The sequence below is a fragment of the Tachyglossus aculeatus genome, chromosome 18 (genome assembly GCF_015852505.1).
Source record: "Tachyglossus aculeatus isolate mTacAcu1 chromosome 18, mTacAcu1.pri, whole genome shotgun sequence".
In the NCBI taxonomy this organism is placed as follows: Eukaryota; Metazoa; Chordata; class Mammalia; order Monotremata; family Tachyglossidae; genus Tachyglossus; species Tachyglossus aculeatus.
This window is the reverse complement of record NC_052083.1, coordinates 8817285-8957808: the sequence shown is the minus strand read 5'-3', so window position 1 is coordinate 8957808 and position 140524 is coordinate 8817285. Positions and strand designations below refer to the sequence as shown.

General features: G+C 52.0%; 5 protein-coding genes across 10 annotated transcripts; 1 reads left to right on the top strand and 4 right to left on the bottom strand.

The window, feature by feature from the left end:
* Positions 1–7889: 7889 nt before the first annotated feature.
* Positions 7890–20365, bottom strand: VPS28 (VPS28 subunit of ESCRT-I). The gene is made up of 9 exons (XM_038760583.1): positions 20105–20365; positions 15819–15847; positions 15589–15626; positions 12239–12328; positions 11387–11492; positions 9995–10096; positions 9774–9827; positions 9520–9611; positions 7890–9294 (listed from the first exon to the last, which is right to left on the bottom strand). The coding sequence occupies exons 1-9, from the start codon at positions 20139–20141 to the stop codon at positions 9177–9179; spliced, it is 666 nt and encodes a 221-aa protein (XP_038616511.1). The 5' UTR covers positions 20142–20365; the 3' UTR covers positions 7890–9176.
* A 4071-nt stretch (positions 20366–24436) lies between these two features.
* Positions 24437–49950, bottom strand: TONSL (tonsoku like, DNA repair protein). The gene is made up of 26 exons (XM_038760376.1): positions 49876–49950; positions 44522–44617; positions 43752–43894; positions 42110–42293; positions 40257–40386; positions 39871–40042; positions 39302–39416; positions 38780–38925; positions 38412–38564; positions 38122–38247; positions 37818–38028; positions 37491–37561; positions 36990–37079; positions 36581–36653; positions 36329–36492; positions 35913–36039; positions 34541–35328; positions 33828–33904; positions 33447–33603; positions 33288–33366; positions 32491–32795; positions 29758–29929; positions 29437–29612; positions 28006–28079; positions 27571–27704; positions 24437–24768 (listed from the first exon to the last, which is right to left on the bottom strand). Exons 1-26 carry the CDS (start codon positions 49901–49903, stop codon positions 24575–24577), a joined length of 4185 nt encoding a protein of 1394 aa, XP_038616304.1. The 5' UTR covers positions 49904–49950; the 3' UTR covers positions 24437–24574.
* A 14361-nt stretch (positions 49951–64311) lies between these two features.
* CYHR1 (cysteine and histidine rich 1) lies at positions 64312–99827 on the bottom strand. Of its 5 annotated transcripts, XM_038760215.1 has the most exons (6): positions 99726–99827; positions 96067–96176; positions 95784–95948; positions 69858–70096; positions 67955–68166; positions 64312–65185 (listed from the first exon to the last, which is right to left on the bottom strand). In XM_038760215.1, the coding sequence occupies exons 2-6, from the start codon at positions 96154–96156 to the stop codon at positions 64794–64796; spliced, it is 1098 nt and encodes a 365-aa protein (XP_038616143.1). In that variant the 5' UTR covers positions 96157–96176; positions 99726–99827; the 3' UTR covers positions 64312–64793. The 5 variants fall into 5 exon arrangements, with proteins under 5 accessions (XP_038616143.1, XP_038616139.1, XP_038616141.1 ...); XM_038760211.1 differs by lacking the exons at positions 95784–95948; positions 96067–96176; positions 99726–99827 and adding an exon at positions 90557–90889; XM_038760213.1 differs by lacking the exons at positions 64312–65185; positions 67955–68166; positions 69858–70096; positions 99726–99827 and adding an exon at positions 99634–99710 and having other exon boundaries at positions 94569–95948.
* A 580-nt stretch (positions 99828–100407) lies between these two features.
* On the top strand, positions 100408–134298 carry KIFC2 (kinesin family member C2). 2 transcript variants are annotated; one of them, XM_038760210.1, is made up of 18 exons: positions 100408–101405; positions 104828–104894; positions 106196–106386; positions 109639–109801; positions 114643–114779; positions 118310–118363; positions 118465–118611; positions 121505–121702; positions 122058–122151; positions 122240–122370; positions 122524–122608; positions 123549–123706; positions 128053–128157; positions 128362–128492; positions 130111–130234; positions 130611–130740; positions 130926–131155; positions 133084–134298. In XM_038760210.1, the coding sequence occupies exons 1-18, from the start codon at positions 101316–101318 to the stop codon at positions 133300–133302; spliced, it is 2454 nt and encodes an 817-aa protein (XP_038616138.1). In that variant the 5' UTR covers positions 100408–101315; the 3' UTR covers positions 133303–134298. The 2 variants fall into 2 exon arrangements, with proteins under 2 accessions (XP_038616138.1, XP_038616137.1); XM_038760209.1 differs by having other exon boundaries at positions 122049–122151.
* Positions 134299–134624: 326 nt separating this feature from the next.
* On the bottom strand, positions 134625–138282 carry FOXH1 (forkhead box H1). The gene is made up of 4 exons (XM_038760077.1): positions 138070–138282; positions 135525–135629; positions 135120–135407; positions 134625–135026 (listed from the first exon to the last, which is right to left on the bottom strand). Exons 1-4 carry the CDS (start codon positions 138280–138282, stop codon positions 134625–134627), a joined length of 1008 nt encoding a protein of 335 aa, XP_038616005.1.
* Between the last annotated feature and the right edge of the window lie 2242 nt (positions 138283–140524).

Genomic DNA, 140524 nt, shown 5'->3' with positions numbered 1-140524 from the left:
AATACGATTGAATGAATGAATGAATGACAGGGGCCCTTCCACCCCTGCAGGAGGGAGTCCTTCTGGATAGGGGACATTCCTGTTCCCAGCCCTCTGAGCTGTGGGTTTGGAGAGCTTTCATTCATTCGTTCATTCATTCGTTCATTCATTCATTCATTCATTCAATCGTATGTATTGAGCGCTTACTGTGTGCACAGCACTGGACTAAGCGCTTGGGAAATCCAAGTTGGCAACATCGAGAGACGGTCCCTACCCAACAGTGGGCTCACAGTCTAGAAGGGGAGGACAGACAACAAAACAAAACATGTTAACAAAATAAAATAAATAGAATAAATATGTACAAGGAAAATAAATAAAGTAATAAATACGTACAGACATATATACAGGTGCTGTGGGGAGGGGAAGGAGGTATGGAGACGGGGAGGAGGGGGAACATATTGAGATGGTCCCTACCCCAACAGCGGGCTTACAGTCTGGAAGGGGGAGACAGACAACAAAACAAGAAGAGAAGCAGCATGGCTCATTGGGAAGAGCCCGGGCTTTGGAGTCAGAGGTCATGGGTTCAAATCCCGGCTCCGCCAATTGTCAGCTGTGTAACTTTGGGCAAGTCACTTCACTTCTCTGGGCCTCAGTTCCCTCATCTGGAAAATGGGGATGAAGACTGTGAGCCCCCCGTGGGACAACCTCATCACCTTGTATCCTCCCCAGTGCTTCACACATAGTAAGTGCTTAACAAATGCCATTATTATTATTATTATTAAATCCCGTCTCCGCCAATTGTCAGCTGTGTGACTTTGGGTAAGTCACTTCACTTCTCTGCGCCTCAGTTCCCTCATCTGGAAAATGGGGATGAAGACTGGGAGCCCCAAGTGGGACAACCTCATCACCTTGTATCCTCCCCAGCGCTTAGAACATCGTGACTTTGGGCAAGTCACTTCACTTCTCTGGGCCTCGGTTCCCTCATCTGGAAAATGGGGATGAAGACTGGGAGCCCCAAGTGGGACAACCTCATCACCTTGTATCCTCCCCAGCGCTTAGAACTGAGTGACTTTGGGCAAGTCACTCCACTTCTCTGGGCCTCGGTTCCCTCATCTGGAAAATGGGGATTAAGACTGTGAGCCCCAAGTGGGACAAACCTCATCACCTTGTAGCCTCCCCCAGCGCTTAGAACGGTGCTTTGCACATAGTAAGCGCTTTAAAAAAAGCATGTTAAAATAAATAGAATAGTAAATATGTAATATACGATTGAATGAATGAGTGAATCCCTCACTTGGGTGCAGAGAGAAGGAGCCTGCCTGCCATCCCGCAGCAGTCGGGAAAGCTGGGCCTCTGGGGTTGGGCTGGACTCTGCCCTGAGTCCCTTCCGAGCAGCATCAGCAGCAGTGAGGGAGGACAAACAGTAGCCCTGAGCAGCCCTGTGGCCTTGGCCTTTGGCCCTGCCTCGTAGGGTCCTTGTCTCCTTCCTGGAGGAGGACGGAGAAGGGGCGGCCTCCCAAACCCCCGACCCCCGGCCGGCTTCCCTGGCCAGCGGCAGCAGTGGTAAAGCATACAGTGACCAGAAAGAGAGAGAGATTTGGGGGGTCTGAGTTCTAATCCTGCCCCGCCATTTGTCAGCTGTGTGATCTGGGGCCAGGCACTTTGCTTCCCTGCGACTCAGTTCCCTCATCTGTAAAATGGGGATTGTGAGCCCCTGTGGGGGACAGGGACTGTATCCCACCTGATTACCTTGTAATAATAATGATGATGGTATTTGTTAAGCGCTTGCTATGTGCCAAGCACTGTTCTAAGCGCTGGGATTAGGTTAACGGGTTGTCCCACATGGGGCTCACAGTTTTAATCCCCATTTTACAGGTGAGAGAACTGAGGCACAGAGAAGTTGGGTGACTTCTAGACTGTGAGCCCGCTGTTGGGTAGGGACCATCTCCATATGTTGCCAACTTGTACTTCCCAAGCGCTTAGTACAGTGCTCTGCATACAGTAAGCGCTCAATAAATACCGTTGAATGAATGAATGAATGAACTCAGTTCCCTCATCTGTAAAATGAGGATTGTGAGCCCCGTGTGGGACAGGGACTGTATCCAACCTTATTACCTTGTAATAATAATAATGATGGTATTTGTTAAGCACTTATTATGTGCAAAGCACTGTTCTAAGTGCTGGGAAGGTTACAAGGTGATCAGGTTGTCCCACGTGGGGCTCACGGTCTTCATCCCCATTTTACAGATGAGGTAACTGAGGCCCGGAGAAGTGAAGTGACTGGCCCAAAGTCACACAGCTGACAAGTGGCAGAGCGGGATTTGAACCCATGACCTCTGACTCCAAAGCCCAGGCTCTTTCCACCGAGCCACGCTGCTAGACTGTGAGCCCGCTGTTGGGTAGGGACCGTCTCTATATGTTTCCAACTTGTACTTCCCAAGCGCTTAGTACAGTGCTCTGCACACAGCGCTCAGTAAATACGATTGAATGGATGAACTTGCCCAGAGTCACACAGCTGACAAGTCGCGGAGCCGGGATTCGAGCCCACAACTGTGAGCCCACTGTTGGGTAGGGACCGTCTCTATATGTTGCCTCTTGTACTTCCCAAGCGCTTAGTACAGTGCTCTGCACACTGTAAGCGCTCAATAAATACGATTGATTGAAATACGATTGATTGATTGGCTCCCAAGCCCGTGCTCTTTCCACTAAGCCACGCTATCTACCCTGGTGCTTAGTACAGTGCCTGGCGTGTAGTAAGCGCTTAACAAATACCAAAATTACTGTTATTCTGATCCTGTGGGCCACACTGAGTCAAGGCATAGGGGGGTCAAGGGGGGCGGAAAAGTCCCAGGCTGAGGTCAAAGAGGGGGTGATTTACATGTCCACCCCACCAAGAGCTTCCAAAATGAGGAGGTGAGTCACACCTCCTCCAAGAGGACTTCCCTGATTAAACCCTCTTTTCCCCACCTCGCTCTCATTCATTCATTCAATCGTACTTATTGAGCGCTTACTGTCCGCAGAGCACTGTACTAAGCACTCCCTTCTGCGTCGGCTTTGCAACTCAATCTGTGACCTATGGTCGCTTGATATTCTCCCCACCCCCACTTGTGTACATATCTTTAAATTATATTTGATTAATTACTCATTTGTTCATATTAACGTCTGTCTTTCCCTGTGGACTGTAAATTCGTTTTGGGCAGGGAATGTGGCTGCCAGTTCTATTGCATTGTCCTCTCCCGGGCGCTTAGTCCAGCGCTCTGCACATAGTAAATAATCAATAAATACAGCGTGGCTCAGTGGAAAGAGCCCGGGCTTTGGAGTCAGAAGTCACGGGTTCAAATCCCGCTGAGCCAGTTGTCAGCTGTGTGACTTTGGGCAAGTCACTTCACTTTTCTGGGCCTCAGTTCCCTCATCTGTAAAATGGGGATTAAGACTGTGAGCCCCACGTGGGACAACTTGATCACTTTGTAATCTCCCCAGTGCCTAGAACAGTGCTTTGCACATAGTAAGTGTTTAACAAATGCCATTATTATTATTATTATTATTAAATCCCGTCTCTGCCAATTGTCAGCTGTGTGACTTTGGGCACGTCACTTCACTTCTCTGTGCCTCAGTTCCCTCATCTATAAAATGGGGGTTAAGACTGTGAGCCCCCTGTGAGACAACCTGATCACCTTGTATCCTCCCCAGCGCTTAGAACAGTGCTTCGTACATAGTAAGTGCTTAACAAATGCCATTATTATTATTATTATTATTATATCCCGTCTCCACCAATTGTCAGCTGTGTGACTTTGGGCAAGTCCCTTCACTTCTCTGGGCCTCAGTTCCCTCATCTACAAAATGGGGGTTAAGACTGTGAGCCCCCCGTGGGACAACTTGATCACCTTGTAATCTCCCCAGCGCTTAGAACAGTGCTTCGCACATAGTAAGTACTTAACAAATGCCATTATTATTATTATTATGAAATCCCGTCTCCGCCAATTGTCAGCTGTGTGACTTTGGGGAAGTTCCTTCACTTTTCTGGGCCTCAGTTCCCTCACCTATAAAATGGGGGTTAAGACTGTGAGCCCCTCGTGGGGCAACTTGATCACCTTGTAATCTCCCCAGCGCTTAAAACAGTGCTTTGCACATAGTAAGCGCTTAAGAAATGCCATTTTAAAAAGCCAAACCATTGTCACTTTAGGGCTCAGGCCCCTCCCAACCCCTCCCACCTGCAGTAGCCCCGGGGCTGAGGATGGCTGACTTTGCCCTCGACTAGTCCCCACCCTCCTCTGACCCCAAGGGAATCAGGTCCCTGACTCAATCGGGAGAATATGGACACTCCCTCCACTCCCTTTCAACCGGACGAGCCCCTGACTCAATCCAGAAGGGATAGACTGGACTCCTGTTCCCTCCTGTCTCAGCTGGAAGAGCAGAGCAGAGGCAGGAGGAAGGCCAAGGGTAGAGGAGGGGGCAAGGAAAGGGTTGAGGGAGGGAAAAGAATCTGTTGTGTTTGGGGATCAAGAAGAGAGTGGCTTAAGAGCCCGGGTTTGGGAGGCAGAGGTCATCAATCAATCAATCAATCGTATTTATTGAGCGCTTACTGGGTGCAGAGCACTGGACTAAGCGCTTGGGAAGTCCAAGTTGGCAACATAGAGAGACGGTCCCTACCCAACAGTGGGCTCACAGTCTAGAAGGGGGAGACAGAGAACAAAACCAAACATATTAATAAAATTAATAGAATAGATATGTACAAGTAAATAAATAGAGTAATAAATATGTACAAACATATATACAGGGGCTGTGGGGAAGGGAAGGAGGTAAGGCGGGGGAGGTGGAGAGGGGGAGAGGAAGGAGGGGGCTCAGTCTGGGAAGGCCTCCTGGAGGAGGTGAGCTCTCAATAGGGCGGTAGGTCATGGGTTCCAATCCCTGCTCTGCCACTTGTCAGCTGTGTGACTTTGGGCAAGTCACTTCGCTTCTCTGGGCCTCAGTTACCTCATCTGGAAAATGGGGATTAAGACTGTGAGCCCCAAGTTGGACAACCTGATTAATTTGTATCCCCCCCCCCAGCGCTTAGAACAGTGCTTGGCACATAGTAAGCGCTTCACAAATGCCATCATTATTATTATTAAGACTGTAACCATTTCCAGCCAGTGGACATCTGCTTTCCGCTCTGCTTTTGAAATCCCGTCTCCGCCAATTGTCAGCTGTGTGACTTCGGGCAAGTCCCTTCACTTCTCTGGGCCTCAGTTCCCTCATCTACAAAATGGGGGTTCAGACTGTGAGCCCCCTGTGGGACAACTTGATCGCTCTGTAATCTCCCCAGCGCTTAGAACAGTGCTTTGCACATAGTAAGTGCTTAACAAATGCCATTATTATTATTATTATTATTATTATTAAATCCCGTCTCCGCCAATTGTCAGCTGTGTGACTTCGGGCAAGTCCCTTCACTTCTCTGGGCCTCAGTTCCCTCACCTATAAAATGGGGGTTCAGACTGTGAGCCCCCTGTGGGACAACTTGATCGCCTTGTAATCTCCCCAGCGCTTAGAACAGTGCTTTGCACATAGTAAGTGCTTAACAAATGCCATTATTATTATTATTATTATTATTATTATTAAATCCCGTCTCCGCCAATTGTCAGCTGTGTGACTTCAGGCAAGTCCCTTCACTTCTCTGGGCCTCAGTTCCCTCACCTATAAAATGGGGGTTAAGACTGTGAGCCCCCCGTGGGACAACTTGATCACCTTGTAATCTCCCCAGCACTTAGAACAGTGCTTTGCACATAGTAAGCGCTTAATAAATGCCATTTTTTTTAAAAAAGTCTCTCTCTCTCACACACACACAAAATTTCACAGACACGTCATCCGTTCCCTGGGGGCAGGGAGCAGGTTGGTCCTGCTGAAATTCGGGAGGGAAGGTTGGCTTGGGTTTTGTGGGCACACTGCCTCCACTGAGTCTCAGAGGACGTAGCCATATTTTCCTCCTCCTTTTTTAAAATAAAAGTAGTTTTTAAATAAAAAAATCAATCGGTCAGTGGTATTTATTGAGCACTTACTATGTACGGAGCAATGTACTAAGTGCTTGAAAGAGCACAACAGAATTAGCAGACACAGCCCTGCCCATAATGAGTTTACAGCCTAGAGGAGACGCTTACTATGTGCCGGCACCTTACTAAGTGCTGGGGTGGATACAAATTTCTCAGATTGGACATTCATTCATTCAGTCGTCTTTACTGAGCGCTTACATTTTACTTGTACGTATCTGTTCTATTTATTTTATTTTGTTAATATGGTTGGTTTTGTTCTCCGTCTCCCCCTTGTAGACTGTGAGCCCACTGTTGGGTAGGGACTGTCTCTCTATGTTGCCAACTTGGACTTCCCAAGCGCTTAGTACAGTGTTCTGCACACAGTAAGTGCTCAATAAATATGATTGATTGCAGAGCACTGTACTAAACACTTCACAGTCCCTGCCCCATGTGGGGTTCTCAGTCTCAATCCCCATTTTACAGATGAGGTGTGGGGGAAGCGAAGTGACTTGCCCAAGGTCACACAGCAGAGGAGCGGCGTGGCTCAGTGGAAAGAGCACGGGCTTTGGAGTCAGAGATCATGGGTTCGAATCCCGGCTCTGTCACACGTCTGCTGTGTGACCTTGGGCAAGTCACTTAACTTCTCGGAGCCTGAGTTACCTCATCTGTAAAATGGGGATGATGACTGTGAGCCCCACGCGGGACAGCCTGATCACCTTGTATTCCCCCCAGCGCTTAGAACAGTGCTTTGCACATAGTAAGCGCTTAACAAATGCCATTTAAAAAAAAAAGCGGCAGAGCGGGAATTAGAACTCATGGCCTTCTGAATTCCAGGTCTGGGAAAACTGGAGGGGCAGGGTCTCCGCTCCCCCCACATCTAACAGGACCCCCCCCCCCCCCACCAGGGAGCCCCTGAGAGTTTGAAGAGATGGATTATCAGATTTGAGGTGCCTAATCCCAGGAAGTTTAAAATTCAGCTAAAAAGGATCATGTCCAGAAAATCTGTCAGAAATTTTGATGCTCACGCTGGGGGAAACCCGCAGCGGGAATTCCGGGATTTCACCACTGCCGTCTTCTTAAAGAAGGCAGGAGAGATAGGAACCACGGGGCACGGCAAAGGTCAGGTCTGAAATCCGGGGTCAAAATCCTGTGGGGTGGTGGCAGGGGGAAATCAGACTCATCCGCATTTGTTTTAATTACATTTGTTCAGTGCTTGCTAAGCATCTTTTAGACTGTGAGCCCACTGTTGGGTACGGACTGTCTCTATATGCTGCCAACTTGTAATTCCCAAGCTCTTAGTACAGTGCTCTTGCACACAGTAAGTGCTCAATAAATACAATTGATTGATTGCTTGACCTGTTCCTTCAATTGAATGCATTTGCAGAGGTCCCGGTTGCCCTGGAGCCAGCTTACTTCCACACTGCTATGGCTCTCTGAGGAATCCTGTTCCTCTGACAGCAAACCACCACAATATTGTTGTACTGTTCCCTCCCAAGCCCTTAGTACAGTGTTCTGCACACAGTAAGCACTCAATAAATACGATTGATTGGACTGAACTAGCCCAGTGCTTAGAACAGTTTGTGGCACATAGTAAGCACTTAAAAAATACTATTGAGAGGAAAAACTAACTGAAAAAAAAAACCCTAGAGACCTTGGATTATCATTCCCCCCGCTATCAAAAAATTGTGCTCTCCACTGCTGTCCCAGGCTGAGGTTTATTCAATGTCACTTCCCAGTTCCCGGAGAATACCGTGAATTCTCTCATTCCTGACCGGCCTGGGTCTAAACCCGGAGCCACCTACTTTATTTCATGTCAAAATGCACAGAATCCCTTTACCTCTACCTTCCCCAAGCTCCAGACCCAACCGTTGGACATGACTCCTTAAAGATGAGGAGACGACACAGCACTTCCATACATAACCTGTGCAATTTATTTCCCTGTTGTCCTCCCCGCCGCTAATCCTTGTGGGCAGGAGCCTCTACCAACTCTTTGTGCTTTCCTAAGTGCGTAGTCCAGTGCTCTGCACGTACTAAGCACTCAACAGATACCATTGGTTGATTGAGAATGGCCAAGAACGGGGGAAGGCCCTGCGAGATCACACCCTCCCCTCCTCTGTGCGATTATCTCCACACAGCAGAACCACGACCAACCCCGGGGACGGCCAGCTGCTTTGTCAGATGCCGACCGGGTGGCAAGGCGGCCCAAGGCATTGGAGACAAGCGAGAAGTGGTGACCCCAGGGATGTTGAGTGTTGGCCAGTGGAGATGGGTTGGGCCACCCCCAAGACCGAGGGAAGCCGCGAGGGGCCAACCAGTCCATCCCCCTGGGTCAGTGCCCAAGAACGACGGGCCCATCCGGGGCTGACAGGGGCCCGCTCTTTTCTTTACAATCTTCGCAATTCCACAGAACTCCCTTTCCACTTTTCAGTGGGCCCCACAGCCAAGGTGGTCTTCCTTAGTTCCATCCACAATCTCTCCTGTTGAAATTTAAGCTTGCTCCCCGTGGTCTGCTTGCAGTGGGCGGAGGAAATAACCGGTGAGAGGCGTCCCGACAATAATCCTTTATATAGTTGGAGACCTTGACTCAGTTCCCCGCGGGCCTTCCGTCCTCTGGGCCGAGCCCTCCCAATCTGTCACCAGGCCCACTTGGACATCCCTCTCAGCAGCGCGGGACTCAGTCTCTCCCCGTCCTATGTCTTGTGGAAAGCAGGCCTGGGCCCTAACTGTAACCCAGGGTTTGGCCTCCCCAATCCAGGGGGATATTGCTACTGCCACTTCAGCCCAGCTCATCCTTCTCTCTTCCAGCCCCCACAAAGGCATATGGGTGGGGCGGGAGGGGAGGAGTCTGATTAAGGGTGGGGGAAGAGGGGACAGCTTCGACACAGAGGCTTTGCTTTTATTCCACCTATGGGGGGGATAGGAGGGACTAGAGTTTGGCAGCCTCCAGGGAGTTAAAGTAGTGACAGTGCAGAGGCTGGGGCAGGTGGGATGGGAGGCCCCTGTAAGTAGAGACTCTGGTTGGGGACGTCCGTCCGCCAGGGATCTCCCCCCTCCTCCTTTCTGGGAGGTGGCGTCCCCTCGTCCGTCCCCTCGGCCCGCAGCTGTCCAGAGACAGAAGAGTTGGGGGGTGGCGGGGTGGGGGGGAGGAGGAGGCCTTCGTCCTGGGTCTTGGGGAGCGGAGGAGGAGGGGGACGCTCAGGAGTGGAGGAAGCGATTGAAGGCGTTGTAGGCCGACTCTAGGTCGAAGAGCATCTGCCGCACCTGCGAGTCGTCCAGCTCATCCGCGGCCGACATGGCGCTCAGGGTTTGCAGCCTGGTGGGGAGGGTGGGGGAGGTTGGCACTAGGAGTTGATCCCCGATCAACACCACGCGGCCAGCGGCTCCTGGGGCAGTTCTGGGGCACCGGTTGGAGCCCGCCCGTGGGAATGCCACCCTGCCTGGCCAGTTCCAGAGATCTGGGCAAACCTAGACCCCACACAGCTGGCTCTGACTGTAGTCCGCCCCCTCCCCTCCTCAGCCCCGGGCTGGAGCCACTGACCACTGGTTGACTTTCTGCCGCCCTTCAAAGTCGGTGGGCAGGTGGCTCATGCGGTTCATCGTCTCCATCAGCTCCCGCAGATCCGGTTGAATCTGCAGGCATGGGAGAGCTCAATCCTCTACGGGCCTCCCTCCCCTCAAGCACCCCACTCTTAGCCCCAGGAAACAGAGCTTGCTCTCGCCCCCAGCCCGGAAGGAAGGAAGGAAATCCTCATATCCTCCAGGTGCCCTCCCCCAGAGCCCTGCACTCCTGACCTCGTCCATGGCGCGGATTTCCAGCCGCAGCTTGTCCATCACGGTGATGAAGAGCTGAGGGGATGGGGAGGGGAAGGGAAAGCGCACGTCCTGAACGAGGCTCCGGCCCTCCCCTCGCCCCAAGCACAATCGCCCACCCCCACGGCCCAGAGAGGGGCTCCCCGGTGCCAGGAGGGCAGAGAGAGCCACCCCCCGATGCCGAGCCCCGGCCCGCTCCCCACCGAGACGATGTCAGCGATGCAGCGGTTCAGGTTGCCCTTGTCGTCTTTGATGGTGATGGGTCTGTCCTCCTTGATCCGCTCCATGGCCAACGGACAGTCCAGCTGAGGAGACGGAAAGGGACGGGAGAACGCTGACGGACAAGGAGCTCGGGGACATGGGCGTTTTCTGTCCCCACCCTGGAAAAGCACCTGTCCTCACAGTCTAGAGTGACCCTGCCCCAAAAGCTGAAGCTGTTTTCACCCTTAGGAGCCAGGAGCTCCTACTCCCCTCCTCCCCCTCCTCATCCCCCCCACCTTACCTCCTTCCCCTCCCCACAGCACCTGTATATATGTATGTACATATTACTCCATTTATTTTACTTGTACATATCTATTCTATTTATTTTATTTTGTTAATACGTTTTGTTTTGTTCTCTGTCTCCCCCTTCTAGACTGTGAGCCCGCTGTTGGGTAGGGACCGTCTCTATATGTTGCCAACTTGGACTTCCCAAGCGCTTAGTCCAGTGCTCTGCACACAGTAAGTGCTCAATAAATACGATTGAATAAATGAATGGAAGGGCCCCTCCAGCCCCAATCTCATCGCCCCCACCCCAAACCCTCCACACCAGTTATGCTCTCTGGTCACCCAATTGGTCAATCAATCAATCAATCAATCAATCGTATTTATTGAGCGCTTACTGTGTGCAGAGCACTGGACTAAGCGCTTGGGAAGTACAAGTCGACAACACATAGAGACAGTCCCTACCCAACAGCGGGCTCACAGTCTAGAAGGGGGAGACAGAGAACAAAACCAAACATGCTAACAAAATAAAATAAATAGAATAGATATGTACAAGTAAGATAAATAAATGAAGAGAGTAATAAATTTGTACAAACATATATACATATATTCAGGTGCTGTGGGGAAGGGAAGGAGGTAAGATGGGGGGATGGAGAGGGAGACGAGGGGGGGGGGGTCAAAATTACTGAGCGCTTACTGTGTGCAGGGCACTGTACTAAGTACTTGGGAGAACACGATATACCTAAGTGGGTAAACACATTTTCTACCCACAATGAGTTTAGAGTCTAGAGCCAAACTCCCACCTCTGAGCCAGCATACACTCCTTTCCCTTGTCTGCATGGGCTTCTTCCTTTTTCTGGGCCCAACCCACCTCCCCTCTTCAAATTCTACTGATCGCTTCCTCCTCCAGGAAGCCCTCCCAGCGTCACCAGCTCCCCAGTACCGAAGCCTCTGCCTGGATTGTGTTTGTTAATTGCCCAAGGGCAGGGACCAGGCCATCCTCTCTCTGTCTCACCCCAGAGCCAGCTGGCAGCCGACCACCGAAAATATTTTTCAATCGTCTCCCCTTCCCGCCACGACTCGGCCCGAGCCCAAGTTTTCCGGGCACTCACCCGGAACTTGCGGCAGAACTCGTCAATGGAGCCGATCTCGGAGCCCTGAACCTGTTTGAAGGCGGCTTTGTATTGGACCAGGAGCCGGGAGCAGGCCGCGGTGTACCTGTGGACAAGGGAGGGAGGCTGGGGCCGAGGTGGGTTCTCTGGGGCGGGGAGCGCTCAATAAATACCGCTGACTCCTTGATTTTAGTCTTACTGTCTGCTCTCAAGGGCCTAGTACAGTGCTCTCCACCCATGAGGGGTTTAATAAATACATATGACTGGGCAACTGGGAGAGAGCGGGCTAATGAAGGGAGAGAGCAGGTGGGGGAGAGCCTTCCCAGACTGAGCCCCCCCTTTTCACTCTCCTCCTCCCCATCGCCCCCACTCCCTCCCTCTGCCCTATCCCCTTCCCCTTCCAAGACAGCTATAAATTTGTACACATTTATTACTCTATTTGAACACACTTATTACTCTTTTATTAGTGATGTGTATATAGCTATGATTCAATTTATTCTGATGGCGTTGACACCTGTCTTTTGTTTTGTTGTCTGCCTTCCCCTTCTAGACTGTGAGCCTGTTGCTGGGTAGGGACTGTCTCTGAATGTTGCCGATTTGTACTTCCCGAGCGCTTAGTACAGTGCTCTGCACACATTAAGTGCTCAATAAATACGATTGAATGAATGAATCTACATTCCAGATGGATCCTAGGGCTCTTAATCCCTCTTCGACACTCCCCTAGAGGGAGAGCAGAAAGGAATGGGGGGAAAGGAAACAAGGTTGGAGAACAGAGAAAAGGCTGGTTGGGGCAGGGGCACAGAAAAGAAAAGAAGAGGGGACAGAGGAAGCGAAGCAGGGGATCATGCTCACTCTTTGGGGGTGACACAGTCCTTGATGTAAGCTTTTTCCAGGGCCTGAAGAGTCTTCACCACCGCAAACAGTTCTGCCATGTTGTCGTACCTGTGCAACAACACTGGACCGTCAGCCCAGGGGGCAGGGGCATGGGGGGAGGCGGAGTTGAGGGAGGTCCAGGCCCCCTTGGGCTTTCCCTCCCTCTTCTGTGGGCGGCTTGGGACCCCAATAAGATGGGGGAAGGCTGGTTTTGGGAAGGGGAGAGGGCAACGCGAAAGGCAGCAACATTTCTGGTTTTTCCACAGAGGGTGTGGCAACTCCCCCATCCAGTTGGTCTCACTGATGCCCATCTATCCATCTCCACATCAAACTGAGACTCTTTCCTGGTGACGCTCAATCAGCTCTCGCCCTCCGACTTTACCTAGCTCATCTACTACAGCCAAACTTCGCTCCTCTAACCCCTAAAGCCTACTCACAGAGGCTCAATTTCACTTCTCACTGCCATCCCCCTCACTCTAGCCCGGGATCCCCTCCCCTTCATATCCCAATACAATGCCATCTTCTCTAAGAAACCTTCTCCAACTAACCTCTCTTTCTCCCGCCCCATCCACCTTCCCTTCGGTGTCACATAATTCCCCACCCTCATTTGCCTTCCCTTCTGCGTCACTCTGTGTATTTAGGTTAAGGATTACCCCTCAAGCAGTTAGATACTCAGCTCCTCAGAGAAGCGGCGTGGCTCGGCAGAATGAGCACGGGTTTAGGAGTCAGAGGTCATGGGTTCTAATCCCGGCTCTGCCACGTCTGCCATGTGACCTTGGGTAGGTCACTTCACTTCTCTGAGCCTCAGTGACCTCATCTGTAAAATGGGGATTAAGACCGTGAGCCCCACGTGGGACAACCTGATCACCTTGTATCCCCCCAGCGCCTGGAACAGTGCTTTGCACATAGTAAGCACTTAAATGCCATCATCATTATTATTATTATTACCACCTCCTGCCACTCTGCTGCTTCTTTGCTCTGCAAATTATTTCTCTCCCTGACTAGTCTGTCGGCTTCTCTCCGAACAGTCAGTGATGGGGTCCTTCATCCCTCTGACCCTTTCTCCCCGGTTACTTGCTGGGTGGGAGATATTTTGATGCTACTGACACTTGTCTACTTGTTTTGTTGTCTGTCTCCCCCTTCTAGACTGGGAGCCCGCTGTTGGGTTGGGATTGTCTCTGTAGCTGAACTGTATTTTGCAACTGCTTAGCCTAGTGCTCTGCACACTGGAAGTGCTCCATAGCTGAGTGCTCCATAGCTGAGTAGGAGCTTGGCTCGGTGAAAAGAGCCCGGGCTTGGGAGCCAGAGGTTGTGGGTTCTAATCCCGCCTCCCCCACGTTTCTGCTGTGTCACCTTGGGCATCTCACTTCTCTGAGCCTCAATGACCTGTCTATATGTTTGTACTATTTATTACTCTAACTTGTACATATTTATTTTATTTTGTTAATATGTATTGATGTCTGTCTCCCCCTTCTAGCCTGTGAGCCCGTTGCTGGGTGGGGACCGTCTCTCTATGTTGCCAACTTGGACTTGTATACAGAGACGGTCCCTACCCAACAGCGGGCTCACAGTCTAGACGCCCCTGGCCCTACTACTACTAGGGAAGTAGTAGTGGCTTCACTACTACGAGAAGCAGCATGGCTCAGTGGAAAGAGCCCCCTCCTTCCTCTCCCCCTCCCCCCCGCCTTACCTCCTTCCCCTCCCCACAGCACCTGGATATATGTATGTATGTTTGTACGGATTTATTATTCTATTTATTTTATTTGTACATATTTTCCCCCTCCTCCCCCTCCCCATCCCCCCCGCCTTACCTCCTTCCCCTCCCCACAGCACCTGTATATATGTATGTATGTTTGTACGGATTTACTATTCTATTTATTTTATTTGTACATATTTTTCCCCTCCTCCCGCTCCCCCCCCCCCACCTTACCTCCTTCCCCTCCCCACAGCACCTGTATATACGTTTGTACGGATTTATTATTCCATTTATTTACTTTACTTGTACATATTTATTCTATTTATTTTGTTAATATGTTTTGTTTTGTTCTCTGTCTCCCCCTTCTAGACTGTGAGCCCACTGTTGGGCAGGGACCGTCTCTATATGTTGCCAACTTGTACTTCCCAATCAATCAATCAATTGTATTTATTGAGCACTTACTGTGTGCAGAGCACTGTACTGAGCGCTTGGGAAGTACAAGCGCTTCCCAAGCGCTTAGTAGTAATAATAATGATGGCATTTATTAAGCGCTTACTATGTGCAAAGCACTGTTCTAAGCACTGGGGAGGTTACTAGGAGATCAGGTTGTCCCACAGGGGGCTCACAGTCTTAATCCCCATTTTACAGATGAGGGAACTGAGGCCCAGAGAAGTGAAGTGACTTGCCCAAAGTCACACAGCTGACAATTGGCAGAGCTGGGATTCGAACCCTTGACCCCTGATTCCAAATCAATTAATCAATCGTATTTATTGAGCGCTTACTGTGTACAGAGCACTGTACTAAGCGCTTGGGAAGTACAAATTGGCAACATATAGAGACAGTCCCTACCCAACAGTGGGCTCACAGTCTAAAAGGGGGAGACAGAGAACAAAACCAAACATACTAACAAAATAAACTAAATAGGATATGTACAAGTAAAATAAAAAAATAAATAAATAGAGTAATAAATATGTACATAGCCTCCAAAGCCCAGGCTCTTTCCACTGAACCACGCTGCTTCTCTAAGTGCTCTAAGTACAGTGCTCTGCACACAGTAAGCGCTCAATCAAATCGTATTTATTGAGCGCTTACTGTGTGCAGAGCACTGGACTAAGCGCTTGGGACGTACAAGATGGCAACATAGAGAGACAGTCCCTACCCAACAGTGAGCTCACAGTCTAGAAGGGGGAGACGGAGAACAAAACCAAACATACTAACAAAATAAAATAAATAGAATAGATATGTACAAGTAAAATAGAGTAATAAATATGTACAAACATATATACATATATACAGGTGCTGTGGGGAAGGGAAGGAGGTAAGATGGGGGGATGGAGAGGGACGAGGGGGAGAGGAAGGAAGGGGGTCAGTGTGGGAAGGCCTCCTGGAGGAGGTGACCTCTCAGTAGGGCCTTGAAGGGAGGAAGAGAGCTAGCTTGCCAGATGGGCAGAGGGATTGGGGGCATTCCAGGCCCGTATCAATAAATACGAATGAATGAATGACTTCCCCAGCACTGAGTCCAGTGCTCTTGCACACAGGAAGCGCTCACTAAATACGGCTGAATGAATGAACAGCGCTTAGCCCAGTGGGAGCGCTCAATAAATACTTTTGAATAAATGAATAAACGACTCACTTCTCACGCTCGCGGGCGGTCTTGTATAGCTTCACCTCCTGCGGGGGGGGGGGGGGGAAGGACACCTGAGTCCGGCCCAGCCGGTCCACCCCCTTCGCCCTCGTCCCCCACCGGCGCAGAGCCTGCACTTCCCACGCGCTTAGTACAGTGGCAGCGCTCAATCCATACGACTGGATGAAAACCGTGATGGGCGGGGGCCGCGTTCTTCGGCAGGCGGGCTCGGGGCTCACCTCGTACAGTTCCGGCTTGTTCCCAGGAGCTGGAAAAAGAGAGGGAGGGAGGGACGGGGTGAAGCCGGTCGGCTATGCCAACTTGTACGTCCCAAGCGCTTAGTACTCTTATTTATTTATTTATCAATCAATCAATCAATCGTATTTATTGAGCGCTTACTGTGTGCAGAGCACTGTACTACGCACTTGGGAAGTACAAGTTGGCAACATAGAGAGTCAGTCCCTACCCAACAGTGGGCTCACAGTCTAGAAGGGGGAGACAGAACAAAACCAAACATACTAACAAAATAAAATAAACAGAATAGATAGGTACAAGTAAAATAAATAAATAAATAAAGTAATAAATATGGACAAACATATATCCATATATACAGGTGCTGCGGGGAAGGGAAGGAGGTAAGATGCGGGCGATGGAGAGGGGGAGGAGGGGAGAGGAAGGAAGGGGCTGAGTGTGGGAAGGCCTCCTGGAGGAGGTGAGCTCTCAGTAGGGCCTTGAAGGGAGGGAGAGAGCGAGCTTGGCGGAGGGGCAGAGGGAATGGGGGCATTCCAGGCCCGGGGGTCGATGGCGGGACAGGAAGGCTGAGTAGGTGCGAATGAGGTTGTCGTTAATGTAACTTGGTGATAACAAGGGCCTTTTTCCCAGGGTGCGGGGAGTCAGTCAGGACCGGACCGGGAAGGGGGGTTGGGGGGGCACTAGAAGGAAGGTCGCTTAAGTGGGTGAGGGTACTTGTACATATTAATTCTATTTATTTTATTCTGTTAATATGTTTGGTTTTGTTGTCTGTCTCCCCCTTCTAGACTGTGAGCCCACTGTCGGGTAGGACTGTCTCTATATGTTGCCAACTTGGACTTCCCAAGCGCTTAGTACTCTATTTTACTTGTACATATCTATTCTATTTATTTTGTTGATATGTTTGGTTTTGTTCTCTGTCTCCCCCTTCTAGACTGTAAGCCCACTGTTGGGTAGGGACTGTCTCTATATGTTGCCAACTTGTACTTCCCAAGCGCTTAGTACTCTATTTACTTATTTATTTTACTTGTACATATCTATTATATTTATTTTATTTTGTTACTATGTTTGGTTTTGTTGTCTGTCTCCCCCTTCTAGACTGTGAGCCCACTGTTGGGTAGGGACTGTCTCTATATGTTGCCAACTTGTACTTCCCAAGCGCTTAGTACTTTATTTATTTATTTATTTTACTTGTACATATCTATTCTATTTATTTTATTTTGTTACTATGTTGGGTTTTGTTGTCTGTCTCCCCCTTCTAGACTGTGAGCCCACTGTTGGGTAGGGACTGTCTCTATATGTTGCCAACTTGCTTGGTACAGTGCTCTGCACACAGTAAGCGCTCAATAAATACAATTCATTCATTCATTCAATCGTATTTATTGAGCGCTTACTGTGTGCAGAGCACTGGACTAAGTGCTTGGGAAGTAAAAGTTGGCAACATATAGAGACGGTCCCTACCCAACAGTGGGCTCACAGTCTAGAGGGGGGAGACAGAGAACAAAACCAAACATATTAACAAAATAAAATAAACAGAACAGATATGTACAAGTAAAATAAATAGAGTAATAAATATGTACTAACATATATACATATATACAGGTGCTGTGGGGAAGGGAAGGAGGTAAGACGGGGGGTTGGGGGGGCGAGGGGGAGAGAAGGAGAGGGGGCAGCCAACGCTCCCCTAAACGCTCCGTGTGTCCCCTCTTAATGATAATGGCATTTATTAAGCGCTTACTATGTGCCAAACACTGTTCTAAGCGATGGGGGAGGTACAAGCAGCGTGGCTCAGTGGAAAATGAGAGGGAGGGGGTGAAGCCGGCCCGTCATTCCAACTTGTACTTCCCAAGCGCTTAGTACTCTATTTATTTATTTATTTTACTTGTACATATCTATTCTATTTACTTTATTTTGTTAATATGTTTGATTTTGTTGGCTGTCATCCCCTTCTAGACCGTGAGCCCGCTGTTAGGTAGGGACCGTCTCTTAGATGTTGCCAACTTGCTTGGTACAGTGCTCTGCACACAGTAAGCGCTCAATAAATACAATTAATTCATTCATTCAATCATATTTATTGAGCGCTGACTGTGTGCAGAGCACTGGACTAAGTCCAAGTTGGCAACATATCGAGACGGTCCCTACCCAACAGCGGGCTCACAGTCTAGAAGGGGGAGACAGAGAACAAAACCAAACATATTAACAAAATAAAATAAATAGAATAGTAAATATGTACAAATAAAATAGGCAACATACCGAGATGGTCCCTACCCAACAGTGGGCTCACAGTCTAGAAGGGGGGGACAGAGAACAAAACCAAACATATTAACAAAATAAAATAAATAGAATAGTAAATATGTACAAATAAAATAGGCAACATATCGAGACGGTCCCTACCCAACAGTGGGCTCACAGTTTAGAAGTGGGGGGACAGAGAACAAAACTAAACATATTAACAAAATAAAATAAATAGAATAAATATGTACAAATAAAATAGGCAACATATCGAGACGGTCCCTACCCAACAGTGGGCTCACAGTTTAGAAGTGGGGGGACAGAGAACAAAACTAAACATATTAACAAAATAAAATAAATATGTACAAATAAAATAGAGTAATACATTACGTACAAACATATATACATACATACAGGTGCTGTGGGGAGGGGAAGGAGGTAAGGCGGGGGGGGGGGATGGAGGGGGAGAGGAAGGAGGGGGCTCAGTCTTTTAGACTGTGAGCCCAATGTTGGGTAGGTACTGTCTCTATATCTTGCCAACTTGGACTTCCCGAGCGCTTAGTCCAGTGCTCTGCACACAGTAGGCGCTCAATAAATACGACTGATTGATTGATAGTAGAGCCCACTGTTGGGTAGGGACTGTCTCTCTATGTTGCCAACTGGGACTTCCCAAGCGCTTAGTCCAGTGCTCTGCACAGAGTCAGCGCTCAGTAAATACGATTGATTGACTGATTGATAGTGCAGTGCTCAGCACACAGTCAGCGCTCAGTAAATACGATTGACTGATTGACTGATGGCTAGCGCAATGCTCAGCAAATACGATTGATTGATTGATGGATAGCGCAGTGCTCAGCACACAGTCAGCGCTCAGTAAATACGACTGATTGATTGACAGCGCAGTGCTCAGCACACAGTCAGCGCTCAGTAAATACGATTGAGTGATTGATGGTACAGTGCTCAGCACACAGTCAGCGCTCAGCAAATACGATTGATTGATAGTACAGTGCTCAGCACACAGTCAGCGCTCAATAAATACGACTGATTGATTTACTGATTGATAGCGCAGTGCTCAGCACACAGTCAGCGCTCAGTAAATACGATTGATTGACTGATTGATAGCGCAGTGCTCAGCACACAGTCAGCGCTCAGTAAATACGACTGATTGACTGATTGATAGCGCAGTGCTCAGCACACAGTCAGCGCTCTGTAAATACGATTGATTGATAGTACAGTGCCCAGCACACAGTCAGGGCTCAGTAAATACGACTGATTGATTGCCTGATTGATAGTGCAGTGCTCAGCACACAGTCAGCGCTCAGTAAATACGATTGGTTGATTGACAGCGCAGTGCTCAGCACACGGTCAGAGCTCACTAAATACGATTGATTGATAGCGCAGTGCTCAGCACACGGTCAGAGCTCAGTAAATACGATTGACTGATTGACAGCGCAGTGCTCAGCACACAGTCAGCGCTCTGTAAATACGATTGATTGATAGTACAGTGCTCAGCACACAGTCAGCGCTCTGTAAATACGACTGATGGATTGACTGATTGATAGTGCAGTGCTCAGCACACAGTCAGCGCTCAGTAAATACGACTGAGTGATTGATAGCGCAGTGCTCAGCACACAGTCAGCGCTCAGTAAATACGACTGATTGACTGATTGATAGCGCAGTGCTCAGCACACAGTCAGCGCTCTGTAAATACGATTGATTGATAGTACAGTGCCCAGCACACAGTCAGGGCTCAGTAAATACGACTGATTGATTGCCTGATTGATAGTGCAGTGCTCAGCACACAGTCAGCGCTCAGTAAATACGATTGATTGACTGAGTGATTGATAGCGCAGTGCTCAGCACACAGTCAGCGCTCAGTAAATACGATTAGTACAGTGCTCTGCACACAGTAAGCGCTCAATAAATACGATTGATGATGACTGATTGACTGACTGATTGATAATGCAGTGTTCAGCACACAGTCAGCGCTCAATAAACACGCCTGACTGATTGATGGACGGTCCCCCCCCCGGCCCCCGGGTCTCACCTGCCGTCCCCGCGGGGGCCGGGATGCCGTGGAACATCTCTGGGGGCTCAGGACCGGCACGGGCTGTAAAACAACAAAGAATGAGTCGGGGAGAAGACCAGGGCCTGAGGGAAGAGGCCTAAAAGATGACAGGCCGGGGGACTTCCGGCGGAAGCGGGTAGGCCTTGGCAGGACTGGGCAAGACTGGGCAGAAGGATGACCTAGGCCCGATGTGTGTGTACACGTATATATGTATACGTGTGTGTATATATATATACATATACATATACATATATACATATATATATGTATGGGGGTGTGTGTTTTCCCCTCCCTCAAACCTGACGTCTCTCCCCGCCCCCTCCCCGCCCAGGCCTAACGCCCTCCAAGATGGCGCCCGTCGCCGGCCTGCGGCCTACTGCGCCTGCGCGCGCCGCCATGACCCGCCCTCGTCTCCTTCCCTCAGGGCCCTCAGTCAATCAGTCAATAATAATAATAATGATGATGGCGTTTATTGAGCGCTTACTACGTGCAAAGCACTGTTCTAAGCGCTGGGAAGATTACAAGGCGATCAGGGTGCACCCCCCCGGGGGTTCCCAGTCTTCATCCCCATTTTTAGACTGTGAGCCCACCGTTGGGTAGGGACTGTTTATTTATTTATTTATTTATTTAGCTTGTACATTTCTATCCTATTTATTTTATTTTGTTGGTATGTCTGGTTCTGTTCTCCGTCTCCCCCTTTTAGACTGTGAGCCCACTGTTGGGTAGGGACTGTCTCTATGTGTTGCCAATTTGTACTTCCCAAGCGCTTAGTACAGTGCTCTGCACATAGTAAGCGCTCAATAAATACGATTGATTGATTGATTGATTGACTGTCTCTATATGTTGCCAATTTGTACTTCCAAAGCGCTTAGTACAGTGCTCTGCACGTAGTAATTGCTCAATAAATACGATCGATGATGATGATTTTGCAGATGAGGGAACTGAGGCCCAGAGAAGTGAAGTGACTTGCCCAGTCACACAGCTGGCAAGTGGCGGAGCCGGGATTCAAACCCATGACCTCTGACTCCAAAGCCCGGGCTCTTTCCACTGAGCTGCGCTGCTTCTCTGCTTCTCAATCAATCGTATTTATTGAGCGCTTACCGTGTGCAGGGCACTGGACTGAGCGCTTGGGAAGTACAAGTTGGCAACATATAGAGACGGTCCCTACCCAGCAGTGGGCTCACAGTCTAGAAGGGGGAGGCAGAGAACAAAACCAAATATATTAACAAAATAAAATAAATAGAATAGATATGTACAAGTAAAATCAATCAATCGTATTGAGCTCTTACTGTGTGCAGAGCACTGTGCTAAGCGCTTGGGAAGTACAAGTTGGTGACATATAGAGATGGTCCCTACCCAACAATGGGCTCACAGTCTAGAAGGGGGAGACAGCGAACAAAACCAAACATATTAACAGAATAAAATAAATAGAATAGATATGTACAAGTAAAATAAATAGAGTAAAAAATACGTACAAACATATATACATATATACAGGTGCTGTGGGGAAGGGAAGGAGGTAAGATGGGGGGATGGAGGGGGGGGGCGAGGGGGAGAGAGGGAGAGGGGGCAGCCAATGCTCCCCTAAACGCTCCATGTGTCCCCTCTTAATGATAATGGCATTTATTAAGCGCTTACTATGTGCCAAACACTGTTCTAAGCGATGGGGGAGGTATGAGCAGCGTGGCTCAGTGGAAAGAGCCCGGGCTAAAATGTGCAGCCTGGCTCAGTGGAAAAAGCCCGGGCTTTGGAGTCAGAGGTCATGGGTTCGAATCCCAGCTCCGCCACTTGCCAGCTGGGTGGCTTTGGGCAAGTCACTTCACTTCTCTGGGCCTCAGTGACCTCATCTGTAAAATGGGGATTAAGTCTGTGAGCCCCACGTGGGACTTGATTACCTTGTATCTACCCCAGCACTTAGAACAGTGCTTTGCACATAGTAAGCGCTTAATAAATGCTATAAAAAAAGTGGCAGAGCCAGGATTTTCAGCGCTTAGAACAGTGCTTTGCACATAGTAAGCGCTTAATAAATGCTATAAAAAAGTGGCAGAGCTGGGATTTTCTGCGCTTAGAACAGTGCTTTGCACATAATAAGCGCTTAACAAATGCCATTATTATCTTCCAGACTGTGAGTCCACTCTTCTAGACTATGAGCCCACTGTGGGGTAGGGACTGTCTCTATACGTTGCCAACTTGTACTTCCCAAGCGCTTAGTACAGTGCTCTGCACACAGTAAGTGCTCAATAAATATGATTGATTGATTGGTTCAAATCCCGGATCCTCCACTTGTCAGCTGTGTGACTTTGGGCAAGTCACTTAATAATAATAATAGTAACAGCATTTGTTAAGCGCTTATTATGTGCCAAGCGCTGTTCTAAGCGCTGGAGAGGTTACAAGGTTATCAGGTTGTCCCAAGTGGGGCTTACAGTCTTAATCCCCATTTTACAGGTGAGGTCACTGAGGCCCAGAGAAGTGACTTGCCCAAAGTCACACAGCTGACAAGTGGAGGATCTGGGATTTGAACCCATGACCTCTAACTCCAAAGCCCAGGCTCTTTCCACTGAGCCACGCTGCTTGTATCTCCCCCAGCGCTTAGAACAGTGCTTGGCACATAGTAAGGGCTTAACGGATATCATCGTCATCAAAAGAGGGGACACACGGAGCGCTTAGGGGAGCGTTGGCTGTGGCGTGAGGCCCCTGTCCCGGATCCTCCACTTGTCAGCTGTGTGACTTTGGGCAAATTGCTTAACTTCTCTGGGCCTCAGTGACCTCATCTGTAAAATGGGGATTAAGACTGTAAACCCCACCTGATCACCTTGTAACCTCCCCAGTGCGTAGAACAGTGCTTGGCACATAGTGAGCACTTAATCAATGCCATTATTATTATTATACAAGGTCATCAGGCTGTCCCATGGGGCTCACAGTCTTAGCGTGGCTCAATGGAAAGAGCCCAGGCTTGGGAGTCGGAGGTCATGGTTCTAATCCCAGCTCCGCCAATTGTCAGCTGGGTGACCTCGGGCAAATCACTTTGCTTCTCTGTGCCTCAGTTACCTCATCTATAAAGTGGGGATTAATACCGTAAGCCCCCCGTGGAACAACGTGATCACCTTGTATCCTCCCCAGCGGCTTAGAACAGTGCTTACACATAGTAAGCGCTTAACAAATGCCATTATTATTAATCTGCATTTTACAGGGGAGGTAACTGAGGCACAGAGAAGTGGACTGACTTGCCCGAAGTCCCACAGCTGATAAGTGGCAGAGGCAGGATTAGAACTCACGATCTGACTCCGAAGTCTGGGCTCTTTCCACTGAGCCACACTGCTTCGCGGGCCCATCTTTATCCTGCTCTGCAGGCCCTGATTAGACTTTGAAGCAGGGATATGTCACTTCTTAGACCGAACTCCATCCTTGCCACTTGGTGCCATTGGCAATACCAATGGGAGGCAAGTGCCCCGTGCCCCAGAGGTCCCATCATTTCCAGCTCGTGTGACTCTACGTTGCCATAGCACAGTGGGGCATAGGGGAGAGCAGCCCTGCCCCTTTTTCCTGCTTAGAACAGTGCTTGGCACATAGTGAGCACTTAAATACCAGTTTTTATTATTATTATCCATCCAACCTGAGTCCAGATAGCTGTGAAAGATTGGACAGCACCAGGCTTCCCGTAGGCCTCACCACTTCATAAAGTTACTGGGCATGAGTGAACTTAAAGACTGAATTTTATTCTCTTTAATCCCTTCTTGGGTGCTTGTCCCAAGCCCTGACCCCTAAAGAGATGGCCCTGACCTTCAAAAACTGAAGACCAGCACGTGATACGTGGGGATTGGGCAGATCCCATCCTTTAGCCAGCCAGAGGGCCGGGTTACTGGGTTATGTTCCTCCAACCAACCCTCAGCTACAGCTTCCTCCCCGCGAGCGCAGCGTAAACAGATAACGTGTTCGGGGAACGTGTGAGGAAACCAACACCATCTTCAGCTTTCCAGGTTACCCTTTTTTTCCTCCCCGGATCAGAGCGGAACAGCGGAAAGAAACCCCTTTCCCGTCTGCCTTTATAAGCAAGATCTGATCGTGTCTGAGCTGAGGCTCAGGAGCCCTCAAATCTAGTCAGCCGGGAGGCAGCATTCCCCAACCACCGCTGGATTTCAAACGGTTCGTATTCAGCAGCAGCCGAGACGGCAGTCCCAGGACCAGAATCCAGAGGTTTGCAATAGGAACCACCTTGCTACCAGAAATAGGGTTCTTGTCAGATGCTCTAGAGATTGTTAGTGCGGAAGGCCTGAGCCACTCTTCCAGGGGCTATAAATTAGGGTACATAAATAAAAAACCCCATTGTCCTTTATTGAAGGTTAAAACTCACTCTGCGATGGGCTGCTGACTTTGGGCTGCCCCTGAAGCTTTAACCCACCCACAGTTAGAGCAAGCAGGATTGCAGGGATGGGGAGAGTGGCTGGTGGGTCAAAGACCCTTAAGGAAGAGCTTGTGGTGATGAGTAACGGTGCAGAAGGCACGACCCGGCTTGCCGGGCGGGCGGCGGCGGACGTTCTCCTGGTCGGTTGGGCTTAGCTGGCGGCTACACAGCTGGAGCTCCCGCAGCTCTGAGGAGATCCTGTCCCACGTGGCACTGCCCAGTGGCCCTTGGATGGAGCAGCCTGTGGACAGGGGGAGACACCGATTACCCGGAGGAAAGATCCCATCTCTGGCGACTGTCAGCTGCGTGACTTTGGGCAAGTCACTTAACTTCTCTGGGCCTCAGTTACCTCATCTGTTAAATGGGGATTAAGACTGTGAGCCCCCCCATGGGACAAACTGATCACCTTGTAACCTCCCCAGTGCTTCCACATAGTAAGCACTTAATAAACGCCATCATCTTCATCATTTTCATATCTATTCTATTTTATTTTGTTCGTATGTTTGGTTTTGTTCTCTGTCTCCCCCTTTTAGACTGTGAGCCCACTGTTGGGTAGGGACTGTCTCTATGTGTTGCCAATTTGTACTTCCCAAGCGCTTAGTACAGTGCTCTGCACATAGTAAGTGCTCAATAAATACGATTGATGATGATGATTTTCAGTGCATAATAAATGCCATCATCATCATCATCATCATTTTCAGTGCACTTGGATTGATGAAACTAATACAGACCACGGAAACCTGGTGGCATGAGAAAGGTGAGAAGAAAACTCAAGCAGATCTACCTTCTAGGCTCACCCAAGGCGGCCCCTTCCAAAATTCCACCACAAAAATGCCCGCCCCCCGCAACTTTCAAACCTTTCCCAGCCTCTCACCCGCTACCTAATCATTCAATCGTATTTATTGAGCGCTTACTGTGTGCAGAGCACTGTACTAAGCCCCACTGACTTGGTTACTCCAATCACCCCAGGACTGATGTCTGTTCCTGTGTGTGTTTGTGTGTTTATGGGATCCACTCTTTGCTGATCACACCGCTACTGCTGTGGGCGGCTCTTGCCCCAGGCGGTCTCCTTCTTCTTGCGGGCCACTGCGTGGGCACACAGCCACCCTAACGGGAGCCAGGGCCCAACGGTGGCCTTTAGAGCTGTCACAACTATGTGCTCTGCACATAGTAAGCGCTCAATAAATACAATTGATGATGATGACAACGTTGGGCGGCCCGGCAGCTTGGAACCGAGGGCTGGTATTTGCCCTGTGGTTTAGCCTCTTGGTTCTGAAACGCTTCCGTTATCCATCATTGACTTCTCTTTCCTATGTGCTCTGCACATAGTAAGCGCTCAATAAATACGATTGACAAATACGACTGATGATGTGTCCACCCTCCCTCTCCTAGCTTGAGAGCCCCACGTGGGACAGGCACTGTGTCTGCATTGTTTTCCGCCTCCGGAGCATGGCACACTGCTCAGCACATAGCAAGTGTTCAATAAATACCATGCGTAACTGATAACGGCCTCTGCCTCTAGCATTATCTCCTTGCCTGGGTGTGCCCTATAACCCGGGCTTTGGAGTCAGAGGCTGTGGGTTCAAATCCCAGCTCTGCCAATTGTCAGCTGTGTGACCTTGGGCAAGTCACTTCACTTCTCTGGGCCTCGGTTACCTCATCTGTAAAATGGGGATTAAGACTCTGAGCCCACCCCGTGGGACAACCTGATCACCTTGTAACCTCCCCAGCGCTTAGAACAGTGCTTTGCATGTAGTAAGCGCTTAATAAATGCCATTATTATTATTATTATTATTATTCCTTTCAGGCTGCCAGCCCCGGATAGGCAATTCCCCTCACACTTTGAACCGCATAGTACACAAGGGATTGACATCGTGTGCCTTCGATCCAGACTGGGGCAAATCTTTTCTGGACCAGGGAGGGAAGTAATTGTATAGAATTGGGTTGGTGAGACCCAGTTCCTGGTGGAAAAATGGACTGTGGTGTGAGCTAGTTTTGGCCTGTTCCCTTCTCTCCATAATAATAGTAGAACAGCGCTTAGAACAGTGCTCAGCACATAGTAAGTGCTTAATAGATTACATTAAAAAAATAATAATAACAATACTTGTTGAGTGCTTACTATGTGCCAATCATTGTTCTAAATGCTGGGTTTATCAGGTTGGGCACAGTCCCTGTCCCACAAGGGGCTCCCAGTCAATCCCCATTTTGCAGATGCGGTAACTGAGAGGCCCAGAGAAGTGAATAATAATAATAATGATGGTATTTGTTAAGCACTTACTATGTGCAAAACACTGTTCTAAGCGCTGGGGGGATACAAGGTGATCAGGTTGTCCCACGTGGGGCTCACAGTCTTAATCCCCATTTTACAGACGAGGGCTGTAGAGAAGTGATTTGCCCAAGATCACCTGGCAGACACGTGGACGAACCAGAATTAGAATCCGAGTCCTTCTGACTCTCGGGCCTGGGCTCTATCCACTAAATCACGGGACCACAGGGCCAAAGTCTACTGAACCCAAGTGATGCTCGCTGAGGATGAAACCGGTGCCCATCAGGCCTCCCTTCCCACCTGCTCAGCCATAATAATAATGGCATTTATTAAGCGCTTACTATGCGCAAAGCACTGTCCTAAGCGCTGTCACGACCACCCTGCCGTTGGGGTTGGCACCGTGTCCAAACTGAGCTGAGGGTTCGAGAGCTCCAACCGTCGCCCCCGCCCCGCACCGGCCAGTGCTGGAGAGGCCCCAGTTCCGGAAAGATGGTTTGCTCGCGGGTCTGTGCGATGGGGTGAGGAGACGGGGGTGTGTGGTCAAAGATGAAAAGGCTGAGCTAGACATTAAGATAAAGGCAAAGGAGAGGATGGACGTGTGTGCTGAGTGACCACACGTCTACACGGGCAGCGATTCCCCCGCTCAGGAAAGTCGGGTCTGACCTCAGGCTCAGCAAGGCGCAGGAAAGGGGGAGCTGCACTGCTTGACGGGAAAAGGTCAGTGGGAAGGGAAGCTGTCCTGGCAGATCTGGTGCCAGATGGCCACCTGAGGTTCACCTGACAGGCTGAGGAAATCCAGGCCCCGGCGCCTCTCCTGAAGCGTCAGCAGGACCGTCTCCAGGCCAGCCCTGCTGACGGCGGGGTTGGCAGACAAATCCAGCGAGACCAGGGACAGACAGGCCGGGAGACACCTGAGAGGCGGAAAAGGGCAAGGGACCAGATGGAGGGGAAGCATCAAGTCCACAGTCCCTCCCTGTTGCCACCCCACCCACTCTGGAAGCTGGGGAAGCCCCTGGTGCCCGGCGGGCCACGGGCCAACGAGCCTCTCCTGGAAATGAGATGGAATGGACCAGAGCGGGTCCCTGACTCCTTCCCTCCCGTCCGGGCCCAGCCGCTCCGAAAGCCCACGAGCCAAGTAGTTGTGGCCAGGAGGGACGTGGGCTGCTCAGCCCAGCCCCTGCCCCGTGGGCCCGCTCTGAACGACCCCGTTACCTGCTCAGCTTCGCCACCGACTCGTCATCCAGGTGATTCCCAGGCAGGGCCAGGTGGGTCAAAGCGCAGCCTTCCTGGACACAAACCATAAAAGTGTTCCGGTGTGAGGCTGGCAGAGAGAGAAGCGCTGACAGGCCGGGGGTCGGGACCCCACACTCTCTCTCCCCTCACCCTCCAGGCCCGGAGATCGGCAGGAAGAAATGGACTGGGGGAGGCGGATATCTGGAAACCTGTGGGACCCCCGGGTGGGAAGGGATTGTGAATCCCGAATGGGATGGGGGTGGTGACCACGCCTGGTTTCGTTCTCTTGTTCATTCGTTCAATCGTATCTATGGAGTGCCTACTGGCTGCAGAGCACTGTACTAAGCGCTTGGGAGGGTACACCATAACAATAAACAGACACATTCCCTGCCCACAACTAGCTTACAATCTAGAGACAGGCATGAATCTAAATAAATTACAGCTATGTACCTACAGGCATGTACATATCTGGAAGGGGTTGTCCACCCCAGAACTGAGCAGTTTCTGGCATATCCTAGCGCTCGACAAATAACCCATCACTAGTATTTATCTGTACTAAAAGCTCACCCCAGAACTGAGCAGTTTCTGGCACATCCTAGTGCTCGACAAATAACCCATCACTAGTATTTATCTGTACTAAAAGCTTCGGAGGGTACAACAGAATTAGTAGACGTGAACCTTGCCCTCAAAACAGCTTCCAGTCTAGCCGGGGGGCAACCGACACCAAAACAAATTATATCTAGGAGAACTCAACTTAGAAGAATACGTACTTAAGGTGCTATAGAGTAGGGGAAGTGACATGGAAGTACTGAAGTCATCAATCAATGATATTTACTGAGAGACGGCTGTGTACTGTACTGAGCATTGAAGAGATAATAATTGAAAGTAATTACTAGGATGGTTTTAATATTTAATAATGGTGTTCCGATCTTCTAGACTGTTGCTGCGGGGAGGGAGAAGGTCTGTTTACTGTTCGGTTGTAATAATAATAATAACGATGGCATTTGTTAAGCACGTACTATGTGCAAAGCACTGTTTTAAGTGCTGGGGGGATATAACGTGATCAGGTTGTCCCACGTGGGGCTCACAGTCAATCCCCATTTTACAGATGAGGTAGCTGAGGCTCAGAGAAGTTAAGTGACTTGCCCAAGTTCACACAGCAGACAGGTGGCGGAGCCGGGATTCAAACCCATGACCTCTGACTCCAAAGCCCATGCTCTTTCCACTGAGCCACGCTGCTTCTCTGCTAAGCAGAGTTGTACTCTCCCAAGCACTTGGCATAGTGCTCTGCCCACGGTGAGCGCTCAATAAATACCACTGACCGACTAGTCCCAACAGATTGCAACCCTGAGCCTCCTTCCCTGCTTTTGATAATGGGCACCCCAATCCACCCCAGCCCAGGGATCTCACCTGGATCAGGTACCTGCCCACCGGCTCCACGAGGCCGGCGCCGCTCCGGGCTCCGGCCACGGCCCCGAGGTCCAGCCGGGAGACGGTGCGGTGGGGCAGGCTCCTCAGTACCCGCTCCAGTGCGGCCGGGCCCAGGGCGTTGTACGACAGCGAGAGCTCCGTCAGGTGCCCGGCCCCTGGGGTTGGCGTGCCCGGAAACGGAAGGACACCGGCGTCGGGAATCCGTATCCGCCCTCCCAATCCCGGGGCGGAAGAGTCGTAACCCGGCCGGTTTCGGGACGCCCACCCCCCGCCCCCTTCTTTGCCAAACTGTTCACCGACCCTGCAAGGCGCTGGTCACCAGAGGCCGGTGGCTCTGCAGGAAATTGGGGCTGAAGCCACAGGCTTGTAGGCGCAGGGTGGTGAGCACGGGGCAGGCCTGAAGCAAGGAGGCCAGGACCGGGGAACAACCGTCGCCCAGCAGGTTCATGCTCAAGTCCAGCTCTTCCAGGCTCTGCAATGACATCCGCGTCAGCTGGGGCCACAGTTCCCTCCGTGGGCTGGGCAGCTGGCGGGACTGAGGGAGGAGATGGCGGGGGCCCAAGCCTACCACGCTCCTCCTCTCTCTTTCAAACCCTCCCAAAGCCCACCTCCTGCAGGAAGTCTTCCTAGGTTAAGCCCACCAGACCGTAGTCCCTCTGCTCTGGCTATTCCCCAAGTCTGGGACTCTTCCTTCAGCGATTTTTTTTTTTTAATGGTATTTATAAGTGCTTACTTTCATTCATTCAATCATTCAATCGCATTTACTGAGCGCTTACTGTGTGCAGAGCACTGTACTAAGCGCTTGGGAAGTCCAAGTTGGCAACATATAGAGACAGTCCCTACCCAACAGCGGGCTCACAGGCTAGAAGGGGGAGGCAGAGAACAAAACCAAACATACTAACAAAATAAAACAGAATATGCAAATATGTAACTATATGTATGTATATATACATATATGTACATATGTAAATATGGCGCGGTACTACGCGCTGGCAACATATAGAGACGGTCCCTACCCAACAGTGGGCTCACAGTCTAGTAACATGTTGCCAACTTGTACTTCCCAAGCGCTTAGTACAGTGCTCTGCACAGTAGGCACTCAATAAATATGACTGAATGAATGAACAAATACCATCATTATCATGTGCATCTAGCTTTACTTCTATTTATTCTGATGACTTGACACCAGTCGACATGTTTTGTTTTGTTGTCTGTCTCCCCCTTCTAGACTGTGAGCCCGTTGTTGGGTAGGGAACGTCTCTATATGTTGCCAACTTGTACTTCCCAAGTGCTTAGTACAGTGCTCTGCACACAGTAAGCGCTCAATAAATACGATTGAATGAATGAAGCGCTGGGGTAGATACAAGTGTGAGCCTGTTGGGTAGGGACCATCTCTATGTGTTGCCAACTTGTAAATACCAAGCGCTTAGTACAGTGCTCTGCACACAGTAAGCGCTCAATAAATATGATTGAATGAATATGACATAATCATATTGGACACAGTCCGTGTCGCATGTGGATCTCACAGTCTTAATCCCCATTTTACGGATGAGATAACAGACACAGAGAAGGGAAGCGTCTTGCCCAAGTTCACTCAACAGATAAGTGGAGGGGTTGGGATTAGCAGGGTGGCTCAGTGGAAAGAGCCCGGGCTTGGGAGGCAGAGGTCATGGGTTCTAATCCCTGCTCCTCCACGTATTGGCTGTGTGACTTTGGGCAAGTCATTTAACTTCTCTGTGCCTCAGTTACCTCATCTGTAAAAAAATGGGGATTAAGATTGTGAGCCCCACGTGGGACAACCTGATCACCTTGTATCCCCCCCAGAGCTTAGAACAGTCCTTTGCACATAGTAAGCGCTTAACAAATACCATCATTATTATTATTATTAGAACCTCTGAATCCTAGGCCCATGCTCTATCCGCTAAGCCACCCGGGTTCTTGACCTGATATGGTTCCTAGCTGCACTTGTATTTTAGGCTGATCCCTATTAGTCTTATAATAATAATAATGATGGCATTTATTAAGGGCTTACTATGTGCAAAGCACTGTTCTAAGCACTGGGGAGGTTACAAGGTGATGAGGTTGTCCCCCAGGGGGCTCACAGTCTTAATACCCATTTTCCAGATGAGGTCACTGAGGCCCAGAGAAGTGAAGTGACTTGCCCAAAGTCACACAGCTGACAAGTGGAGGAGTGGGGCTTTGAACCCACGACCTCTGACTCCAAAGCCCGGGCTCTTTCCACTGAGCCACGCTGCTTCTCTAATCCATGAGTCTAATCTAAGCAGTCTTCTCTAATCCTTCTCTTATCCGTGAGAGAAGGCAGCGGGGCGCAGGGCTTCTGTCGGAGAAGCCCCCCACAACTCCCAGCTTGGGCTCAGAGGCCGCGAGAGATTCCCCCGGACCAGCTGCCCGACGGAAGGCCGGAGGTGAGGCCCGGGGTCGGCCTGGTTTTCAGAGGCCGGGCTCCAGCCGCCGCGATCCTGGGCCTCCCCTCAGATGTTAATAATAATAATAATAATAATAATAATAATAATAATAATAATAATGATGGTGTTTGTTAAGCGCTTACTATGTGCAAAGCACTGTTCTAAGCGCTGGGGAGGTTACAAGGTGATCAGGTTGTCCCCCGGGGGGCTCCCAGTCTTCATCCCCATTTTCCAGATGAGGGAACTGAGGCCCAGAGAAGTGAAGTGACTTGCCCAAAGTCACCCAGCTGACAAGTGGCGGAGCGGGGATTTGAACCCACCACCTCTGACTCCCAAGCCCGGGCTCTTTTCCCCGAGCCACGCTGCTTCTCTGATCTGAGAACTCCGGCTCCGCCACTTGTCAGCTGTGTGACTTTGGGCAAGTCACTTCACTGGGCCTCAGTTCCCTCATCTGTACAATGGGGATGAAGACTGTAAGCCCCCCGTGGGACAACCTGATTACCGTGTATCCCCCCAGCGCTTAGACAGTGCTTTGCACATAGTAAGCGTTTAATAAATGCCATCATTATTATTGTTATCTGAGGACGCCCCTCGCCCCAGGCCGCACCTGGAAGGCCGTCTTTCCCGGGAGCCCCTCCGCGAGCCGCTGCAGCCCGTCGGCGCTGAGGTGGTTGGCGGAGAGGTCCAGGAGGGCCAGGCCGGGCATGGTGCTCACGGTGGCCGCCAGCTCGGCGGCGATCCCGTCCCCGAGGCGGTTCCCGGTCAGGCGCAGCTCCCGGATGGACGTCTGGAGCTTGAGGGCGCGCAGGACGGGGACCAGCGCGGCCGGGCGCAGGGCCATGGAGCGGGCACTGAACGAGGGGCCTGGGCCCTGCTGCTGCTCCATGGCCTTCAGGACCAGCCGATGCTCCGCTACGGCGACAGGAGAGGACAGGGACAGGCGGCGACACGGAGGGACAGAGAGTTGGTCAGCCCAGCTGTCCACTTTTCCATGCCCCTCGCCCGCACACACTCCTATCTCTTGCTCCCTCACCTGCCCCTCTACAGATAGAGCGCTCTGCAGCAGCCAGGAGACACTCAGCCAGGGCTGTCGGGGATGATGACGATGCCATTTATTGAGCGCTTCCTATGTGCAAAGCGCTGTTCTAAGCGCTGGGGAGGTAACAAGGTGATCAGGCTGTCCCATGGGGGGCTCACAGTCTTAATCCCCATTTTGCAGATGAAGTAACCGAGGCACAGAGAAGTGACTTGCCTAAAGTCACACAGCTAAGTGGTGGAGCCGGGATTTGAACCCGTGACCCGGGACTCCAAAGCCCACGCTCTTTCCACTGAGCCACCCTGCTTCTCACCCGGGGGATGACGGGGGCCCCCGGCGGGTCCCGGCTGCCCGCCCCCCGGCCTTACCTTCCCCCAGGCTGCGGCAGGCCTTGCGGTAGCGATCGGTCAGCGGCGGGAGGTCCCAGGACTCCACCTCGGCCAGCACCTGGTAGACGCCGGCGGCGGTCGGTGGCCAGTGTGACGCCCCAGCTCGAATCCGCTTCCCCTCCCCGGTCCCTGGCTCACCTCCTCATTGCTCTGCAGGACGTCGGCGATGAGGTCCTGGGAGGCCAGGAGGGCCCCCTCTTTTTTGAGAGTGAGGCGAGGCAGCAGGCCGCCCATCTGGTAGTAGCGCTGCGACGCCTGCTCGGCCAGCCAGGACACGGTCCGAGCCTCGCCGTCGCTGGGGGCGAGGGGACGCGGCGGGCGGGAGGAGGCTCAGCGTCTCCTGGGCCGGAGCCCGTCGCTCGGGCCGTTGCCGCCCCCCGGGGCCCCCCAACTCCCCGGGCACCCCTTCTTCAGCCCTCCTCCTGGAGGGCTTCCCTGCCTGCCTCAACTCCTCGGCACACCCACAGGGAAGCGGAGCGGGGTGTCCCCACGGACCACTGGAGGGGAAGGGACCCTTACCTGTGAGGCACGGGGATGAGGAACACGTTATCTTGCACACGGACCCGAACTCTGATTGGGGCAGGGAGGGGTGGTCCCTGGTGAGACATTCATTCATTCATTCATTCATTCAATCGCATTTATTGAGCGCTTACTGTGTGCAGAGCACTGCACTAAACACCTGGGAAGTACAAGCTGGCAACATCTAGAGACGGTCCCTACGAAACAGTGGGCTCACAGTCTAGAAGGGGGAGACGCTAAAATTCCCCCTGAGCCTCCCATCCTCTTGCCTGAAGAGCTCTTTGAGAGCTCCCCGAACCCCAAGGCCGAACTGGGGGGCCCAGGACAGCAACCCCAGCATTCCCCGAGAAGGGTGGCGCCCCCAAATTAGACCCCTCGGGGGGCAATCAGGTCTAGGAGAAGCAGCGTGGCTCCGTGGAAAGAGCCCGGGCTTGGGAGTCGGAGGTCACGGGTTCAAACCCCAGCTCCGTCAATTGTCAGCTGTGTGACTTTGGGCAAGTCACTTCATTTCTCTGGACCTCAGTTACCTCATCTGTAAAATGGGGATGAAGACTGCGAGCCCCCCGTGGGACAACCTGATCACCTGGTAACCTCCCCAGTGTTTAGAACAGTGCCTTGCACATAGTAAGCGCTTACTAAATGCCGTCATTATTATTATTATTATTATTGATGACCCTCTCTCACCTCCCCCTCCGACAGACCCCGAAGCTCACCGACGGTGGCCCTGCCGGGGGGCTCTCCATGTCGACGTCCTGGGTCCTAGGGATCGGGGGGCTCTCGGGAGACTCCCTCCCGGCTCCGGTCCGGTCCACGACGCGCGTGAGCCGGCTCTGCCTCTGCCGTGGCCTGGGTCGGGCGGTCCCCCGACTGCCCTCGGGCCCGGCGGGGCCTTGGCCCTCCCGCTCGGGGTCGGCCCCGGAGAGCAGGCGGCTGCGCTTGCGGCGGGCCCGGCCGGGCCCCACGTCGTCCTCCAGCCAGTCCCGATCCAGGTACTCCCCCTCGGGGATCAGGGCGGGGCGGTCCCCGGGCCTCTCCCTGCTCTCCCACCCCGGGCCCTGGGCCAGGAGGCGGCTCTGGGCACTGCCCACGCCTCGGATGGCCGCATGGTACACGGCCTGAACCTCCCGCGGCCCGTCCACGTCACCGGTCCCCCGGCCGGCCCCCACGGCCTGATCCGGGCTCCGGCCCCCCGGCTCCGCCGCCGCTCGCTGGCCCGGGACGTGTTCCTGGTGCTTCCCGGTGGGCATCGTGCCACCCTCCCCGCCTTCCTCCTCGCTGCTGTCCTCCTCTCCCTCCCGCCAGCCCCGCCGGGCCCTCGTCCCGCCCGGCCGCTTGGCCTGCGAGGTGGCTAACGGCTGCTGGACGGGCATCTCTCGGCCGGTTGGCGGGGTCAGCCAGGAGGCCGGCGGGGCTGGCGGGCGGGGGCTGGCGGGCGGCGAGGTCTCTGCATCGAACAGCTGGCTGGATGGGGAGCGGCGGTGAGCCACGGAGCCCTGAGTTGCTGCAGGGAGAGAGGACCACCCCCCAAAATAAGATCTCTGCCTCTAACAGCGCCCACAGAATCAATAACCCCAACTCTGGGGCAGAGGGCCTCTGCACTACATTCAGACACGGAAACTCCCATCCAGATCGTATGGCATCTGTTAAGACGCTTGTCCTATGCCAAGCACTGGGGTAGACACGACCCATCCGGATCAGACCCAACCCCTGTCCCCAACATGGAGCTCCAGACCTAAGGCAGAGGGAGAACCGATACTTCATCCCCACTTCACAGATGAGGGAACAGAGGCCCGGCAAAGTTGCCCAGGCTGACACAGCAGGTAAGTGACGGAACCTGGATTCGAACCCAGATCTGCTAGGCCACGCTGTTTACCGCATGTGCACTTTTGTCCCCCCTCACATTGGAACTTTTGGAGTGAGAAGTCATGCCTCCTCTCTTTTGTGCATCCCCCAGGTGTCGAGGTGTGCGTGTGTCCTGTTTTCTACCCCCTCACCACCATCAGACCACCTGCTCTGCTATCTCCGTGAGTCCCCGTAGAGCGCGGTGCCTTGAGAAGGCCCACAGTCCCCACCGTCTTGCCTTACCTCGCCGTCCTGTAGCTGCTTGCAGCAGGAGCTGCTCCATGGCCTTGGCCTTGTGGCTCGTCTCCCTGTCCAGGTCCTTGCCGTACAGTTTCACCCACTGCTGCAGGGTCTCCCGGGGGCTGTGGCCCTGGGGAAAGGGTGGGAGCGGTGGTCATCAGAAGGCTGAGGCCCCGAATCAGCTGTAGCGGGCCTTAGGGTGCCCTGGGTAAGGCTGACCTGCCCAGTCTCTTGGGGTGTGGTGGGACTATTCTCATATGGGATGGTGTGGGGAGGGTGTCTGTGCAGGGGATCCACGTCCACACCCATTGACCCCACCAATTCAGGGGGCTCTAGACGGCCCCCCGGTACTCCAACAGTCTCGGGGTGTGGGGAGAAGGGTGGAGGTCGACCGTCTGCACGCCCCCCACTCCGCCCACCTTGCTGTTCCTCTGGCTGACCGAGGCCCCCCGCTCGACCAGCAGCTCCGCCACCTCGAAATGGCCGCAGTTGAGGGCGTCGTGCAGGGGGGTGATGCCTTCACAGCCCGGTCCGCCGGGGTCATCCACGCAGGCGCCGTGGTCCAGCAGGAAGCGCACGATCTCTGGGAACCGGAGCCCCGAACCTAGTGAGCCGCCCTTTCCCCCAGCCGACAGGAGGCCCGGCCCTCGCCCGCCCCATCCCCGACTCACCAAGGTGGCCATGATTACAAGCCTCGTGCAGGGGAGTCCAGCCACAGTAGTCGCGGGGGTTCAGGGGGTGACCCTGAGCCAGGGATGGGAAGGGGGGGGAGACAGTGTGGATTTTGGGGGTGACTAGGCCCAGATCCCTATATTTCACCGAAACGCCCTGCCTCTCCCCTGCCAGTCATGCCTAGTCAGGGCCCCTCAGGACTGGCAAAAAGTGGGAGAGGATTCAGGGCTGCGACCTGTAGCCGCAGAGAGCTCTCTCTGACAAGTGAGGGCGAATCCCATCATCCGCGGGAGCCCCAGCACGTCGACTGACCCTCGCCCTCCCCCCGAACTCTCAGCCCCAGCTGCATGGTCCTAGCCAGGCCCCCGGCCCCATCTGCCTTCCCTCCCATCCCTCGGCTAAACCCACCTGGCCCACGAGGTCCCGGACTCGGGACAGTTGCCCTTCAATGCAGGCCCGGTGCAACAGCGTCTCTCCCATGTCATTGCGGCGATTCCACTGAAAGGGACAGTCCCATTGGCTGCAGGGTGGGGATGCAGGAAACGGGGACCACCTCCACTCCTGCCCCCCGCGCCCTGTAGCCCCAGTACCCCAGCTCTGGGCCCATCTCCTTCCCCGCCATCGGCAGCCGGAGCCCCTGCCAGCTCTGGCCTCGGCTCGTAGGGCGCAGCAGGCGGGGTCTGCGGCGGCGCTGCCAGGAGGACGTGGCGGCTGGCCGGGGGCTGGGGCTGGTAGTCTATGGGTCTAAAGACTGTGAGCCCACTGCTGGGTAGGGACTGTCTCTATATGCTGCCAACTTGTACTTCCCAAGCGCTTAGTACAGTGCTCTGCACACAGTAAGCGCTCAATAAATACGATTGATTGATTGATTGATTAAAGAGGCCACGTTGCAGCTTTCGCTGGCTTTACCTTGCTCACCCTCCTGCGACTTGGGGCCCCCAGTTCTTCCTCTTCCTGCTGCCACTCTCCGTCCTCCTGCTCTGGAACACAGAACCCATGGCCATCACACTCACACGCATCTGAAAGAGCGTCCATGGCCCTCTCTCTGTCTCTAAGCTAAGGAGGAACTAAAGGGGAGGCTTCTGGAAATTAAGCTCCCAAGCCTCCCTGCTCAACTGGGGGAGCTTGGGGGTGTCGGGGTGATGACAGGAGGATCCAGAGAGGCTTCAGGTCAATGCAGGCCCTTTGCCAACCGCTCTACCCCATCTTTCTACCTGTCGCTTCCCTGGCTCTTACCGCTCTCCGACAGCTCCAGCTCACTGTCGCCCAGGGGCTCGCTGTCGCCCAGGGGCTCACTGTCGCCCAGGTCCCCGTCCTCCCCGTCCTCTTCGCTGTCTGTGCCCCTGCCCTGGGCCCGGCTCAGCTCCTGCAGTCGGGCTGCCGTGCTGGGGGCTTCCGGGTGGCTGCGCCTCAGCTGCACGGCGTGGAGGTGGCGAAGGACCCGCCGCTGCGGGGCAGAGCGGACCGGGGCTCGCAGTCGGCCTCCCGGGAGACGGATAGGTACCAGAGTGGCAGGTCGGGCTGCGGGGGGTCCTCCTACCTGCAGCTGTGGCAGGCCAGCCTGCTCTGCGCAGCGCAAGGCGCTCTGGAAACATGGTGCCAACTCCTCGTAGCTTTCACCCGCCTCCTCCTTGGCAAGGCCAATGTTCAGCCATGTCTGCCCCTCCTGGGAGGCACAAAGGGAAGGGCTGGAGGCTGCCCCCGGGGCCCGCCTCCCCTCTCCTCCTCTTCCTTCCCTGAGGCAAACGGTCCCAAGGATTGGAGCCGTCCCGTCCCCGGATCCGGCCCCCTCGTTGGGATGACAGGGCGGCCTCCCACCCCTCCGCTCACCTCCCCGGGGCTGCCCCGTCTCAGCCGCAGCTCCGCCTCGTAGTGCTGCACGGCCCGGCCGTGGTCCCGCAGGTCCCCAAACGTGGTGGCCAGAGAGACGTGGATCACGGCCAGCTCGGCGGGCGGCCGCCCCAGGGACTCAGCCAACTGTAGCTGCACGAAGAGGGGTTCTCACTCCAGCGACCACGCCCCGCCATTCTTTCGGGACCACTCCTACTCTCAAAGCCCCTTCTTCCAGGAAGCCTGCCCTGACCTCTCGTGCCCAGGTTCACCCTCCCTTCTTCTCTCCCTCCCTGGAAGATCTAGACACAGATTTCCACAGATTTCCCCTGGCCCTTCAAGCCCCTCAAGTCCCCCAGGCTTCTCACCTGCTTCTCGTAGGCCTTGGCCGCCTTCGGGAACTCCCCAGCCCGGGAGAAGAGGTCCCCGAGGTGCTCACAGACGGCCAGGGCACCGGCCGGGTCGCCGCCCACCGCCTCCTCCAGCTGCTGCTGTAGGCGCACCACCTTCAAAACTGTCCAGGGCACAGAGACCCGTGGGTGAAGGCAGTAGGACTGGCAAAGCCCAGCCTGACAGGCCAGAAAGCCCAAGCAGGGCAGTCTGAGCTCCCAGTCTGGCCTCCAGAAGCACCCCTGGGAACTCCCCTACCACCCCAGGCTCAGGCAGAGCACGTACACAGGCTTCAGGCCCCAAATAGCCTTTCCTTCCTTCCAACCCCAGGCCAGGAGCCACAAGGGAGAGGGAAAGGGGAAATAGCAGGGGGTAATAAGGAAAGGGAGGGGGCACCCCCCCACCTGACACCTAACCTTTGATCTCCTCTCTCGGGAGCCGTGTCCCGTCCCAGCCCCCCATGACCTGAGCTCCCCACCCCGGCGCCCCCCGGGACGCACCATATTTGAGGCTCTGGCGGATGGAGTCCCGCTGCCGTGACTGCTGAGAGCCGAGCGCGTAGGCCTTCTTCAGGGCCCGCTTGGCCGCCACGAAATCCCCCAAATCCTGCAGCACCTAGGGACGGCGTAATGGTGTCACCTTCCCTCCACCTCTCCCCGCACGGGGGTCCGGCGATAACTGTGGGAGACGCCCCTGGGATCTCTACTTCGGACACGGGCGCTTTCGGCCCGCGGGTCTGTGCCTGTCCGTCTCCAGCATCAGACCGTCAGCTCCTCAGAGGCAGGGACTGTGTTTCCTTTTCCTTCAGGCCTCTCCCCAGCATCCAGACAGTGAATGAGTGTGTATGTATGAATTATCTCCCCCTGCAGATGGGCAGCCCCTCAAAGGAGAGGGTCCATTATCCTCTAGCACCTAGTCCATGGCGAGCCGGTTGGACGGTGTGACGCTGCAACGGAGTCTGAGGGGATCAAGCCCAGTGTCCGTCTGTCCGGCCCCCCCGGGGGGCGAGGAGGGTCTCGGGTCAGACAGACGGCCCGAGAGCAGCCGGCTCGGCCTCGGCAGGGGTTACCTGGGCAATGACGACGCAGCATTCGCTCTCCATGAACTTGGCCTTCATAGTCCGGGCACACTCCCGGGCCCCTTCCAGGTAACGCATGGCCTTGGAGTGCTCCCCGCTGCGCCAGTGGATGGTACCCAGGTTGTAGCGGGCCCGATACAGGTCTTCATACAAGTGGGTCTGCCTGGGGGGGGAAGACAACCCGAATGTTTCCAGAACCCTCCCGACAGGGGCCTGAGGCCACCCTTCCCGCTCAGTGATTCCCAGGATGAGCAGCCAGGCCTCAGGCCTGTGGAATCGTCCCGCTGTGGGGGGATTACCGCTCCCAGACCCAGCTGCCCAAGGCGGTGAGCTCCCGGAGAGATTGGGGGTCGGGGCGGAGGGGGACGGGGCCTCACTCTGAGATGAAGATGCTCTTCTTGATGTAGTAGCTGCACATGGCCGGGTCCTTCATGCTGTCGTACGTCAGCCCCAGGTTGAGGTAGAGACGGCTCCGCATCTCATTCAGCTCCCGCGATGCCACAACCCCTACGAGACCAACCCCAGCCCGTGCGGCCGCTTCCTCCCGCTCCGCCCCGCCCCAGGGTTCCCCGGCCTCAGTTGCCCTCTCGAACCTGCAGGATGGGGAGGTGAGGGAACCGGAGTTTCCCCCTTCAGCTGAACCCATCCCCACAAATGGCCAGGTGAAGGGGAAGACGGACAGAAACGATAATAATAATTGTAGTTTTTGTTAAGCACTTGCCATGGGCCAAACACTGTACTAAAGGCTGGGGGAGACACAAGATTATCAGGTCCCACAAGGGGCAGTGATTCCCCATTTTGCAGTTAATAATAATAATTATAATAATACTGATTATAGTATTTGTTGAGCACTTACTATGTGCCAGGCGCTAAGCACTGGGGGGGATACAAGCAAATCCAGTTGGACGCAGTCCACGTTATTCATTCATTCATTCATATTTGTTAAGCGCTTACTGTGTGCAGAGCACTGTACTAAGCGCTTGGGAAGTACAAGTTGGCAACATATAGAACAGTCCCTACCCAACAGTGGGCTCACAGTCTAGAAGGGGGAGACAGAGGACAAAACAAAACATGTTAACAAAATAAAATAAATAGAATATGTACAAGTAAAATAAACAGAGCAATAAATACGTACAAACATATATACATCCCATACATACGAAAGTATGTACATATATATGTCCCACACAGGGCTCACATTCTTCATCGCCATTTTACAGATGAAGGGACTGAGGCACACAGAAATGAAGTGACTGTTACAAGGTCACACGACAGATAAGTGGCAGAGCTGGGAGTAGGACCCAAGTCCTCTGATTCCCAGGCACATGCCCTTTCCACTAGGCCAACCGCTTCATGCCAACAACGGGAGAGCAGAAAGTTGTGGGGCAGGAAGGGCGCTGGCGGTTCTGAGCTAGGGCCACCTTGATTTACTCTATTTATTTTACTTGTACATATCTATTCTATTTATTTTATTTTGTTAATATGTTTGGTTTTGTTCTCTGCCTCCCCCTTCTAGACTGTGAGCCCACTGTTGGGTAGGGACCGTCTCTATATGTTGCCAACTTGTACTTCCCAAGCACTTAGTACAGTGCTCTGCAGGCAGTAAGCGCTCAATAAATACGATTGATTGATTGATTGAGGCCTCAACCCTCAAGAGAAGCAGCGTGGCTCAGTGGAAAAGAGCCCGGGCTTTGGAGTCAGAGGTCATGGGTTCAAATCCTGGCTCTGCCAATTGTCAGCTGTGTGACTTTGGGCAAGTCGCTTAACTTCCTCTTCTTCTCTTTTAGACTGTGAGCCCACTGTTGGGTAGGGACTGCCTCTATATGTTGCCAACTTGTACTTCCCAAGCGCTTAGTACAGTGCTCTGCACACAGTAAGCGCTCAATAAATATGAATGAATGACGTGGACTGTGTCCAACTGGATTTGCTTGTATCCCCCCCAGTGCTTGATTGATTGATTCTCTGTGCCTCAGTTACCTCATCTGTAAACTGGGGATTAAGACTGTGAGCTCCCCGTGGGACAACCTGATCACCTTGTAACCGTCCCAGTGCTTAGAACAGTGCTTTGCACATAGTAAGCGCTTAATAAATGCTATTAAAAAAAAAAACAAAAAACCCTGGGGAGGGGGAAGAAAGAGGATCTGGTGGTTTTTCCAACCCAAGTCCCGGGGCCAGACTGGGATAAATGGCGGTGATCCCTGCCGGGAGGTCGCGGCGGTTGGCTACTCACCCTCCAGTTTCTCCTCCACCAGGGCCAAGCTTTTTCCAAAGGCCTGCTGGGCCTGCTGTAGCGCGTCCGCCGACTGGTTGGCGTCGTAGACGGAGAGGTAGGTGCGGCCAATGGTGGCCCAGGCTCTCTGCTGTTCCGTGTAGTTGGCCAGGGACTGGGCTAGCTGTAAGTGCTGGTGCTGATGCTGAGGTCATGGGGGAGAGAGCCCTCAGGATCCCCCCTCACGGGTGGGGAAGGGGCTCTCTCTGGTGAGGGGCTGGGGGGGTGGGCAGGGCCTTTGTGGTCGGAGGTAGACCATACCTCCTCAGCGGGCAGGGGTCTACCAGCATACCCTCCTCACCCTGGGCTTCAAGGCTGTCCATCCATCCCCTCGCCCCCTCCTACCTCCCCTCCCTTCTGTCCTTCTCCAGCCCAGCCCGCACCCTCCGCTCCTCTGCCGCTCACCTCCTCACCGGGCCTCGTTCTCGCCCGTCCCACCGTCGACCCCCGGCCCACGTCCTCCCCCTGGCCCGGAATGCCCTCCCTCCCCACATCCGCCAAGCTCGCTCTCTTCCTCCCTTCAAATCCCTACTGAGCGCTCACCTCCTCCAGGAGGCCTTCCCACACTGAGCCCCCTTTATTCTCTCCCCCGCCTTACCTCCTTCCCCTCCCCACAGCACCTGTATATATGTATATATGTTTGTACAGATTTATTACCCTATTTAGTTATTTATTTTCCTTGTACATATTTATTCTATTTAGTTAATATATTTTGTTTTGTTTTCTGTTTCCCCCTTCTAGACTGTGAGCCTGCTGTTGGGTAGGGACCGTCTCTATATGTTGCCAACTTGTACTTCCCAAGCACTCAGTACAGTTCTCTGCACACGGTAAGCGCTCAATAAATACGACTGAATGAATGAATGCTTTGTTTTGTTGTCTGTCTCTCCCTTCTAGACTGTGAGCCCGCTGTTGGGTAGGGACCGTCTCTATATGTTGCCGACTTGGACTTCCCAAGCACTCAGTACAGCGCTCTGCACATAGTAAGCGCTCAATAAATACGACTGAATGAATGAATGTTTTGTTTGGTCACCTGTCTCCCCCTTCTAGACTGTGAGCCCGCTGTTGGGTACAGACCGTCTCTATATGTTGCCAACTTGTACTTCCCAAGCACTCAGTACAGTGCTCTGCACACAGTAAGCGCTCAATAAATACGATTGAATGAATGAATGTTTTGTTTTGTTGTCTTGTCTCCCCCTTCTACACTGTGAGCCCGCTGTTGGGTACGGACTGTCTCTTTATGTTGCCGACTTGTACTTCCGAAGCGCTTAGTCCAGTGCTCTGCACACAGTAAGCGCTCAATAAAAACGATTGAATGAATGAATGCTTTGTTTTGTTGTCTGTCTCCCCCTTCTAGACTGTGAGCCCACTGTTGGGTAGGGACCGTATCTATACGTTGCCGACTTGTACTTCCGAAGCGCTTAGTCCAGTGCTCTGCACACAGTAAGCGCTCAATAAATACGACTGAATGAATGAATACCCTCCTGCCAGGACAACGCCCCCCGGCAACTGGTATCGCTGAGCGTCCACCGGACCCCCCTGCCCCTCCATCAGGAGCTGCCCCTTGGCCGGTGCGGGCGGAACCCGGCCCCCGATCGTCCCGCACCTTCAGAGCCGCCGGGTAGTCCTCCAGCTCGGCCAGTCGCTCTCCAATCTTGCGGTGGGCCACGGCACAGCCCAGCACGTCCTCCACGCTCTCCAGCAGCCGCAACTCCAGCCGGTGCTCTTCCAGGGCCTCCCGGAAACTCCCTGACCCCCACAGGGAAAGAAAGGGGAGCCGCCTTGATTTGGGAGCCAAGGGGGTTGGGGATGAGGGAAGCAGCCTGGCTCGGTGGAAAGAGCCCGGACTCTGGAGCCAGAGGTCATGGGTTCAAATCCCGGGTCTGCCAATTGTCAGCTGGGTGACTTTGGGCAAGTCATTTAACTTCTCTGTGCCTCAGTTACCTCAACTGTAAAATGGGGATTAAGACTGTGAGCCCCCTGTGGGACAACCTGATCACCTTGTAACCTCCCCAGCGCTTAGAACAGTGCTTTGCACATAGTAAGCGCTTAATAAATGCCATCATCATCATCATGAGGGGCGCTCACTCCTGGTCTTCCGGTCATAGGGTCAGCTCGACGCCTTTTATTTCGCCCGCCGTCCAACGCCCTTTATTTCGCCCGCCGTCCCAAGCTAACGGGGGGAAGGCTGGGGAGGGGCCCGGCCCCTACTACTAACCGGGACCCCCTCCACACCTCCGACGCCACCCAAACTTGGGGGTGACAGGGCCAGAGGGGCGGACGTTGGCTGGGATCTCTCTCAATTCGGCCCCCACGGGAGGGGAAGGCAATGGGGGTTTTGGTTGGGGCCCAAACAGAGGCGGCTCTCCCACTCACCATGACTGGCTAGGACCTCTCCAAGCTGGTTGCAGATAGCGGCCTCCTCCTTCAGATGCCCACTCCTCTGGGCCTTGGCTTTGGCTTTGGTCAGCTCTGCAATAATAATAATAAGGATGGCATTTGTTAAGCGCTTACTATGTGCAAAGCACTCTTCTAAGCGCTGGGGGGGATGCAAGGTGATCAGGTTGTCCCACGTGGGGCTCGCAGTCTTCATCCCCATTTTAGAGATGAGGGAACGGAGGCCCAGAGAAGTGAAGGGACTTGCCCAAAGTCACCCAGCTGACAACTGGCGGAGCAGGGATTTGAACCCACAACCTCTGATTCCCAAGCCCGGGCTCCTTCCACGGAGCCACGCTGCTTCTCGTGCAAGAAGAAGGAACACGGGAAAACAGACAAGAATGACGCCTAAAGTCACCGGGCCACATCTCAGGCCCTTCCTTGACTCTGGGCCCTTCGGACACTTGCCGAGAGGCTTAAAGGACGATTTAGGGATGAAGAAGGGCAAGGTTAGGGACACCAGTGCACTCCTAAACATCAGGTAGGATAATAGTAATAATAATAGGCATTTGTTAAGCGCTTACTATGTGCAAAGCACTGTTCTAAGCGCTTGGGGAGGATACAGGGTGATCAGGTTGTCCCAGGTGGGGCTCACAGCCTTAATCCCCATTTTACAGATGAGGGAACTGAGGCCCAGAAAAGTTAAGTGACTTGCCCAAGATCACACAGCAGACATGTGGCGGAGTTGGAATTCAAACCCATGACCTCTGACTCCAAAGCCCGGGCTCTTTCCATTGAGATGCTTGGCATCCTCCTTGGGATGCCAAGGAGGGCAGAACAACCATCGCGTGGATCCTCACTGCTTGATAATAATAATTGGGCCATTTCCATTCATTCATTCATTCAATCGTATTTATTGAGCGCTTACTGTGTGCAGAGCACTGGACTAAGCGCTTGGGAAGTCCAAGTTGGCAACATATAGAGACAGCCCCTACCCAACAGCGGGCTCACAGGCTAGAAGGGGGAGACAGACAACAAAACAAAACATATTAACAAAATACAATAAATAGAATAGTAAACCAATCTATCAATCAATCATATTTATTGAGCGCTTACTGTGTGCAGAGCACTGTACTAAATGCTTGGGAAGTACAAGTTGGCAGCATATAGAGACGGTCGCTACCCAACAGTGGGCTCACAGTCTAGAAGGGGGAGACAGAGAACAAAACCAAACATATTAACAAATTAAAATAAAATAGAATAGATACGTACAAGTAAAACAAATAAATAGAGTAACAAATATGTACAAACATATATACATATATACAGGTGCTGTGGGGAAGGGAAGGAGGTAAGGCGGGGGGATGGAGAGGGGGAGGAGGGTGGGGGCATTTGTTAAGCGATTAGTATGTGCCAAGTGTTGTGCGAAGCAGCATGGCTCAATGGAAAGAGCCCGGGTTTGGAGTCAGAGGTCAGGGGTTCGAATCCCGGCTCCACCAACTGTCAGCTGTGGGACTTTGGGCAAGTCACTTCACTTCTCTGGGCCTCAGTTCCCTCATCTGTAAAATGAGGATTAAGACTGTGAGCCCGCCGTGGGACAACCTGATCACCTTGTAACCTCCCCAGCGCTTAGCACATGGCAGGCGCTTAATAGATGCCATCATTATTTTTATTATTATTACTGGGTTAGATAGCTACAAGATCATCGGGTCCACAAGGGGCTCACAGTTTAAGTATGCTGCTTGAAACGGAATATTAGGCTGAGTGGGGCACTGGTCTGACCCAGGAGTGGCTTTGGAGTCAGAGGTCATGGGTTCAAATCCCGGCTCCGCCACTTGTCAGCTGTGTGACTTGGGCAAGTCACTTAACTTCTCTGTGCCTCAGTTCCCTCATCTGTAAAATGGGGATTAAGCCTGTGAGCCCCCTGTGGGACAACCTCATCACCTTGTAACCTCCCCAGCGCTTAGAACAGTGCTTTGCACATAGTAAGCACTTAATAAATGCTATCATTATTATTATTATTACTATGTGCCAAGCACTGTTCTAAGCACTAGGGTAGATACATATTATTAATAATAATGGTATTTGTTGGGCACTTAATATGTGCAAAGCACTGTTCTATGTACTGGGGGGGATACAAGGTAGCTTACTATGTGCCAAGCACTGTTCTAAGCGCTGCGGTAGATACATATTAATAATAATAATGGTATTTATTAAGTGCTTACTATGTACAAAGCACTGTTCTACGTACTGGGGGGGATACAAGGTAGCTTACTATGTGCCAATTACTATTCTAAGCGCTTGAGGGGGGATACAAGGTAGCTTATAATAATAATGATGGCATTTGTTAAGTGCTTACTATGTGCCAAGCACTGTTCTAAGCGCTGGGGTAGATACATAATAATACTAATAATAACGATGGCATTTGTTAAGCGCTTCCTATGTGCAAAGCACTGTTCTAAGTGTTGGGGGGGGGGATACGAGGTAGCTTACTATGTGCCAAGCACTGTTCTAATAATAATACTGATGGCATTTATTAAGCGCTGGGGAGGGGGATCCAAGGTAGCTTACGATGTGCCAAGCATTGTTCTAAGCGCTGGGGTAGATACATAATAATAATAATACTAATAATAATGATGGCATTTGTTAAGCGCTTACTATGTGCAAAGCACTGTTCTAAGTGCTGGGGGGGATACAAGGTAGCTTACTATGTGCCAATTACTGTACTAGGTGCTGTGGGGTAGGGGGATACAGGGTAGCTTACTATGTGCCAAGCACTGTTCTAAGCACTGGGGTAGATACATAATAGTAATAATACTAATAATAATGATGGCATTTGTTAAGCGCTTCCTATGTGCAAAGCACTGTTCTAAGTGCTGGGGGGGATACAAGGTAGCTTACTATGTGCCAAGCGCTGTTCTAAGCGCTGGGCTGGACATATAATAATAATAATACTAATAATAATGATGGCATTTGCTAAGCGCTTACTATGTGCAAAGCACTGTTCTAAGCGCTGGGGGGGGATACAAGGTGATCAGGTTGTCCCACGGGGGGCTCACAGTCTTCATCCCCATTTTCCAGATGACGGAAGTGAGGCCCAGAGAAGTGAAGTGACTTGCCCAAAGTCACCCAGCTGACAAGTGGTGGAGCCAGGATTTGAACCCGTGACCTCTGACTCCAAAGCCCGGGCTCTTTCCACTGAGCCATGCGGCTTCTAAGCCCTGGGGGGATACAAGGTAGCTTACTATGTGCCAAGCACTGTTCTAAGCACTGGGGTAGATATGTAATAATAATAATAATAATAATGGCATGTGTTAAGTGCTTACTATGTGCCAAGCACTGTTCTAAGCACTGGGGCAGATACATAATAATAATGATAATAATAATGGCATCTGTTAAGCGCTTACTATGTGCCAAGCACTGTTCTAAGCACTAAGGTAGATACATAATAATAATAATAATAATAATAATAATAATAATGGCATCTGTTAAGCGCTTACTATGTGCCAAGCACTGGGGTAGATATGTAATAATAATAATAATAATAATAATAATAATGGCATCTGTTAAGCATTTACTATGTGTCAAGCACTGTTCTAAGCACTGGGGTAGATACGTAATAATAATAATAATAATGACATCTGTTAAGCACTTACTATGTGCCAAGCACTGTTCTAAGCACTGGGGTAGCTACGTAATAATAATAATGACATCTGTTAAGCGCATACTATGTGCCAAGCACTGTTCTAAGCGCTGGGGTAGATACATAATAATAATAGTAATATCTGTTAAGCGCTCACTGTGTGCCAAGCACTGTTCTAAGCACTGAGGTAGATACGTAATAATAACAATAATAATGGCATCTGTTAAGCACTTACTATGTGCCAAGCACTGTTCTAAGCACTGAGGTAGATACGTAATGATAATAATAATAATAATGGCATCTGTTAAGCGCTTACTGTGTGCCAAGCACTGTTCTAAGCACTGGGGGAGATACGTAATAATAATAATAATAATGGCATCTGTTAAGCACTTACTATGAGCCAAGCACTGTTCTAAGCACTGGGGGAGATACGTAATAATAATAATAAAAGTAATAATAATAATAATAATGGCATCTGTTAAGCGCTTACTATGTGCCAAGTACTGTTCTAAGCACTGGGGTAGATATGTAATAATAATAATAAAAATGGCATCTGTTAAGTGCTTAGTATGAGCCAAGCACTGTTCTAAACACTGGGGGAGATACGTAATAATAAAAATGGCATCTGTTAAGTGCTATGTGCCAAGCACTGTTCTAAGCACTGGGGGAGATACGTAATAATAATAATAATAATAATAATGGCATCTGTTAAGCGCTTACTATGTACCAAGCACGGTTCTAAGCACTGGGGGAGATACGTAATAATAATAATAATAATAATAATAATAATAATAATAATAACGGCATCTGTTAAGCGCTTACTATGTACCAAGCACGGTTCTAAGCACTGGGGGAGATACGTAATAATAATAATAATAATAATGGCATCTGTTAAGCGCTTACTATGAGCCAAGCACTGTTCTAAGCACTGGGGGAGATACGTAATAATAATAATAATAATAATAATAATGGCATCTGTTAAGTGCTTACTATGTACCAAGCACGGTTCTAAGCACTGGGGGAGATACGTAATAATAATAATAATAATAATGGCATCTGTTAAGCACTTACTATGAACCAAGCACTGTTCTAAGCACTGGGGGAGATACGTAATAATAATAATAATAATAATGATAATAATAACGGCATCTGTTAAGCGCTTACTATGAGCCAAGCACTGTTCTAAGCACTGGGGGAGATACGTAATAATAATAATAGTAATAATAATAATAATGGCATCTGTTAAGCGCTTACTATGTGCCAAGCACTGTTCTAAGCACTGAGGTAGATATGTAATAATAATAATAATAATGGCATCTGTTAAGCGCTTACTATGTGCCAAGCACGGTTCTAAGCACAGGGGTAGATACGTAATAATAATAATGATAATAATAATAATAATAATGGCATCTGTTAAGCGCTTACTATGTGCCAAGCACTGTTCTAAGCGCTGGAGGGGATCCAAGGTGATGAGGGTGTCCCCCGGGGGGCTCCCAGTCTTCACCCCCATTTGACAGATGAGGGAACTGAGGCCCAGAGAGGTGAAGTGGCTTGCCCCAGGTCACCCACCCAGCTGAGAGGCGGCGGGATTCGAACCCACGACCCAGCCCGGGCTCTTTCCACTGAGCCCCTCTGTTTTAAATAGGGTGTAGTGATGGGGGGGGCGGGGACACGGCTGGGAGGGGGAGCAGGGCCCAAGGCCTTCACTTACGGCGGATTTCCCGCTCCCCGCTCATCATGGCGATGGCGGCGTCGTCGTCCTCCTCCTCCTCCCGCTCCTCCTTCCCGCCATTGCGGCCTTCGTCCTCGTCCCGCCCGCGCGCCGCTCCATCCGGGTCCCGCCCCCACAGCCCCCCCCGGGCCGCCATTGGCTGCCGCCCGCCGCCTCCCGGGACGCCATTGGCTGCCGCCCGCCGCCTCCCGGCAGGCACCGCGGGCCCCCGACGGAGCGGTGCACGCTGGGACTTGTAGTCCGGGCCCGGCCCGGCCCGGCCCGCCCGGGGAGGGAGGAGCCAATCCCTCCGAGACTCATTCATTCATTCATTCACTCATTCGTTCGTTCGTTCGTTCATTCACACATTCGTTCGTTCATTCATTCATTCATCACTCGTTCGTTCATTCATTCATTCATTCATCACTCGTTCGTTCGTTCACTCGTTCGTTCGCTCATTCATTCATTCATTCATCACTCGTTCGTTCGTTCATTCATTCATTCACTCACTCGTTCGTTCATTCACTCCTTCGTTCATTCACTCGTTCGTTCGTTCGTTCATTCATTCACTCACTCGTTCGTTCTTTGGTTCATTCATTCACTCGTTCGTTCGTTCGTTCATTCATTCACTCGTTCGTTCGTTCATTCACTCCTTCGTTCATTCACTCGTTCATTCGTTCGTTCATTCATTCACTCACTCGTTCGTTCTTTGGTTCATTCATTCACTCGTTCGTTCGTTCGTTCATTCATTCACTCACTCGTTCGTTCGTTCATTCACTCCTTCGTTCATTCACTCGTTCATTCGTTCGTTCATTCATTCACTCGTTCGTTCGTTCATTCATTCACTCGTTCGTTCGTTCGTTCATTCATTCACTCGTTCGTTCGTTCATTCATTCACTCGTTCATTCGTTCATTCATTCATTCACTCGTTCGTTCGTTCATTCATTCACTCACTCGTTCGTTCATTCATTCATTCACTCGTTCGTTCTTTCGTTCATTCACTCACTCGTTCGTTCGTTAGTTCATTAATTCATTCACTCACTCGTTCGTTCATTCACTCATTCGTTCGTTCATTAGTTCGTTAATTCATTCACTCACTCGTTCGTTCATTCACTCGTTCATTCGTTCGTTCATTCATTCACTCACTCGTTCGTTCATTCATTCACTCGTTCGTTCGTTCATTCATTCACTCACTCGTTCGTTCGTTCATTCATTCACTCGTTCGTTCGTTCATTCATTCACTCGTTTGTTCGTTCGTTCATTCATTCACTCGTTCGTTCGTTCATTCATTCACTCGTTCATTCGTTCATTCATTCATTCACTCGTTCGTTCGTTCATTCATTCACTCACTCGTTCGTTCGTTCATTCATTCACTCGTTCGTTCTTTCGTTCATTCACTCCGTCGTTCGTTCTTTCGTTCATTCACTCACTCGTTCGTTCGTTAGTTCGTTAATTCATTCACTCACTCGTTCGTTCATTCACTCATTCGTTCGTTCATTAGTTCGTTAATTCATTCACTCACTCGTTCGTTCATTCACTCATTCGTTCGTTCATTAGTTCGTTAATTCATTCACTCACTCGTTCGTTCATTCACTCATTCGTTCGTTCATTAGTTCGTTAATTCATTCACTCGTTCATTCATTCACTCACTCGTTCGTTGTTGGTTCATTCATTCATTCACTCGTTCGTTCGTTCATTCATTCACTCGTTCGTTCGTTCATTCATTCATTCACTCGTTCGTTCGCTCATTCATTCACTCACTCGTTCATTCGTTCATTCATTCACTCACTCATTCGTTCGTTCATTCATTCACTCGTTCGTTCTTTCGTTCATTCACTCACTCGTTCGTTCGTTAGTTCGTTAATTCATTCACTCACTCGTTCGTTCATTCACTCATTCGTTCATTCGTTCGTTCATTCATTCATTCACTCGTTCATTCATTCACTCACTCGTTCGTTCGTTCGTTGGTTCATTCACTTGTTCGTTCGTTGGTTCATTCATTCATTCACTCGTTCGTTTGTTCGTTCATTCACTCACTCATTCGTTCATTCATTCATTCATTCGCATTTATTGAGCGCTTCCTGTGTGCAGAGCACTGCACTAAGCGCTTGGGAAGTACAAGTTGACAACATAGAGAGACGGTCCCTACCCAACAGCGGGCTCACAGTCTAGAAGAAAAAAATGGTGGTATTTGTTCAGCGCTTACTATGTGCGAAGCACTGTTCTAAGCGCTGGGGGGATATAAGGTGATCAGGTTGTCCCACGTGGGGCTCACAATCAATCCCCATTTTACAGATGAGGTCACTGAGGCTCAGAGAAGTTAAATGGCTTGCCCAAGGTCACACAGCTAAGTGGCTGAGGCGGGATTCAAACCCCTGACCTCTGACTCCAAAGCTTGGGCTCTTTCCACTGAGCCACGCTGCTTCTCCATCATATTTATTAATAATAATAATGATGATGATGGCATTTATTAAGCGCTTACTATATACAAAGCACTTTTCTAAGCACTGGGGAGGTTACAAGGCGATAAGGTTGTCCCATGGGGGGCTCACAGTTTTAATCCCCATTTTACAGATGAGGCAACTGAGGCCCAGAGAAGTCAAGCGACTTGCCCAAAGTCATACAGCTGACAGTTGGCGGAGCCAGGATTTGAACCCATGATCTCTGACTCCAAAGCCCGGGCTCTTTCCACTGAACCACGCTGCTTCTCCATCGTATTTAGTATTAATAATAATAATAATAATAATGGCATTTATTAAGCGCTTACTATGTACAAAGCACTGTTCTAAGTGCTGGGGAGGTTACAAGGTGATCAGGTTGTTCCACGGGGGGCTCACAGTTTTAATCCCCATTTTACAGATTGAGGCGACTGAGGCCCAGAGATCAATCAATTGTATTTATTGAGTGCTTACTGTGTGCAGAGCACTGTACTAAGTGCTTGGGAAGTACAAGTTGGCAACATATAGAGACATTCCCTACCCAACAGTGGGCTCACAGTCTAAAAGATGTCAAGCGACTTGCCCAAAGTCACACAGCTGACAGTTGGCGGAGTCGGCATTTGAACCCATGACCTCTGACTCCAAAGCCCGGGCTGTTTCCATTGAGCCACGCTGCTTCTGACATGGGGCTCACAGTCTTAATCCCCATTTTACAGATCAGGTAACTGAGGCACAGAAAACTGAAGTGACTTGCCCAAGGTCGCATAGCAGAGCATTATAGTAAGCTCTGGGAAGCCAAGTGAGAATTAGACACGGTCCCTGGCCCTCAAGTGAAATAATAATAATAATTTGTAGTTGCCAAGCACTGTGCTAAGAACTGGGATAGATCAATCAATCAATCAATCAATCGTATTTATTGAGCGCTTACTGTGTGCAGAGCACTGTACTAAGTGCTTGGGAAGTACAAGTTGGCAACATATAGAGACAGTCCCTACCCAACAGTGGGCTCACAGTCTAAAAGATAAATAAATATTAGCAGATCGAACACAATCCCTATCCCACATGGGGCTCCTGATCAAAGAGATAATAATAATAATAATAATAATAATAATAATAATAATAATGGTATTTGTTAAGCGCTTATTATGTGCAAAGCACTGTTCTAAGCGCTGGATAATAACGATGGCATTTATTAAGTGCTTACTATGTCCAAAGCACTATTAGCTACACTATTGTGGAACCTTTCTGCCTCAATCTAAATACATCATTTATGTATTTATACTTATCTATAATTGACAGAGGACGCATTGGAGGCCAATTCCGTAAAAAACCGGGCATCTGACCTTGGTTCAGGAAACAATTCCTTCATTTATGACATTTTTCCGATGAGAAAATCAGTTCTGACTTAACAATGTTTCACCCTGAGATAGTTCTCAGGAACCAGCTGCGTATCGAAGTTTGAGGACTGCCCGAACGGCGCACGGTTTTGATCAGAACAATAAGAAGGACACGAAAGAGCTGGAAGAGGTACAAATAGTGGCTCAGAGCCGGGGCTTTGGAGTCAGAGGTCCCAGGTTCAAATCCCGGCTCCGCCAACTGTCAGCTGGGTGACTTTGGGCCAGTCACTTCGCTTCTCCGTGCCTCAGTTCCCTCATCTGTAAAATGGGGATGAAGACTGGGAGCCCCCCGTGGGCCAACCTGATCACCTTGTAACCCCCCCAGCGCTTAGAACAGTGCTTTGCACATAGTAAGCGCTTAACAAATACCCATCATTATTATTAAATATAAGATGATTAGGGGGATGTAGAAGCTTCCTCATGAGGAGCGTCTGCAATGATTTAGGGTTCTTCCGTCCAGAAAGATGACTAAATTGAAATTCAGGACCATGATCATCATCATCAATCGTATTTATTGAGCGCTTACTATGTGCAGAGCACTGTACTAAGCGCTTGGGAAGTACAAATTGGCAACATATAGAGACAGTCCCTACCCAACAGTGGGCTCACAGTCTAAAAGGGCAGGGAACACGTCCGCTACTTCATTCAATTGTATTTATTGAGCACTTCCTGTTCATTCATTCATTCAACCGTATTTATTGAGCGCTTGCTGTGTGCAGAGCATTTCAATGAATGAATACAAAGTGATCAGGCTGTCTCACGTGGGGCTAACAGTCTTAATCCCCATTTTATAGATGAGGTCACTGAAGCCCAGAGAAGTGACTTGCCCAGGGTCACACAACTGCTAAGTGGCGGAGCCGGGATTGGAACCCACGACCTCTGACTCCCGAGCCCGGGCGCTTTCCGCTAATCAGGTTAGACACGGTCCGTATTCCACAGCTCCCCAGACGAGGTAACTGAGGAACAGAGAGGTTAAGTGACTTGCTCAGGTCACACAGCGGATTCGTGGCAGAACTGGGATCGGAACCCAGATCCTCTGACACTCAGGCTGGTGTTTTTCTCCTTGTGAGGAGAACACAGCCCCCATATATTGCGGTCTCTGGGCTCCGTGTTTTTGTGGATATCCGTTGCTGGGATCTTCCCTTCCCTCTGCCACCCAATTCAGTAGGTGTGTAACCTCTCTCTCCCATCAGACCGTCAGTTCCTGGAGGGAACGGCCTAATGGAAAGAGCACGGGCCTTGGGATCAGAGGACCCGGGTAATAATAATAATAATAATAATAATAATAATAATAATAATAATAATAATCTCATTTATTAAGCGCTTACTACGTGCCAAGCACTGTTCTAAGCACTGGGGGGATACAAGGTAATCAGGTTGTCCCACGGGGGGCTCACAGTCCTCATCCTCAATTTACAGATGAGGTAGCTGAGGCCCAGAGAAGTGACTTGCCCAAAGTCACATGGCTAAGTGGCGGAGGCGGGATTCGAACCCATGACCTATTTATTTATTTATTTTACTTGTACATATCTATTCTATTTTATTTTGTTATGTTTGGTTTTAATAATAATAATAATAATAATGGCATTTATTAAGCGCTTACTACGTGCAGAGCACTGTTCTAAGCGCTGGGGAGGTTACAAGGTGATCAGGTTGTCCCATGTGGGGCTCCCAGTCTTCATCCCCATTTTACAGATGAGGGACCTGAGGCTCAGAGAAGTTAAGTGACTTGCCCAAGGTCACACAGCAGATGTGGCAGAGTCGGGGTTCGAACCCATGACCTCTGACTCCAAAGCCCGGGCTCTTTCCACTGAGCCACGCTGCTTCTCCGTCTGTTCTCCGTCTCCCCCTTCTAGACTGTGAGCCCACTGTTGGGTAGGGACCGTCTCTCTATGTTGCCAACTTGGACTTCCCAAGCGCTTAGTACAGTGCTCTGCACACAGTAAGCGCTCAATAAATACGATTGATTGATTGATTGACCTCAGAGTCCAAAGCCCGCGCTCTTTCCACTGAGCCACGCTGCTTCTCTAATACCACCGGTCTGCTCTGCCACTGGGCTGCTGTGTGACCTTAGGAAGTCGCTTCACTTCGCCTCAGTCTTCTCACCTGTAAAATGGGGATTCAATACCTGTTCTTCCCCCCCGCCTAGACGGTGAGCCCCATGTGGGGCAGGGAGCGATCGACTTCTATCCACCCCAGCACTTGGAACCGGTGCTTGACACATAATAAGTACTTGACAAACACCACAGTTAATGAATTCTCCCTGTCCAGGGCCCAAAATTTCACCGGGAATACAGGAGGAATTGGGGCAGGCAATAAAAGGGCGGGAGACCGAGAGGTTAGATAGGGAATCCTAGTTTGTCCAGACCCTGGGGCCTTCTGGATTGACTTGAGCGACTGATGTTGGGAGTGGAGGGGATGGATTTTCAGAGGGCTTGGAGGGTGATCAGGAATCGGAGACGATGGGAATACCGGCCGAGGGCCTGTGACTTGATTTTCTGGGTTGCTTGTATCTACCCCAGCGCTTAGTACAGTGCCTGGCACATAGTAAACACTTACTTAACAAATACCACTATTATCATTATTTCATTCATTCATTCATTCATTCATGCACACAGTAAGCGCTCAATAAATATGATTGATTGACGGCGGGGAACACGGTATAAATGCCACGACTGGATCGGACCGATGGAACGGAATTCCAACCGGAGGGGAGCGCGTGGGAAACGGGAATCCACTTGGTTTCACGGTTTCCCCGCCAAATGTCTGCTCACCTGCGACTGACAGAGGCGGGTTCAGACCCCGATCGGATGGGGAATTCCCTGGAAACCAATGGGAACTCGGCAGGGAGAAAGGAATAGTCTCAAAACTTTTGATTTTGAGGATCGGACCCGGGGCTTTGCTCCCTACTGGGCTCTCAGTAAAAATCATCGATCGTATTTATTGAGCGCTTACTATGTGCAGAGCACTGTACTAAGCGCTTGGTCCTGACCCTTTCTATAAACCCAGGGAGCCCAGGGCTAAGAGGCCAGATCCGCTGTCGTGATCCAATCAATCAATCAATCAATTGTATTTAGTGAGCGCTTACTTGCGCAGAGCACTGTACTAAGCGCTTGGGAAGTCCAAGTTGGCAACATATAGAGACAGTCCCTACCCAACAGTGGGCTCACAGTCTAAAATCCACTTGCAGGATCTCAGTGGAGGAGCAAAGTGTGTGTGTGTGGATGTGTGTGCCACACAAGGCCTGCGTGGACTCCTTTCCCACATAATCCCGTTGCCAAAATAAAGCTTTATCATTCATTCATTCAATCGTACTTATTGAGAGCTTACTGTGTGCAGAGCACTGTACTAAGCACTTGGGAAGTACCAGTTGGCAATAGAGACAGTCAATCAATCAATCGTATGTATTGAGCGCTTACTGTGTGCAGAGCACTGTACTAAGCGCTTGGGAAGTACAAGTTGGCAACACACAGAGACAGTCCCTACCCAACAGTGGGCTCACAGTCTAAAATCCACTTGCAGGATCTCAGTAGAGGAGCAAAGTGTGTATGTGTGGATGTTTGTGCCACACAAGGCCTGCGTGGACTCCTTTCCCACATAATCCCGTTGCCAAAATAAAGCTTTATCATTCATTCATTCAATCGTATTTATTGAGCGCTTACTGTGTGCAGAGCACTGTACTAGGCGCTTGGGAAGTACAAGTTGGCAACATATAGAGACAGTCCCTACCCAACAGTGGGCTCACAGTCTAAAATCCACTTGCAGGATCTCAGTAGAGGAGCAAAGTGTGTGTGTGTGGATGTGTGTGCCACACAAGGCCTGCGTGGACTCCTTTCCCACAAAATCCTGTTGCCAAAATAAAGTTTTATCATTCATTCATTCAATCATATTTATTGAGCACTTACTATGTGCAGAGCACGGTACTAAACGCTTGGGAAGTACAGGTTGGCAGCATAAAATATCATTTATCTGGGCCCCTGAAGTTGGCGATGGTCATTGTGGAGGGGACAGAGGGAGTGACTTTCCCCATCTGCCTCTTCTGGGGAGTCTTCCTGGATTAACCACCTCCCGTCCCGACCTGGCTGTGTGACCTTGGGTAAGTCACTTCACTTCTCCGCGCCTCAGTTACCTCATCTGTAAAATGAGGATTAAGACTGTGAGCACCCCCTGGAGCAACCTGATCACCTTGTAACCTCCCCAAGCGCTTAGAACAGTGCTTTGCACACAGTAAGCACTTAATAAATGCCATTATTATTATTATTTATTATTATTATTCCAGTTCTCCCAGCAATCTGCACGCAATTAAGATTAGTTCCAGCACCAGATTACTTAGTCTTTGCACCAAGGTTGGCCTCATCTAATTTTGAATAATCAACAGTTTTCATTTGGTGCTCTGTTACAGAAAACGGTACTAAATCCCAGCCCAGCCGCTTGTCTGCTGTGTGACCTTGGACAAGTCACTTCACTTCTCTGCGCCTCAGTTACCTCATCTGTAAAATGAAAATTAAGACTGTGAGCCCCCCCCGGAGCAACCTGATCACCTTGTAACCTCCCCAGCGCTTAGAACAGTGCTTTGCACATAGTAAGCGCTTAATAAATGCCAGTATTATTATTTATTATTATTATTCCAGTTCTCCCAGGAATCTGTACGCAATTAAAATTAGTTCCGGCACCAGATTACTTAGCCTTTGTGCCAAGGTTGGCCTTATCTAATTTTGAACAATCAACAGTATTCATTTGGTGCTCTGTTACAGAACACGGTCCTAAATCCCAGCCCGGCCGCCTGTCTGCTGTGTGACCTTGGGCAAGTCCCTTCACTTCTCGGTGCCTCGGTTATCTCATCTGTAAAATGGGGATTGAGACCGTGAGCGCCAGGTGGGAGAGGGACTGTGTCCGACCCGATTTGCTTGTATCTACCCCAGCGCTTAGTACAGTGCCTGGCACATAGTAAACACTTACTTAACAAATACCACTATTATCATTATTTCATTCATTCATTCAATTGCATTTATTGACCGCTGTGTGCAGAGCACTGTATTAAGTGCTTGGGAAGTACAAGTTGGCAACATATAGAGACGGTCGCTACCCAACAACGGGCTCATATTATTGTTATTATTAAGCCCTTGGGGGTGTTCAATTGGTAGACGTGATCCCTTGCAGACTAGTGGAGGAGCTTACAGTTATCTAGATATTTTTTAAAAAGAAAAATCCATAATGTAGCTTTGGTTGGATTCTGATGACCACCCCCTCCCTCTTGGACAGACCTTCCAATCTTGGATTTACCAATACAGTTCTTTCCTGGATCTCCTCCTCTTTAGCCACATTTCCGTCTTCCAAGCACCCAAGCCGGCACTCAAAGACAACCGGCTGATCGATTCTCAAAACCACATTCCCAATTCTTTCCCAATCAGACCGTCAGCCCCTCAAGGGCAGGGACCGAGTCTTCCGTCCCCACCCGCCCCTCCCTGGTTCCACAACCCAGAGGGGAGGTGGCGATTTTTCCAGCAATGATCCAGTGAGACCGGCAGGAAATCCAGTCATTTCGAACTCAAGGACACATGGACACGGTGTGGCTTGGCAATTTTTTTTTTTTTTAAACTACAGATACATACAGAAAATATTCAAACAGAACGCAGACCACAAAAGTAACGTAATGAATCATTCTCGACAGAGACGCTTTTTTCTCGCCCTTACATTTTCTCTTTTTCGGTGAGCTGATCGAGCGCCCGCGGGGAGGCCCGTTATCTTCCACGCCAACTTCCACTTCCCATCAGTCCGCGACGGAGACCACCCTCTCCCCCTCACTTTTAAACCGAGGGCAGACAATACGGTGGAATAGGGCTGGCCCCTCTCCCCATCCCGCTGGACGACGGCCCAGCCTGACTCCCCTGGGCCTCCCTCCCCCGATTCCGTGATCCGGTTTCTCATCTCTCCAGGTGGGATGAGTCGGAAGGACAAAAAAACCACAAATCAAGTCGGGTCAGGTACGGAGAGGACCCGGAATCCCGCGAACCAAGCGTTAGTTCTGGGGTTTAATGAGTCGAAGTCTACATTCACCAGTTAAATAAATTACCCACAGTGAATACTGCAAAGAGGTTTGTGGTGCGCCGGCCGAGGCCGGGTAGAGGAACATGCTACAATCTTTAAAATCGTCTAGTTCTGGACCAGACGGGTAAGGCTCAGCTACTGTGTATGAATTTTACAAGGTCCGAGAAGGACAGGGTGGCCTAAGGGGAATGAGGGACGGAGGGAGGCGGGTGGGGAAGGAGGAAGAAACATTTGCTATGTAAAAACGCCGTGATTATTTACAATTTTCTTCTTGACCGTCGACACGTGTGCATACCAGGCACACGCATACGGACACGCACACACAAACATACACACACACTCTCTCTCTCTCCCTCCTTTCCACAGCAGTGACCTGGGCAGGAGGTAGGCTGGGAGCTGCAGTTTGGGACAAGTAGCCAGAGAACAGTCTCAGGAACCCGTCAGGATGGGTGGAATCCGGTCTCTTGGGAAACTCCCAACCGGAGCGGCTCGGAGACCGGAGAAGACGGGGAAGTGGGAAGTTTCCATTTAACGCCACCGGCGCTGACTCGTCCCCGACCCCTCAAGACGGCGGGATCTGAGCCAAGCGAAACCTGGCCAATTTTCCTGGCCAAACCTGGGATCTAGATGGGGCCACCAGCAGGACGAGCCCCCGGTTCTCCGCAGGAGCAGGTGGAAATAAGATTCCACCGGTCGGCATTCTTGCGGGCTACCATTCACATGGGCACTTGAGTGGCTCCTCTGCCCATCACCCCCAGGAGCCCTAAGAAGCCGTGGGAGAGAATGACTGCCCACTCAAAAGCATACAGGAGGGTCCTTGGAAGGCCGGGGGGTACCCTCTGCTTTCGTTCTAGGGGGATGGGGAATGGGGAAGGAAAAAGTAGGAGCAGGACGGCATGTGGCTACCCAGAAGGACTCCAAATTAGGCTCCCTCCCCTTGGTTCTAGTTACTGAGAATCCTCCTCCTCCTTAAATACGATTGAATCCTCCTCCCCAGTCGCTCCTCCGCTCTGGCGATACTCAAAGCACATGAGGAAGGGATAAACCTGTTTCCCTGGGGTGGCAGAAGACCTGTCTTCTAGGTGGGCTTGGTCACATTAAGAGTGATGGGTTTCTGACCTTACCCCGGGTGGGCAAGGTTGGACGGACGTGGGAGGCGACTCCAAGCAGGGTGTCCCCCGCAAATACGCCCACGGGCCCTCGACAGTGCCACTGTCCGCGAGGCACATCGCCACCTCAGCCAGTCTCCCCTCACTTTTGCCCCCGACCTCTAAGAGCCACCACTCTCCCAAACCACGATCCCAATGTAGGGAAGAATCTGGGGTCAAACGGGTGGGGCAGAAGGCTCTGAGGGGTTTTCAGGGTGGCAGCTCACAACCGTGACACCCCTTCGCCTAAAAGCACCCTCCCCTAGGAGCTCCCTGGGGCCCTGAAATGGTCATCTCCAGCGGGACCACGGGGAAGATACTTCCCATTTATATTTTATCATCCGAACCTGTGCCGCTCTGTCCAAACCCCAACTCCCGCCCCCTCCACTCGCCAGCCCAGACTCCCAACTCTCGCCTCCTGACCCAGATCCTCGCAAATCCCACATTCACTCCCACATACCCTAGACCTACGCCCCTCAGACCAGCTTCAAAGCTTCGACGATGCCCACCGGAATCCCCGGGCAAACCCCCTTTCTGCGGGAAACGAGAAATATTGGCACAGAGGCAGGCCACTTGTTCCTGGAGAGCTGCTGAGTTAGATCTTAGACGCCCCAGCAGAAGACTGAAACACTCAAATTTCCCCAGGAAAGTACGGAACAGCCCCCCTACGTTTCCCTTGCAGAGTAAGCAGATTCTTACCCCACTCCTCAGCCTCTAAGCCAACGGGGTGGACTGAAAGAGCCGGGGTGGGGACGGGCAGATTGGGAAGAGAAGAGAAGTTGGGCCCGGCCACCTTAGGGAGAGAGGACCAAGTGGCCATTTCACTTGGCACGTCTGGGAAATGAACAGGGCTGGATGCACAACTGGACAGAAAGCCCTGATTTGGACCACGGAGTGGGGGGGAAGGCGAGGTAAAAAGGCGCGATAGAGGAGTGGCTCATTGCCCAGTGAGTAGTCAGGCACAAGCTATTGTTCCTACGCTGCCTGGATTTATGGTTGCCGAGGACGTACTGGACTCTCACACAGGCCCCTGGCATCCATCAGCCATCACCCCGTCAGCTCGGGGGGGTCACGGTCATCCCGTTACCTCCCCTACTCACCGGCCACGCTGCCGAGGTAGCTCTGGCCCTGAGACACGAGGGCAGGAAAGGGAAAGGTGGGCAGGATGCAGGGAGACCTTGGCAAAGTCCGCTCCTTTTCTCTTAAGCCTTCAGCTACTGGGGAGGGAACCGAGGCCTGGGGAACGGGGAAAGACACAATCACCCCCAGGAGCGTCTCGCTCCTCCGGCGGAAGACGGAGACCACAGGCTACTTCACGGGCCAGCCACCTTGGAGGACCCACCATCTGACGGATTCCAACGGGCTTACTTTGAGGAGACCCGCTAGCCATTTAGCTGGGATACGAGCCAAGAGCCGCCCCGGAATCCCAATTCCTAGCCCTGGGACCGAGTCGCCCCAAGCTGTACCGGCAAGTCACTCTGAGAAGGACCTCCTTTTTCCTCCTCTCCACCAGCTAGTGGGCATCGCGGTGACCCCGGGCTCCTGGCCAGGCCGCTAGGTAGTCTCCCAAAGTGGCCCAACCCGATTTGAGTAGAGCAGCCCCACCAGACGGAAGAAAGTCAATGGAGGGTCAATGCGTTCCCCCATTTCCTAGTCCTCCACGCTACAGACTCACTCCCGCAGTTGAGCAATCCGAATTGGCCAGGGCAAAGAGAAAAGGAGGGGGGGAATCTCCTGAACGCTCAACCAGAGTTCCAAGGGGCATTCGTCCACCTCTCACCCACGGCTCCTTTGACGAGTATCTCTCCTAACCCTAGCCACTTACACATCAGGGCTCCCCGCAAGGGACACCCCGCCTGAGCTGCTATTTACCAGGCTAAATGCCTAATGCCCAACCGGGACGAGCAAAGGAGAGTTGGAGCAAAGCGAGATGGTTCTTTGGTATTTAATCAAAAGAAAGCTATAAGAGGGAGGCTGACCGGTGTGGGCACGGCGAGGGAGGCGACAGGATAAACTCAACTGGGCCCCGTAGTGGGGCAGATCCTCGACACCTCGTCTCCATAGGCACCAGGGCTCCTCCACCCAAAACGCTCCCCAAGATCCCCCGGGGGAGAACAAGCGGAGGCTCCCAAAGTCCCCACGCTCAGCGGCCCAACTCTTCTAGTCGGTAAAACTTGGGCCCAACAGCCTAGAAGGGCTTCAGGGAAGCGCGGGAGAGGAGGGAAAACCAGACCCTCGGGGCTCTCCCGGGCAGTCGGCCGGAAGCAGCCCCGTGACCGCAGGGTGTTCCGAGCATTTCCGTTCCTCCCGCACCCTCCGCCGAAAGGACGGGGACACAGAGAGGCCCGGGGCCGGGATCGAGCCACCCCAAAAGCTCCGGCGTGGAGAAATGTCTCCGAGAAATGTGTGGACTGCTGGGGAGACGACAGATCCCAGAGTCCTCTTTGGGGATCTGCGGGATCCTAAGAGAGCCTGGAAAGGGGAGGGGCGGAGGGATGGGCGGGAAGGGAGGAGGTTGGGGAGAGGGGAGGATTTGCACCCTGCATTCCGAAAGCGTCTCTAAGGACTTACACGTCCAGTTTCTACGGCGCTGCTCCTTCCGTCTCCGTTAATCACGGCCTGTGCTCTGGGGTGGGGCTGGGGGTGGGGAGGGGAAGACAGCACGAGACAGTCCAAAACCGGCCCCCTGCCCGAGTTCCTCAGTCATGACGGAACACGAAACGAAGTGAACTAGACATTAGAGAGGGCGGGGAGGGAGGGGAGAGACTCTGCAGGTGCTGCAGGGGAAGGGAGCACGGCGGAGGGAGGGAGGAAGGGAGGGAAGTGATGGAGAGGTCCGGGAAGGTGACGCCTAGAGAAGCCAGGGGCGTCCGGCTCGCAGAACGGAGTCCCACCCCTCGGCCCCGACCCGTGGCCGGGAGGCAGGCCTACTGACCGACCGCCTTTCCAGCCACCCGCACGGCGCTTCTCCCACCCATACGGACGCCAACTGATCGCTGGGGATTTGTTCAAGGGGAGCCAAGGGAGGACGAGGAGGGCGTTCAAAATCACCCCACCTGAAACAAACCACGAGTTCTGCTCTTTGGAATCTGCCCCCTCTTCCCCGACCCGGCAACCCCTGCCCGACGGACGCAGACGGCAGGCGTAGTGCTTTCGGTCCCCAGGAGTTCCGCTCCCCCGGCCCCTACTGAGGCTTTCTGCCACACAACACAACCCCAGTCCAATCTTTCCAGGGGAGGGAAATCGTTTTCCATCCGACTTCCAATTCCCCCACGGACCTTCCGCTCCCCTTTGAGAATCTGGGGCTATCGAATCTTCAACCGGACCGCCGCCCTCCTCGGCTCTCTCCCCGTCCCCCTCCCGCCATGATCCGCCCCTCCCCTCCCCGAAGCAAAACAAAAGAAAGAAATGATAGGCTTTTAATTTCAATCCAAGATGCCATCTGACGCCAGCGGGTGGGGGCCCTGAATCCCAGGGTCAGAGAATTGTGCACTCAACCGTGATCGCGGGTCGCCTCTGCTCTCGCTCCTCCCCGGACCAGCGGACCAGACCTTCGCAGGGTTGCCGGGGAGCGCTCCGCCGGCCACCGGCCAGCTTCTGCCCCCGGGGCCAGTTGGGAGAGAGCCGGGGGCCGGTCTTTGCCTGTCCATCGGGGAGGAGAGAAGACGAGAGAAGGAGAGGGCGGGACGGGACAGGGAAAGGAGGAGAGGAGGAGAGGAAGGAAGGCTGAGACGGCTTACACCGGTGCCCACGCATGCAGCCTCGCCGGGCTCGCTTCCATTTCTACCACGGCCCGGCCCCCGCGGGATCGTGCCGGGCGCGGGCCGCCGGCCGAGGTAACTCTGGTTCCGCAGTGCTCTGGCTTGCCCTGGGCCCGGGCCCGGGGCCTATTTCTGTATCTGGAATATAAAGAGCCGGAGGTTGATGTTCTTGGCAGCGAGCAGTTTGTTACATTCCACGGAGTCTATGATGGGGAGGGGTACGTATTCGGTCTCGTTGTTCTCGTTGGTGAAGACAAAATGGTAGATGACGGGGTTGATCTTCACGTCGTCGTAGGGCCCCTTGAGCAGCAGAAAGGAGCACTCCATGGGCGAGTTGGTCTTGCTCTTCAGGATGAGCTGGAAGGAGAGCGTGCGCTTGCAGGAGAGGTTGGGGTTGCGCTCCGAGTCGTTGACCCGCGCCTTCAGGACCCACGTCTGGTTCAGCACGGTGAAGCGGGGCGTCTCGTAGTAGAGCCGGGTGATGAAGTCGTCGGTGCGATAAGGGCGGAACTGAACTTCTGCAAGGGACAGAGGGGGCAGGGGAGAGAAAGCGCACCGTTAGCCAGCCCGCCCCGGCCGGGCGCCGTCCAGCTCACGTTACCTGTGGCCCCGCGGGTCCGGCCCTCCTGGGCCCGGCGAGGGGAGCGGCGGTCCAGGTGGGCTGATTCCGGAGGGACGGGACGCAGTGAGAGGGGACTCTCTGCGCTTTAGTTTTAAGTGACAAATGACCTACGGGGACCGCCTGAAGACGCATGAGCTTGGCGGGGTTGGGGGGGGGGGAGGGAAATAGGAAAAAACAAAACAAAAACACAAACAGGGTTAATGAAAATGAACAGGAGAGATAGAAGCCTCAACAGAGGCCGAGGGCGGTCCACGAGTCGGTTCAAGGGGCCGGGATGGCCCCCGGGACACCACCGCTCCTCCGGTTGGCCGCCGCGGCGGGGCTGACCCCGTTCGTTCGGCTCCACGACGGCCAACCCCAACAGCCAAAAGCCAGGTTTCCCCCCAACAGCCTGGCCCGCCCCAGGACGATCCCCCGGACGGAGACGGCCGGGGGCCGGGGGCGCCCCCCGGGTCTGGCCGCTCGGTCTTGGGGGGGACATCGCGTTGGGGAGGAGATCCAAGTTTCGAGGACGGATGCTGGCTGCGGGGCCAAAGCCGAAGACACAGACAGGATTCGGGTCTGAGAACAACACACGGTTTATTTGGACTCGGCATACACAACGGTACACGAGGTAAAAGGCGCAGACGCGGCCCGGCCACGGCGCCGACCGGCGGGGAGGGCGGCCCCGCTACAGACTCAGGTTCTCGGAAGGGCACGCGGGGCCGGGTTGGGTACAGAAAGGCGGGAGACGGTACGCCGGGGCAGAGGGGAGCTGTCGAACCCGACCTCTCGGGGGCAAGTCCTCTCGGCTCAGTCCAGCAGACCCTTTTCGGACCCCTGAACCAGTGGGCTACCTCCCGGTTAAGGCTTTACGGTACACACCGAGCCCCTCCTGACAGCCAGCTCTACAACCTTCCCCTGCCAGTCACACAATTTTCCCTCTTCGTCGGGTCTTGGGAAAGAGGCAAAGCAAGCCCCCCGGGGCAGAGGGGATCCGAGGTTTCGGGCTGGGCGGGTACCCCCCCACCCCCCGCGCCCGCCGCCAGCTCTCCCCGCCCCCCAACCTTGGCCCTTTCCAGTGCCGAATCCGGTCTGCCTCGGTGTATCCAGGCGCCCTCGCTTCCGCTTCCTGGTTGATCCCCGAGTCCTTCCTCAGTGGCGTCGTCGGGGGAGGGCTGGGTCCCGTCCCGCCGGGAGCCGACAAGCAGCCCACCCGAGGCTGGCCGTGGAGCCCAGCACCGGATCCCGAGCTCTCCCTTCCCAGGCCCCAGCCGTCCTGCGTTCTGGGAAGTCTCAGCCGGTGCATTCTTGGGGCGACGGCCTCCGTGGCGCAGCGGGGCACTGGGGTCTGCTCCCTGGTCCAACCCCACTGCTTGGGGCGGGGAGGAAACGGGGAGGGCCACGACCCTAGCGCGCGCCAGTCTGAGGCCGCTTCCGTGTGGCATCTTCGCCAGCTTTACAGGCACTTCCGTCTTCCGTGGGAAGGAGTGCCCAAGGCAAGATGCCGGCTCAACCGGATTCCTGTGTCTTCTCCCGGAAGAGTTCCGGCTTGGACGGGCCGGCCCCATGCCGACCCTCAGAGGCAGCATGGCTCCCGCCTCCAGCTCCGGCTCCCGAGGCTGGAAATATCCAGGAAGGAAACCTTCTGCTCCCCGGACATCAGGGGGCCGGCCGCACTCGTCAGCAGTTACCGCCGATGCTGTCCTCCGAGGAGCGAATTGACAAGCCCAGAGTCGTGCCCGTGTGGGGCTGGTTCGCGCCCGGCGAGCTACCACCAGGTCACAGAGGCCAGGCCCCCAGGACGCCAGCAGGAACCCCAAGCTGAGGTTCCCGGGGGCCGGTGCCTGCTGGCAGCCTCCGCAAGACCAAGCCAGATAACCTGGCATCGGGAAGACGGGCAGAGCGCTAACCCCACGCGGCCCCAGGCGTGCGTATCGTGAACGGACCGCCCATCTCGGAACCGAGGCCCGAGGGCGGATCTACGGTGGAACAACGGGCCTGTTCCCTCGGTCGGGTCAACGGGGCGGAGGAAAGAGAGAACACGAGAGAGGATTCTGACTTGAAATGGCACGAGGACCCAAGGAGGAGGGGCGAACCAGGGGGTCCATCAGGCAGCTGGCAGATTCCCTTTCCGCGTCCAATCGGTCAGAGGGTGACAGCCCCGATGCCACCACTCCGGTGGGCTTTCGATCCCCATCTCTCTGGTCTTGCCCATTTTCCCGGGTACTTTACCTGCTTCTCGGGAAGGTGGGAAACCAGCTTCCTCGATGGCCCTCAGGTGGGGCGGCCCGAGCCGGGGGCAACTTCTGCCCAGTGCCGGACCCCCCGCAACCTGCCCAAATCCAGGCTCCACCAGCCCAGGGGTCCGGTTCCTATTTCACCGCCTCTCCGGGCTCCGCCCTGACCGGTCATTCAACGCGCCCTTTCCCTAACGCTCGCGTACACACACATCCTCCGGCTCCGTATCAGGCACAGGCCGACAAGAACCGGGTGTCCAGTGGGTGGGTTAGGTTTTGAAGGAATTCTGCGGTACCAGGAAGTCGGTCCTCCTGCTGACTTCTCAAAGCCCTGCTCTTCTGGTCCAGAGAAAGAGCCCTGCCCGGTCCAAAGGCATTTAAGGGAGGAGTTGGCGAGGAGGCCCTGGGCCGTGCCCTCCAGAAGCGAGGCCCCGAGGGGAATTTACCTGTATAGCCGATCTTCTCAAAGCTGAGCAGGTTGAAGATGCTGTTATACAACTGCATTTCCTTCTTGTGGGTTTGGTCCATCCCATCCAGGATCTCCATGAGCTCGTTGCCCGTCTTGGAGGGGTGGGTGCAATCTGCCTCGTGTGCTGTCAGCTCGTGGAACGGGCCCTGCCACGGGCAGCCGATCCGCTTGTACTTGCACTGAGTCACCCTAGGCCAAGAGAAGACAAACAAAGGTGACCCTGAGCCGCCCCACTGCCGGTCCCGGCCCCAGCTCCCTCCTCCCGGAGAGTGAGCTGCAAATCCCGCTCCGATTTCAGACCGCCTTCAGGCCACGGCACTAGCAGCTCCTTGAATCCCAATCTAGGTCCCGAGGCCACCCCGGGGCCCCTTCGCCACCGGCTTTTCTAAGGATCGACAAGAGCAGCAGAAAACCTTTTTTGGGACTTGGTCCGTTTTCAGACCGCTGAAAAGAGTTCGGCTACCCCAACATAACCGGGGGCGGCTAGAGAGGAGATAAGTCAAGCGGGTCAAACCCATTAGGGCTCAATTATTTGAACATTCGTCTCCGGGTTGATTTGATGTAGCCTGGCCATTCTGCTCCCACGATAACTTTCCCGTGGCACCGTCCCCTCTGTTCCCTCTCTCCTGCTTTATGCCCTGCCCTGATGGGGGGCCTTCCGGGGGACTGAAGTGCTGGCGTCGCCTCATCCCGGGAGAGAAGAAGAGAGGAGAGAGGGAGGAAGGTAGCAAGGGAGAACTGGCAGAGGGCATCGGGCCAGCGGAAGGGTTGCCTGCCAACCTGGGGCAACTTCAGTACTGCCATTTCCCTCAGTGGGTGTCCAGTCAGTCCACCCTGTCTAACACCCAACACCAGGCAGCAGAAAGGGCTGTGCTTTCAGACTGGTTCCGGCTCAAGTCCCGAGCTCGGGACACACACTGCAGCTGACCAAACATCCTCGAGGTGCTGAGCTTGCCCTTGGGCCTCCCAGATGGGGATGATTGGGTCCGAACAAGTTCATTCATTCAATCGTATCTCTTGAGCGCTTACTGTGTGCACAGCACTGTACTAAGCGCTTGGAAAGTACAATTTGCCAACAGATAGAGACAATCCCTACCCAACAACGGGCTCTAGTTCGGCAGGTAATATCGGGCCGGGTTGAGGGCAAACTTGGGATCCCTGTAGCGATGCCCCCCAGAGTCTTGAGTGTGTTCCGGGGGCTGAGACCACCCACTGACCTCATCCCCCCCCCCCCCCCCCCCATTTTACACGCTGCAACAAACACACACACACCACAGGCCCCGGAGTTAGGTCCAGCCAAGCCCAGGCCCCAGATGTTCACCCCGTTTGGGGTTCTCCTGGATGGGGATGTGAGCCGTTCCAGAGCTCGACTCTCAGGAACCCCCTGCTGCCATTATGGGGCTGGCTCTCTGTTCCTCGTAGCCCAGCCTGGGTCTCACCCAGACCCCCCCGCTGACAACCCAGCAGGGCAAAAGGGCAGCAGACCATTCCCAATTCTCTCCTCCTACTGCCCTTCCCCCAGGAAGGCCCAGCTTGGATCTCATCAGCTCCCGGGAGTCTCTCGGGCAGTCTATCCCCGGCCCCCAGGGCTCCCCGAGCCGGGATTAAGGTGGCTGCCCTGGCTCTTTTGAGTGAGGACGGCGTTTTCCAAGGCAGGAAGGAATCCCCATGGCTCCTTCTGCAGGTTGGCAGGGTCTGTTGCCGCTGGCACCCGAGGTCGGCCGGCCAGCACCCGGCACGCCCGGTTCCCGCCAGCCCCACCGCTCCCGGGGCCTCCACGGTCACCGGGCCCCGGAGCCCCCAGGTCACCTGCTCCTCCACGCTGCCTGCCGGAGCGGCCCAAGGGCAGGGCGGCCGCAGCGGGGCCGGAATTGGTTTACCTGTCCTGGCACTCCTCTTTCTGGTGCCTCTCCAAGAGGGAGCGGGGAAACTGCTGCAGGCAGAAGCCACACTCTGAGGGCAGCTCGCTAACAGCCTTCTCCACAGCTAGGTTGCGGCAACACAAGCTCTTACTGATTTCACAGCGACAGTTGGGGCACGTGGCCTGCTCCTCTTTCAGCCGGGCATCTGCTAGTAGGTGGATAAAACAGCCAGCGCACATCAAGTGACCATTAGTACACTGCGAAGGAAAGGGAGATGAAGCTTCATAGATCTGGTGGCTCCAGACGCCCATTCACGCAGCTCAATCCTTCCCCCGAGCCAGTCTGCCGTCCCGCTGCCTTCCCCTGCCTGCCCCGGCCTCCCCATCCCCTCAGCTGGGAATTGGGACCGAGAAGAATCGGGCTCAGGAGGTGCATTTTCGCTCAACGGCAAAAATCAACTCCCCTTGGCGTCGGGGGATAGTCCCCAAGCTGTTACAGAGAAGAAGTCAGAAACTCTGGATTTCTTTTCCCCTTCTAGAAATAACAATAAAGAAGCCAGGGAAGCCGGCAAGGAGGGAGCTGCCTTTACTGGCACAGTCTGTCACCCCGCCCCTGAAGCCGCCTTTGATATTCTTTAACAATATCAAGTCCTTACTCTGCAGAAACCGTCATGCCGGAAATTCCCGCCGCAGAGATGGGATGGATTGGGGGGAAACATGGGTTCTGCCCGCTCTGCAGAAAGCCTTCTGGCCCAGTCTTGTCTCTTCCCCATGCCCGCATCCCAAACAAAAGGAGGTGAAGGGCTAAATCTCTCCCTCGAGTCCAGGCCTCAAGGGGGTTTTGCTCAAGTTTTCACTTGCGAACCGGACTTCCTCAGACTCCACAAAAAATCTACACCAAAGACACCCCCTCAGGCCCGTCCCTGGGGAGCACAGCCATCTCCTCATAGTCGGGCACAAACGCTTCTCTAGCCCGTGGAAGGCCTGACCCTGACTGGGGTCTCAGGGGAACAAGCACCAGGAACATAGCACAATAACCATGTTCGTTTGGGAAAACCCAGGCCTGACCCAAGAGCGGAAAAGTTCAAACAGATTGAAAAGGATGGAGTGAATAAATGCAACTCTTCCGAACACTTTCTGGAAGGTCGTGGGGCACCTGGGATCAGGCCGGGAGAGTTCATCCACGATCCTAGGCGAAGGGAATTCATCCACGATCTAGAACTTCTCAGCATCCCCCGAACCCTGAATGACTTAGCCAGGGCGCCTGCCTTTCCTCCTGCTGCTGTGAAACGGGAGAGCCGGCTCTCAGAGTAATAATGACGGCATTTGTTAAGCGCTTACTATGCGCCAAGCACCGTTCTGAGCGCTGGGGTAGATACGAGGTAATCAGGTTGTCCCACGTGGGGCTCACAGTCTTAATCCCCACTTTCCAGATGAGGTAACTGAGGCCCAGAGAAGTGAAGTGACTTGCCCAAAGTCACAAAGCTGGTGGAGCCGGGATTAGAACCCGCAACCTCTGACTCCCAAGCCCGTGCTCTTTCCGCTAGGCCAAAGTACCGTTCGGTGAACCTCTCCTCTGAAACCCCAAAGAGGAAATCTCTAAGGAGGAGGAACTTAGTAATATTTTAGCTAACCGGCCCGGAGGGCGAGCGCTTTAAAAAAAATTTTAAAAAAGGAAGCGCTCAATAAATAGTACTGATGATGCCAACACAGGCAGCAGGGGCTCTCACCGGCAAGCCCTCAAACCAGCTCCTCCAATCAGAAAGTTTACATTACAACCTACAACATCTACTGATGATGATGATTTACCCTGGGCTGGATTTGGAGACTGTAAACTCGTTGTGGGCAGGGAATGTGTCTGTTATATTGTTGTGTTGTACCCTCCCAGGCGCCGCTTAGTACAGTGTTCTGCACATTGTAAGCGCACAATAAACAGGCTGATTGATTGAGTCAGGTGGGCCCAAGGGTCTCACACTTCGTGACAGCCTTTCCAGGAACCACGAGGTCCTGTTTTTCTCCAGCCCAACTGTCCCTGCGATACCACAGATTACCCTTTTATCTGGTTGTTTTCTTTTTAGATAATGCAGCTTTTCCCAGCTCGGTCCTTCCTCTCTTTAAAAGGACGGGCTGCGGAGCCCGCTGTCCTGACAGGAAACAGGACAAGGAAAGTGTTTGGCTGACTCCGGCCCAATCGAAACTTGGCCTTGTGCCCACTTGGCATCACCCATTCCTCCTTTCGGACGAGTGCCCCACCACCCAGAGGAGCTCGGCCTTGCGGGCTGAATGCCCTACCCCAGAGCTGTCATTCACTCGTATTTGAGCGCTTACCGCGTGCAGAGCACTGTACTAAACACTTGAGAGGGAACAATACAACGATAAACAGACACATTCCCTGCCCACAACAAGCATACAGTCTGATAACTGAGCAACTCTGCCTAGCCCACAACAGATGAGGGTCCAATACAGACGGGGACGACCACCCAGTCACAGACCATTTCTCCAGCCATGGGGCAAGCCAAAATACCTGTCCCCAGTGGAGTTTAGCTCAAGGCACATGGATTTCCCCCATGAAAAATCCAGGCTTTAGGGCTTCCCGCAATGCTACGCGAGGCAGAGGCCGAGCAGGCTGTGGTTACCCCTTCGAGGCCTGCGGCCTCTTTAGACAGCGGAGCCACGTTTGCTAGCTCCCGGGGAGAGGAGTCTCTTGTTCTCAATGCTAAGGGGGAGTCAGGCAATCCAGTGAGAGCCGAGGGACGGGTGAGGGCTGCTCCCTGCTTGACAGGGAAGAAAGAACTGATGCCAACAAAGCAGGGAAAACCCCATGCTCCTTGGCGGTCCACAGAGGTGGGGCAGGATAGCAGATGACATGCCCGCCCCTCTCCACTTGAAACTGAGGCTTGGGGGGCTGGGGCCTTCTGGTTGATAAAAAGCCCCTGAAAAGATCCTCTCCAAATTGTCTGAAATGACTGCCTCTTGAACCTCTTTCATCCCCGTTCTACCACTTGTCTGCTGTGTGACCTTGGGCCTGTAACTTCACTTTTCTGGGCCTCGGTTCCCTCACCTGTCAAATGGGGACGGAGACTGGGAGCCCCACAGCCCCAGGGGCTGTGTTTGCTTGTATCCACCCCAGTGTTTAGTACAGTGCCTGGCACATAGTAAGTACTTAAACAGGAAACAGCCACAGCCCCAACTATCAGCCAGCCAGCCCGGGGAGAACCTTTCCGCTCTGCCCATGGGGAGTTAAATGAATGCCGACCGTCTCATCCATCAAACTTTGATCCTCCACGCTGATGGAGCGGAGTAGTGACCTGGGAATTACAGAGCAGCAGGGAGTGCAAATCTGAGTCGGCAGCTCTTGGCCCCTGTGCCCATCTGGGTGGTCAGAGGCGGAAGGAGAGCACAGGTGACTGAATCTTGCAAAGCACAGCACTTCTGCAGTCATGGAAACCCCTCCTTCAAGCTCCTTCCCCCTGGCTCTACACACCTGGTAAGAGACACGGATCATCTAAAGCTTCTTTGAGCTACCAACTCTTGATTTGCCCTCCCCCAAGTGCTTAGTACAGTGCTCTGCACGTGGTAAGTGCTCAATAAAAACCACTGATTGACGGATTGGAACCACCCCCATGGAAATGACCCCTATGGAAACCACCCCTATGGAATGCAGGCTGCTGGACACAAGACGCTGGCTACAACTCAACAATGTGTTCTGGCCTTGGGGAACAAGTTTTCCCCTATTTCGGATTTAATGGTCGGCCTTCCATTCTGATCCTGTAAATAACCGTGGAGTGCTGAATACGATCTTTGCGTTGCTGGATTTTAGTTGAGAGGAAAAAAAAAAGAAAAAAACAAACAAACAGTGGAGGAAACTGAAGCTCCCTGTCTGGACAAGATGAAATTGTCCCCACAGAAATGTGGTCACGCTCACACTGCGTTGATGTCTTCAAATGCAAACTTTGAGAGTTTCGACTGTTTTTTTAAGAAGGACCGTGAACGAAGCCTAGTTCTTGACTCACTCAGGATTATCGGGGGTCCCTTTTCCCTCCATCTGCCCTAGGGCTGTGAGAACCCAGGAGAAACAGTTACTAGATACAGGCTTACGCCCCACAGAACGGCAGGACCGGCCGTGGTTCCTTGAATCTGGACGGCTGTATAGTGGGGGCCCGTTCTCCCATAGACTCACACGGTGCAAATCAGGATTTGTTCCAGAACCTCCGGAAAGCGCATACGAAATCCCTTTCCGTGCGGCTAGATGACGATACGAGCAAGACAGCCCGACGTCAACAACTAGCAGAGGAGTTGGGCTTTATTTATGAGTCCTCTGCAAGAGCCGAAGTTCACCCTGCTGACCGCGGTAGTGGTTTTTCAACTTTTAGTGAAGAATTTAGGTTGAAATGCAGTCTTCGCCTGTTCTGCCCAAAGTACCATGGTGGTCTAACTCCTTGTAACCTAACTCCATCTGAACCCCTCTGACCTCCCGGGGGGACACGGAGCTCAAGGCCTCAGAGGCTGTCGCACACACACCCGAATGCCAGGATTCCTGGGTTTTATTTCCAGCCACGACTTCCATCTCTGCAATCTCTCCCCTTCGCACTCACGGTCCCTTCATCTAGAAGGGACCATAATGGACCAGGTCTTGCCCTGGGAGGGGACTGTGAGCCCGCTGTTGGGTAGGGACCGTCTCTATATGTTGCCAACTTGTACTTCCCAAGCGCTTAGTACAGTGCTCTGCACACAGTAAGCGCTCAAGAAATACGATTGAATGAATGTATCCGTTCCCCTCGGTCTTAAACTGGGCGAGAAGTTCTCGCTCCCCGCCCACGCTCCGATGTTAGCAGCAGCTTTTCTGCACCTCCCTCTGCTGCCCCTTTATAATAATATAATAATGATGACATTTATTAAGCGCTTACTATGTGCAAAACACTGTTCTAAGCACTGGGAAGGATACAGAGTGTTCAGGTTGTCCCACAGAGGGCTCACAGTCAATCCCCATTTTACAGATGAGGTAACCGAGGCCCAGAGAAGTTAACTGACTTGCCCAAAGTCACACAGCTCACAACTGGCGGAGCCGGGACTTGAACCCAGGTCCACTGACTCCAAAGCCCAGGCTCTTTCCACTGAGCCACGCTCCTTCCCTTTCCTCCTACAGCAAACTGTTCTGGATAGTACAGTGTTTTGTCTCTTTCCTTTCACCTTTAATTTTCACCTTAGTGTAATGGCTTTCTGTTCACTGGCCTGTAGCCCCCCTTTCCATTCCCAGCTCAAAACTTCGGGATGTAGGGAATGATGGATTATGGGACGTGTGTGTGTGTGTGTGTGTGTGTGTGAGGGGGAGTGACACCGTTCCCTCTCTGCTCACCCCATCCCGATCTGTTTCAGTCTCCACCCCCTCAGCTTTAGACGGAGTGGGGAAGTGGGACAGCAAGCTGGCAGATGGGAGGCGGAGAGCCACGAAGGGGAAGAAACTAGATGGGCAGGGGCTTCTATGGTCCGAATTAAAGGTGAAAGGACCAAAATACTGTATATAGCTCAATACAAAGGGAAAACGGAGGTGGGACGGGAAGGGAATCGACTTACCCCAAGTGATTGGTTGTAATGTCGGGAATGGGACGTGCAATTAAATCAGCGAGCAAAAAGCGTGGGATGTGTTTCTCAGGTTTTATGTACTGGGAGGGGGGGGGCTCTTTACCTGCAGCACAGCTATAAATAAGCTCTTTCCTGCTCATTTCTTCACATTCCCTAGGCAGCACTTCCCACCGTCAGAAAACATGTATCAGTCCTGTTTCCCTCTTAAAAAAGCAGTGAGATTTTGGCTTCCCGGGCTCTCGAAAGAGCCAGACAGCAGCTCCCATGGAACGAATGCGACCTAGGTAAAAGCAACCCCAAATCTGCCCTTTAACGGAAGAACGAGGGGCAGGACTGGGGAGGACAGAAGGACAGCTGCTGCGAGAATCAGACATTCCTCAAATTAGGACTCACAGGGTGGTTTTGCTCTACCTTTAGAGACCAATTCTGGCTGTAAAAAGATCCAAGCGAGTCGGGGTGAGAGACTTGCACTGGACTGGTTAGGGGGTCTGAAGCGTCTGGTCTTTTTCCATGCTAGGTGAAATGGAGGCAGAGTCTACATTGTGCAGAGGTGGGTGGCCACGTCCAGCTCATCTTGACTTGCTGTGCGGCTCGGGCCTTCTAACTTCTTGTCCTCCCGCTGCTCTAGCCTTTTGGGGGGCCGCACTAGCCCCTGTCTCCAGGGCCTGCCACCTGTTGCTTCCCACCGCTGCACATCCCCGCCCGCACACCTGCTCTCCAAACACACCGCCTCCCCACGCCTCCATCCCTGGGCTGGTTAATTGTGGGGAGGGGGCGGGGGTCCCGCAGCTCTCGGACATATTCCGCTGCGGGTTTTCGGCTGATGAGGCTCGGCAACCTCGGTCCTTTGCCCGTCCAGTCCAGGAAGCTGCAAGGAACCCAGCAGCCACAGGTCCCAGCCGAGAGCCCCGTTCCCCACACGGAATGACTTTTCAGCCTACGAAGCCAACCCCGAGAGACACCATGGGGGTCACCGAGAGGGCCACGGGCCCAGCACCGACCGGCCCGTCTCCTAGTTGGGCCTAACTTCACTGCCAAAGCATCTGAACCCTGCATTTCAGGCCTGGTTCTCCTGGGATCTTTAGCACCAAGGCCAAGGGGCAACCGATCTCCCCCTCCCCACCGACCACGGTGGTCCTTGCCAGGGCCCAGGTCCCGGTCAACCTCAAAAGACAAGGGCGTTAAGCGCACAGAGGGCTCCTTTGTTCTGGAGTTGGTCAACTCCTCCAGATTCAGAAGCTCAAATACTGACCTACTTTGGGGTTGCCTCAATAGCCACTCGTGCCCCTAAAGGGTCAGAAGACTCAAGTACACAGGTGCAATTAATTAATTGTGGTGTGTGTTAAGCACTGTATCCTGAGGTCTGTACTTAGCCGTAGAATAAATACAAGATCATTAGGTCACACCCACTCCTTGCCCAACATGAGATTCCTAGTCTAAAGGAGAGGGAGAACAGGCATTTAGCCCCCATTTTTCGGATGAAGAAACTGAGGCACAGAAGCACAGTGACCTGCCTGATGTCACCCAGCCAAACGCGGCGGAGGCGGAATTAGAATGCAGGTCCCCTGCCCTTTTTCTTAGGCTAGGCTGCCCTTTGAGCTTCGTAAAGTCCACGGATTCCAGCGCCCTTCTTAAAAAGGAGCCAGGAGTCCTCGTCAGCATCCCAGCATCCCACCTGGAAGGGAGCCTTCGTGAACCATGGGATGGGGGACCCCGAATCCCAAGCAGACACAGGTCTCGTTCATACCATCCCAGCCTATCCGGTCCAGTCCGAATTCCTGACGCGAGTGGCCACGTAACTAGGGGGAAAAGAGGAAAAACTGGAATCTGGTCCGAACCATCACCGACTCTCATATACCTGGCAACTATGCAGGCCAGAGATCTCCGTTTCCACCCATGTGCCCGCACAGCGTAGATGACACATCCTCCTCCACAATGGAAGGCCACACCACAGGTGGCTGTTTTCCTGGGTGGGGAGGAGTGCCCGATGATGGCTATTTATCTCAACCCGGGGTGGGGACCACAAAATCTGCAATCCTGTCTCCCCTCAGCCCAGAGTAACAGCAGGCCTCGCCCAATAAACCATTCGCGTTCCTCCTAGACCTCGACGTTGGCTCCAGGGAAGATGCGCTCAGAGCTTCCTGGGTCACCGAACCTCTGCTTAAGACCGAGTCAGACCGCTGCATGAAGCATTTAGTGGCTAAACTGCCCTTTTTGGCATTTTTTCAGAAGGGAGAATGGAGAGTAATGGTTCGTCTTGTAATTCCATCCCTCCCTGACCTTCCACAGGCTAGGCTCCAATCCCCAGCCCCCCTGCCCTGGGCTGCTGGGGGACGAGACCCATCCGAGGCCCCTCTCGCCTCCAGGAAGCTACATCTTCTAAGTCGGAATTTACTCCGCTTTTCCCTCAATCCCTTCTCTGGAGCCGAACCCTTTGATAGGGTTCTTTCTTCCAGCTTTCTTCCCTCAGTCTGCCTCGGTCTTCCCCTCCACCCCGCCAGCTTACGCCTCACCTGCTGCCTAACCGCCACCTCGGGCGTGCATGCACCTGCTCTTTCCGAACTCCCACGACCAACATAAATCCAAGCTCCTGACAGTTGAGGGGGGGATTCGGCGGCTCCCTGTGGAGGGAATGGAGGCACGGAGAGGGCACACCCCTTCATTCCCTTCATGCTTGGTATCCTTCCTATGCCCTCATCAGAGACAGACAAGCAGAGACAGACCACCGTAGACGACGACAACTACAACCACCACCACCACTACTGCTATTTCCGGATGCCAACGGGTCCTCATCTAAGTGTGTTTCTACCCCATTCCCCACTCTGGACCAGGAGCGCTCAGAGGACCGGGCTGGGTCGGTTTAATCCCCTCGAGGGCAAGCACCGTGACGTCTCCCTCTGGCCCTCTCCCCGGCACCGAGTCCAGAGCTGCGGTGTCTGAGTCTGCCCCTCTCCCCAACCCTGTCAGCCCCGTGTTTCCTTTTCCTCCCCCGACCCCAGGCACCACTCCTTCCCCATAGCAAGGGCATAATAACTACGACTGACCAACTGCCCAAAAGCCTCAAGTTAAAGAGTCCTGCTTATCAGGGCTCCAGAAGCTGGCCCGTGGGTAGATCTGATTCAGGCTGCGATGGCCCTGGCCTCTCTTCCCCCATCCCTCCGCAGACCTCTCAGTGCAAGACGTATGCCTCCTGTGCGCGTGGCACCTTGTCTCAGGGGTATGGAGTTTCTGGGTGCCAACCCGGCGGGGCCAGAAGGCCCATCGGCAGGCTGGCACACTCCCAGAGAGCCCGGGCCTACTGCCTCAAGCACTTAGCACTTACTACTCCCAAGCGCTTAGTACAGTGCTCTGCACATAGTAAGCGCTCAATAAATACGATTGATGATGATGATGATACCTCAGAAAACCAGGTAGGATTCCGCCACTTCCGAGGTTTGTTGGTCTGGGCCCCGGTCACCCCGTCCCGCTCGGGACCCCACATCTGACTGGAAAATAGTACTCCGCCCTCCCTCTTTGAGTCGACGAGAACTCTACTTCCCCGCACGGCAGATATCCGCCAAGCTGGCTCTCTTCCTCCCTTCAAGGCCCTACTGAGAGCTCACCTCCTCCAGGAGGCCTTCCCAGGCTGAGCCCCCTCCTTCCTCTCCCTCTCCTCCCCCTCTCCATCCCCCCCGCCTTACCTCCTTCCCTTCCCCACAGCACCTGTATATATGCATATATGTTTGTACGGATTTATTACTCTATTTTACTTGTACATATCTATCCTATTTATTTTATTTTGTTAATATGTTTTGTTTTGTTCTGTCTCCCCCTTCTAGACTGCGAGCCCACTGTTGGGTAGGGACCGTCTCTATATGTTGCCGACTTGTACTTCCCAAGCGCTTAGTCCAGTGCTCTGCACACAGTAAGCGCTCAATAAATACGATTGAATGAAGGAATGAATATCTAACAGATGCTCTTGCCGCCATTAAGACGACGAGGACGGTTCCTACTTCCGGCTTGCGGCCCTCCCGCTGACACCGGAGGGTGGAGAGAAAGCATTCGATAGAGTTGAAAATTAGACTGGGGAAATGGGGGGGCGCGGAGGGGCGCGGATTCAGAATGCGGGATCAAACCCAGGGCACAGGCCTGTCAGAGCCGCCCCGCCACAGAGGGATCAAGGATCAGAGGACAGCCCCATATGAAGCTGCGGGAGCTGCAGTCAAGCTGAATTATCTAACAGCCTTTCGGTCTCCTGACCCCACTGGTTAAGCCCGCCTGCTTGGGGGAATGGATTTTTTTTTTATTTTTGATGAAGAGTAGCGGCAGTCAGCTGCTGGAGCAGGGCACATAGGAGAGAGGTCACGGCCTCCCGACTCCAAAAAACACCCCCGGGCCACCCGTCATCCCGTTCCTTCAACTGCAAGGGTGAGGAGGCAATGGCAGGGTTAGGAGAAAGGGTTAGGGGAAGCAGCGTGGCTCAGTGGAAAGAGCCCGGGTTTTGGAGGCAGAGGTCATGGGTTCAAATGCCGGCTCTGCCCATTGTCAGCTGTGTGACTTTGGACAAGTCACTTAACTTCTCTGTGCCTGTTACCTCATCTGTAAAATGGGGATTAAGACTGTGAGCCCCCCGTGGGACAACCTGATCACCTTATAACCTCCCCAGTGCTTAGAACAGCGCTTTGCACATAGTAAGCGCTTAATAAATGCCATTATTATTATTATTATTATTAACGGCAGCAAGAGGCTTTTGAGCTCGCAGAACGTGGGAAGAGTTACGGCTGCCACCGTGACTTTGACTGCGGCTTTTGGACTCGTAGAGTCGTGAGGAGCCCTAAACTCAGCTCCTCTAGCCAAAATGCCCTGTTCCTTCTTGTCGTAAACATCACTGACCTGGTCTTTTTTACTACCCTTGTGTTTTCACTGTTTCATCTTCCCTTAGGTGTCTGTTGCCCATCGCCTCTCCCCTCCCTTATTCTTAGGCTGCGAATCTTTTGAGGGCCAGGACCATGTGTGATTTTCACTTGCATATATTTCCTAGTGTTTAATACCACATTCTACCCAAAACAAATGTTTCATGAATACCGCCACCACCACCACAGACGATGACGACGACAACTATCACCACCACCACCACCACCACCACTACTTCCGGATGCCAACGGGTCCTCATCTAAGTTTGTTTCTACCCCATTCCCCGTTCTGGACCATGAGCGCTCAGAGGGTCGGTTTAATTCCCACCAGCTCAGGACCCACAGGGTCGTAATCCGGAAACAAGATCCACAGTAAGTGCAACACGTTCGGTCTCCAGAAAGGCCGTAAGGTGGAAAGGAGGCAGAGGACAAAGGGTGAAGGAAAAGAGGCAACAAAGGGGAGGGGAAAGGGGGTGATGTCAAAGGTATCCAAGTCTCAGGCAGGTAACTTTATGGACTTTAAATGGAAGTCATCCGGGGGCCCTGTTGATTTAAATTAAAAAGTCTGCCTGACAACTGGCTGTAAAGCAAAACCAGAGGTGAGACGGCAGAGGAGTGACAGTGGAAGAGCAAGGTAATCAGGAGGAGGCGGCAGATGCAAGGAAGAGCATAAGCCCTCTCCTCTTCCCCTTAGAGGTGTCCCTCGGGAACCCCGGCAAAGTAATCTTCCGATGGAAAAGCCGGACGCCTGCTGCACTAGAGGAAGCCAGGGGTATCCAGAAGAATTTGACAGTTTCAGAACCAGAGGTGCACTATAAACACACAGCCAGCTGTGAGCCTAAACTCTAGTTACCCAGATGGTAAGAGAAAGCACACGCTGAAAACTCATTATCCACTGGCCCCAAATCCCTGTCAGAGAATACCCTGCTGCTGCAGCCCAAGTCTCGGGACTTGGCCTCTTCAGGTCTCCCCCTGGCTTACTACAAGCATCGCCCACCTAAATAGGCTCAGCGGCGGAGTACTCAGCTCCCACGGCTAAAAGGCTCCTCCTCCGCCTCCACGAGGAAAGCAACACTTCCTCCGGAGAAATTCTGGGCAGCGGAAACAGCGACCGCTCATTTCCTCTCTCCAGGAACGATCCGCGTTTGGATTGGGAAGCCAAGCAGGCGGCACCCGTTTTGCGGGGAAAAATGGCATTTCTCCATCAGTCTTTACTTCGGGCCCCACCCTCTCCCTTCTCTGCCTCTGCCTTCACCCTAAACCCACTAATGTTTCTCTGAGTATCGTGAGTATCTGAGTATCGTGTGCTCGCTGAGAGTGATTTGGACCTCTCCAGAGAGCCCGATCCCGCCACCTCGGCTCCGCTGGATTGCCCGGGATCTTGGGGCTACCCCCAAGCCAAGAGCCAGAATCGGTAAAGGGTCCACCAACCCAAGCACGAGAGCTGAGTCCTCGGAGGAAAGGAGCGATTTCTGACGGTCTGGGGCACAAACACAACCCAAGTCAAAGCACCCTCGGCCGGGCTCCTTGGAGGCAACCGAGTCAAGGTCCCGAGGTCCAAGTGGCAGCTCAGGACGACAACGCTGGCTTCCTTCTCTGTTCGCCACTATGACGGTCCCCCAAAGCTTTCCTTCAGTCCAAGGCCTAGGGGGGCCCCCAAAATCCAGGCCAAGGATTCCGTCACCACGAGGGCCCAGCCCCCATCACCAGCCCTTTTCCTGGAGGGACAAGTAGGGAAGGGTTCGACGCTCTTTTCTCTCCAGAACCAGCAGCCATTTTAAGAGATTCCCCACCCCTCTCCTACCCGAGGCCTGAGCACCTTACTCAAACTAACGTTGTGTTTCGAAGTGAAACCAACCTCAACTGATCCGGTCCCCATCATCACGGCCGGCCACCACCTCTGCTCTTCCCACCACGGCTGGCCTAAGTAACAGATGAGGACCACTGGGTGGTTATTTCTAGGGCCCGGTCAGCACAGACAATGTCACCATGGCAATGACCTTATCATTGAGTCCTCTGTTTCAAACCTGGCTATCCTGTAATCCCAAACCCTCCCCAACATCCCTCTCCTTCGCCCTTGCAGGTGCTCCTAGGCCGAAACCCAAATCGACCCATCCTGGGAAGGCTAAACAAGTGTCACGTATGGGGACGGTCAGTCCACTGCCACTTCCGACCTTCGCCCCTCACCAGAGATCCAGCCCGCCCTGGCCCTAGGGCAGATCGGACGGGTTGTGAGCTGCAGAGTGGTTATTCGGGTGGCCTCCGGAGTCCACCAGACCTAAGCATTATTATCTGAGCCCCTACGTGGGCGGACCACGCAACTTGGTGTTGCCCCAAACCTCGGCAGGGTTTGTGACGTACGAGGCACGGCTTCCGTATAAACAACGACGACGGAGGCAATTGCAAACACTAAGTAATCACCAGATCCTCCTTTTTTGGGGGAGGGAGGGGAAGGCGCTACCAAACACAAAAGAAAGAAGCAGGAAGGAAAGATGGCCTGCCAGAGTGGGGTGGGAGTGAGGGGCTGCGGGGAAGAATCAAGATCTGACACGGTTGGGGGGTGGGGGGAAATACAGTGCCTGACACATAGTGTGCATTTAACAAACACCATAATTATTATTATTATTACTGGAGGGGGAAGGGGTCGAGGATGCTGGGAGCGGGTTAAAAAGTGAGGGGCTGTGGGGGAAAAATCAAGATTTTACATGGGGCGGGAGGTGGATACAGTGCTTAGCACATAGTGCATGCTTAACGAACACCATAATTATTATTATTACGACTGGAGGGGGAAGGGGTCGAGGACGCTGGGATCGGGTTAAAGAGTGAGGGGCCGTGGGGAAGAATCAAGATCTGACATGGGGCGGGGAGGAGGAGATACAGTGCTTAGCGCATAGTGCGCGTTTAACAAAGACCATAATTATTATAATTATCACTGGTGACATGGGACGGGGATACAGTGCTTAGCGCATAGTGCGCGCTTAAGGAACACCATAATGATTATAACTGGAGGGGAGGCTGGGGTCGGGCTGAAAAGAGCCAGGCCCGGAAAAATGTTCTCGTCGGGGAGGGGGTGGGATTCATTCATTCAATCGTATTTATTGAGCGCTTACTGTGTGCAGAGCACTGGACTAAGCGCTTGGGACAGTACAAATCGGCAATGTATAGGGACAGCCCCTACCTAACAACGGGCTAGAAGGGGGAGACAGACAACAAAACTAGTAGACAGGTGTCAATACCATCAGAATAAATAGAATTATAGCTATACGCACATTACTGAGCACTTACTGTGTGCAGAGCACTGGACTAAGCGCTTGGGAAGTACAAATCGGCAACAGACAGAAGACAGTCCTTACCCAACATCGGACTTACTGCGTGCAGAGCAGTGTACTAAGCGCTTGGGAAGTACAAATAGGCAACAGATAGAAGACAGTCCTTACCCAACATCGGACTTACTGCGTGCAGAGCACTGGACTAAGCGCTTGGGAAGTACAAATCGGCAACAGATAGAAGACAGTCCTTACCCAACATCGGACTTACTGCGTGCAGAGCACTGGACTAAGCGCTTGGAAAGTACAAACCGGCAACAGACAGAGGCGGCCCCTACCCAACAACAGGCTCCCAGTCTATAAGGTCTTCCGCCTCCACCACTTGTCAGCTGTGTGACCTTGGGCAAGCCACTTCACTTCTCTGTGCCTCAGTTCCCTCGTCTGTAAAATGGGGGTGAAGCCTGTGAGCCCCACGTGGGCCAACCCTTCCACCTTACATTCGTTCATTCAATCGCATTTATTGAGCACTTACTGTGTGCAGAGCACTGTACTAACTGCTTGGGAAGTACAGTTCAGCAATAAAGAGACGCAATCCCTGCCCACAACGGGCTCCCAGTCTAGAAGGGGGAGACAGACAACAAAACAAGTAGACAGGCGTCAATACCACTGAGCGCTTCCTCTGTGCAGAGCACTGTACTAAGCGCTTGGAAAGTACAATTTGGCAACAGATAGAGACGGTCCCTACCCAACAACGGGCTCACAGTCAATGCTTAGAACAGTGCTTTGCACATAGTAAGCGCTTAACAAATACCACCATCAATCGTATTTACTGAGCGCTTACTGTGTGCAGAGCACTGTACTAAGCGCTTGGATACCATCATTATTAGAAGGGGGAGAAAGACAATAGAACAAGTAGACAGGTGTCAATATCATCAGAATAAGTAGAATTCTAGCTATATACATATTATTGAGCGCTTCCTGTTTGCAGAGCACTGGACTAAGCGCTTGGGAAGCACAAATCGGCAACCGATAGAGACAATCCCTACCCAACAACGGCCTCCCAGTTTAGAAGGGGGAGACGGACAACAAAACCAAACAAGTAGACAGGTGTCAATACCATTGAGCGCTTACTGTGTGCACAGCACTGGACTAAGCGCTTGGGAAGTCCAAGTCGGCAACAGATAGAGACGGTCCCGACCCAACAACGGGCTCACATCATCATCAATCGTATTTATTGAGCGCTTACTGTGTGCAGAGCACTGGACTAAGCGCTTGGGAAGTACACGTTGGCAACATATAGAGACAGTCCCTACCCAACAGTGGGCTCACAGTCTAGAAGGGGGAGGCAGACAACACCACAAAACAAGTAGACGGGTGTTGATACCTCCAGAATAAGTACAATTATACCTTGTCTCTCCCCCAGCGCTTAGAACAGTGCCTGGAGCATAGTAAGCGCTTAACCAATACAGTCATTATTATGATTATTATTCATTCATTCATATTTATTGAGCACTTACTGTGTGCAGAGCACTGTACTAAGCGCTTGGGAAGTCCAAGTTGGCAACATATAGAGACGGTCCCTACCCAACAGTGGGCTCACAGTCTAGAAGGGGGAGACAGACAACAAGACATATTAATATTATTTCTAGACTGTGAGCCCGTTGTTGGGAAGGGACGGTCTCTATCTGTTGCCGACTTGGATTTCCCAAGCGCTTAGCGCAGTGCTCTGCACACAGGAAGCCCGTTGCTGGGTAGGGCCCGTCTCTGTTACTGGCTTGGACTTCCCAAGCGCTTAGCGCAGTGCTCTGCACACAGTAGGGCCCGTCTCTGTTGCCGACCCGGAATTCCCAAGCGCTTAGCGCAGTGCTGTGCACACAGTAGGGCCCGTCTCTGTTGCCGACTTGGAATTCCCAAGCGCTTAGCACAGTGCTCTGCACAAAGTAGGGCCCGTCTCTGTTGCCGACTTGGAATTCCCAAGCACTTAGCGCAGTGCTCTGCACACAGGAGGCCCATTGTTGGGAAGGGACCGTGTCTGTTTCGACTTGGACTTCCCAAGCGCTTAGCGCAGTGCTCTGCACACAGTAGGGCCCGTTGTTGGGTAGGGCCCGTCTCTGTTGCCGACTTGGCCTTCCCAAGCGCTTAGCGCAGTGCTCTGCACACAGTAGGGCCCGTCTCTTTGCTGACTTGGCCTTCCCAAGCGCTTGGCCCAGTGTGTTTTGCACGCCGGAAGTGCTTAGGGAAGCAGCGTGGCTCAGTGGCAAGAGCCCGGGCTTTGGAGTCAGGGGTCATGGGTTCGAATCCCAGCTCCGCCAATTGTCAGCTATGTGCCTTTGGGCAAGTCACTTCACTTCTCTGCACCTCAGTTCCCTCATCCGTAAAATGGGGATGAAGACTGTGAGCCCCCCGTGGGACAACCTGATCTCCTTGCAACCTCCCCAGCGCTTAGAACAGTGCTTTGTACATAGTAAGTGCTTAATAAATGCCATTATTATTACTATTCTCTGTGCCTCAGTTCCCTCACCTGTCAAATGGGGATGCAGCCCGCGAAGACTGTGAGCCCCCCGTGGGACAACCTGATCTCCTTGCAACCTCCCCAGTGCCTAGAACAGTGCTTTGCACATAGTAAGCACTTAATAAATGCCATTATGATTATTATTATTATTCTCAGTGCCTCAGTTCCCTCATCTGTCAAAGGGGGATGCAGCCCGTGATCATTATTATTATTCTCCGGGCCTCAGTTCCCTCATCTGTCAAATTTGGATGCAGCCTGTGATCATTATTATTATTATTCTCTGTGCCTCAGTTCCCTCATCTGTCAAAGTGGGATGCAGCCTGTGATCATTATTATTATTCCCCTGGCCTCAGTTCCCTCATCTGTCAAATGGGGATGCAGCCTTTGATCATTATTATTCTTCTTCTCCGGGCCTCAGTTCCCTCATCTGTCAAATGGGTTATTATTATTATTCTTCTCGGGGCCTCAGTTCCCTCATCTGTCGAATGGGGATGCAGCCCATGATCATTACTATTATTATTCTCGGGGCGTCAGTTCCCTCATCTGTCAAATGGGGATGCAGTCCGTGTTCATTATTATTCTTCTTGGGGCCTCAGTTCCCTTATCAGTCAAATGGGGATGCAGCCCATGATCATTATTTTTATTATTATTCTCCAGGCCTCAGCTCCCTCATCTGTCAAATGGGTTATTATTATTATTATTCTCGGGGCCTCAGTTCCCTCATCAGTCAAATGGGGATGGAGCCCGTGATCATTATTATTATTATTATTCTCGGGGCCTCAGTTCCCTCATCTGTCAAATGGGGATGCAGCCCGTGTTCATTATTATTATTATCGGGGCCTCAGTTCCCTCATCTGTCAAATGGGGATGCAGCCCGTGATCATTATTATTATTATTATTCTCGGGGCCTCAGTTCCCTCATCTGTCAAACGGGTTATTCTTCTTCTTCTTCTCGGGGCCTCAGTTCCCTCACCCGTCATTTGGGGATGCAGCCCGTGATCATTATTATTATTATTATTATTCTCGGGACCTCAGTTCCCTCATCCGTCAAATGGGGATGCAGCCTGTGATCATTATTATTCTTATTATTATTCTCGGGGCCTCAGTTCCCTCATCTAACGGGTTATTATTATTATTATTCTTGGGGCCTCAGTTCCCTCATCTGTCAAACGGGTTATTATTCTTCTTCTTCTCGGGGCCTAAGTTCCCTCATCTGTCAAATGGGGATGCAGCCCGTGATCATTATTATTCTCGGGGCCTCAGTTCCCTCATCCGTCAAATGGGGATGTGGCCCGTGATCTCTATTATTATTATTATTATTCTCGGGGCCTCAGTTCCCTCATCTGTCAAATGGGGATGCAGCCCCTGATCATTATTATTATTATTATTATTGGGGCCTCAGTTTCCTCATCTGTCAAATGGGTTATTATTATTATTCTTGGGGCCTCAGTTCCCTCATCTGTCAAACGGGTTATTATTCTTCTTCTTCTCAGGGCCTCAGTTCCCTCATCCGTTAAATGGGAATGCAGCCCGTGATCATTATTATTATTATTCTCGGGGCCTCAGTTCCCTCATCCGTCAAATGGGGATGCAGCCCGTGATCACTATTATTATTATTATTATTATTATTCTCGGGGACTCAGTTCCCTCATCTGTCAAGTGGGGATGCAGCCCGTGATCATTATTATTATTATTATTCTCGGGACCTCAGTTCCCTCATCCGTCAAATGGGGATGCAGCCCGTGATCGTTATTATCATTGCTATTATTCTCGGGGCCTCAGTTCCCTCATCTGTCAAATGGGGATGCAGCCCCTGATCATTATTATTCTTATTATTCTCGGGGCCTCAGTTTCCTCATCTGTCAAACGGGTTATTATTCTTATTATTATTCTCGGGGCCTCAGTTCCCTCATCTGTCAAACGGGTTATTATTATTATTATTATTCTCGGGGCCTCAGTTCCCTCATCTGTCAAATGGATTATTATTATTATTGGGGCCTCAGTTCCCTCATCTGTCAAATGGATTATTATTATTATTGGGGCCTCAGTTCCCTCATCTGTCAAACGGGTTATTATTATTATTATTCTCGGGGCCTCAGTTCCCTCATCCGTCAAATGGGGATGCAGCCCCTGATCATCATTATTACTATTATTATTCACGGGGCCTCACTTCCCTGATCTATTAAATGGATTATTATTATTATTATTATTCTCGGGGCCTCAGGTCCCTCATCTGTCAAACGGCTTATTATTATTATTATTATTATTCTCGGGGCCTCAGTTCCCTCATCCGTCAAACGGCTTATTATTCTTCTTCTTCTCGGGGCCTCAGTTCCCTCATCCGTCAAATGGGGATACAGCCCGTGATCATTATCATTCTTATTATTATTCTCGGGGTCTCAGTTCCCTCATCTATTAAATGGATTATTATTATTATTATTATTCTCAAGGCCTCAGTTCCCTCATCCGTCAAAGGGGTTACTATTATTATTATTCTTGGGGCCTCAGTTTCCTCATCCGTCAAGTGGGGATGCAGCCCGTGATCATTATTATTATTATTCTCGGGGCCTCAGTTCCCTCATCTGTCAAACGGGTTATTATTATTATTATTATTCTCGGAGCCTCAGTTCCCTCATCTGTCAAATGGGGATGCAGCCCGTGATCATTACCATTCTTATTATTATTCTCGGGGCCTCAGTTCCCTCAACTATTAAATGGATTATTATTATTATTATTATTATTCTCAGGGCCTCAGTTCCCTCATCCGTCAAAGGGGTTATTATTCTTCTTCTTCTTCTCGGGGCCCCAGTTCCCTCAACTATTAAATGGATTATTATTATTATTATTATTATTCTCAGGGCCTCAGTTCCCTCATCCGTCAAAGGGGTTATTATTCTTCTTCTTCTTCTCGGGGCCCCAGTTCCCTCATCCGTCAAATGGGGATGCAGCCCGTGATCATTATTATTATTATCATTATTCTCGGGGCCTCAGTTCCCTCATCTGTCAAATGGATTATTATTATTATTATTATTATTGGGGCCTCAGTTCCCTCACCCGTCAAACGGGTTATTATTATTATTATTATTCTCGGGGCCTCAGTTCTCTCAACCGTCAAATGGGGATGCAGCCCCTGATCATCATTATTACTATCATTATTCTCAGGGCCTCAGTTCCCTCATCTGTTAAATGGATTATTATTATTATTATTATTCTCAAGGCCTCAGTTCCCTCATCCGTCAAAGGGGTTACTATTATTATTACTCTCGGGCGCCTCAGTTCCCTCATCCGTCAAATGGGGATGCAGCCCCTGATCATTATTATTATTATTCTCGGGGCCTCAGTTCCCTCATCCGTCAAAGGGCTTACTATTATTATTACTCTCGGGGCATCAGTTCCCTCATCCGTCAAATGGGGATGCAGCCCCTGATCATCATTATTCTTATTATTCTCGGGGCCTCAGTCCCCTCATCTATTAAATGGATTATTATTATTATTATTCTCAAGGCCTCAGTCCCCTCATCCGTCAAAAGGGTTACTATAATTCTTCTTCTCGGGGCCTCAGTTCCCTCATCCGTCAAGTGGGGATGCAGCCCGTGATCATTATTATTATTATTCTTGGGGCCTCAGTTCCCTCATCTATTAAATAGATTATTATTATTATTATTATTATTATTCTCAAGGCCTCAGTTCCCTCATCTGTCAAACGGGTTATTATCCTTCTTCTTCTCGGGGCCTCAGTTCCCTCATCCGTCAACAAGTGGGGATGCAGCCCGTGATCATTATTATTATTATTATTCTCGGGGCCTCAGTTCCCTCATCTGTCAAATGGGGATGCAGCCCGTGATCATCATTATTATTATTCTCGGGGCCTCAGTTCCCTCATCCGTCAAAACGGGTTACCATTATTATTATTCTCGGGGCCTCAGTTCCCTCATCTATTAAATGGCTTATTATTATTATTCTCGGGGCCTCAGTTCCCTCATCCGTCAAAACGGGTTACCATTATTATTATTCTCGGGGCCTCAGTTCCCTCATCTATTAAATGGATTATTATTATTATTATTATTATTATTCTCGGGGCCTCAGTTCCCTCATCCGTCAAACGGGTTACCATTATTATTATTCTCGGGGCCTCAGTTCCCTCATCTATTAAATGGATTACTATTATTATTATTATTATTCTCGGGGCCTCAGTTCCCTCATCCGTCAAACGGGTTACCATTATTATTATTCTCGGGGCCTCAGTTCCCTCATCTATTAAATGGATTATTATTATTATTATTATTCTCGGGGCCTCAGTTCCCTCATCTATTAAATGGATTCTTCTTCTTCTTCTTCTGGGGGCCTCAGTTCCCTGCTCCGCGCAACGGGGATGACGCCGGCCCGGGCGGTCGGGGCGGGCGCGGGGCGGAGGCCGCCGTCCCTCGCACTAACAGGCCGGAGGGCGTCGTGTCGGGGGCGTCACCTGGTAGACGGAGGCCTTGGGGAGGTCGAGGCAGACGGTGCAGCAGAGGACGGAGTAGAGCCGCTCCTCCAGCTTCCCGCCTCCTCCTCCTCCTCCTCCGCCTCCTCCTCCCGCCGAGGCCTCGGCCGCCTCGGCCGCCCTGAGGCGCTTCTTGGGCGGCGCGTCGGGGTCCCCTCCGGCCTCCTGCAGCAGCTGCCGGGCCTCGTCCGCCCCTCCGGGGGCCTCCCCTCCCGTCGTCGACGACGACGCCGCCGCCGCCGCCACGGCCGCGGCCACCACGGCGGCCGGGGCGGCCTCCCGCTCCTCGGGCCCGGACATGGCGGCGCGCTGAGGGCCGGGGGTGGTGGGGGGGGGGGGGGGGCGCCGACGGACGGCTAGGCCGCGCGCGCGCTCCCGCCGCGCCTCAGACCCCCGGGGCCGCGCTCCCCCCGGCCGCCCGCCGACCCCGCCGCCATCTTTGTTGTTCCTTCTCGCTCCCTCCGCCGGCCCCCTCCCCCCGCCGCGCCCGCGGCACGTGACCCGCGCGCCTCCGCCAATCACCGGGCCCCCGTCCGAGCCGCGGCCAATCAGCGGCGGCGACGTCACCGCCCGCGCGCTCTCGCCCTCTCGCCCCCCCGCTCTTCTGAGGCGCCCCTCCCCCCTCGCCTCACACACTTTGCCTCGGTTTCCCCCGAAATCATTCATTCATTCATTCAACCGTATTTATTGAGCGCTTCCTGTGTGCGGAGCGCTGTCACTCATTCATTCAACCGTATTTATTGAGCGCTTCCTGTGTGCACAGCACTGTACTAAGCGCTTGGAACTTCACCGTCTTCTAGACTGTGAGCCCACTGTTGGGTAGGGACCCCTCTCCATCCCCTTACCTCAATCAATCAATCAATCGTATTTATTGAGCGCTTCCTGTGTGCACAGCACTGTGCTAAGCGCTTGGGACTTCACCGTCTTCTAGACTGTGAGCCCACTGTTGGGTAGGGACCCCTCTCCATCCCCTTACCTCAATCAATCAATCAATCAATCGTATTTATTGAGCGCTTCCTGTGTGCACAGCGCTGTCACTGATTCATTCAACCGTATTTATTGAGCGCTTCCTGTGTGCACAGCACTGTGCTGAGCGCTTGGGACTTCACCGTCTTCTAGACTGTGAGCCCACTGTTGGGTAGGGACCCCTCTCCATCCCCTTACCTCAATCAATCAATCAATCAATCGTATTTATTGAGCGCTTCCTGTGTGCACAGCGCTGTCACTCATTCATTCAACCGTATTTATTGAGCGCTTCCTGTGTGCACAGCACTGTGCTAAGCGCTTGGGACTTCACAGTCTTCTAGACTGTGAGCCCACTGTTGGGTAGGGACCCCTCTCCATCCCCTTACCTCAATCAATCAATCAATCAATCAATCAGTCGTATTTATTGAGCGCTTCCTGTGTGCGCAGCGCTGTCACTCGTTCATTCAACCGTATTTATTGAGCGCTTCCTGTGTGCACAGCACTGTGCTAAGCGCTTGGGACTTCACAGTCTGTGAGCCCACTGTTGGGTAGGGACTGTCTCTCTGTGTTGCCAACTTGTACTTCCCAAGCGCTTAGAACAGTGCTCTGCACACAGTAAGCGCTCAATAAATACGGGTGATGATGATGATGTTGGGTAGGGACCCCTCTCCATCCCCACCGTCTTACCTCAATCAATCAATCAATCGTATTCATTGAGCGCTTACTGTGTGCAGAGCACTGTACTAAGCGCTTGGGAAGTCCAAGTTGGCAACATATAGAGACGGTCCCTACCCAACAGTGGGCTCACAGTCTAGAAGGGGGAGACAGAGAACAAAACCAAACATATTAACAAAATAAAATAAATAGAATAGATATGTACAAGTAAAATACATAAATAAATAGAGTAATAAATATGTACAAACATATATACAGGTAATCAATCAATCGAATTTATTGAGTGCTTACTGTGTGCAGAGCACTGTACTAAGCGCTTGGGAAGTCCAAGTTGGCCACATGTAGAGACGGTCCCTACCCAACAGCGGGCTCACAGGCTAGAAGGGGGAGACAGAGAACAAAACCAAACATCTTAACAAAATAAAATAAATAGATATGTACAAGTAAAATAGAGTAATAAATATGTACAAACATATATACATATATACAGGTAATCAATCAATCGTATTTATTGAGCGCTTACTTTGTGCAGAGCACTGTACTAAGCACTTGGGAAGTACAAGTTGGCAACATATAGAGACAGTCCCTACCCAAGGAAGTTACCTCCTTCCCTTCCCCACAGCACCTGTATATATGTATATATGTTTGTACATATTTATTACTCAATTTTACTTGTACATATCTATTCCATTTATTTTATTTTATTAATATGTTTGGTTTTGTTCTCTGTTTCCCCCTTGTAGACTGTGAGCCCACTGTTGGGTAGGGACCGTCTCTATATGTTGCCAACTTGGACTTCCCAAGCGCTTAGTACAGTGCTCTGCACACAGTAAGCGCTCAATAAATACGATTGATTGATTGATTGATTGATTGACTGTCTCTATATGTTGCCAACTTGGACTTCCCAAGCGCTTAGTCCAGTGCTCTGCACACAGTAAGTGCTCAATAAATACGATTTTTTGATTGATTGATTGGGAAGTCCACGCTGGCAACGTAGAGAGACGGTCCCTACCCAACAGCGGGCTCACAGTCTAGAAGGGGGAGACAGAGAACAAAACACATTAACAAAATAAAATAAATAGAATAACTATGTACAAATAAAATCAATAGAGTGATAAATACGTACAAACAGATATACATCTATACAGGTGCTGTGGGGAGGGGAAGGAGGTAAGGCCCGGGGGATGGAGAGGGGGAGGAGGGGGCTCAGTGTGGGAAGGCCTCCTGGAGGAGGTGAGCTCTCAATAGGGCCTTGAAGGCCCCACTTCATTCAATCGTATTTAGTCATTCAGTATTCAGTCATTCAATCGTATTTATTGAGCACGTCCTGTGTGCAGAGTGCTGTGCTAAGCGCTTGGGAAGTACAAGTTGGCAACATAGAGAGACAGTCCCTACTCAACAGCGGGCTCACGATCGGATTTCATTCATTCATTCATTCAATGGTTCATTCATTCATTCATTCAATCGTATTTATTGAGCGCTTCCTGCGTGTGGAGCGCTGTACTAAGCGCTTGGGAAGTACAAGTTGGCAACATATAGAGACGGTCCCTACCCAACAGCGGGCTCATGATCGGATTTCATTCATTCATTCATTCAATCGTATTTATTGAGCGCTTCCTGTGTTCAGGGCGCTGTACTAAGTGCTTGGGAAGTACAAGTTGGCAACATAGAGAGACAGTCCCTACCCAACATTGGCCTCCCTATCGGATTTCATTCATTCATTCATTCATTTGTATTTATTGAGCACTTACTGTGTGCAAGGCGCTGTACTAAGCGCTGGGGAAGTACAAGTTGGCAACATATAGATAATGGCATTTATTAAGACATAACATATAGAGACGGTCCCTACCCAACAATGGGCTCACAGTCTCTACAAGGGGGAGACAGACAACAAGAATGAACAAATAGAAAGGTGTCAAGACCATCAGAATAAACTGAATTCTACCCGACAATGGGCTCCCAATCTAGAAGGGGGAGACAGACAACAAAACAGAACAAGCAGACAGGTGTCAATACCACTGAGCACTTACTGTGCGCAGAGCACTGGACTAAGCGCTTGGGAAGTACACGTTGGCAACATATACAGACGGTCCCTACCCAACAGCGGGCTCACATTCTAGAAGTCTGCATCCTAAATGTGTACGTTGAGAGGGAAATAATAATAATAATAATGATAGCATTTATTAACCGCTTGGGAAGTACAAATTGGCAACATAATAATAATAATAATGGTATTTATTAAGCACTTACTATGTGCCGAGCACTGTTTTAAGCGTTGGGATAGATACAAGGTTATCAGGTGGTCCCATGTGGGCCTCCCAGTCTTCATCCCCATTTTACAGATGAGGGAACTGAGGCGCAGAGAAGTGATACAGAGACGGTCCTTACCCAACGGACCCGGAGGGAGAGGGAGGAGAAGAAAGGAGGAGTAATTACAAGGTCACGGTGATGATGAAGGGCCTCTGACGCCTCCCCCAGAGTCCTCTCAGGGCAGGAAGAGGCCAAACCTGATCATCCAGTCTGGGAACTGAATTCAGGCTTGAGCCGGATTCCGGGCAGGGCCAAAGCGGAGGGGGAAGGGGGTCAGGAAACACCCCCAGAAAGCGCAATCAGGACGGACGGGAGGGAGGCGGAGGGCTACAGCCACTTCCCGGGAGAGATCCTCGGCTCAGAGCAACAGCGGGAAGGAGGGAGAAAGGCGAAGGGGAATCGGGGGAATCTCACGGTACAACCGGAGGCCGGGCCTTAAGGGAAGGCCCTGTCCCTCTCCCCACAGAGGCCCCTGACCCAATTTACAGATCCTTTGGTGGAAGGAGACAGTGATTCGGGGAGTTCCCTCTGCATCGGCTGAAAAGGAAAGGACAGAGGAAGATTGGGCCCGAGAAGAATTCCCTCTCTGGTGGGCAACCACTTGGCCGGGAATCGCAAATGAGATGCAGTGGTTTTCTCAGTCCACCTCCCGAGACGGTCCGAATCCCAGCCGGCATTCCGGTCGGCGAGGGAGCTCTTCCACCTGAATTCCGCCACGAGTGAGGTGGCCACGTGCCTCTGCAGAAGAGGGCAGCCTCGACTGTTTCCCAAGCCCTTCAGCCAGACACTTGCCAAGCTACCTCCCTTTATGCCCGGGATCTGCCCGACCCGATCGTGCCACAGAGCGGTTTCTCGGGAGGAGCCCAGGTGTCCGGCCGCAGGGCAGCCCCAAAGGGCGAGCCGGGCGGCCTGGCTAAATGCCGGTCCCTGCTCAGTCCAGGTGCTGCATCTGCAGAGCCCAGCGGTATGCCCAGGTGCCCAGGGCCAGTACCCAACAAATCACATTCTCCTTCCCCATCCACAGCAGGTCTTCTCCCCCCAGCCGGGCCATCAGGCCGGCCGCTCCCATGGCCACGCCGCCGACCACCCCGTAGGAGTTGGCGGTGAAGACGGACACGATCAGGACGGTGACGGAGGCCACCAGGGCCACGGACTGGGCCACCACGGCCCGGCTCTCGGGGCTGAAGTGGTCCCCGCTGGCCGCCAGCGCCATGCCGCCGGCGAGCAGCAGGTTGGCGGTGGAGCGGTCTCCGTTGACCCAGTGGAAGCCGAAGGCCAGGAGCGGGAAGCCGACGACCGTGGCCACCCAGGCGCCCGCCCGGGGATCGGCATCCGGCCAGAGCCCGGGGGAGAGGGGCGACGCGGCCACGAGGCCGGCGGCCAGAGCCTGAAGCAGGAAGCCGGCAGCCACCCCGCGGTTCACCTGCGGGTCAGAGACAGGCGGGCGAGATTCAATTTTGCTTCCGCGGGCAGGACCGCCGGGCCGCAGGGCCCCCGGTCCTCTCCCAGCCCCCTCCGACCAGCAAGTGGACGTCACTCACCGGGGCAGTCTGAACTGCAGAGCTCAGAGACACTGCGCACAGGAGGAGGTTGGACAGCATGGGGCTCCACTCGACCAGCTTGTCGGCCATGGACGGCAGCTCCGGGGGACCTGGGAGGGAAAGGCGGAGCGCTTGCACATATTAATAATAATAATAACGATATTTGTTAAGCGCTTGGCAAAATACCTCATATTATGACTGTACTTTCCAAGCGCTTAGCAAAATACCTTATGACCGTGCTTTCGCAGCACTAAGTACGGCGCTCTGCACATAAAAATAAGCCCCTTCCTTCCTCTCCCCCTCGTCCCCCTCTCCATCCCCCCATCTTACCTCCTTCCCTTCCCCACAGCACCTGTATATATGTATATATGGTTGTACATATTTTTTTTACTCCATTTATTTATTTTATTTGTACACATCTATTCTATTTATTTTATTTTGTTAGTATGTTTGGTTTTGTTCTCTGTCTCCCCCTTTTAGACTGTGAGCCCACTGTTGGGTAGGGACTGTCTCTATAGGTTGCCAATCTGTACTTCCCAAGCGCTTAGTACAGTGCTCTGCACATAGTAAGCGCTCAATAAATACGATTGATGATGATGATGATGATAAGCGCTTAGCAAAATGCCTTGATTATGACTGTACCTTCCAAGCGCTTAGCAAAATACCTTAATTATGACTGCACTTTCCCAGCACTTAGTACGGCGCTCGGCACATATTAATAATAATAATAATAATGATATTTGTTAAGCACTTGGCAAAATACGTTATATTATGACTGCACTTTCCAAGCGCTTAGCAAAATACCTTAATTATGACCATGCTTTCCCAGCACTAAGTACGGCGCTCTGCACGTAAAAATAATAATGATATTTGTTAAGCACTTATCATCATCATCATCAATCGTATTTATTGAGTGCTTACTATGTGCAGAGCACTGTACTAAGCGCTTGGGAAGTACAAATTGGCTTGTCGGCTAGGCCGTCGGCTTAGTACGGCGCTCTGCACATAATAATAACAATAATAATAATAATAATAATAATAATAATATTTGTTAAGCGCTTGGCAAAATACCTTGATTAGGACTGTACTTTCCAAGCACTTAGCAAAATACCTTAATTATGACTGCACTTTCCCAGCACTTAGTACGGCGCTCTGCACATAATAATAATGATATTTGTTAAGCGCTTAGCAAAATACCTTAATTATGACTGTACTTTCAAAGCGCTTAGCAAAATAACTTATGACTGCACTTTCCCAGAGAAGCAGCGTGGCTTAGTACGCAGAGCAGAGAAGCAGAGCGCTTAGTACGGCGCTCTGCACATAATAATAATAATAATAATGATATTTGTTAAGCACTTAGCAAAATACCTTGATTATGACTGTACTTTCCAAGCGCTTAGCAAAATACCTTAATTATGACTGCACTTTCCAAGCGCTTAGCAAAATACCTTAATTATGACTGCACTTTCCCAGCACTTAGTATGGCGCTCTGCACATAATAATAATAATAATAATGATATTTGTTAAGCGCTTAGCAAAATTCCTTAATTATGACTGTACTTTCCAAGCACTTAGTACGGCACTCTGCACATAATAATAATAATGATAATATCTGTTAAGTGCTTAGCAAAATACCTTAATTATGACTATACTTGCCCACCGCTTAGTACGTTGCTCTGCACATAATAATAATAATGATATTTGTTAAGCGCTCAGCAGAATACCTTAATTATGAGTGTATTTTCCAAGCGCTTAGCAAAATACCTTAATTATGACTATACTTGCCCAGCGCTTAGTATAGAGCTCTGCACAAAATAATAATAACAATGATATGTGTTAAGCGCTTAGCAAGATACCTTAATGATGATTGTACTTTCCAAGTGCTTAGAACGGTGCTCTGCAAATAATAATAATAATGATATTTGTTAAGCGCTTAGCAAAATACCTTAATGATGACTGTACTTTCCAAGCGCTTAGTACGGTGCTCTGCAAATCATAATAATAATGATATTTGTTAAGTGCTTAGCAAAATACCTTAATTATGACTGTACATTCCCAGCGCTCAGTACACAATAATAATAATAATATTTGTTAAGCGCTTAGCAAAATACCTTAATGAGGATTGTACTTTCCAAGCGCTTAGTACGGCGCTCTGCACATAATAATAATAATATTTGTTAAGCGCTTAGCAAAATACCTTAATGATGACTGCACTTTCCCAGCGCTCAGTACATAATAATAATAATGATATTTGTTAAGCGCTTAGCAAAATACCTTAATGATGATTGTACTTTCCAAGCGCTTAGTACGGCGCTCTGCACCCAATAATAATAATAATGATATTTGTTAAGTGCTTAGCAAAACACCTTAATGATGATTGTACTTTCCCAGCACTTAGTAGGGTGCTCTGCAAATAATAATCATAATAATGATATTTGTTAAACGCTTAGCAAAATACCTTAATGAGCATTGTACTTTCCAAGCGCTTAGTACGGCACTCTGCACATAATAATAATAATAATAATGATATTTGTTAAGCACTTAGCAAAATACCTTAATGATGTTGTACTTTCCAAGCGCTTGGTAGGGTGCTCTGCAAATAATAATCATAATAATGATATTTGTTAAGTGCTTAGCAAAATACTTAATTATGACTGTACTTTCCCAGCGCTCAGTACATAATAATAATAATAATAATAATGATATTTGTTAAGCACTTAGCAAAATACCTTAATGAGGATTGTACTTTCCAAGCGCTTAGCACGGTGCTCTGCACACAATAATAATAATAATGATATTTGTTAAGCGCTTAGCAAAATACCTTAATGATGATTGTACTTTCCCAGTACTTAGTAGGGTGCTCTGCAAATAACAATCATAATAATGATATCTGTTAAACGCTTAGCAAAATACCTTAATGAGCACTGTACTTTCCAAGCGCTTAGTACGGCGCTCTGCACATAATAATAATAATAATAATAATAATAATAATAATAATGATGATATTTGTTAAACGCTTAGCAAAACACCTTAATGATGATTGTACTTTCCAAGCGCTTAGTAGGGTGCTCTGCAAATAATAATCATAATAATGATATTTGTTAAGCGCTTAGCAAAATACCTTAATTATGACCATACTTTCCCAGCACGCAGTACAGCGCTCTGCACTTCATAACAATGCTATTTGTTAAGCTATTAGCAAAATACCTTAATTATGACTGCACTTCAAAGCGCTTAGTACGGTGCTCTGCAAATAATAATAATGATATTTGTTAAGCGCTTAGCAAAATACCTTAATGATGATTGTACTTTCCCAGCGCTTAGCAGGGTGCTCTGCAAATAATAATCATAATAATGATATTTGTTAAGTGCTTAGCAAAATACCTTAATGATGACTGCACTTTCCCAGCGCTTAGTAGGGTGCTCTGCAAATAATAACCATAATAATGATTTTTTTAAGTGCTTAGCAAAATACCTTAATGATGACTGCACTTTCCCAGCGCTTAGTAGGGTGCTCTGCAAATAATAACCATAATAATGATATTTTTTAAGCGCTTAGCAAAATACCTTAATGATGACTGCACTTTCCCAGCGCCTAGTAGGGTGCTCTGCAAATAATAATCACAATAATGATATTTGTTAAGCGCTCAGCAAAGTACCTTAATGATGACTGTACTTTCCCAGCGCTTAGTACAGCGCTCTGCACCTAATAAACGCCCCCTAAATCCGATTGAACGAATCATTATAATTGCGTCGCTCCCCGCGGTGCCCCCCTTCCCGCCCAGGCCCGAAGCATCGCAGCCGGTCCCCGCGCGGGCCCCGTTTCCATGGCAACCGCCGCCGCCGCCCGGGCTCTTCCGGGGTCACCGAGACGCGTCCTTGGGATAGACGGGCCCCCGCCCGGATCCGGGACCGCGCGCCCTCTGCTGGTCATCGGCGTCGCAGCGGCCTCAGGCTCCCTCCCTGCGTGGGCGCCTCCAAGGAGGTTTTTTTCCCTCCCCACCAAGGGGGGTGGTCTCCTTCTAAGCCCGCCCCCCCAGCCTCTGATTTCAGACGCCGAGTTCCCTCCCCCTCCTCCCGTCTTCCCCATCCCCTTTCCCATCCCCTTTTCCATCCTCCTCCCCATCCCCATCCCCTTCCCCATCCCCTTCTCCATCCATCTCCCCATCCCCATCTCCATCCTTCTCCCCATCCCCATCCTTCTCCCCATCCCCATCTCTCTCCCCATCCCCCTCTCCATCCTCCTCCCCATCCCCATCTCCATCCTTCTCCCCATCCCCATCTCTCTCCCCATCCCCCTCTCCATCCCTCTCCCCATCCCCATCCCCATCTCCATCCCCATCCCCATCCCCATCCCTCTCCCCATCCCCATCTCCATCCCCCTCTTCCCAACCCCTTCCCCATCCCCATCGCCGAGACCTTGCAGGACCGTTGCCCATCCCGGCTCCTCCAGCTCCTGGCCCTCCACTCAGGTTCCTTCCCTTAACAAACACCATCATCATCATTATTATCATTATCATTACCCCTTCCCCATCCCCGAGACCTTGCAGGACCGTTGCCCATCCCGGCTCCTCCAGCTCCTGGCCCTCCTCTCAGGTTCCTTCCCCCGAGCTCCATCCCTTAACAAACACCATCATCATCATTATTATCATGATCATTACCCCTTCCCCATCCCCATCCCCGAGACCTTGCAGGACCGTTGCCCATCCGGCTCCTCCAGCTCCTGGCCCTCCTCTCGGGTTCCTTCCCCTAAGCTCCATCCCTTAACAAACACCATCATCATCATTATTATCATTATCATTACCCCTTCCCCATCCCCGAGACCTTGCAGGACCGTTGCCCATCCCGGCTCGTCCAGCTCCTGGCCCTCCTCTTGGGTTCCTTCCCCCAAGCTCCATCCCTTCACAAATACCATCATCAGCATCATCATTATCAATCATTATCCGCAGCCCTGGTCCTCTTCCCAAAGGCTACCCTCCTTCCCTGTCCGAGCATCCCGGTGTCTCCTTCCTCCTCTCCCTGCCCCAAATTCCCAGCCCCTTCCTCGTCGTTCCCCTGCTCTGGTGCTGGGGTCCCTGCAGCCCCCTCCTCTCTGCAGGCCCAGGAGTGGGGGGCGAGTGGCACTGGGCATGCTCATATTGCCACTGCGGCGGGCGAAGAGCTTGGTCCAGGAAAAACCAGGCCCGGGGGGCACCTGGAGGGCGGTGGGAAGGACAGGGCCGCCAGGCCGGTGAGGCCTTGACCCCTCCATGTACGCCTTCTACTCCCTCCTCATCTACATCTTCTACAGCCTCTTCCGGAGGGAAAGGAGTGGGGAAGGGGCCGTGGACCATTCCCAGGTGAGTAGGGTTCGGGTGGGAGGAGAGGGAAGGAGACCCTGAAGCCCCCTGATGTGCTCCCAGCGCCGCCCCGAAAACCCCCAACATTTATTTTACTTGTACGTATTTACTATTCTATTTATTTCATTTTGTGACTATGTTTTGTTGTGTTGTCTGTCTCCCCCTTCTAGCCTGTGAGCCCGCTGTTGGGTAGGGACCGTCTCTAGATGTTGCCGACTTGGACTTCCCAAGCGCTTAGTACAGTGATCTGACTGTGAGCCCGTTGTTGGGTGGGGACCGTCTCTATATGTTGCCAACTTGGACTTCCCAAGCGCTTAGTACAGTGCTTGGACTGTGAGCCCGTTTTTGGGCAGGGACCGTCTCTATATGTTGCCAACTTGGACTTTCCAAGCGCTTAGTACAGTGCTCTGACTGTGAGCCCGTTGTTGGGTAGGAACTGTCTCTATGTGTTGCTGACTTGGACTTCCCAAGCGCTTAGTACAGTGCTCTGACTGTGAGCCCGTTGTTGGGTAGAAACCATCTCTATGTGTTGCCAACTTGTACTTCCCGAGTGCTAAGTACAGTGCTCTGACTGTGAGCCCATTTTTGGGTAGGGACCGTCTCTATATGTTGCCGACTTGGACTTCCCAAGCGCTTAGTACAGTGCTCTGACTGTGAGCCCGTTGTTGGGTAGGAACTGTCTCTATGTGTTGCCGACTTGGACTTCCCAAGCGCTTAGTACAGTGCTCTGACTGTGAACCCGTTGTTGGGTAGGGACCGTCTCTATATGTTGCCGACTTGTACCTCCCAAGCACTTAATACAGTGCTCTGACTGTGAGCCCATTGTTGGGTAGGGACTGTCTCTATGTGTTGCCAACTTGTACTTCCCAAGCACTTAGTACAGTGCTCTGCACGCAGTAAGTGCTCAATAAATACGATTGAATGAATAAATGAATCTCCATCCCACCGCTCCTGTGGCTTGCCCCCTCCACCTTTGCCCGACGTCCAGCCCAGCTCTCCCAAGTGCTTAGGAATAATAATAATGATGGTATTTGTTAAGCTCTTACTATGTGCAAAACACTGTTCTAAGCGCTGGGGAGGTAGCAAGGTGATCAGGTTGTCCCACGGGGGGCTCACAATCTTCATCCCCATTTTCCAGATGAGGGAACTGAGTCCTAGAGAAGTGAAGTGACTTGCCCAAAGTCACACAGCTGACAATTATTGTCTGTCTCCCCCTTCTAGACTGTGAGCCCGCTGTTGGGTAGGGACCGTCTCTATGTGTTGCCAACTTGGACTTCCCAAGCGCTTAGTACAGTGCTCTGCACACAGTAAGCGCCCAATAAATACGATTGAATGAATGAATCCACCACTCCTGTGGTTTGCCCCCTCCACCTTTGCCCGACGTCCAGCCCAGCTCCCCGACCCTGATTTCCATAGCCATTCATTCATTCAATCGTATTTAATGAGCGCTTACTATGTGCAGAGCACTAGACTAATAATGGCATTTATTAATGATGGCATTTATTAAGCGCTTACTATGTGCAAAGCACAGTTCTAAGCACTGGGGAGGGTATAAGGTGATCAGTTTGTCCCACGGGGGGCTCACAGTCTTAAACCCCATTTTACAGATGAGGGAACTGAGGCCCAGAGAATAATAATAATAATAATGGCTTTTATTAAGCACTTACTATGTGCAAAGCACTGTTCTAAGCGCTGGGGAAATTACAAGGTGATCAGGTTGTTCCACGTGGGGCTCACAGTCTTAATAATAATAATAATAATGGCATTTATTAAGCACTTACTATGTGCAAAGCACTGTTCTAAGCGCTGGGGAAATTACAAGGTGATCAGGTTGTCCCACGTGGGGCTCATAGTCTTAATAATAATAATAATAATGACATTTGTTAAGTGCTTACTATGTGCACAGCACTGTTCTAAGCACTGGGGAAATTACAAGGTGATCAGGTTGTCCCATGTGGGGCTCACAGTCTTAATGATAATAATAATAATGGCATTTATTAAGCGCTTACTATGTGCAAAGCACTGTTCTAAGCACTGGGGAGGTGACAAGGTGATCAGGTTGTCCCACGTGGGGCTCACAGTCTTAATAATAATAATAATAATGGCATTTGTTAAGCGCTTACTATGTGCAAAGCACTGTTCTAAGCACTGGGGAAATTACAAGGTGATCAGGTTGTCCCACATGGGGCTCACAGTCTTAATAATAATAATGGCATTTATTAAGCGCTTACTATGTGCAAAGCACTGTTCTAAGCGCTGGGGAAATTACAAGGTGATCAGGTTGTCCCATGTGGGGCTCACAGTCTTAATAATAATAATGGCATTTGTTAAGCGCTTACTATGTGCAAAGCACTGTTCTAAGCACTGGGGAAATTACAAGGTGATCAGGTTGTCCCACATGGGGCTCACAGTCTTAATAATAATAATGGCATTTATTAAGCGCTTACTATGTGCAAAGCACTGTTCTAAGCGCTGGGGAAATTACAAGGTGATCAGGTTGTCCCATGTGGGGCTCACAGTCTTAATAATAATAATGGCATTTGTTAAGCGCTTGCTATGTGCAAAGCACTGTTCTAAGCACTGGGGAGGTGACAAGGTGATCAGGTTGTCCCACGCGGGGCTCACAGTCTTAATAATAATAATAATAATGGCATTTATTAAGCGCTTACTATGTGCAAAGCACTGTGCTAAGCACTGGGGAGGTGACAAGGTGATCAGGTTGTCCCATGTGGGGCTCACAGTCTTAATAATAATAATAATAATAATAATAATAATAATAATAATGGAATTTATTAAGCGCTTACTATGTGCAAAGCACTGTTCTAAGCACTGGGGAGGTGACAAGGTGATCAGGTTGTCCCACGGGGGGCTCACAATCTTAATAATAATAATAATAATGGCATTTATTAAGCACTTACTATGTGCAAAGCACTGTTCTAAGCACTGGGGAGGTGACAAGGTGATCAGGTTGTCCCACGTGGGGCTCACAGTCTTAATAATAATAATAATAATGGCATTTATTAGGCGCTTACTATGTGCAAAGCACTGTTCTAAGCACTGGGGAGGTGACAAGGTGATCAGGTTGTCCCAGGGGGGGCTCACAGTCTTAATCCCCATTTTCCAGATGAAGGAACTGAGGCCCGGAGAGGTGAAGTGACTGACCCAAAGTCACCCAGCTGACAGTTGGCGGAGCTGGGATTTGAACCCATGACCTCTGACTCCAAAGCCCGGGCTCTTACCACTGAGCCACGCTGCTTCTAAGCGCTTGGAAAGTACAATTCAGCCATCCCCCCCACAGCCCCCTTGTTCTACACTGGTGGCCCGCTCCCACCCCTCCGGACAAAGCTGCCCAGTTCCTCTTCTCCCAAATCCGCGTTCCCATCCCAGCTGTCCAAGTCCCATCCCTCCTTTCCCGTCCCTAGGGCAGTGACCCCCGGGAACACCACCAGCCTCTGCCGGACCTGTGGACGGACCTGACCGGCCCTGACGGTGCGTATCGGAGGAGGGCCGGGCGGAGGGAAGCTATGTGGGGTGGGGAGAAAGGGAATAATAATAATAATAATTTGGGTATTTGTTAAGCGCTTACTATGGGCCAAGCATTGTTCTAAGCGCTGGGGGAGATACAAGGTCATCAGGGTGTCCCATATGGGGCTCATAGTCTTAATCCCCATTTTACAGATGAGGTCCCTGAGGCCCAGAGAAGTGAAGTGACTTGCCCAAAGTCACACAGCTGATAAGTGGCGGAGCGGGGATTCGAACCCATGACCTCTGACTCCCAAGCCCGGGCTCTTTCCTCTGAGCCACGCTGCTTCTCTAATGGCATGGGAGCCATTTTTAGACTGTGAGCCCACTGTTGGGTAGGGACTGTCGCTATATGTTGCCAATGTGTACTTCCCAAGTGCCTAGTACAGTGCTGTGCACATAGTAAGCGCTCAATAAATACGATTGATGATGATGATGATGGGAGGGGGGAATTGGGGAGACAAAGGGAGAGGGGCAGTTCTCCCCCCAGCCCACCCCGGGATGATTCCATGCCGATTCCTCCGCTGACGCTCTGTTAAACCTGACCCACCCTGTCCCGTTCTGATGATGATGGCATTTGATGATGATGGCATTTATTAAGCGCTTACTATGTGCCAAGCACTGTTCTAAGCGCTGGGGAGTTTACAAGGTGATCACGTTGTCCCCCGGGGGGCTCACAGTCTTAATCGCCATTTTCCAGATGAGGTAACTGAGGCACAGAGAAGTGAAGTGACTTGCGCAAAGTCACACAGCTGATAAGTGGCGGAGCCGGGATTCGAACCCATGACCTCTGACTCCCAAGCCCGGGCTCTTTCCACTGGGCCACGCTGCTCATGACCCAGGCTGCTCCCTAGATGCTGGCTTAGTCCAGTGCTCTGCACACAGGAAGCGCTCAATAAATACGATTGATTGATTGATTGATTGGCCCAGCTTGACTCCTTTGCTGTCCACTCCTCCAGTGCTCCTTAGAGAGCCGTGTGGCTCATTAGAAAGAGCCCGGCCTTCGGAGTCAGAGGTCATGGGTTCGAATTCCAGCTCCGCCACTTAGCTGCGTGACTTTGGGGCAAGCTTCTCCGGGCCTCAGTTCCCTCATCTGGAAACTGGGGATGAAGACTGGGAGCCCCCCGGGGGACAACCTGATCACCTTGTCACCTCCCCAGGCTTAGAGCGGTGCTTTGCACATAGTAAGCGCTTAATAAGTGTCATTATTATTATTATTGTTGTTGTTGTTGTTGTTGTTGTTATTATTATTATTATTATTATTACAGGTAGCTCGGACCAAAACTCAGATGGAGGGGAGGGAGAGGAGGAGGAGGAGGAGGAGGAAGAGGCAACTGGAGGGGCTGGGCCCAGCCCTGCCAGGGGCTCTTTGGAGGAGGCCTTGGCCCCCTTGGCTGAGTTCCTGATCCTCACGCTGGGGGCCAGAGAAGGTCGTGAGGGGCTCCCTTACCCAGACAAGGTGAGAGGGGGATTTGCCCTGGCCCCCCATTCCGGAGCCTTCTGCCCTCTCCTGTCCCCCCAACCTTTCCCCAGTCTTCCCCCCTTCCCCTAGGGCCCCCTCCCACTTCCCCTTGGGCATCTCTCTCCGATCCAGTCATCCCAACACTCCTCCCCACTGCCCATCCCCCTTTGACTCCATTCCCTAAAAGCAGCGTGGCGTAGTGGGAAGAGCCTGGACGTGGGGGTCCGAGGATGTGGGTTCTAATCCCGGCTCCTCCGCTTGCCCGCTGTGGGACCCATACTTCATGATGCTGCCCGGATTGTCTTTGTCCAGAAATGCTCCGGGCATGTTACTCCCCTCCTCAAAAATCTCCAATGGCTACCAATCAATCTGCGCATCAGGCAGAAACTCCTCACCCTGGGCTTCCAGGCTGTCCATCCCCTGGCCCCCTCCTACCTCACCTCCCTTCTCTCCTTCTCCAGCCCAGCCCGCACCCTCCGCTCCTCCGCCGCTAATCTCCTCCCTGTACCTCGTTCTCGCCTGTCCCGCCATCGACCCCCGGCCCACTTCATCCCCTGGGCCTGGAATCTATTCTATTTATTTTATTTTGTTAGTATGTTTGGTTTTGTTCTCTGTCTTCCCCTTTTAGACTGTGAGCCCACTGTTGGGTAGGGACTGTCTCTATACGTTGCCAATTTGTACTTCCCAAGCGCTTAGTACAGTGCTCTGCACATAGTAAGCGCTCAATAAATACGACTGATGATGATGATGATGGAATGCCTTCCCTCTGCCCATCCGCCAAGCTCGCTCTCTTCCTCCCTTCAAGGCCCTAGTGAGAGCTCACCTCCTCCAGGAGGCCTTCCCACACTGAGCCCCTTCCTTCCTCTCCCCCTCGTCCCCCTCTCCATCCCCCCATCTTACCACCTTCCCTTCCCCACAGCACCTGTATATATGTATATATGTTTGTACATATTTATTACTCTATTTTACTTGTACATATCTATTCTATTTATTTTATTTTGTTAGTATGTTTGGTTTTGTTCTCTGTCTCCCCCTTTTAGACTGTGAGCCCACTGTTGGGTAGGGACTGTCTCTATGTGTTGCCGACTTGTACTTCCCAAGCGCTTAGGACAGTGCTCTGCACACAGTAAGCGCTCAATAAATATGATTGATGATGATGATGATGACCTCAGGCAAGTCGCTTAGCTTCTCCGGGCCTCGGTTACCTCATCTGTAGGACAGTGCTCTGCACACAGGAAACGCTCGATAAATAAATACGATTGATTGATCCATAAAACGGGGATGAAGGCCGTGAGCCCCATGTGGGACCGGGACTGTGTCCAACCTGATTATCTTGTAATAATTATAATAATAACAATAATAATGGCGTTTGTTAAGCGCTTACTAGACTTAAGCACTTCTAGACTGTGAGCCCACTGTTGGGTAGGGACCGTCTCTATCTGTTGCCAACTTGTACTTCCCAAGCGCTTAGTACAGTGCTCTGCACACAGTAAGCGCTCAATAAATACGATTGAATGAATGTACTTACTATTAATAATAATAGTTATGGAACTTGTCAAGCACTTACTGTGTGCCGAGCACTGTCCTAAGCGCCGGGGGAGATACAAGGTGATCAGGTTGTCCCACATGGGGCTCACAGTCTTAATCCCCCTTTTCCAGATGAGGTAACTGAGGCACAGAGAAGTTAAGTGGCTTGCCCAAGGTCACACAGCAGACAAGTGGCGGCGCCGGGATTGGAACCCATGACCTCTGACTCCCAAGCTCGGGCTCTTTCCACTAAGCCACACCGCTTCTGCCTTTTAGACTGTGAGCCCACTGTTGGGTAGGGACTGTCTCTATATGTTGCCAACTTGTACTTCCCAAGCGCTTAGTACAGTGCTCTGCACTCAGTAAGCACTCAATAAATACGATTGATTGATTGATTGATTGATTCTACCTCAGCGCTTAGAACAGTGCTTGGCACATTGTAAGCCCTTGACGGGTACCATAATCCTTCTCCTTCTTTCTAGACTGTGAGCCCACTGTCGGGTAGGGACCGTCTCTATATGTTGCCAACTTCCCAAGCGCTTAGTCCAGTGCTCTGCACACAGTCAGCGCTCAATAAATACGATTGATTGATTGATTATTACGATCTCTAGCAGCAGCAAGCACACCGGTCCAGACGCTCAAGAAGAGACGATAAAAGGAGACGGAGCCCCTGCCCTCGAGAAGCTTACAGTCCCCTCTCTGACCCCCCAAACCCTGCTCTCCCCTTCCAGATTTCCCCCCCCCCAGCTCCCTCTCTGTCCTATCTATTCTACATATCTATTCTATTTATTTTATTTTGTTAGTATGTTTGGTTTTGTTCTCTGTCTCCCCCTTTTAGACTGTGAGCCCGCTGTTGGGTAGGGACCGTCTCTCTATGTTGCCAACTTGGACTTCCCAAGCGCTTAGTCCAGTGCTCTGCACACAGTAAACGCTCAATAAATATGATTGATGATTGATTAATTGATTGATTGTCCTCTCTGCCCCCCGTCCCTGATGCCCAGTCTGTGAGGGCCGCCGCGCCCCTTCTTCCATCCGTCGTCCATCGTCCCTTGGCGTCGGCCATCCGACCCCGGGAACCCGCGGCCGGGGCTCCCCTGGGCCGGGCGGTGCCATCCGCGACCCGTTCGGTCCCCGGGGCGGCCTTAGGACGGGGGATTTGGGGTCCCAAGATGAGCCCCACGGACCGGGCCCGATGGGGAGGGGAGCGCCGGGGTGGGGACGTTGCGGGATTCATTCGTCCATTCAATCATAATAATCAATCAATCAATCGTATTTATTGATACCTATTTATTGAGCCCTTTCAGGCTGTGAGCCCCTTGTTGCCCCCTCCCCTTCCCCGCAACACATGTATATATGTCTGTACATATTTACTACTCTGTTGGTTTTACTTGTACATATCTATTCTATTTATTTTATTTGGTTAGTGTGTTTGGTTTTGTTCTCCGTCTCCCCCTTTTAGACTGTGAGCCCACTGTTGGGTAGGGACTGTCCATCTATTCTATTTATTTTATTTTATTTATTTTATTTTGTTAGTATGTTTGGTTTTGTTCTCCGTCTCCCCCTTTTAGACTGTGAGCCCACTTTTGGGTAGGGACTGTCTCTATATGATGCCAATTTGTACTTCCCAAGCGCTTAGTACAGTGCTCTGCACATAGTAAGCGCTCAATAAATACGATTGATGATGATGCCCTGCCCCGTTCTTCCCCTCCGGTCGCCCCGCAGCCCGAGGGTGCCATCCTGTTGGCGTCGTTGGTCCGGAGGCTACTGGGCTTCTTGGCCCAGCGGCTGCGGCGGAAGAAGCGACGGCGGGGCTGGCGGGGCACGCGGCACCCGACGGCAACACCAGCCCAGACCCCGCCAGAGGAGGAGGAGGGATGCCCAGGCGGTATGTCATTCGTTCATTTTTTTTTAAATAGCATTTATTAAGCACTTACTACGTGCAAAGCACTCTTCTAAGCGCAGGAGAAGTTACAGTGTGATCAGGTTGTCCCACGTGGGGCTCACGGTCTTCATCCCCATTTTCCAGATGAGGGAACTGAGGCCCAGAGAAGTGAAGTGACTTGCCCAAAGTCACCCAGCTGACAATTGGCGGAGCTGGGATTTGAACCCGTGACCTCTGACTCCAAAGCCCGGGCTCTTTCCACTGAGCCACACTGCTTCTTGCAGTTCATTCGTCCAGTCGTATTTATTGAGCGCTGACCGGCTCTCGGGGCACGATGTGATTAGCTTAAATTCATTCACTGATGTATTGATCGAGCGCTTACTGTGGCCAGAGCACTGTACTAAGTGCTTGTCAGCAACAAATAATAATAGTGATAGCATTTATTAAGAGCTTACTGCACGGTGCTAAGTGCTTGGAAACTACAGTTCAGCAACAAATAATAATAGCGATAACATTTATTAAGCGCTTACTATTTGCAAAGCACTGTTCTGATTCATTCGTTCGTTCAGTTGTATTTGTGGGGCGCTTACTGTGTGCAGAGCACTGGACTAAGCGCTTGGGAAATACAGGTTGGCAACCGGTAGAGACGGTCCCTACCCAACAACGGGCTCACAGTCTGGAACGGGGAGACAGACAACAAGACAAAACATGTGGACAGGTGTCGAGTCATCAGAAGAAATAGAAATAAAGCTAGATGCACATCATTAATATAACAAATAGAATAGTAAATATGTACAAGAGTAAATATGTATAAGCTACGTGTACAATCATTCTATCTTTCCCCTGCCCTGATAAGAGTAATAATCATAACTGTGATATTTGTTAAGCACTTACACTGTGCCAAGCACTATGCTAAGCACTGGAGTAGATAGAAGATGATCAGGTCAGACATAGTCCCTAGAGCCTCACATTCTAGGTATCTGCAACTATGAGGTCCACAGGGCTTTCAGGGTCATGATAATAATCATAGTAATAATGATAATAGTTGCTAAGCATTTACTATGTGCCAAGCATTGTGCTAACTACTGGAGTAGATACAGAAAAATAGATCAGGCACTGTTCCTTTCCCACATGAGGCTCGCAGTCTAAAAAGGAGAAAAAATGCCTTCACGCTGGGGAGGTTACAGGGTGATCAGGTTGTCCCACGGGGGGTTCGCAGTCTTCACCCCCATTTTACAGTTGAGGTAACTGAGGCGCAGAGAGGTGAAGTGAGCTGCCCAAAGTCACCCAGCTGACAAGTGGCGGAGCGGGGATTTGAACCCATGACCTCTGACTCCAAAGCCCGGGCTCTTTCCACTGAGCCACACTAAGTCCCTGCCCACAATAGGCTCAGCGTCTAGAAGGGGGGAGACAGACATCAGAAAAAGTAAACAGGCATCAAAAGCATCTATATAAATAATAATAATAATAATAATAATGGCATTTATTAAGTGCTTACTATGTGCAAAGCACTGTTCTAAGTGCTGGGGAGGTTACAAGGTGATCAGGCTGTCCCACGGGGGGCTCACAGTCTTCATCCCCATTTTACAGTTGAGGTAACTGAGGTGCAGAGAGGTGAAGTGAGCTGCCCAAAGTCACCCAGCTGACAAGTGGCGGAGCTGGGATTTGAACCCGTGACCTCTGACTCCAAAGCCCGGGCTCTTTCCACTGAGCCACACTGCTTCTTGCAGTTCATTCGTCCAGTCGTATTTATTGAGCGCTGACCGGCTCTCGGGGCACGATGTGATTAGCTTAAATTCATTCACTGATGTATTGATCGAGCGCTTACTGTGGCCAGAGCACTGTACTAAGTGCTTGTCAGCAACAAATAATAATAGTGATAGCATTTATTAAGAGCTTACTGCACGGTGCTAAGTGCTTGGAAACTACAGTTCAGCAACAAATAATAATAGCGATAACATTTATTAAGCGCTTACTATTTGCAAAGCACTGTTCTGATTCATTCGTTCGTTCAGTTGTATTTGTGGGGCGCTTACTGTGTGCAGAGCACTGGACTAAGCGCTTGGGAAATACAGGTTGGCAACCGGTAGAGACGGTCCCTACCCAACAACGGGCTCACAGTCTGGAACGGGGAGACAGACAACAAGACAAAACATGTGGACAGGTGTCGAGTCATCAGAAGAAATAGAAATAAAGCTAGATGCACATCATTAATATAACAAATAGAATAGTAAATATGTACAAGAGTAAATATGTATAAGCTACGTGTACAATCATTCTATCTTTCCCCTGCCCTGATAAGAGTAATAATCATAACTGTGATATTTGTTAAGCACTTACACTGTGCCAAGCACTATGCTAAGCACTGGAGTAGATAGAAGATGATCAGGTCAGACATAGTCCCTAGAGCCTCACATTCTAGGTATCTGCAACTATGAGGTCCACAGGGCTTTCAGGGTCATGATAATAATCATAGTAATAATGATAATAGTTGCTAAGCATTTACTATGTGCCAAGCATTGTGCTAACTACTGGAGTAGATACAGAAAAATAGATCAGGCACTGTTCCTTTCCCACATGAGGCTCGCAGTCTAAAAAGGAGAAAAAATGCCTTCACGCTGGGGAGGTTACAGGGTGATCAGGTTGTCCCACGGGGGGTTCGCAGTCTTCACCCCCATTTTACAGTTGAGGTAACTGAGGCGCAGAGAGGTGAAGTGAGCTGCCCAAAGTCACCCAGCTGACAAGTGGCGGAGCGGGGATTTGAACCCATGACCTCTGACTCCAAAGCCCGGGCTCTTTCCACTGAGCCACACTAAGTCCCTGCCCACAATAGGCTCAGCGTCTAGAAGGGGGGAGACAGACATCAGAAAAAGTAAACAGGCATCAAAAGCATCTATATAAATAATAATAATAATAATAATAATGGCATTTATTAAGTGCTTACTATGTGCAAAGCACTGTTCTAAGTGCTGGGGAGGTTACAAGGTGATCAGGCTGTCCCACGGGGGGCTCACAGTCTTCATCCCCATTTTGCAGTTGAGGTAACTGAGGCGCAGAGAGGTGAAGTGAGCTGCCCAAAGTCACCCAGCTGACAAGTGGTGGAGCTGGGATTTGAACCCATGACCTCTGACTCCAAAGCCCGGGCTCTTTCCACTGAGCCGTGCTGCTTGGGTGTTCATTCATCCAATGGTATTTATTGAGTGCTGATTGTGTCTCGGGGTGCGATGTAATTTGTTTAGATGCATTCATTTGTATTTATTGAGCGCTGATTGTGTCTTGGGACGCGATGTAATTTGCTTATATTCATTCATTGTCGTATTTATTGAGCACTTACTGTGGGCAGAGCACTGTACTAAGCGCTTGGAAACTACAGTTCAGCAACAAGTAGAGGCAGTCCCTGCCCACAATGGGCTCAGAGTCTAGGAGAGTTTAGAGAAGCAGCGTGGCTCAGTGAAAAGAGCCCAGGCTCTGCAGTCAGAGGTCATGGGTTCAAATCCCTGCTCCACCAATGTCAGCTGTGTGACTTTGGGCAAGTCACTTTACTTCTCCGTGCCTCAGTTCCCTCATCTGTAAAATGGGGATGAAGCCTGGGAGCCCCCCGTGGGACAACCTGATCACCTTGTAACCTCCCCAGTGCTTAGAACAGTGCTTTGCACATAGTAGGCACTTAATAAATGCCATTATTATTATTATTATGAGAAGGGGGGAGACGGACGTCAAAAAAAGTAAACAGGCATCAAAAGCATCTATATAGATAAATAGAATTAGAGCTACGTACACCTCATTAATAAGTAAATAGATTATAAATATGTACATATTCACACACAAGTGCTATAGGGTGTCTCCCCCTTCTAGACTGTGAGCCCGCTGTCGGGTATGGACCGTCTCTATACGTCGCCAACTTGTACTTCCCAAGCGCTTAGTACAGTGCTCCGCACACAGGAAGCGCTCAATAAATACGATTGAATGAATGAATGAATCTGCCAAACGATCACACTTCCCCCCCACCTTCAAAGCCCTACTGAAAGCTCACCTCCTCCAGGAGGCCTTCCCGCCCTAAGCCTCCCTTTTCCTCTGCTCCCCCTTCCCATCGCTCTCACTTGCTCCCTCTGCTCTAGCCCCCTCCCCATTCATTCATTCAATCGTATTTATTGAGCGTTTAGTGTGTGCAGAGCCCTGTACTAAGCGCTTGGGAAGTCCAAGTTGGCAACATAGAGAGACGGTCCCTCCCCAACAGTGGGGGCACAGTCTAGAAGGGGGAGACAGAGAACAAAACCAAACATAGGAACAAAATAAAAGAAATAAATAAAATATAAAATAAATAGAATGAATATGTACAAATAAAATAAATAAATAAATAGAGTAATAAATAGGTACAAACCTATATACAGGTATATAGGCAGGCGGATTTGAGGAGGGAAGGACGAGGGCCAGGGGTCGACGGCGGAACAGGCCTAAAACCTCACTGTGGCAGGGAGTGTGTCCGGTTATTGTCCTATTGGACTCTCCCAATCACTTGGCACAGTGCTCCGCACACAGTAAGCGCTCAATAAATACGATTGATTGATTGATTGAGAGGGCAGACGACTGGAATGCCGACCGCGGAGCCAGAAGGTGCGGGGTGGGCAATCCGGCCCCGGGCCCTGCCTTACCTCAGTGCTGATGCAGACTTGGAAGGAATCAGTCAATCAGGGGTATTTATTGAGTGCTTTACTGCGTGCAGAGCACTGTACTAAGCGCTCGGGAGAGAACAATATGACGGGAAAGCAGGCCGGGACTGGGTTCCGGGGTGGGAAGGGGTTGAATGGATGGCGGCGCGTGCTTCGGGTTCTTCGCTGCCACAGGCCTCCCGTTCCCTGCCGACCTCCTAACCCCCGAGGATCTGCCCTCCCGCCTGACGCCTGTGCCCACCCCCGCGGGGGCATCGCCCGGGGAACCGGAATGGCGACGGCTCCTGGATGGGACGGCGTGGAGCAGCCAGGTGAGAGCGGAGCTGGAAGGGGGGGACTGGCGAAAGAGGAGGGGAAAATGATAATAATAACAATAATAATGGTATTTGCTAAGTGCTTACCATGTGCCAAGCACTGTTCTAGACACTGGAGTAGATTTGCCTGACCTAGTGGAAAGGGCACGGGCTTGGGAGTCGGAGGATGCGAGTGTCTGCTGTGTGACCTCGGGCAAGTCACGTCTCTTCTCTGAGCCAAGTGTTGGGTAGGGACTGTGTCTATATGTTGCCAACTTGTACTTCCCAAGCGCTTAGTACAGTGCTCTGCACACAGTAAGCACTCAATAAATACGATTGATTGATTGATTCTCTGTGCCTCAGTCACCCCTTCTGGAAAATGGGGGTGAAGACTGTGAGCCCCACGTGGGACAAACTGATGACCTTGTACCTCCCCCGGCGCTTAGAGCAGTGCTTGGCACATAGAGAAGCAGCGTGACTCAGTGGAAAGAGCCCAGGCTTTGGAGTCAGAGGTCAGGGGTTCAAATCCCAGCTCCACCAATTGTCCGCTCTGTGACTTTGGGCCAGTCACTTAACTTCTCTGTGCCTCAGTTACCTCATCTGGAAAATGGGGATGTGAGCCCCACGTGGGACAATCTGATCACCTTGCACCATCCCCAGCGCTTAGAACAGTGCTTTGTGCATAGTAAGCGCTTAACAAATGCCATCATTATTATCATTAGTAAGCACTTAATAAATACCATCGTTATTATTATTACTACAAGGTAATCAACCTTAATCCCCATTTTACAGAAGAGGTCACTGAGGCACTTTCATCCATTCATTCATTGTCGTATTTATTGAGCGCTTACTGTGTGCAGAGCACTGGACTAAGCGCTTGGGAAGTCCAAGTTGGCAACATAGAGAGACGGTCCCTACCCAACAGTGGGCTCACAGTCTAGAAGGGGGAGACAGAGAATGAAACAAAACATATTAACAAAATAAAATAAATAGAATAAATATGTACAAATAAAATAAATGAATAAATAGAGTAATAAATACGTACAAACATATATACATATATACAGGTATACATGTATACTCTTACACCAGAAGGTTTTCCTGCTTCTTTTAGCTGTAGGTTCCCCACCTTGGATTTCCCTCTTTACTCTCCCCTTCTTCTCTGGAAGCAGCAGGCCAGGATTTGGACGGGAGATCTAAGTCCATTTTAGACCAGAGGTTCATTCATTCATTCATTCAATCGTATTTACTGAGCGCTTACTGTGTGCAGAGCACTGTACTAAGCGCTTGGGAAGTCCAAGTTGGCAACATAGAGAGACGGTCCCTACCCAACGGTGGGCTCACAGTCTAGAAGGGGGAGACCGAGAACAAAACCAAACATACTAACAAAATAAAATAAATAGAATCGATATGTACAAGTAAAATAGAGTAATAATAAATAAATAGAGTAATTTATTACAGTCAGTGGCATTTACTTATTTTAAACAATAGCGCTAATTAAATGCTTACTGTGTGCCAAGCACTGTATTAAACAGTGAGTTACATTCCAGATCATCAGGTTGGATGCTGTCTCTGTCCCAAATGGGGCTCACAGTCGAAGTAGGGTGAGATAACTTGTACATATTACTATTCTACTTGTACATATTTACTATTCTATTGATTTTATTTTGTTAATATGTTTTGTTTTGTTGGCTGTCTCCCCCTTCTAGACTGTGAGCCCGTTGTTGGGTAGGGACCGTCTCTAGATGTTGCCAACTTGGACTTCCCCAGCGCTTAGTCCAGCGCTCTGCACGCAGTGAGCGCTCAATCAATACGATTGAATGAATGAATAACTGAGGCACAGAGAAGTAACGTGACTTCACAGCAGCCAAGTGGCAGAGCCGGAATTGGAACCCAGGTCCTCCGACTTCAGAGCACCGTCCTCAACGCTTAGCAGAGCAGAATACAGTGAAGTTGACAGCCACGAGGGCCGTCTGTTTAGAGGGGGAGACGGACGTGAAAATAAATAAATTATGCACGCGAAAATAAATAAATTATGGCTCTGTTCAGAAGTGCTGTGGAGCTGAGGGTGGCGTGAAAATCAAGTGCCTAAAAGCTAAAGATTCAAGTGCAGAGGTGACTTAAAAAAGGCTTCACCTGAGAAGGCCTCTTGGTGGAGATGTGATTTTAATAAGGCTTATTAATCAGGTTGGACGCGGTCCTGTCCTTCATAGAGCCCCTAATCAATCAATCAATCAATCAATCGTATTTATTGAGCGCTTACTTTGTGCAGAGCACTGTACTAAGCGCTTGGGAAGTCCAAGTTGGCAACATATAGAGACAGTCCCTACCCAACAGTGGGCTCACAGTCTAAAAGTCAATCCCCATTTTACTAAAAGACCCTAATCTAAGTAGGAGGGAAAATAGGTGAAGAAACTGAGGCTCGGGAAAGTTAAGGGACTTGGCTAAGGTCGCACAACAGAGAAGCAGCGTGGCTCAGGGGAAAGAGCCCGGGCTTTGGAGTCGGAGGTCATGGGTTCAAATCCCAGCTCTGCCAATTGTCAGCTGTGTGACTTTGGGCAAGTCGCTTCACTTCTCTGGGCCTCAGTTCCCTCATCTGTAAAATGGGGATGAAGACTGTGAGTGCCAATTGTCAGCTGTGTGACTTTGGGCAAGTCGCTTCACTTCTCTGGACCTCAGTTCCCTCATCTGTAAAATGGGGATGAAGACTGTGAGTGCCAATTGTCAGCTGTGTGACTTTGGGCAACGCTTTACTTCTCTGGGCCTCAGTTCCCTCATCTGTAAAAATGGGGATGAAGACTGGGGGCCCCACGTGGGGCAACCTGATCACCTTGTAACCTCCCCAGCGCTTAGAACGGTGCTTTGCACATAGGAAGCACTTAATAGTAATAGTAATGATGGCATTTGTTAAGCGCTTACTATGTGCAAAGCACCGTTCTAAGCGCTGGGGGGATACAAGGTGATCAGGTTGTCCCACATGGGGCTCACAATCTTCATCCCCGTTTTACAGATGAGGTAACTGAGGCTCAGAGAAGTTAAGTGACTTGCCCAGGGTCACACGGCAGACACGTGGCGGAGCCGGGATTTGAACCCATGACCTCTGACTCCCAAGCCCGGGCTCTCTCCACTGAGCCATGCTGCTTCTCAGGCAGCCGTCATTGTGCCGTCATTATTATTATTGAAGTAAGAGCTTAATAAATGCCGTTATTATTATTATTATTATTATCTTTTAGACTGTGAGCCCACGGTTGGGTAGGGACTGTCTCTATATGTTGCCAATTTGTACTTCCCAAGCGCTTAGTACAGTGCTCTGCACATAGTAAGCGCTCAGTAAATACGATTGATGATGATTATTATTATTAATCGCAGAGCCAGGATTAGAACTGAGGTCCTCTGACTCCTTCCAGGAGGACAGGCAGGACTCTAGAAACGGAGGAAGAAAAGGAGACCGCCGTGGCTCACTGGCAGGCCACTAGCCACTGACTAAACGACAGTCCCGTCCCCGTAAGCCCCCCGACACCGTCTTCGTTTTCTCCTTCCCTCCCCAGATCCAAGATCCGAAGCGGCAGGAAGAAGAGCGGGGACAGCTGCCCATGGGAGGGGTGAGAGCGCGGTGGGCCGGGGGGCCCGAAGCGCCGGGATCCTAGGGGTCCTAGGGGATCATGGATCCTGGATGACCGCCTGGATCCGCGGTGTTTCCCAGGCGGTGACCGACTCCGAGAAGCGCATCGAAAACCTGACGGCGGAGAACGAGGGGCTGAAGCACAACCTGAGACTCACCCAGGAGCTGCTGTGGCAGTTGGGGGGGCCTGAGTCTGGCCCCCGCCCTGCCCACCTCCCCCTGCTCCAGGTGACCCTTGCCAGGGAGGAGGGAGGGCCCGGTCGGTCGGTCAGCCGTATTTATTGAGCGCCTATCATCATCATCATCATCATCAATCGTATTTATTGAGTGCTTACTCGTTATCATCATCATCATCATCATCATCAATCGTATTTATTGAGCGCTTACTCATCATCATCATCATCATCATCATCATCATCATCAATCGTATTTATTGAGCGTTTACTATGTGCGGAGCACCGTACTAAGCGCTTGGGAAGTACAAATTGGCAACATAGAGAGACAGTCCCTACCCAACATTGGGCTCACAGTCTAAAAGGGGGAGACGGAGAACAAAACCAAACGTGCTCCAGGTGACCCTTGCCAGGGAGGAGGGAGGGCCCAGTCGGTCGGTCAGCCGTATTTATTGAGCGCCTATCATCATCATCATCATCAATCGTATTTATTGAGCGCTTGCTCATCACCATCATCATCATAATCATCATCGATCGTATTTATTGAGCGCTTACTATGTGCGGAGCACTGTACTAAGCGCTTGGGAAGTACAAATTGGCAACATATAGAGACGGTCCCTACCCAACATTGGGCTCACAGTCTAAAAGGGGGAAACGGAGAACAAAACCAAACATGCTCCAGGTGACCCTTGCCAGGGAGGAGGGAGGGCCCGGTCGGTCGGTCAGCCGTATTTATTGAGCGCCTATCATCATCATCAATCGTATTTATTGAGCGCTTACTCATTATCATCATCATCATCATCATCATCATCATCAATCGTATTTATTGAGCGCTCACTATGTGCGGAGCACCGTACTAAGCGCTTGGGAAGTACAAGTTGGCAACATATAGAGACAGTCCCTACCCAACACTGGGCTCACAGTCTGAAAGGGGGAGACGGAGAACGAAACCAAACATGCTCCAGGTGACCCTTGCCAGGGAGGAGGGAGGGCCCGGTTGGTCGGTCAGCCGTATTTATTGAGCGCCTATCATCATCATCATCATCAATTGTATTTATTGAGGGCTTACTCATTATCATCATCATCATCATCATCATCAATCGTATTTATTGAGCGCTTACTGTGTGCGGAGCACCGTACTAAGCACTTGGGAAGTACAAATTGGCAACATATAGAGACAGTCCCTACCCAACATTGGGCTCACAGTCTAAAAGGGGGAGACGGAGAACAAAACCAAACATGCTCCAGGTGACCCTTGCCAGGGAGGAGGGAGGGCCCGGTCGGTCGGTCAGCCGTATTTATTGAGCGCCTATCATCATCTTCATCATCAATCGTATTTATTGAGCGCTTACTCATTATCATCATCATCATCATCATCATCATCATCATCATCATCAATCGTATTTATTGAGTGCTTACTATGTGCGGAGCACTGTACTAAGCGCTTGGGAAGTACAAATTGGCAACATATAGAGACAGTCCCTACCCAACATTGGGCTCACAGTCTGAAAGGGGGAGACAGAGAACAAAACCAAACATACTAACAAAATACAATAAATAGAATAGATCATCATCATCATCATCATCAATCATATTTATTGAGCGCTTACTATGTGCGGAGCACCGTACTAAGCGCTTGGGAAGTACAAATTGGCAACATATAGAGACAGTCCCTACCCAACATTGGGCTCACAGTCTAAAAGGGGAAGACGGAGAACAAAACCAAACATACTAACAAAATACAATAGAATAGATATGTACAAGTAAAATAAATAAATAAATAAATAGAGTAATAAATATGTACAAACGTCTATACATATATACAGGTGCTGTGGGGAAGGGAAGGAGGTAAGATGGGGGGATGGAGAGGGGGACGAGGGGGAGAGGAATCTATCGTGCATCTATCGTGTGCAGAGAGAGCACTGTCCTCAGCGCTTGGGAGTGAGCCCGTGGTTGGGTTGGGACCGTCTCTATTTGCTGCCAACTTGTACTTCCCAAGCGCTTAGGACAGTGCTCTGCACACAGGAAGCGCTCAGTAAATACGATTGACTGAATGAGAGTACGCTAGAACAATAAATGGACGCATTACCTGCCCGCAGTGAGCTTACGGTCTAGAGTGGGAGACAGACGTTAAGATGAACAGATAAAATGACAGATATGCTCCTATGTCCTGTGGGGCTGGGCTCAGTGGAAAGAGCCCGGGCTTTGGAGGCCGAGGTCATGGGTTCAAATCCCGGCTCCGCCACTTGTCAGCTGTGTGACTTTGGGCAAGTCACTTCACTTCTCAGGGCCTCAGTTCCCTCATCTGGAAAATGGGGATTTAGACTGTGAGCCCCCCATGGGACAACCTCATCACCTTGTAACCTCCCCAGCGCTTAGAACAGTGCTTTGCATGTAGTAAGCGCTTAATAAATGCTATCATTATTATTATTATTATAAAGGGGGTGAAGCAGAAGGGAGGGGGAGAAGAGGAAAGGAAGGCGCAGTCAGGGAAGGCTTCCTGGAGGAGACAAAGCAAGGCTTTGAAGGGGGAAGAGAGCAATTGTCTGTCGGATCTGAAGAGGGAGGGCGTTCTAGGCCAGAAGAGCCGCGGACCTGAAAACCGGAGTTCCTGGGTTCAAATCCCCACTCTGACACCCGTTCCCTGTGTGGCCGTGGGTGATCCACTTAGCCTCCCCATGCCTCGATTTCCCCAGCTGTAAGCGGGGGATAATAATACCTGAACCCTAACCTCCCAGGGGTGTTGCGAGTAGTAAATAACTAGCTAATGTAAGGTGCTTTGGTACCGCATAGAAACACAGCTCTAGACGGTAAGCTCGTCGTGGGCAGGGAACGTGACTGTTTATTGTTGTATCGTACTTTCCCAAGCGCGGGTCAGCGGCGAGAAAGACGAGGTACTGTGGGAAGGTGGGCATGAGGTCTCCTTTCTTCACCCCCGTCTCTACCAGGAGGACGCGGCCCCGTGCGCAGAAGCGGGTTGGCGGGCGCGGAGCGTGCCGGAGCAGGAGGAGCGTCTGGGCCGGCTGGAAGAGTGGTTGGCGCTGCTCGGAGGGAGGCAGGAGGAGGCGGCGCGGAGGCTGGAACTGGGGCTCCAGAGGCTCCAGGATCAACTGGAGGCCCAAGGCCGCCGGGCCTCCCCCACACAGGTGAGACAACCGGCTTTCCCCGCCCGGACACCCCGAGGTCCGCGGCTGGTACCCCGCTCGACAATCCCACGATCCTGGGCCTCATTTCAGGGCAGCATGCGGACAGGACATCATCAATCGTATTTATTGAGCGCTTACTATGTGCAGAGCACTGTACTAAGCGCTTGGGAAGTACAAATTGGCAACATATAGAGACAGTCCCTACCCCACAGTGGGCTCACAAGGCCTGGCCATGGGGGAGCGCAAAAAATGGGGCCTGGAGGAGCTGGTGGGGCTGATGGGACCACGGGCAATGGGCAGACAGAGTGGGGGGGGGGGGATTCTCCCCCACCCCTCTGCCCCGGAGGATGCACAGGATCGGGAGCTCCAGGGGCTGAGGGACCAGCTGGCCTGTCTGGAGCGACGGCTGGAGGCGTCCGAGCGGAGCGGCGACGGGGGGCAGCTGGCAGGTAAGGGCACTGGGGAGGAACGGATAGGGTGCAGGGGCTGAGGAGCGGGGGGCTGGGGTGCCCGGCTGCCCCTCGTCGTCCCCCCCAGAGTTGCGGGGCCGCCTGGCTGCCCTGCCTCCCGCCCTGCACGGCCTGCGCCGAGGATGCCTGGACCTCAGGAGCCTGCTCAGAGACTTCGCCCAGAGCTCCAGGGAGGTGCTGAGCCAGGCCCGCGGGCGGGTAAGCCCACCCTCCGAATCCCGGCCCTCGGATCCCCGATGAGGGAGAAGGGGCCCGCCGGCGGGGGCGAGAGGGAGGGTCATTGAGGCCAGACGACTGGATTTGGTTTTCCGCTTCAGCTCTGTCCCCCATCCCCTGCCTCCGACCCCCCAGATGGGCATCCGGGCCCTAGAAGAGCAGCACCAGGTGGAGCCAAGGTTGCGGCGTGACCTCCAGGGGCCACGGCTGGAGCTCAAGGGTGCGACGGAGGAAGATAATCATAATAATAATAATGATGATGGCATTTATTAAGCGCTTACTACGTGCAAAGCACTGTTCTAAGCGCTGGGGTGGATACAAGGTGATCAGGTTGTCCCACGTGGGGCTCACAGTCTTCATCCCCATTTTACAGATGAGGTAATAATGATGGCATTCATTAAGCGCTTACTACGTGCAAAGCACTGTTCTAAGCGCTGGGGTGGATACAGGGTGATCAGGTTGTCCCACGTGGGGCTCACAGTCTTCATCCCCATTTTACAGATGAGGTAATAATGATGGCATTTATTAAGCGCTTACTATGTGCAAAGCACTGTTTTAAGCGCTGGGGTGGATACAGGGTGATCAGGTTGTCCCACGTGGGGCTCACAGTCTTCATCCCCATTTTACAGATGAGGCAATAATGATGGCATTTATTAAGCGCTTACTACGTGCAAAGCACTGTTCTAAGCGCTGGGGTGGATACAAGGTGATCAGGTTGTCCCACGTGGGGCTCACAGTCTTCATCCCCATTTTACAGCTGAGGTAACTGAGGCTCAGAGAATCAATCAATCATATTTATTGAGCACTTACTGTGTGCAGAGCACTGTACTAAGCACTTGGGAAGTACAAGTTGGCAACACATAGAGACAGTCCCTACCCAATAGCAGGCTCACAGTCTAGAAGTTAAGTTCTAGACTAGAAGTTAAGTTCTAAGTTAGAGAAGTGAAGTGACGCAGACATGTGGCAGAGCCGGGATTTGAACCCATGACCTCTGACTCCAAAGCCTGGGATCTTTCCACTGAGCCACGCTGCTTCCCCATCCGGGGCGGGGATTGGCAGGGTGGGAGATGTCCATGGGTACTGAGAATCCCGTGGGGACCCCGGCCGGGAAGCAGGACCGAGGGGCTGGAGTTGGGACGCTTCCTCCGTGCTATCCCTAGGGAACATCCGAGTGCTGTGCAGGCTGAAGCCCGGGACTCCAGGAGACGCCATGAATGTGGAGCCTGGCCCAGGGGGCACGATCACCGCCCAGCACAGGGGCAGACAGCGGCGCTTCTGTCTCGACCGGGTCTTCCCTCCCCAAGCCACACAGGAGGAGGTGATTTAGTCACCCTAATCATCATCATCATCATCAATCGTATTTATTGAGCGCTTACTGTGTGCAGAGCACTGTACTAAGCGCTTGGGAAGTACAAGTTGGCAACATATAGAGGCAGTCCCTACCCGATAGTGGGCTCACAGTCTAAAAGGGGGAGACAGAGAACAAAACCAAACATACCAAGAAAATAAAATAAATAGAATAGATATGTACAAGTAAAATAAATAAATAGAGAAATAAGTATGTACAAACATGTATACATATATACAGGTGCTGTGGGGAAGGGAAGGAGGTAAGATGGGGGGGATGGAGGGGGGACGAGGGGGAGAGGAAGGAAGGGGCTCAGTGTGGGAAGGCCTCCTGGAGGAGGTGAGCTCTCAGTAGGGCCTTGAAGGGAGGAAGAGAGCGAGCTTGGCGGATGGGCAGAGGGAAGGCATTCCATCATCATCATCATCAGTCGTATTTACTGAGCGCTTACTATGTGCAGAGCACTGTACTAAGCGCTTGGGAAGTACAAATTGGCAACATCTAGAGACAGTCCCTACCCAACAGTGGGCTCACAGTCTAAAAGGGGAAGACAGATAACAAAACCAAACATACTAACAAAATAAAATAAATAGAATAGATTCCAGGCCCAGGGGATGACGTGGGCCGGGGGGCGATGGCGGGACGGGCGAGAACGAGGTATGGTGAGGAGGTTAGCGGCGGAGGAGCGGAGGGTGCGGGCTGGGCTGGACAAGGAGAGAAGGGAGGTGAGGTAGGAGGGGGCGAGGGGATGGATGGACAGCCTTGAAGCCCAGGGTGAGGAGTTTCTGCCTGATGCGCAGATTAATTGGTAGCCACTGGAGATTTTTGAGGAGGGGAGTAACATGCCCAGAGCGTTTCTGGACAAAGACAATCCGGGCAGCAGCATGAAGTATGGATTGAAGTGGGGATCTATGTGCCCTGAACAAACATCAATAATCATAATAACTGCGGTATTTGTTAAGCGCTTACTACGTACTAAGCACTGGGGTGGTTGCAAGCAAATCAAGTTGGACACAGTCCCTGTCCCACGTGCGGCTCAAGGTCTCAGTCCCCCATTTTACAGATGAGGTAACCGAGGCCCAGAAAACTTTTGCCCCAGGTCACACGGCAGAACCCGTGACCATCCGACTCCTGGGCCCGTGCTCTAGCCACACCAGGCTGCTTCAATCTGTGCTATTTCTGATAACGACGATGGCATTTATTAAGCGCTTATTCTGTGCAAAGCACCGATCTAATTCATTCATTCCCGACTCCCCCACATGTCTGCTGCGTGACCTTGGGCAAGTCACTTAACTTCTCTGAGCCTCAGTTACCTCCTCTGTAAAATGGGGATTAAGACTGTGAGCCCCACGTGGGACAACTTGATCACCTTTGTAACCCCCCACAGCGCTTAGAACAGTGCTGTGCACATAGTAAGTGCTTAACAAATGCCATTATTATTATTATTATTATTCAATCGTATTTATTGAGCGCTTACTGTGTGCAGAGCACTGTACTAAGAGCTTGGGAAGTACAAGTTGGCAACATGTAGAGACGGTCCCTCCCCGACAGCAGGCTCACAGTCTAGAAGGCGGAGACAGACAACAAAGCAAAACATATTAACAAAATAAAATAAATAGAATATGTACAAGTAAAATGAATAAATAGGCACTGTTCTAAGCTCTGGGGAGGTTATGAGAGAAGCACAGCATGGCTCAGTGGAAAGAGCCCGGGCTTGGGAGTCAAAGGTCATGGGTTCTAATTCCGGCTCCGCCACTTATCAGCTGTGTGACTTTGGGCAAGTCACTTAACTTCTCTGTGCCTCAGTTACCTCATCTGGAAAATGGGGACTAAAACTGTGAGCCCCATGTGGGACAACCTGATTACCTTGTATCTACCCAGTGCTTAGAACAGTGCTTGGCACATAGTAAGCGCTTAACAAATACCAAAATTATTATTATTAAGGTGATCGGGTTGTCCCACAGGGGCTCACAGTCTTCATCCCCATTTTCCACATGAGGGAACTGAGGCCCAGAGAATAATAATAATAATAATGATGACATTTGTTAAGCGCTTACTATGTGCAAAGCACTGTTCTAAGCACTGGGGGGATACAAGGTGATCAGGATGTCCCACGTGGGGCTCACAGTCTTAATCCCCATTTTACAGATGAGGCAAATGAGGCTCAGAGAAGTGAAGTGACTCGCCCAAAGTCACACAGCTGACAGTTGGCAGAGCCGAGATTTGAACCCATGACCTCTGACTCTAAAGCCCGGGCTCTTTCCATGGAGCCACGCTTCCATGTGCCAATCACTGTGCTAAGTGCTTGGGCAACTACAATAGAGTGTGTAGATCCCTGCCCTCCGGGAGTTTACAATCCAGCGTCACTGTCCCCTTGCTGTCTCCTCTGTGTCACCCCCTCCCACTGCGGCCTAATCATAGTGATGGCATTTATTAAGCGCTCACTACGTGCAAAGCACTGTTCTAAGCGCTGGGGGGCATACAAGGTGATCAGGGTGTCCCACGGGGGGCTCACAGTCTTCATCCCCATTTTACAGATAATAATAATAATGATGGCATTTGTTAAGCACTCACTATGTGCCAAGCACTGTTCTAAGCGCTGGGGGGGATACAAGGTGATCAGGTTGTCCCACGGGGGGCTCACAGTCTTCATCCCCATTTTACAGATAATAATGATGGCATTTGTTAAGCGCTCACTATGTGCAAAGCACTGTTCTAAGCGCTGAGGGGGATACAAGGTGATCAGGTTGTCCCACAGGCGGCTCACAGTCTTCATCCCCATTTTACAGATAATAATAATAATGATAATGGCATTTATTAAGCGCTTACTATGTACAAAGCACTGTTCTAAGCGCTAGGGAGGTTACAAGGTGATCAGGTTGTCCCACGGGGGGCTCACAGTCTTCATCCCCATTTTACAGATAATAATGATGGCATTTGTTAAGCGCTCACTATGTGCAAAGCACTGTTCGAAGCGCTGGGGGGGATACAAGGTGATCAGGTTGTCCCACGGGGGGCTCACAGTCTTCATCCCCATTTTACAGATAATAATAATAATGATAATGGTATTTATTAAGCGCTTACTATGTACAAAGCACTGTTCTAAGCGCTAGGGAGGTTACAAGGTGATCAGGTTGTCCCACGGGGGGCTCGCAGTCTTCATCCCCATTTTACAGATAATAATGATGGCATTTATTAAGCGCTTACTATGTGCAAAGCACTGTTCTAAGCGCTGGGGGGGATGTAAGGTGATCAGGTTGTCCCACACAGGGCTCACAGTCTTCACCCCCATTTTCCAGATGGGGTAACTGAGGCCCAGAGAAGTGAAGTGACTTGCCCAAAGTCACACAGCTGACAATTGGCGGAGCGGGGATTTGAACCCATGACCTCTGACTCCAAAGCCCACGCCCTTTCCACCGAGCCACGCTGCTTCTCTAATGGTGGCATTTGTTAAGCGCTCACTATGTGCAAAGCACCGTCCTAAGCGCTGCGGGGGGGGATACAAGGTGATCAGGTTGTCCCACGGGGGGGGCGCACAGTCTTCATCCCCATTTTACAGATGAGGGAACTGAGGCACAGGGAAGTGAAGGCCTAGGCAAAGCCAGCCCTAACCACACTCCCGCTAATTGTCAATCAATCAATCAATCGTATTTATTGATTGTACTAAGCGCTTGGGAAGTACAAATTGGCAACACATAGAGACAGTCCCTACCCAACAGTGGGCTCACAGTCTAAAAGGGGGAGACAGAGAACAAAACCAAACATACCAACAAAATAAAATAAATAGGATAGAAATGTACAAGTAAAATAAATAAATAGAGTAATAAATATGTGCAACCATATATACATATATACAGGTGCTGTGGGGAAGGGAAGGAGGTAAGATGGGGGGATGGAGAGGGGGACGAGGGGGAGAGGAAGGAAGGGGCTGAGTGTGGGAAGGCCTCCTGGAGGAGGTGAGCTCTCAGCAGGGCCTTGAAGGGAGGAAGAGAGCGAGCTTGGCGGATGGGCAGAGGGATTGGGGGCATTCCAGGCCCGGGGGCTGACGTGGGCCGGGGGTCGACGGCGGGACAGGCGAGAACGAGGTACAGTGAGGAGATTAGCGGTGGAGGAGCGGAGGGTGCGGGCTGGGCTGGAGAAGGAGAGAAGGGAGGTGAGGTAGGAGGGGGCGAGGGGATGGATGGACAGCCTTGAAGCCCAGGGTGAGGAGTTTCTGCCTGATGCGCAGATTGATTGGTAGCCATTGGAGGTTTTTGAGGTTTTTAGTTGTCCACCTCTTCGTCTTCCCTTCCTTTAACCACGCTTCCGTCCCCCCTCAGGTCTTCCTGGAGCTGGAGCCCACGGTCCTGTCCTGCCTCAGTGGCTACAGCGTCTGCATTTTCGCCTACGGCCAGACCGGCTCGGGAAAGACCTACACGATGGAGGTGGGGATGGGGCGGGACGGCGCCAATCAATCAATCAATCAATCATATTTATTGAGCGCTTACTATGTGCAGAGCACTGTACTAAGCGCTTGGGAAGTACAAATTGGCAATGCACAGAGACAGTCCCTACCAGCCTTCCCCGTCGGAGGCGAGGGGCCGAGGTGCCCGGGCCTGAGCGCCGGTGTCACTTCTCCACCCCTCCAGGGCCCCAGCGAGGACCCGGGCATCGGCCCGCGGGCCCTGCGGGCGCTGTTCCGGGAGCTGGGGGCCGAAGGCGGGCCGGCCCGGCCCCGCGTGCGGGTCAGCATGGTGGAGATCTACAATGAGGTCATCCGGTCAGTCCTCCCGGCCCACCCGCTTTCCTTTCATCATCATCATCAATCATCATCATCATCATCATCAATCGTATTCATTGAGCGCTTACTGTGTGCAGGGCACTGTACTAAGCGCTTGGGAAGTACAAATTGACACCATAGAGAGACAGTCCCTACCCAACAGTGGGCTCACAGTCTAAAAGGGGAAGGCAGAGAACAAAACCAAACATACCAGAGGGCAGGGGTTCAAGTCCCGGCTCCGCCAGCTGTGTGACTTTGCGCAAGTCACTTCTCTGGGCCTCAGTTCTCTCCTCTGTAAAATGGGGAGGAAGACTGTGAGCCCCCCGTGGGACAACCTGATGACCTTGTATCTACCCCAGCGCTTAGAACAGTGCTTGGCACATAGTAAGCACTTAACAAATACCCACATTATTATTATTATTCTCTGTGCCTCAGTTGCCTCATCTGTAAAATGGGGATGAAGACCGTGAGCCCCCCCGTGGGACAACCTGATCACCTTGTAACCTCCCCAGCGCTTAGAACAGTGCTTTGCGCATAGTAAGCGCTTAATAAATGCCATTATTACTATTATTATTATTTCCTTTCCTTTCTGCTCACTTCCTCTGTCCACGAGAAGCAGCGTGGCTCGGTGGAAAGAGCCCGGGCTTGGGAGCCAGAGGTCGTGGATTCTAATTCCAGCTCCGCCACTTGTCAGCAAGTCGCTTCACTTCTCTGGGCCTCAGTTCCCTCATCTGTCAAATGGGGATGAAGACTGTGAGCCCCAAGTGGACAACCTTGATTACCTTCTATCCCCCCCAGCGCTTAGAACAGCACTTGGCACATAGGAAGCGCTTGACAAATACCAACATTGTTGTTTCCATTCCCGATCCTGGGTCTCCCCCGCTTACGTCCCAGGCCCCCATCCCTCCACCGCCGACACTCCGTTCGGCCCGGGTTCCTCTTCCCTCCTCTTCCTCCGGCTCCCAACCCATCACCCCCGCAACCCGCTTCCCTCCGTCCTCTTCCTCTTGCTGCCAACCCATCGCCCCCGCAACCCGCTTCCCTCCCTCCTCTTCCTCTTGCTGCCAACCCATCGCCCCCGCAACCCGCTTCCCTCCCTCCTCTTCCTCCTGCTCCCAACCCATCGCCCCCGCAACCCGCTTCCCTCCCTCCTCTTCCTCCTGCTGCCAACCCATCGCCCCCGCAACCCGCTTCCCTCCCTCCTCTTCCTCCCGCTCCCAACCCATCGCCCCCACAACCCGCTTCCCTCCCTCCTCTTCCTCCTGCTGCCAACCCATCGCCCCCTTGACCCGCTTCCCTCCCTCCTCTTCCTCCCGCTCCCAACCCATCGCCCCCACAACCCGCTTCCCTCCCTCCTCTTCCTCCCGCTGCCAACCCATCGCCCCCCGCAACCCGCTTCCCTCCCTCCTCTTCCTCCTGCTCCCAACCCATCACCCCCACAACCTGCTTCCCTCCCTCCTCTTCCTCCCGCTGCCAACCCATCGCCCCCCGCAACCCGCTTCCCTCCCTCCTCTTCCTCCTGCTCCCAACCCATCACCCCCACAACCCGCTTCCCTCCCTCCTCTTCCTCCCGCTGCCAACCCATCGCCCCCCGCAACCCGCTTCCCTCCCTCCTCAGAGACCTGCTGGCCCGGGAGCCGCAGGAGAAGCTAGTGGTCCGGCAGCGTCCGGACGGCAGCGGGCAGCTCCACGTGCCGGGCCTGACCAGTCTCGACGTGCCCAACCTCGAAGAGCTGCACAAGGTAACGCGGATACCCTGGCGATCCCAGGAATGTCCCAGCCCTGCACACGGGGGTCTTCTGCCTCTCAGTTGCAGTTCAATCAATCAATCAATCAATCAATCAATCAATCGTATTTATTGAGCGCTGACTGTGTGCAGAGCACTGTACTAAGCGCTTGGGAAGTACAATTGGCAACATCCCTACCCAGTTCATTTAGCCGTATTAATTGGGTGCCGACTGTGTGCGGAAGACTGTCCTAAGTGCTTGCCTACAGTGCTCCCCAACCCCATCCGCTGTTCTCTCTCCCATTTCACCCCTCGCCTCTGCTCCCATGCCCGCTCTCCCGAGCTGCCTTTACCCGGGCAGCTGAGGTGGCGGGACTTTTTGACTGCCACAGATGCTGGCTCTTGGGAGGAGCCACCGGGCCACAGCTGCCACCCACATGAACGAGCAAAGCTCCCGCTCGCACTCCCTGCTCACCCTAACGTTCACCGCCGCTCGGCCTCCCCACGGCTCGGGCGCTTCAGGTACCTGCCCGCGATCCCCTCCCTTCCCAGGACGCCGCATCTCCCGTCTACCCCGTCGGTGGTGTTTGCCGAACGTTTACCGTGCGCGGAGCCCCTTACTGAGCGCTTGGGAGAGCGTACTACAACAGCGGACACGTTCCGTGCCCGCAACGAGCTCACCGGCGGTACCCTCCGTCTCCGCTCAGGCCTGCTGCACCTGGTGGATCTGGCGGGCTCCGAACGGGTGTGGAAATCCGGGGCGCAGGGCACGCGGCTGCGGGAGGCTCGGAACATCAACCGCTCCCTCCTGGCACTGGGGGAGGTCATGGCCGCCCTGCGCGCCCACCGGCCTCACGTGCCCTTCCGCGACTCCCAGCTCACCCGCCTGCTGCAGGGCACGCTGGGCCGCGGCTGCCGGACCCTCATGCTGGTGCAGGTGGGTGGGCCCGGTGGGCCTGAGGTGCTCAACTAATCGATCGGATTTATTGAGCGCTTTCTCTGCTAAGTGCCTGGGGGAGTAATAATAATAATTATGGTAGACTAGACTGTGAGCCCGCGGGGCACGCTGGGCCGCGGCTGCCGGACCCTCATGCTGGTGCAGGTGGGTGGGCCCGGTGGGCCTGAGATGCTCAACTAATCGATCGGATTTATTGAGCGCTTTCTCTACTAAGTGCCTGGGGGAGTAATAATAATAATTATGGTGGACTAGACTGTGAGCCCGTGGGGCACGCTGGGCCGCGGCTGCTGGACCCTCATGCTGGTGCAGGTGGGTGGGCCCGGTGGGCCTGAGGTGCTCAACTAATTGATCGGATTTATTGAGCGCTTTCTCTGCTAAGTGCCTGGGGGAGTAATAATAATAATTATGGTAGACTAGACTGTGAGCCCGCTGTTGCCAACTTGGACTTCCCAAGCGCTTAGTCCAGTGCTCGGCACACAGTAACGATTGAATGAATGAATTATGGAGCTTGTTAAGCGCTTACTATGTGCCAAGCACTGTTCTAAGCACTGGGGTAGATGCAAGTCAATCCGGTTGGACATGGTCCCTGTCCCACATGGGGCTCACATTCCCAATCCCCATTTTAACAGACGATGATGATGATGGCATTTGTGAAGCGCTTACTATGTGCAAAGCGCCGTGCTAAGCGCTGGGGAGGTTACAAGGTGATCAGGTTGTCCCACAGGGGCTCACAGTCTTCATCCCCATTTTACAGATGAGGGAACTGAGGCTCAGAGAAGTGAAGTGACTTTTATTTATTTATTTTATGGTGGTATTTGTTAAGTGCTTACTATGTGCAAAGCACTGTTCTAAGCACTGGGGGGATACAAGGTGATCAGATTGTCCCATGTGGGGCTCACAGTCTTAATCCCCATTTTACAGATGAGGGAACTGAGGCCCAGAGAAGTGAAGTGACGTGCCCAAAGTCACCCAGCTGACAATCGGCGGAGCCGGGGTTTGAACCCATGACCTCTGACTCCAAAGCCCGGACTCTTTCCACTGAGCCACGCTGCTTCTCACTCCGAGCTGTTATTTGGTAAAGAAGCAGTGTGGCACAGTGCATAGAGCAGGGGCCTGGCCATTATCCATTTTCCAGATGAGGGAACTGAGGCCCAGAGAAGTGAAGTGACTTGCCCAAAGTCACCCAGCTGACAATCGGCGGAGCCGGGATTGGAACCCATGACCTCTGACTCCAAAGCCCGGGCTCTTTCCACTGAGCCACGCTGAGGCCCAGGGAAGTGAAGTGACTTGACAGTGGTCGCACAGCAGCCATGCAGCAGAGCCGGGATTAGAACCCAGGTCCTTCTGATTCCGAGGCCCGTGCTCTATCCACTAAGGCACACTGCTTCTCTAACAACAACTCGAACTGGGGTTTGTCAGATCTCTGCCCGTGGCCAGGCCCCTGCTCTATCCACTGCGCCACACTGCTTCTCTACCAAACAACAGCTCGGAGTGAGGAGCAGCGTGGCTCAGTGGAAAGAGCCCGGGCTTTGGAGTCGGAGGTCATGGGTTCCAACCCCGGCTCCGCCGATTGTCAGCTGGGTGACTTTGGGCAAGTCACTTCACTCCTCTGGGCCTCAGTTCCCTCATCTGGAAAATGGGGATTAAGACTGTGAGCCCCCCGAGGGACAACCTGATCACTTTGTAACCACCCCAGCGCTGAGAACAGTGCTTTGCACATAGTAAGCGCTTAATAAATGCCATTATTATTATTCTGACAGATATCTTTTGGGGGCCTTGGGCCTTGGGGTGGCCTTTTGTTTCCTGTCTGGGTCTGGTTGGGCTCTTGGGGGTTGGGGAGGGATATGGGGGCCAGGCCCAGCCTGGGGGCGCTGGGTGTTCATGGCTGCCCCTTCCTCCCCCCTCAGATCTCCACAGATCCCGAAGACCTGGGAGAGACCGTGTGCTCCCTCAAGTTCGCCGAGCGCGTCGGCCAGGTGGAACTGGGGCCGGCCGTCAAGCACCGGAGCCCCCCCAGCCCGGAGACTCCCCCCACCCGAACCCCCTCTACCCCCGAAACTCCCCCCACCCAGACCCCCTCTACCCCTCCCACCCCAGAGACCCCTCTGTGGCCCTTGCCCCCTTGAAGGATTCCCAATCTCCCCTTCCCCTCCATTTGGTTGCCCCTACAAGCCCCCAGCCCCAGGTGTCCTCTTCCCCTGGCGTCATCCCCGTGCCCCCTCCCTTCCTGACTTCTCCCAGAGTCCCCGTTCATCTCCATCTCCCCCAGGGCCGGACGGAATCAGTGAAGTGGAAGTTGAGGCCCGTCCGTCCAGCCCGGGGTCCCCTGCCCTGTCTCCCCTGGAAAGGGCCAAGAAAATGGAGTGGTGGGAGACAGGCTAGGTAGGTCACTCCGCGGATGAGACCAGGGGTCCCAACTGGTTGATTTCCCCCAGGCTGACCCTCTTCCTCGCTCCTCACCGGCCTGGGAGCCGGGTCAAACCTAGGCTCCCCCCTCCCCCAGGAGATTGGGTTATCTTGCCCGGGCTCTGTCCTGGCCACCCCCATCGTGGTCACCATTTGCTGCTGGCTCTGCCCTTCCCCCTATTGTGGGGGGCGGGGGGGTCTGGTCTTGGGGGTAGAGAGAGCAGGGCTCCACTGGGAGACTGACCTCATAGCCAGAGACCACCCCCAGTCCGACACCTCCCCTCCAAAGCACCAACTCTGGGGACCAAAGTGTCACAGATTCCTTTATTGACGCTGCCCCTTTCCCTCCAGCCCCCCGCTCCAGGGTAGGGGGCTCTGCCTGATCTCCACCCCCTCAAAAAAAAAGGTGCTGGCTCCCTGCTCCATCCCCGTCCATCGCGGTGGGAGGTGGGGGGGATGAAATTGATTGTAACGGCCCCTCCCCCAGTCATCCCTGGAGATCCAGATAAGGAGGAGGGGGCCCGTTCAGCAGATGGTGATGGATGGGCAGACCCCTGCTGGGCCCTCCTCCCCCACCCCAACTCTTCCAGGCTCCGGGGCCACCGGGACAAGTGGGAAGGAAGGCTTTGAACCCGCAACTGGGGTTTTCCCCGCTGCCCCGTCTCTGTGTCCCCCCGCACGGGGGCTTCTCAATAAATAGAAACATTAAATATTCACAGCCCAGGGCTCGGGAGGGGGAGAGGCAAGTAGCTGGAAGGCAGAAGGAGGGATAAAGCGATCCGCGGAAGCATCATTGACCCCCGTTGGCTAAGGTGGCGGGGAAGAAATGATGACCCGGGATTGCTGGGGCTCCAGAGAATCAAGTCGGGCAGCGAGCGAGGAGGTAGCGTGGGGCAGGGGACCCCAAGTGAAAACTCGGCCCACCTCGGGACGAGAGGCCTGGTGGCCCCGCTGCCGCACACTCGGTGTTGCCCCCCCGGGCTGCACGTGGGCAACGGTATTCCCCCAGAGGAAGGGCGGCCTGGACCCGCCCCTGCCCGTATCATGGGCTGTACCAGGCGAGGATGGGCCCCAGGGAGTTGGGGGGAAGCAGGTCCCGGGGGTGGGTGAGCCGGATGTCGCTGACGCTCTTGTTCGGGGGCACGGCCTGCAAGAGGGCACCCAGGTCCCTGGAGAGCCAGGGCTGCGGGCGCGGCCCGGGCACCAGGCCCCAGTGAGTACCGGGTGGGCAGCTGTAGCAGGGAAGGACCACGGGGGCCACCACGTTGGGGGCCCAGCCACGGCTGTAGGACGTGGGCAGCGCCCCCCAGCACGGATGCTCCCCGGGGGGCTCTGACCCTCCCACCCTCACCGGGGGCAGCCTCAGGGGCGGCGGGGCGGGCAAGAAGCGGAGGGGCCGGGGAGCGTGGAGGGGCATGGTCAGGGGCGGGTGCGAGGGAGGAGGCTGGGCCGGAGAAGAGGAGGAGGAGGAGGAAGAGGAAGAGGGGGAGCCAGATGGGGAGGGGAGCTGGGGCGAGGGGCTCGTCGGGGGGGTCGCCGTCTCCTGGAAGTCCTGGAGCAGCGGGTGGACGTCGAAGGAGCCTCTGGTCTTGGCCGGATCGGGGGCGGAGTGGGGAGCGGCTGGGAGTCCCGGGGGGCTCCCCCGGTCCTTGAAGGGGCGGCCGTGAAGGACGTAAGGAGCCAGGTCCTGGGGGAAGGCGGCCGGCCCACCCCCCTGCCTCACCACCGCTGTGTTCTGCAGCCGCAGGGCCTCCGCCGGCACCAGGCTCACGTCCACTGCCCAGAAGTTGCCCTTGGCTTGGGGCTTCTTGGGGTTCTTCAGCACCTGCGGGGAGGGGGCTGGTGGCTCGGCCCTTTGGGAACCCCCCGCCCTGCCCGTGTTGCCCTCCCACCCCCCGCTCCCGGGACCTCAGACCCCGGGGCGGCCCCAGCCCGGGCCCACCTTGTGGAAGCAGGGGTTGGAGGAAAGGTTGTGGCGGATGGAGTCCTTCCAACCATGGTAGTCTTCCTGGAAGAAGGGGAACAGCGAGCCAATCTCCTTGATGATCTGCAACAGATGCCCCCTGAGTCAACCCCAGGCCAGTCCCCCCCCATTCATTCATTCAATCGTATTTATTGAGCGCTTACTGTGTGCGGAGCACTGCACACAGCTAGGCCAGCTAGGGAAGTATGATGGCATCCATCCTGGGGGCTGGAGGGCTCGGGCCTGGAAAGCTGACCCTCGGACAGACAGTGCCATGACTCGGGGTGGGGGGTGGGGGGGGCGTCTCTCACATCTTCCCCTGCCTCTCTGCCATCAGGAGCGGGAGGAACATTGGAAAGGAAAGGCCGGCCTGGGACCTCTACCTGTGGGGGAGAGGGGACAACCACACTCCTTCCTTTCTTTCCTTTCTCCTTCTCCACCCGACTCCCTATTTTGAACCTCTTCTCACCCCTATTTGCCTCCCCTTCCCCTCGACCCCCAGGCCGAAGCCAGTCCTTCTTCAACAGGCCCACCCCGGCCCGGGCCTGTACGCTCATTCATTCATTCAATCGTATTTATTTACTCATTCATTCATTCAATCGTATTTATTGAGCGCTTTATCTGCACTGTGTGCAGAGCACTGGACTAAGCGCTTAGGAAGTACAAGTTGGCAACATATAGAGACGGTCCGTACCCTATAGACGGCTCACAGTCTATAAGACGCTCCCCGAAGCCCCCCACTCCTGTCCTGCTGGGTGGGCGGGGACCCCCTCTTCCAGGCCCTGGTGCCCCATTCATTCATTCATTCAATCGTATTTATTAATAATAATAATAATAATGATGGCATTTGTTAAGCGCTTACTATGTGCAAAGCACTATTCTAAGCCCTGGGGGGGATACAAGGTGATCAGGTTGTCCCACGTGGGGCTCACAGTCGTAATCCCCATTTTACAGATCAGGTAACTGAGGCTCAGAGAAGTGAAGGTCAAGCAGCAGACGTGGTGGGGCCGGGATTCGAACCCATGACCTCTGACTCCAAAGCCCGGGCTCTTTCCACTGAGCCACGCTGAGCGCTTCCTGTGTGCAGAGCACTGTACTAAGCGCTTGGGAAGTAACCTCATCTGTAAAATGGGGGTTAAAACTGTGAGCCCCCCGTGGGACAACCTGATCACCTTGTAACCTCCCCAGCGCTCAGAACAGTACTTTGCACATAGTAAGCGCTTAACAAGTACCATCATTATTATTATTATTACAAGTTGGCAACATATAGAGACGGTCCCTACCCAACAGTGGGCTCGCAGTCTAGAAGACGCTCCCCAAAGCCCCCCACTCCTGTCCTGCTGGGTGGGAGGGGACCCCCTCTTCCGGGCCCTGGAGCCCCAAGGACCGGCCACCCGAGGGGTTGGGGTCAAGAGGGTGGACCGAATCAATCAATCAAATTTATTGAGCGTTTACTGTGTGCAGAGCACTGTACTAAGCGCTTGGGAAGTCCAAGTTGGCAACATAGAGAGACGGTCCCTACCCAACAGTGGGCTCACCGTCTAGAAGGGGGCTCACAGTCTAGAAGGGACAAGCTAAACAAGTTGGACACAGTCCATGTCCCACATGAGGCTCACAGTTTTAATCCCCATTTTACTGGTGGGGTAACTGAAGCACAGAGAATCAATCAATCAATCGTATTTATTGGGCGCTTACTGTGTGCAGAGCACTGTACTAAGCGCTTGGGAAGTCCAAGTTGGCAACATATAAAGACGGTCCCTACTCAACAGTGGGCTCACAGTCAAGTGAAGTGCCTTGCCCCAGGTCACACAGCAGACGTGTGGCGGAGGCGGGATTCGAACCCAGGTCCTTCTGACTCTCAGGCCTGTCCTCTATCAATCAATCAATCGTATTTATTGAGCGCTTACTGTGCGCAGAGCACTGTACTAAGCGCTTGGGAAGTCCAAGTTGGCAACCTATAGAGACGGTCCCTACCCAACAGTGGGCTCACAGTCAATCAATCAATCAATCAATCAATAGTACTTATTGAGCGCTTACTGTGTGCAGAGCACTGGACTAAGCGCTTGGGAAGTACAAGTTGGCAACATATAGAGACAGTCCCTACCCAACAGCGGGCTCACAGTCGAGTGAAGTGACTTGGCCAAGGTCACCCAGCAGACGTGCGGCGGGGCCGGGATCCGAACCCAGGTCCTTCTGACTCTCAGGCCTGTCCTCTATCAATCAATCAATCAATCAATCGTATAAATTGAGAGCTTACTGTGTGCAGAGCACTGTACTAAGCGCTTGGGAAGTCCAAGTTGGCGACCTATAGAGACGGTCCCTACCCAACAGCGGGCTCACAGTCGAGTGAAGTGACTTGGCCAAGGTCACCTAGCAGACGTGCGGCGGGGCCGGGATCCGAACCCAGGGCCTTCTGACTCTCAGGCCTGTCCTCTATCCAGCCGGCAGTGGGGGTCGAGGCCCCAGGAGGGAGGCGGTGTCCAGGGGTCCAGGGGGGTCAGGGGTCAAGGGGCCTACTTCTTACCTGGGCCAGTTTGAGGCGCTTTCCGGGTGCCGCCTGGATGACCAGGGCGATCATGGCCAAATAGGTGTAGGGGGGCTTGGCGTGCCGGAGATACTTCTTCTTCTTCCTCCGAGGGGGCGGCCGGCAGGGCGGAGGGGCCAGGGGTTGGGCTGAGGGGGGTCCCAAGGCCGGCCCGGGTTGGGGGGAGCTGGGCAAGGGGCTGGGGGGGGCCATGCCCCGGCCAGGGCCACGGGGGGCCCGACGGGAAGGTCAGGAAGCCCCAGCCACCCAGCAGCGGGGCCCCGGGGCCGCAGGGCCGGGGCCGCCTCCACTGAGCCCTTTATCATTCTGATGGAGCAGCAGGAGGGGGAGGGGGCTGCCACAATTACCAGGTTTCTGGTAATCCGGGGGGAGGGGGAGCGGGAGGAGGAGGAGGGAAGGAAGGAAGGACTGGGAAGCCAAAGGAACCAGGCCCCTCCTTTCATCCATCCATTCAATCAATCGTATTGATCGAGGGCTCACTGTGTGCAGAGCACTGGACCCAGCGCTTGGGACTGGGAAGCCAAAGGAAGCAGGCCCCTCCTTTCATCCATCCATCCATTCAATCAATCGTATTGATTGAGCGCTCACTGTGTGCACAGCACTGGACTCAACTCTTGGGACTGGGAAGCCAAAGGTAGCAGGCCCCTCCTTTCATCCATTCATTCAGTCGTATTGATTGAGCGCTCACTGTGTGCACAGCACTGGACTCAGCGCTTGGGACTGGGAAGCCAAAGGAAGCAGGCCCCTCCTTTCATCCATTCATTCAATCAATCGTATTGATCGAGGGCTCACTGTGTACACAGCACTGGACTCAACTCTTGGGACTGGGAAGCCAAAGGAAGCAGGCCCCTCCTTTCATCCATTCATTCAGTCGTATTGATTGAGCGCTCACTGTGTGCAGAGCACTGGACTCAGCGCTTGGGACTGGGAAGCCAAAGGAAGCAGGCCCCTCCTTTCATCCATCCATTCATTCAATCGTATTGATTGAGCACTCACTGTGTGCAGAGCACTGGACTGAGCGCTTGGGACTGGGAAGCCAAAGGAAGCAGGCCCCTCCTTTCATCCATTCACTCAGTCGTCTTTATTGAGAGCTCACTGTGTGCAGAGCACTGGACTGTGAGCCCACTGTTGGGTAGGGGCTGTCTCTATATGTTGCCAATTTGTACTTACCAAGTGCTTAGTACAGTGCTCTGCACACAGTAAGCACTCAATAAATACGATTGATGATGATGATGATGATGGACTCAGCGCTTGGGACTGGGAAGCCAAAGGAAGCAGGCCCCTCCTTTCATCCATTCATTCAGTCGTATTGATTGAACGCTCACTGTGTGCACAGCACTGGACTCAGCGCTTGGGACTGGGAAGCCAAAGGAAGCAGGCCCCCCCTTTCATCCATTCATTCAATCAATCGTATTGATTGAGCGCTCACTTTGTGCACAGCACTGGACTCAGCGCTTGGGACTGGGAAGCCAAAGGAAGCAGGCCCCTCCTTTCTTCCATTCATTCAATCAATCGTATTGATTGAGCGCTCACTGTGTGCAGAGCACTGGACTGAGCGCTTGGGACTGGGAAGCCAAAGGAAGCAGGCCCCTCCTTTCATCCATCCATTCATTCAATCGTATTGATTGAGCACTCACTGTGTGCAGAGCACTGGACTGAGCGCTTGGGACTGGGAAGCCAAAGGAAGCAGGCCCCTCCTTTCATCCATTCTTTCAGTCGTCTTTATTGAGAGCTCACTGTGTGCAGAGCACTGGACTGTGAGCCCACTGTTGGGTAGGGGCTGTCTCTATATGTTGCCAATTTGTACTTACCAAGCGCTTAGTACAGTGCTCTGCACACAGTAAGCGCTCAATAAATACGATTGATGATGATGATGATGATGGACTCAGCGCTTGGGACTGGGAAGCCAAAGGAAGCAGGCCCCTCCTTTCATCCATTCATTCAGTCGTATTGATTGAACGCTCACTGTGTGCACAGCACTGGACTCAGCGCTTGGGACTGGGAAGCCAAAGGAAGCAGGCCCCTCCTTTCATCCATTCATTCAGTCGTATTGATTGAGCGCTCACTGTGTGCAGAGCACTGGACTCAGCGCTTGGGACTGGGAAGCCAAAGGAAGCAGGCCCCTCCTTTCATCCATTCATTCAATCAATCGTATTGATTGAGCGCTCACTTTGTGCACAGCACTGGACTCAGCGCTTGGGACTGGGAAGCCAAAGGAAGCAGGCCCCTCCTTTCATCCATTCATTCAATCAGTCGTATTGATTGAGCGCTCACTGTGTGCAGAGCACTGGACTCAGCACTTGGGACTGGGAAGCCAAAAGAAGCAGGCCCCTCCTTTCATCCATTCACTCAGTCGTCTTTATTGAGAGCTCACTGTGTGCAGAGCACTGGACTGTGAGCCCACTGCTGGGTAGGGACTGTCTCTATATGTTGC

Excerpts from the sequence above, each read along its gene's own strand:
- VPS28 (XM_038760583.1), bottom strand. The coding sequence starts at position 20,141 with ATGTTCCACGGCATCCCGGCCCCCGCGGGGACGGCAG. Across the intron at positions 9,828-9,994 it reads GCATCGCTGACATCGTCTCG|CTCTTCATCACCGTGATGGA; the intron begins GTGGGGAGCGGG and ends CCATCCCCTCAG. Across the intron at positions 9,295-9,519 it reads CGGCAGAAAGTCAACCAGTG|GCTGCAAACCCTGAGCGCCA; the intron begins GTCAGTGGCTCC and ends CCTCCCCACCAG.
- CYHR1 (XM_038760211.1), bottom strand. The coding sequence starts at position 90,874 with ATGTCCGGGCCCGAGGAGCGGGAGGCCGCCCCGGCCGCCGTGGTGGCC. Across the intron at positions 70,097-90,556 it reads CCAAGGCCTCCGTCTACCAG|TGTACTAATGGTCACTTGAT; the intron begins GTGACGCCCCCG and ends TTTCCTTCGCAG. Across the intron at positions 68,167-69,857 it reads AAAGAGGAGTGCCAGGACAG|GGTGACTCAGTGCAAGTACA; the intron begins GTAAACCAATTC and ends CTCTTGGCCTAG.
- TONSL (XM_038760376.1), bottom strand. The coding sequence starts at position 49,903 with ATGATGAGCGGGGAGCGGGAAATCCGCC. Across the intron at positions 43,895-44,521 it reads AGAGGTCCTAGCCAGTCATG|GGAGTTTCCGGGAGGCCCTG; the intron begins GTGAGTGGGAGA and ends TGTGGGGGTCAG. Across the intron at positions 36,654-36,989 it reads TCCGGGACCTCGTGGGCCAG|GGTCACCCCCTGAACCCCCG; the intron begins GTGGGTTTAGCC and ends TCCCTGGCTCAG.
- KIFC2 (XM_038760209.1), top strand. The coding sequence starts at position 101,316 with ATGTACGCCTTCTACTCCCTCCTCATCTACATCTTCTACAGCCTCTTC. Across the intron at positions 122,609-123,548 it reads GCCACGGCTGGAGCTCAAGG|GGAACATCCGAGTGCTGTGC; the intron begins GTGCGACGGAGG and ends TGCTATCCCTAG. Across the intron at positions 128,158-128,361 it reads GAAAGACCTACACGATGGAG|GGCCCCAGCGAGGACCCGGG; the intron begins GTGGGGATGGGG and ends CCACCCCTCCAG.
- FOXH1 (XM_038760077.1), bottom strand. The coding sequence starts at position 138,282 with ATGGCCCCCCCCAGCCCCTTGCCCAGCTCCCCCCAACCCGGGCCGGCC. Across the intron at positions 135,408-135,524 it reads CCAACCCCTGCTTCCACAAG|GTGCTGAAGAACCCCAAGAA; the intron begins GTGGGCCCGGGC and ends CCCTCCCCGCAG. Across the intron at positions 135,027-135,119 it reads TCCAGGACTTCCAGGAGACG|CCTCCTCCCTCGCACCCGCC; the intron begins GCGACCCCCCCG and ends TCTCCGGCCCAG.